This window comes from Trachypithecus francoisi, unplaced genomic scaffold, assembly GCF_009764315.1.
Source record: "Trachypithecus francoisi isolate TF-2019V2 unplaced genomic scaffold, Tfra_2.0 Lachesis_group11, whole genome shotgun sequence".
NCBI lineage: Eukaryota > Metazoa > Chordata > Mammalia > Primates > Cercopithecidae > Trachypithecus > Trachypithecus francoisi.
Genome location: NW_022681456.1, coordinates 82,971,649 through 83,100,117, shown reverse-complemented (window position 1 = coordinate 83,100,117; position 128,469 = coordinate 82,971,649). Strand labels below are relative to the sequence as shown.

Here is a 128,469-nt window from a genome sequence, read left to right as displayed (position 1 = left end):
AAATTTTTTTAGAGTCAGGGTCTCACTCGTCACCCAGGCCGGAGTGCAGTCATGCGATTATAGCTCACTGCAGCCTTGGACTCCCGAGTTCATGCAATCCTCTTAACCCAGCCACCCTAGTAGCTGGGACTGCAGGCCTGTGCCACCATGCTTGGCTAACTGGTTTACATTTATTATGCACGGCAGTGTTAGTGCCTGTCCTACAAGGCTTGCCAGGAATAAGAAATGAAGGCACTTTTTTTTTTTTTTTTTTTTTGAGATGTAGTTTCGCTCTGTTGCACAGTCTGGAGTGCACTGGCGTGGCATGATCTCTGCTCACTGCAACCTCTGCCTCCCAGGTTCAAGTGATTCTCATGCCTCAGTCTCCCAAATAGCTGGGATTACAGGTGCATGCCACCACACCTGGCTAATTTTTATATTTTTGGTAGAACCGGGGTTTCACCATGTTGGCCAGGCTAGTCTCAAACTCCTGACCTCAAGTGATCTGCCCGCCTCAGCCTCCCAAAGTGCTGGGATTACAGGCGTGAGCCACTGTGCCTGGGTCTAAGCCATATATCCTTATAATAGCTGTTCCCTCAGTTACACAATGACTAGATAAAGCTTTGAAAAAGTTGCTTCAACAAGGACGGGCACAGTGGCTCATATCTGTAATCCCAGCACTTTAGGAGGCCAAGGTGGGTGGATCACTTGAGGCCAGGAGTTCAAGACCAGCCTGGCCAACATGGTGAACCCCATATCTACTAAAAATACAAAACTCAGCCAGGCGTGGTGGCACGCACCTGTAATCCCAGCTGCTCGGGAGGCTGAGGCAGGAGAATCGCTGGAACCCAGGAGGTGGAGGTTGCAGCGAGCCAAGATCACACCACTGCACTCCAGCCTGCGTGACAGAGTGAGACTCTGTCTCAAAAAAAAAAAAAAACGGTTGCTTCCAAGAGTGACTGGATTCTTTCACAAAGCTTCACCTCCTTCTTTGGGCTGGGAAATAGGTTGTTTTGTTCTTCTGGTTACGTAAGAGCACAACACATAGTAGGTATTGAATAAAGGTACATAAACAACTGTAGTCAACCTAATTAACTGGGACTAGGGTAAGCTTGTCCAGCCTTTGGCTTGCAGACAACATGTGGCCCAGGACAGCTTTGAATGCGGCCCAACACAAATTTGTACACTTTCTTAAAACATTATGAGATTTTTGGGTGATTTTTTTGTTTTGTTTTTACCTCATCAACTATCATTAGTGTTAGTATATTTCATGTGTGGTCCAAGACAACTCTTCCAATGTGGCTTAGGGAAACCAAAAGATTGGACACCCCTGGACTAGGATGCCTAGCAGGAAGAGTTACTATCATTCTGTGAGCCTTCACATCACAGCTTACCCATCTCCAGTGTGGCACTTACGAAGTGCTGCTGTAATTTTCCTTTTAGCATCTGTCTTGCCCAAGGCACATTAAGATTCATTAGCTGGGCACAGTGGCTCACGCCTATAATCGCAGCACTTTGGGAGGCCGAGGCAGGCTAATCCCTTAGCCCAGGAGTTTCAGGCCAGCCTGAGCAACATGGCAACACCCCATCTCGACAAAAAATACAAAAATGAGCTGGGCACGGTAGTACGCACCTGTAATCCCAGCCACTCGGGAGGCTGAGGCAGAAGGATGGCCTGAGCTTCTGACAGCAAGGCTGCAATGAACCATGATCGTGTCACTGCATTCCAGCCTGGGTGACACAGAGTGAGACCCTGTCTCAAAAAAAAAAAAAAGAAAGAAAGAAATACAGCCTGGGGACAGTGGCTCACACGTGTAATCCCAAAAATGTGGAAGACCAAGGTGGGCGGATCACTTGAGGTCATGAGTTGAGGCCAGTCTGACCAACATGGTGAAACCCTGTCTCTACTAAAAATACAAAAATTAACTGGTACTGTGGTGGCACCTGTAGTCCCAGCTACTCGGGAGGCTGAGGCAGGAGAATCACTTGAACCTGGGAGGTGGAGGTTGCAGTGGGCAGAGATCATGTCTCTGCACTCCAGCCTGGGCAACAGAAAGAGACTCCCTCTCAAAAAAAAAAAAAAAAAAAAAAATTCATTAGCCATCATCCTTGGCTTTTCCCTTTTCCTCATCCCAACGTTATTATTTTTTAAAAAAACAGCCTTATTGAGGTATAGTTAGTTGACATAAAATAAACTGCTCATGTTTAAAATATACACCGGGCCAGCCGGGCGCAGTGGCTCACGCCAGTAATCCCAGCACTTTGGGAGGCTGAGGCGGGTGGACCACGAGGTCAGGAGATCGAGACCATCCTGACTAACATGGTGAAACCCCGTCTCTACTAAAAAATACAAAAAATTAGTCGGGCGTGGTGGCAGTCGCCTGTAGTCCCAGCTACTCAGGAGGCTGAGGCAGGCAGAAGAATCGCTTGAATCTGGGAGGCGGAGGTTGCAGTGAGCTGAGATTGCGCCACTGTACTTCAGCCTGGGCAACAAAGTGAGACTCTATCTAAGAAAAAAAAAAGGACCGGCCGGGCGCGGTGGCTCAAGCCTGTAATCCCAGCACTTTGGGAGGCCGAGACGGGCGGATCACGAGGTCAGAAGATCGAGACCATCCTGGCTAACACGGTGAAACCCCGTCTCTACTAAAAGTACAAAAAACTAGCCGGGCGAGCTGGCGGGCGCCTGTAGTCCCAGCTACTCCGGAGGCTGAGGCAGGAGAATGGCGTGAACTCGGGTGGCGGAGCTTGCAGTGAGCTGAGATCCAGCCACTGCACTCCAGCCCGGGCGACAGAGCGAGACTCCGTCTCAAAAAAAAAAAAAAAAAAAAAAAGAAAAAGAAAAAAAAAAGGTACACCCATGAAACCATCACCGCAATCAAGGCAATGAGTATATATTCATCAGTCCCAGAACTTTCCTATATTCCATTTGCAATCTCCCTCCTTCCCCTTCTGCTTCCCTTCACAGCAACCATTGATCTGCTTTTTATCATTATAGTTTGTATTCCTAGAATTTTATAAAAATGGAATCCAAGGGGCACAGTGGCACATGCCTGTAGTTCCAGCTACTTGAGAGGCTGAGGTGGGAGGATTGCTTCAGGTCAGTTCAAGGCTGCAATGAACTATGACCATGCCTATGCACTCCAGCCTGGGCAATACAGCAAGACCCTATATCTAAAAAACAAAAAAATTCTGTAGTATGTATTATTTTAAAACTCTGCTTCCTTTACTGAGCATGGATTATCTATGTTGTTTTGTGGATTCATACTTTATTCCCTTCTACTGTATGGCATTATATTTGTTTATCCATTTACCTGTTGGTAGAAATTTTCATTGCTTCTGATTTTTGGATATGACAAATAAAGCTGTTATAAATATCCATGTATAAGTCATTGTGTACCCACGTGCTTTCACTTCTCTTGGGTAAATACCTAGAAGTGGAATGGCTAGATCATATGGTATATAGATGTTTAACTTTTAAAGACCCTGCCAAACTGTTTTCCAAAGTGGTTGCACCATTTTATTCTTTCTTTTTTCATTATGACCAGTAGTTTGCCCTGACAAGAGGTTGCACCATTTAAAATTTTAACCAGGGCCGGGCACGGTGGCTCAAGACTGTAATCCCAGCACTTTGGGAGGCCGAGACGGGCGGATCACAAGGTCAGGAGATCGAGACCATCCTGGCTAACCCGGTGAAACCCTGTCTCTACTAAAAAAATACAAAAAACTAGCCGGGTGAGGTGGCGGGTGCCTATAGTCCCAGCTACTCGGGAGGCTGAGGCATGAGAATGGTGTGAACCCGAAAGGCGGAGCTTGCAGTCAGCTGAGATCCGGCCACTGCACTCCAGTTTGGGCGACAGAGTGAGACTCCGTCTCAAAAAAAAAGATTTTAACCAGAAGTGTGTGAGAATTCCAGTTCCTCCACTCCTCTCCAACACTTGATGTGGTCAGTCTTCTTTTATTTATTTTTATTTTTTTAAATTTAAACAGAGATGGGGTCTCACCATGTTGCCCAGGCTAGTCTTGAACTCTTGAGCTCAAGTGATCCTCCCAAAGTGCTGGGATTACAGGTATGAGCCACTGCACCCCGTCTAGTGTTAATATTAGCCATTGAACAGGGAAGCCAACATTGTTTTAATTTTTTGACTAGGTAAGCATTCACATGGTTCAATTTTTTTTTTTTCTGCTCTTGTCGTCCAGGCTATAGTGCAGTGGCTCGATCTCGGCTCATTGCAACCTCTGTCTTACAGGTTCAAACGATTCTCCTGACTTGGCCTCCCAAGTAGCTGGGATTACAGGCATGCGCCACTACACCTGGCTAATTTTTGTATTTTTAGTAGAGACGAGGTTTTGCCATTTTGGCTAGGTTGATCTCGAACTCCTGACCTCAGGTGATCCGCCTGCCTCGGTCTCCCAAAGTGCTGGAATTATACGCGTGAGCCACCGTGCCTGTCCTCAATTTTTTTTTTTGAGACTGGATCTTGCTGTCATCCAGGCGGGAGTACCATGGTGCCATTATCCTCACTGCAGCCTCGAACTCTTGGACTCAAGTGATCCTCCCACCTTAGCCTTCCAAGTAGTTGGAACTATAGGTACGTGACACCACGCCAGGTTAATTGATGTATTTTTGTGTGTGTGGAGATGGGGTGTCATTATGTTGTCCAGGCTGGTCTCGAACTCCTGGCCTCAAGTGATCCTCCTGCCTTGGCCTCCCAAAGTGCTGGGATTATAGGTTCAAATATTTTTAAACATCTAAAAAGTGCCGGGCGCGGTGGCTCAAGCCTGTAATCCCAGCACTTTGGGAGGCCGAGACGGGCGGATCACAAGGTCAGGAGATCGAGACCATGCTGGCTAATACGGTGAAACCCCGTCTCTACTAAAGAATACAAAAAACGGTCAGGCGCGGTGGCTCAAGCCTGTAATCCCAGCACTTTGGGAGGCCGAGACAGGCGGATCACGAGGTCAGGAGATCGAGACCATCCTGGCTAATACGGTGAAACCCTGTCTCTACTTAAAAATACAAAAAACTAGCCGGGCGACGAGGCGGGCGCCTGTAGTCCCAGCTACTCGGGAGGCTGAGGCAGGAGAATGGCGTAAACCCGGGAGGCGGAGCTTGCAGTGAGCTGAGATCCGGCCACTGCACTCCAGCCTGGGTGGCAGAGCAAGACTCCGTCTCAAAAAAAAAAAGAATACAAAAAACTAGCCGGGCGACGAGGCGGGCGCCTGTAGTCCCAGCTACTTGGGAGGCGGAGGCAGGAGAATGGCGTAAACCTGGGAGGCGGAGTTTGCAGTGAGCTGAGATCCGGCCACCACACTCCAGCCTAGGCGACAGAGCCAGACTCCGTCTCAAAAAAAAAATAAAAAATAAAAAACATCTAAAAAGTATATAGTAAAAAGTCACTTCCACCTTTGTTTCACATCTTCCACTCTCTCTCCCCTTTAACCACTTTTACAGGTATTTTGTATATCCTTCCAGAATTTCGTTACTCAAATTCTAATGAATATTCTTGGTTTTCCTACTCTTTGACATAAAAAGTATCACATTGGCCAGGTACAGTGGCTCACGCCTGTAATCCCAGCACTTTGGGAGGCCAAGGCGGGCAGATCTCTTGAGGCCAGGAGTTCGAGACCAGCCTGACCAACATGCAAAACCCCGACTGTACTGGAGATACAAAAATTAGCCAGGCATGGTGGTGCACACCTGTAATCCCAGCTACTTGGGAGGCTGAGGCACAAGAATCACTTGAACCTGGGAGGTGGAGGTTGCAGTGAGCCAAGATCACACCACTGCATTCCAGCCTGGGTGATAGAGTGTGACTTTGTCTCAAAGTAAAATAAAAAATAAAATAAAATAAATAAATAAAATAAAATGTATCATACTAAGTATATGGTTTTGAATCTTTCCCCTTTTTATTTAAAGAACACTTTGGAGTACTTTCTCATTCTCTGTTGCAGTCACATAGTATTTTATTGTATGGATGTATCAAGATTTACTTTGCCTGTTTCCTATTGATAGAAATATGGGTTATTTATAATCTTTTGCTGTTACAGAAAAGCTGCAATGAATAGCCTTATACATACGTTTCTCGTGAGTGCAAATATATCTGTAGAATCACTCCCATTAGTGGGAATGGTTTGTTTGCAAGTTTGATGGATATTGCCAAATTAACCTTATAGGATTTGTACAAATTTTCACCCCCATCACCAATAAATTAGAATGCCTGCTTATCCACAGCCCTCCAAATAGAGTAATGTTAGCAAATGTTTGGATTTTCGCCAATCTGATAATGATATCTGCAGGGTTTAATTTGCCTTCTGATTATGACCCAGGCTGAACATCATTTTATGTGTTAGGGAGTCATTTGTTTTTCCTTTTCTGTGAACTATCTGTAAATGTCATTTGCAATTTTTTTCTAATGGTTGATCATATTCTTACTGATGTCTAAGAGTTCTTTACATGCAGGAAGATTAGCCCTTTGTGATGTAAATTGCAAATACACTTTTCCAATTTGTCATTTGACTATATGGAGTTTTGACTTTGTAGAGTTTTTGTCCCTGACATTAGTCCTGGAACTAGTCCAGTTGTTTCTGCTTCCTGAATATTTCTGGAATCCCCCCATTTCTCTCTACTGTACTGCCTCTTCCCTAGGCCAGTCTGCCATCATCACCCCTAAATGACTAAATTTGATTCTAACTGGTATCTCAGACATACCTCCACTCTTGCCCCTTCTCTAACCTATTCTATATTCTTTAGCCATCAGAGGGATTTTTCCTTTTCTTTTTTTTTTTTTTTTGAGACAGTCTCGCTGTGCCCCCAGGCTGGAGTGCAGTGGCCGGATCTCAGCTCACTGCAAGCTCCGCCTCCCGGGTTCACGCCATTCTCCTGCCTCAGCCTCCCAAGTAGCTGGGACTACAGGCGCCTGCCACCTCGCCCAGCTAATTTTTTTGTATTTTTAGTAGAGACGGGGTTTCACCGTGTTAGCCAGGATGGTTTCGATCTCCTGACCTCGTGATTCACCCGTCTCGGCCTCCCAAAGTGCTGGGATTACAGGCTTGAGCCACAGCGCCCGGCCTTTCCTTTTCTTTTATTTTTTTGAGTAGCCTCTGTCACCGAGGCTGGAGAGTACAGTGGTGCGACCACGACTCACTGCAGCCTCGACCTCCCAGGCTCAAGCAGTCCTCCCATCTCAACCCCTTGAGTAGCTGGGATCACAGGTGCGTGCCTCTATGCCTGGATAACTTTTTAGAAATTACTTGCAGAGATGGGGTTTCACCACATTGCATAGGCTGGTCTTGAACTCTCGGGCTCAAGCAATCCTCCCGCCTTGGCCTCCCAAATTGTTGGGATTACAGGCATGAGCCACTGTGCCCAGCCCAGAAGCATTTTTCTAAAATAAAAACACAGCCAGGAGCACTCTAGGTAACAAAGTGAGACTCTGTCTCTACAAAAAAAATTAAAATTAGCCAGGGATGGTGGCAAGCACCGACTGTCTCAGCTACCCAGGAGACTGAGGTGAGAGGATGAACTGAGACCAGGAATTCAAGGTTGTAGCGAGCTGTGATTGCACCACTGCACTCCAGCTTGGGTGACAGCAAGACCCTCTCCCAATCAGTCAAACAAACAAACAAACACAAGATCATATCACTTTCCTGTTTAACATTCTTCAGTGACTAACTTGTGCCCTTAACACAGAATCCAGTATCTTCATGTGGGATCTCACATGGGCTCTAAGGCATCCCCACATGGTTGGGCTCACAGTTCTTCAGCGTCATCTGTTTTTTGTTGTTGTTGCTTTGTTTGTTTTGAGACTGAATCTCGCTCTGTCGCCCAGGTTGGAGTGCAATGGCGCGATCTTGGCTCACTGCAACCTCCACCTCCTGGGTTCATGCGATTCTCCTGCCTCAGCCTCCCAAGTAGCTGGGATTACAGGCACGCACCACCATGCCAGGCTGATTTTTGTGTTTTTAGTAGAGACAAGGTTTCACCATGTTGGCCAGGCTGGTCTCGAACTCCAGACCTCAGGTCATCTGCCCACTTTGGCCTCCCAAAGTGCTGGAATTACAGGCATTATTCACCATGCCCGGCTCTTCAGTGTCATCTCTTATCAGTCCCCTTACCAGTATGCTCTGGCTACACCAAACTGTTTCATGCCCTATCCCTCTATAAACCTTCTCACCTCTAGGCCTTTGCATAAGCAGTTCCCTCTTCCAGGAACCCTCTTCACTTGCTTAACTTGTTCTCACCCTTCAGATTTCATCTCAAACATCACTTGCATCAGGAAACCTTCCCTGACTATCAGAATAGAAGAGGTGCCTCACCTACGTGTTCTCCTAACACCCCATGTTGTCTTTATGTCAGCAGTAATCATTCTATGTTATGTGTTCACTTTTCTGTCTCTCCCATTAGGTAGACCATAAATTCCATAAGAGTAGGGACTGGCCGGGCGCGGTGGCTCAAGCCTGTAATCCCAGCACTTTGGGAGGCCGAGACGGGCGGATCACAAGGTCAGGAGATCGAGACCATCCTGGCTAACACGGTGAAACCCCGTCTCTACTAAAAATACAAAAAGTAGCCGGGCGAGGTGGCGGACGCCTGTAGTCCCAGCTACTCGGGGGGCTGAGGCAGGAGAATGGCGTGAACCCGGGAGGCAGAGCTTGCAGTGAGCTGAGATCCGGCCACTGCACTCCAGCCTGGGCGACAGAGCGAGACTCCGTCTCAAAAAAAAAAAAAAAAAAAAAAAAAAAAAAAAGTAGGGACTATGCCGGTCTCTTCATTATGATTTCTCTAGTGCCTGTCACAGGACCTGGCACATAATAGGTACTCAAAAAATATTTGTTAAATTAATGCAAGAAAGAATGTTTGATAAATGACCAGATAAACATCTTCATCTCATTGGGGAATCTACGAGAATGAAGAAAATGTCAAAGCTTGATCCCGTCCAAGAAAGTAGCTAGTTACTACTACTTTTTTTTGTAGAGACGAAGTCTCACTATGTTGCCTAGGCTGGTTCTGAACTCCCAGCTCAAGCGATCCTCCTGCCTAGGCCGCCCAAAGTGTTGGGATTACAGGTGTGAGCTGTTGCACCCAGCCACCATTTACTTCTTAATTCCACCTGCCACAGAAAGCATTAGCCTGCAACTCTTTTCGTTTTTGTTGGTAATTTCATTTGGCTCTACCCTGGTTTTCCCAATGCCCAGGTCCCTGTGACAAGCAAAACTACCCAACGACCCGCAAAGTAGGCTCTGACCAATCCGAGGGCAGCTTACATGAGCAGGAGGTAGGCCCAGGAGAGTTCCTGGGTCCTAAGAGTTAACGCTTTAATCATTGGACATTGGAGGTGGAACTATCACTTGAGGCCGGGATCTCAAGACCAGCGGGCCAACACAGCGAGACCCCATCTCTGTATTAAAAAATGAAGAGCCGGGCGCGGTGGCTCAAGCCTGTAATCCCAGCACTTTGGGAGGCCGAGACGGGCGGATCACGAGGTCAGGAGATCGAGACCATCCTGGCTAACACGGTGAAACCCCGTCTCTACTAAAAAAATACAAAAAACTAGCCGGGCGAGGTGGCGGGCGCCTGTAGTCCCAGCTACGCGGGAGGCTGAGGCGAGAGAATGGCGTAAACCGGGAGGCGGAGCTTGCAGTGAGCTGAGATCGGCCACTGCACTCCAGCCTGGGGCGACAGACCAAGACTCCGTCTCAAAAAAAAAAAAAAAAAAAAAAAAATGAAGAGCACGCGCCTGTAGTCCCAGCTACTCGGGAGGCTGAGGCAGGAGAATCGCTTGAACTCGGGAGGCGGAGGTTGCAGTGAACCGAGATCACACCACTGCACTCCTGCCTGGGCGACAGAGCGACACTCCATCTAAAATAAAATAAAATAAAATAAAAGAATAAAATATATGTATATATATATATTTTTTTAGAAAGAAAGAAAACCAGCCTGGCCAACATAGTGAAACCCCTACTAAAAATTAGCCGGGGAGGTGGCGTGCGCCTGTAGTCCCAGCTACTCAGGAAACTGAGGCAGGAGAATTGCTTGAACCCAGGAGGCGGAGGTTGTGGTGAGATCGCGCCGCTGCACCCTAGCCTGGGCAAGAGCGACACTCTGCCTCAAAAAAAAGAAAAGAAAAGAAAAGAAAAGAAAGACACTTAATCGCTGCCCTAAAGGATGCCATCTTTGCCCTTACGGGTAATTTAGAAAGCAAAGCCATACATAGAGAAAAATAGAAGTACCATACAGGTCACTGTAACTGGTGCTAAAAAAGGGCAGGGCCACAAGCACTCAATGGGGACTGCAGGTATGTCAGTTTCAGTGCCAGCTGTTGCGAACACGGATAACATAACCCCTTCCTGTACGTGAGAAAAAGAAACGAACACGAGAACATGCCGACAGCCTGTCCTGGAGCAGACAGGGCGGCGAAGATTCCGGTGCAGGTCTCATCCAGGAAAGGATACATGTGATCTGGAGTGGCAAAATAAATTTTAACGGAGCTGAAGCTTAAGTTGGGCTTGGTGGGGAGGGACGCATGATAAACTAAGGTGTGAGGAGCCGATTTCAGGCAGTGCCACAAATTTGCAGAAATATAAGCCCCTCGTGGAAGGTTGCCAAGGTGAGGTGACCTTGAGTGAATGCGTGTAGGCAGAGAAAGGTTCTGGGGAATGCTTGCATCGTTCTGCCGCCCAGCGTCCAACAGAGAAAAGATCCTGAAGCGAGACAATACCTGCGTTTGGTTTTTCTCCGGCTGAGGGACACCGGTAGGGGGTGGAGGACGGGAACGAGCAGGGGGTGGGGCCAAGGCGAGTGGGCGGGACCGCGCCGACCCTCCCGCGACCGACCGGAGGCCGGGCGCAGAGGCGGAGTTTCCGGCGGCAGTGCCACTCGGGCGTCGGGTGACGCTAGACGGACGGAACATCACGTGACACGGAAGTAGCTCCGAACAGGAAGAGGACGAAAAAAATAACCGTCCGCGACGCCCAGACGAACCGGACCCGCAGCCAGCATGAACAGCAAAGGCAAGGACCGAGGGTGGCAGAGGCCGTCGGGGGGAGTACTGCTGGCCCAGAGTGAGCGGGTCCGGAGCCCAGGGTCACCAAACGCCAGGTTTGGGGTGGGCTGCGTCGCCTTCCTTGGCCAGCTGCAGTCCACGGCGCTGCGCCTGACGCCTTCGTCATCCTCAAATTACGGCTGCTTGCTGCCTCCAGGCCCTTTCCTCCGTAAACTCTGTGGCGCAGTTTGGAGCTGCGGGCTCGGGTGGTGGGGGGGCTTGACATGATGGGCATCCGCAGGAGCAAATAGAGCGCTAGCGCAGGCATTCGCTTAGGCCAATGGAGAGCCGTCGGAGGCGGGGCGCCGCGCTCCGGAACCCCCGGCAGGGCCCGAACTTAACTAGTGAGTTGCTGGAGTAGGCGCGTGGGCCGGGGCCTGTGAGGTCTGTTTTCTCCTTCCCTTCGCACCCCCTCGCCCTTCGCTGGCGGTATCAGAACTTATCCCTTTCTCTGTGGTTGTACCAGTGTGTCTGTCAGAACGTGATTCCCATAACCCAGGAATAGGGTGAGGGGGGGAAAAAAGGAATAGAGAAAAAAAAAAGGCCGGGCGCAGTGGCTCACGCCTGTAATCCCAGCACTTTGGGAGGCCGAGGCGGGCGGATCACCTGAGGTCAGGAGTTCGAGACCAGCCTGGCCAACGTGGTGAAACCCCGACTCTATTAAAAATGCAAAAATTAGCTGGGCGTGGTGGCGGGCGCCTGTAATCTCAGCTACTCCGGAGGCTGAGGTAGGAGAATTGCTTGAACCCAGGAGACGGAGGTTGCAGTGAGCGGAGATAGCGCCACTGCAATCCAGCCTGGGTGACAGAGCGAAACTCCGTCTCAAAACAAAAACCCAAACATGATTCTCCGCTTTTCCAATGAGGACATTCCTCCTCAGCCCTCAGCCCTACACCCTTTTCCCGGTCTCACGGTTCACTTCCATCATTCACACCCTTTGTTTGGAAGTCGACCTTGAATAGTAATTCTGTAAGGAAAATCAGAACTGTTAGCCACGAAGTCTGGGCTGGTTGTAGACAGGCTGTGGAGACTACCTAAAGCAGAGGCACCCTTGATAAGCCAGAACAGCAGCAGGCCAGAACCCCAGACCTGTCCTGCATTCCAGAGGGAACTTGTGCCCAGCTAGACTTAACCCCTTACTCCTGTGTTAGTAGGAGCAGTGAGCAGTGCCTTTCCCGTCCTGTCAGAATCCAGCACCTTCCATTTTAAGGGTGCAAAGACAATGCATATTTTCTTAGTTCCAGGAATCAGGCCCTCTGAGGCAGACTATTTGCAAATCCCCTTCTGCTTGCTCCCACTAAGTTAGCTACCCGGTATGACCTGTCTCATTTTGGTAGCTCTGTGTAGTAGGCAACCAGCATTTTTTTCTTGTCTTTCAGGTCAATACCCAACACAGCCAACCTACCCTGTGCAGCCTCCTGGGAATCCAGTATACCCTCAGACCTTGCATCTTCCTCAGGCTCCACCCTATACTGATGCTCCACCTGCCTACTCAGAGGTGCTTCCAGTTTGCCAGACTTGAACTAGCTGAGAATACTCTTAGAGTGGTCCTTTAGTCCTTAGCTACGTCTGACTTCACACGTTTACTCTTCGCAAATGCTCACATGAATAATCTAAAACACTATATAATTTGGCAGTTTTTGTCGGAGTTGAAAGTACATTATTTGATGATTTTGTGTTATTTGGCACAGGCTGAGATGCAGAAGATGAATTTGCGTTCTGTGAGCTCAACATTAGCTATAGCAGGAAGTGATCCAGGAGAATATTGAAGGCCAGTGGAAAGGCAACTTGTATGATCTTACAAAAAGTATAACTTGCACAAGGAGAATTAAGAATTGGCTTATTAGAGAGATCTCAAATAGGAATGTAATCAAGTAACATTTTGCCTTCTCTTCTGCCTTTTCTAGCTCTATCGTCCGAGTTTTGTGCACCCAGGGGCTGCCACAGTCCCCACCATGTCAGCCGCATTTCCTGGAGCCTCTCTGTATCTTCCCATGGCCCAGTCTGTGGCTGTTGGGCCTTTAGGTTCCACAATCCCCATGGCTTATTATCCAGTCAGTCCTATCTATCCACCTGGCTCCACAGTGCTGGTGGAAGGAGGGTATGATGCAGGTGCCAGATTTGGAGCTGGGGCTACTGCTGGCAACATTCCTGTGAGTATGACCTCATCAGAAAGTGTTTGAGGGGGCAGAACTGTGGCAAGTGAAGAGCATCTCACTGGGGACTAAGTTACCTGATTCTTTTGTTTTCATGTCTGTCGAGTCCTGCTTGCTGCTTTTCCAGTTCATTTTGGTACACTGAACTGGTCTAGTAATGCTTCTTATTCATTCCATAAGCATTTACTCAATATTTGCCATCAGCATGGTGTTTTTACTAGGAACCCTGATGATTAAAAAAGTAGAATGTATAATCCTTAGTAAGCAGCTTTTAGATAGATATTAACAATGTTAGTTATCATTTTTTCCTACTTAATTCCCCAGTGCATGGGATGTAGAGCCCAAATGACTACTCCGTAACTACATGCTAGAGATGAGGCGAATATGTGTCATTAGTGAGCCTTCAGTTATCCAGTAGTTTCTTCAAAAACTATGTAAGGGCCGGGTGCGGTGGCTCACCTGAGGTCAGGAGTTCGAGACCAGGCTGGCCAACATGGTGAAACCCCGACTCTACTATAAATACAAAAATTAGCTGGGCATGGTGGCAGGTGCCTGTAATCCCAGCTACTTGGGAGGCTGAGGCAAGAGAATGGCTTGAACCCAGGAGGTGGAGGTTGCAGTGAGCTGAGATCACGCCACTGCACTCCAGCCTGGGTAACAGAGCCAGACTCTGTCTCAAAAAAAAAAAAAAAAAGCTGGGTGTGGTGGTGGGCGCCTGTAATCCCAGCTACTTGGGAGGCTAAGACAGGAGAATCACTTGAACCTGGGAGGCAGAGGTTGCAGTGAACCCAGATCCCACCATTGCACTCCAGCCTGGGCAACAAGAGCGAGACTCTGTCTCAAAAAATTAAAAAAAAAGCCGGGCGCGGTGGCTCAAGCCTGTAATCCCAGCACTTTGGGAGGCTGAGACGGCGGATCACGAGGTCAGGAGATCGAGACCATCCTGGCGAACACGGTGAAACCCGTCTCTACTAAAAAAAATACAAAAACTAGCCGGGCGAGGTGGCGGGCGCCTGTAGTCCCAGCTACTGGGAGGCTGAGGCAGGAATGGCGTAAACCCAGGAGGCGGAGCTGCAGCGAGCTGAGATCGGCACTGCACTCCAGCCTGGGCGACAGAGCAAGACTCTGTCTCAAAAAAAAAAAAAAAAAAAAAAAAAAAAATTAAAAACGAGGTAGGAGCATGTGGGATTCATCCATGGACTGGCACCCTGTCCCTGTTTTGGGAATGTGAATAGGGCAGTGGTTCCCTACCCTCCAAATGACTGTTGGTCTGGCCTGTTCATGTGCAGAAGCTAGCCATAGGCTTCCTCTCAGAGCTGGAACCCTTTGAATGAGTGGTAGGCTCCCTTTTCTCTTTGTATCTTTGGGTTCATGTGAAGTATAGACCTACTTTAGAACTCAAATTCACGGTGGAACTAGCTCCTTAAAATGCAGCTGGTTAGCACATTGCCTCATCCTAACAGGCCTCTGCTTCCCCTATGTCCCCTTCGCTTATATTAGCCACCCTGTGCCCATTCTATTATATCCTTTCCTTTCAGCCTCCGCCTCCTGGATGCCCTCCCAATGCTGCTCAGCTTGCAGTCATGCAGGGAGCCAACGTCCTCGTAACTCAGCGGAAGGGGAACTTCTTCATGGGTGGTTCAGATGGTGGCTACACCATCTGGTGAGGAACCAAGGCCACCTTTGTGCCGGGAAAGACATCACATACCTTCAGCACTTCTCACAATGTAACTGCTTTAGTCATATTAACCTGAAGTTGCAGTTTAGACACATGTTGTTGGGGTGTCTTTCTGGTGCCCAATCTTTCAGGCACTTTTCAAATTTAATAAGGAACCATGTAATGGTAGCAGTACCTCCCTAAAGCATTTTGAGGTAGGGGAGGTATCCATTCATAAAATGAATGTGGGTGAAGCCGCCCTAAGGATTTTCCTATAATTTCTCTGGAGTAATACTGTACCGTACTGGTCTTTGCTTTTAGTAATAAAACATCAAATTAGGTTTGGAGGGAACTTTGATCTTCCTAAGAATTAAAGTTGCCAAATTATTCTGATTGGTCTTGAATCTCCTTTAAGTCTTTGATTTATATTACTTGTTATAAATGGAACGCATTAGTTGTCTGCCTTTTCCTTTCCATCCCTTGCCCCACCCATCCCATCTCCAACCCTAGTCTTCCATTTCCTCCCGCCAGTCTCCATTGAATCAATGGTGCAGGACAGAAAGCCAGTCAGACTAATTTCCTTCTTTCCTCGCACTTCTCCCCACTCGTCATCTTTTAACTAGTGTTTCACAAGGATCCTCTGAAACCTCTCTGTGCCCCAAGCACAGATCCCATTACTTCTGCTTTCGTATCTCCTCAGGCAAAAGTGGAGGGTGCCTTATGGGCCCTTCTCATAGGCTGTCTCTGCATACACGAACCTAACCCAAATTTGCTTTGGTGCCAGAAAAACTGAGCTATGTTTGAACAAAGATACCGTGTAAAGTGTACTGTGAACAACAGTTGGTTTAAAATATGAGGGGCAAGGAGGAGGATGCATTTCAAAAGCTTGATTGATGTGTTAAGAGCCAAATTAAGAGGAGTTTTCATATCAAAAATTGGTTACCATTTTTTGTCAGAGTGTCTGATGCAGCCACTCATTCGGCTCCCCAGAATTCCTAGACTGGGTTAATAGGGTCCTATTGTGAATGTCTCACTACAAAATGACTTGAGTCCAGTGAAATCTTATTAGGGTTAAGAATATTTCAGGGATCCTTAATGTTTTGATTTTTGTTTTCTGAAATTGGATTTTATTTTATTTTATCTTATAATTTCAGTTCATCTAAATTGTGTGTTCTGTACATGTGATGTTTGACTGTACCATTGACTGTTATGGAAGTTCAGCGTTGTATGTCTCTCTCTACACTGTGGTGCACTTAACTTGTGGAATTTTTATACTAAAAATGTAGAATAAAGACTATTTTGAAGATTTGAATAAAGTGATGAAGTTGCATTACACCTCACTGCAAGGATTCTTTACTTAGCTTGTTTTTAGATTTCTTCTATATATATTTTATTTATATCCCATCTAGAATTCAGCTAGGGGCCGGGCGCGGTGGCTCAAGCCTGTAATCCCAGCACTTTGGGAGGCCGAGACGGGCGGATCACGAGGTCAGGAGATCGAGACCATCCTGGCTAATATGGTGAAACCCCGTCTCTACTAAAAATACAAAAAACTAGCCGGCGACGAGGCGGGCGCCTGTAGTCCCAGCTACTCGGGAGGCTGAGACAGGAGAATGGCGTGAACCCGGGAGGCGGAGCTTGCAGTGAGCTGAGAGCCGGCCACTGCACTCCAGCCTGGGCGGCAGAGCAAGACTCCGTCTCAAAAAAAAAAAAAAAAAAGAATTCAGCTAGGTGCTGCTGCTGCTCTGTTTCCTTTGATGACACTTTGAAATAAAGGCAGGAGTACAAGCCTAAGACTTGACCATTTTCATGAATTCCATTCCAGATGTTCAATCATCATTTTACTCCCTAACCTCTTCCAAATTTTGGAATTTAGGACCTAAACTTAGAAATGAGGAACTATTGGCCGGGCGCGGTGGCTCAAGCCTGTAATCCCAGCACTTTAGGAGGCTGAGGCGGGCGGATCACGAGGTCAGGAGATCGAGACCATCCTGGCTAACACGGTGAAACCCCGTCTCTACTAAAAATACAAAAAATTAGCCGGGTGTGGTGGTGGGCACCTGTAGTCCCAGCTACTCAGGAGGCTGAGGCAGGAGAATGGTGTGAACCCGGGAGGCGGAGCTTGTAGTGAGCCGAGATGGTGCCACTGCACTCCAGCCTGGGCGACAGAGTGAGAATCTGTCTCAAAAAAGAAAAAGAAATGAGGAACTATTGATTCTCCTAACTTGCTCTAAAGTTTGGCTTGAAGAAAAGGTTCTGGGGGCCTATCATGGGGAGGGGGGAGGGGGGAGGGATTGCATTGGGAGTTACACCTGATATAAATGATGAATTGATGGGTGCTGATGAGTTGATGGGTGCAGCACACCAACATGGCACAAGTATACATATGTAACAAACCTGCACGTTATGCACATGTACCCTAGAACTTAAAAGTATAATAAAAAAAAATTAAAAAAAAAAAAAAGGTGAATGGAGATTATCACGTATACACCAATATACAATCATTCTCATAAAAAAAAAAAAAAAAGAAAAGGTTCTGGTATGGCAATTTGTATATGTTGAGGATGACCTTCAGTTTCTCCAATGTTCTGTGTGGAGAAATACTGAAAACTCATAGAATCTAGGCTGTCAAGATAGATTCCTCAGCTTATTTATTTATTTAGTTATTTTTGAGACAGGGTCTCCCTCTGTCACCCAGGCTGGAGTGCAGTGGCACAATCTCGGCTCACTGCACCCTCTACCTCCCAGGTTCAAGTGATTCTCAGCCTCCTGAGTAGCTGGGATTACAGGCAACCTGCTACAACACCTGGTTCATTTCCGTATTTTTAGTAGTGACAGGGCGTCACTGCATTGGCCAGGCTGGTCTCAAACTCCTGACCTCAAGTGATCCGCCTGCCTCGGCCTCCCATAGTATTGGGATTATAGGCAATAAGCGACTGCACCCGGCCAGATTCCTCAGCTCTTAATCTTAACTTGGTTGGGTTCGCGCTTAGACAATGGAGGCAATACATTAAGACTTCAAAGGAGATCTAGCTTAATTCCAAAGTGAACAACAACTCTTGGCTTGATTCTGAGGATACACTGGGAAAGGCGGTAGGTTGATTTTTCCTGGTTCCTTCTGTATATACATAGAAGGGATTCTAGGAAATTCTGGCCCTTGCCAGGATGGAGGCTTGAACCAACTCATCTCCCAGGGTATGTTTCTTTATTTTATTTTATTTTTTTCCGAGACAGAGTCTCGTTCTGTCGCCCAGGCTGGAATGCAGTGGCGCAATCTTGGCTCACTGCAAGCTCCACCTCCCGGGTTCACGCCATTCTGCCTCAGCCTCCCGAGGAGCTGGGACTACAGGCGCCTGCCACCACGCTCGGCTAATTTTGTTTGTATTTTTAGTAGAGACAGGGCTTCACTGTGTTAGTCAGGATGATCTCGATCTCCTGACCTCGTGATCTGCCCGCCTTGGCCTCCCAAAGTGTTGGGATTACAGGCGTGAGCCACTGCACCCTGCCTTCCCAGGGTATGTTTCTTTTTTTTTTTTTTTTGAGACGGAGTCTGGCTCTGTCGCCCAGGCTGGAGTGCAGTGGCCGGATCTCAGCTCACTGCAATCTCCGCCTCCCAGGTTTACGCCATTCTCCTGCCTCAGCCTCCCGAGTAGCTGGGACTACAGGCGCCTGCCACCTCGCCCGGCTAGTTTTTTTTGTATTTTTTAGTAGAGACGGGGTTTCACTGTGTTAGCCAGGATGGTCTCGATCTCCTGACCTCGTGATCCGCCCGTCTCGGCCTCCCAAAGTGCTGGGATTACAGGCTTGAGCCACCGCGCCCGGCCTCCCAGGGTTATGTTTCTAATGACATTACTCTGGAACAAGCTTTCCTGCACCATCTTTGTCTCAAATCCCTGAGATAGTTCTGCAAACTTCTAGAACTTTCCTAAGGTTCTTATTGCTTGGGAGAGAACATATGCAAACGCATTAAATAGGGAAAAGAAAATGTCAAAAATGTTTCAGGAAAAATAAGTCAAAATGTAAAGGTAGGTAGTTCTTGCACATGAGAATCGGACTTCTGTAGCAATGAAAAATTTTAATTTGGATAAAAATCACGTAAGCATGAGGTTGTCGGGGAACATGGAAAGAAAGGGCTCAGATTAGGGGATGTAGCACGTTTATCAGGAGGTAAGATCTCCAGAGTCTCCTACCCCTCCTGGCCTGGCCTTTTACTGTGGTATCCAGCCTCTGGGAAGACCTTGTATGGACAGTATCTCCACTGGGGCTATCACTAGGTAACCAGGTAGGGGACAGAGTAGAGCAGCCAATGTCCCTAACGCTCTTTTCTCTCCCTTCAACCTGTGAAAAAAGATGACTGGGCACATACTCAGATGTCCCCTCATATAGCCCCATCTTTTTGACCAGTCACAAACACCAGCTCTAATAAGAGGGCCTGGTTAAAGATACCATAAACAACTTTCTCCATGTCCCTGGTCCCTGGAGTCAGTGATGTCGGCATTTGGGACTGCGACCTGGCTGGAGCTTGGATCTGCCCACATCAATCAATGCTTCTCCCTGGCTTCAGAGAAAACTTTTCCGTAATAAGCAGTCAATATGTTAGCGCTGGAGCCAGGAATAAGCTCCTTGGGACCCGGGAGTCATTAGATGAAATATTCCTCCTTCTCCCTGCCCTTGGCCAAGTCACTCTCCATCTGGACGATGGCACTGGGCTCGCCTTCTGTAGGTTCATAGGTGACGTAGCTGCCTTTGTTCTTGTACAGGTAAAAGAAGATCAAGATCATGACCGAGAGCAGGGTGAGGAAGACCACGGTGATAACAACTTGGAAAGGAGAGGGAAAATGTAGAGATGTTTCAGGATTGAGGATGTCTCAGTAATTCCTGGAGTCATCTGATTTAGTCACTGTTTTCATAAAGATCCTCTTGTTTTCGTTAACTAGTGTCCACTTCCATCCAAACCATGTTCCCCCACCAACCCCAATTTCCATGGCACATAATAGCTGGAGTCTGCTGGTGCTTAAGTTAAGCTAAGGACACATGCTTTTGATTTCTGACAAAACTGAACTCCCTCCCAAACCAGTTCCTGATTCTTATAGAAACGGGAAGGAGGGAACAGGAAATGGCTTATCCTAACAGGAAGTGGTTTCTCTGATCCTCCCCCTCTTCCTCACCCACTCAACCAACCACATATATCCTCGTCCCTACCCATGTACTCGAGTGTAACATCCGTATGCATATCTATTTGTGGCCACCTCCCAACCTGTCATTTACTGGTAGTGCCTCTGACAGAAGCCTCTGAGTCTTTTTTTTTTTTTTTTTTTTTTTGAGACGGAGTCTTGCTGTGTCGCCCAGGCTGGAGTGCAGTGGCCGGATCTCAGCTCACTGCAAACTCCGCCTCCCGGGTTCACGCCATTCTCCTGCCTCAGCCTCCGGAGTAGCTGGGACTACAGGCGCCCGCCACCTCGCCCGGCTAGTTTTTTCTATTTTTAGTAGAGACGGGGTTTCACAGTGTTAGCCAGGATGGTCTTGATCTCCTGACCTCGTGATCCGCCCGTCTCGGCCTCCCAAAGTGCTGGGATTACAGGCTTGAGCCACCGCGCCCGGCCGCCTCTGAGTCTTTTATAGCTCTGTGTGTGTGTGTAATATAGCTTGCATGCCAGAGTGAGCCCATTAATGGATTTGGTCAGGCTCTCTCTGGAGAGAGATGCCCTTGATCCAGAAGGTCCCTTGGAGTTGGCTCAGAGTCTGTTACCTGCAATAAGTGCTGTGCTGGCTCCATCTTCTGGGGACAGGGCCTCAGTGGGCCGTAAAATTGGGGTGGTCATCAGTTCTGGAAAATGTAGAAAAGTGGAAAAGGAAATGGGGTGAATTCTTTTGTTTGAAAGCATGTATTTGGCTTTCAGATTTCACCACCCCACCTTCTTTGCTATTCAAAAGTTTATCATTTAACTCTTGTAGTAAATCCAAATAGAAAATCCTGGAGAATAGAGAAGAAAATAAACCACCACCCAAAGACAACATGTTGATGGATTTCTCCCTGCATAATATAATGGTTAAGAGTAGGGCCTATAGAGCCTGACGGACTGGGTTTCAAATATGAACTCTGGCCGGGCGCAGTGGCTCACGCCTGTAATCCCAGCTCTCAGGGAGGCAGAGGCGGGAGGATAGCTTGAGCCCAGGAGTTCGAGACCTGCCTGGGTAATACAGCGAGACCCCGTTCTCCACACACACACAAAAAAAAGACAAAAAAAAAAATATGAACTCTGTCCTTTACTAGCTGTGTGACCTTGGGAAAAATTACCTAACCTGTACCTAACCTGCAAAATGGAGGTTAAGAGTACCTACTTTAAAAGGTTGTTGTGACATTTAATAAGTAACTCAGTAAGGATAAGCCATTATTAGGAATGCATATTTTTACACAAGTGAGATCAAATGAGATGTACATGCGCATATATTTACATTATATTATATAGCATGTGCATTTTCTTGCAGCATTCTTATAGACTCGCTGTAAACATTATTTTAACATAATGAAATAGTGCTCCTCTCCTATTAAAAACCCTTTTCTACACTTCCAGGATAGGCCCTGCAATTTGAAAGGTTCTGAAACAGGCCTCTCCTCTACCCTAAAATAGATCCTGCGCCCCCTCCTGCTACGGGTTTATTTATCCTTCATCGCATGAAAGTCCCACCCTAGGCCGGGCGCGGTGGCTCAAGCCTGTAATCCCAGCACTTTGGGAGGCCGAGGCGGGCGGATCACGAGGTCAGGAGATCGAGACCATCCTGGCTAACACTGTGAAACCCCGTCTCTACTAAAAAAGACAAAAAACTAGCCGGGCGAGGTGGCGGGCGCCTGTAGTCCCACCTACTCAGAGGCTGAGGCAGGAGAATGGCGGTAAACCCGGGAGGCGGAGTTTGCAGTGAGCTGAGATCCGGCCACTGCACTCCAGCCCGGGCGACAGAGCGAGACTCCGTCTCAAAAAAAAAAAAGAAAGTCCCACCCTAAAGTCATTACCCAGGGACAGAACATGACAAAATGAGTGGTCTCCAGAAGTCCCTTTTAAGTGTTTACAGAGGAAGTCAGGAAGCCCTTCTGTTCTTTCCTATTAGCATTTTAATGTAGAGGTTACTGCAGGATAGAGGTCTCCTGGGGAAAACCGGCTGGCTGACCCTGGCATCACCCACAGGAGGCACCCCGACCTGACTGGCATTCCACAAACAGCAACACTCACCCACTGCTTCCTCTTTGCTAGGCCCTGTGCTAGATGAAAGGTCGAGCAAAATGGACACAGGCCAGCTTCCCAGGGCTCACCCTCCACAGCTGGCACGGTGAGGAGCTGCCGTAAGTGCACTTAGGAAAGTGTGCGGCTAAGGGGCCTGATCTAGTCTTCCAGCCAGGAGTGACCTCCCAAGGGAGGAATATCTGAGCTGGGAGCTGAAGCAGGGGTAAGAGTTTACCGGGTAACAGGGATGGGGCACATTCCAGGCAGAGAAGAGCCTGGGTCAAAGCTCTGAGACTGGGGGACTCAAAGGCCAGCGTGGCTGGAGCGTGGTGTGAGCATGACTCCCATCCAGTGCCTGACACATGCAGGTTTCCATCCACAGCAAGTGAAATGAGGGCATCAGTGGTGGTCAGGTGGGCCTGTGCTAAGAGGGGCCAAGACTGTTGAGGGGTCTTTCCACGCAGGCCCAGGGAAGCCTGATGAACCATTCTGGTCCCGCAATACAGAAAGCAGAGGCAGGCTGTGCAGAGCACTTCCCCTCCCAAGGCCAGGCCAAACCTTTTTCCACTGGTCCCCTCTCTTTGTCTAGGAATGGTAGTACCCTCAACCACTCTGTGGCCTTGGGCAAATGGTTACTGTGGTGTTTTATATATATATATACACACACACACATATTCTAGGTCTTCATCCACAGTTCCTGGCTCCTAATTCCCACAGCCCGTTAGCCTTGTGTTATGATGTGGGTGTCAGAAAACGGAATCTCTCTGGCCTTTTCCTGCTCTTCCCTTCACCTGCCCCAAGGCAGGACTCTCATCTTCCCCTGCCTTTCTGATAGTGGGTCATAAGATCCTCATTCCAGAGGGAGAATTTGGGAAAGGAATGCTGACATCATGAAGCTTCCATTAAAAACCCAAGAGGACTGGCCTCAGAAAGCTTCCGCATAGCTAAACATGGCTGGGCATGGTGGCTCATGCCTATAATCCCAGCACTTTGGGAGGCCGGGGTGGCTGGATTTCCTGGGCCCAGGAATTTGAGACCAGCCTGGGAAACAGCAAAATCCCATCTCTACCAAAAATACCACACACAAAAAAAAATCAGCCAGGTGTGGTGGTGTGGTACTTGGGAGGCTGAGGAATGAGAATTGCTGGAGCCCAGGAGGTGGAGGTTGTAGTGAGCTGAGATCGTGCCACTGAACTCCAACCTGGGTGACAGAATGAGACACCATCTAAAAACAAAAACAAAAAAAACCCCAAAAAACAACTAGCTGAACATGCAGAGGTTCCCGGAGGGTGACACACCCAGGGAGGGCATGGAAGCTCCGCCCCTCCTCCCCGCACCTCACCCTACACATGTCCTCATTTATATCCTTTGCAATATCCTTTATAATAAACCAGTAAACATTGTTTTCCTGAGTTCTGTGAGCTACTCCAGCAAATTAATTGAACCCCAAAGCAGGGGTTGGCAGGGGTGGGAACTCCAACTTGAAGCTGGTTGGTCACAAGTTTTGGAGGCCTGGACTTGTGACTAGTGTCTGAAGGGAGGTGGAGCCTTGGGGACCCAGCCCTCGACCTGTGGTATCTGACACTGGCTCCAGGTAGATAATGTCGGAATTGATTAGAAGACACCCACTTGGTGTCTTTTTGAGACAGAGTCTCGCTCTGTCGCCCAGGCTGGAGTGCAGTGGTGCGATCCCAGCTCACTGCAAGCTCCGCCTCCTGGGTTCACACCACTCTCCTGCCTCAGCCTCTGGAGTAGCTGGGACTACAGGTGCCCACCACCTCGCCGGGCTAATTTTTTGTATTTTTAGTAGAGATGGGGTTTCACCATGTTAGCCAGGATGGTCTTGATCTCCTGATCTCATGATCCGCCCACCTCGGCCTCCCAAAGTGCTGGGACCACAGGCATGAGCCACTGCGCCTGGCCTGGGGTCACAGAAGTCTTCTGTGTTAACTGTTGTGTTGTGAGAGCTGAGGAAAAATGGTTTTAGAGTTTGTCTGGAACAGGTATACATTTTTTATTTCAGATGGAGTCTCGCTCCATTGCCCAGGCTGGAATGCAGTGGCATGATCTCGGCTCCTCCACCTCCTGGCTCAAGCGATTCTCCTGCCTCAGCCTCCTGAGAAGCTGGGATTACAGGTGTGTGTCACCATGCCCAGTGAATTTTTGTATTTTCAGTAGAGACAGGGTTTCACCATGTTGGCCAGGCTGGTCTTGAACTCCTGGCCTCAAGTGATCCACTTGACTCAGTCTCCCAAAGGCTGGGATTACAGGTGTGAGCCACTATGGCTGGCCTATACATTTGATTCATTCATCCATTCTCATCTGTTACCCATAGGAACTATATTAACCAACATTGTAGTTCTACTGTGAAGATTAAATGAGAGAACATGTAAGCATCATATAGTAGCTACTACTTAAATATTATTTAAGGTGACTTTGTTACTATGCTTAGTCATTAAAAGGGAAAGCTGGCCAGGCATCGTGACTCACGCCTGTAATCCCAGCACTTTGCGAGAACAAGGTGGGAGGACTGCTTGAGGCCAGGAGTTTGAGACCAGCCTGGGCAACACGGCAAGACTCTGTCTACAAAAAAAAAAATGTAAAAATTAGCCAGATGTGGTAGTATGTGCCTGTAGTCCCAGATACTCATGAGGCTGAAGTGGGAAGATTGCGTGAGCCCAATAATCTACAAAGCATTGAGTAGATTAATGTTAGCTAAGGCTGCAATGAGCCAGCACTGCATTACTGCATTGTTGGGCAACAGAGGAGTGAGACCCTGTCTCAAAAATAAATAAATAAATAAATAAATAAATAAATAAATAAAAGGGAAAGTTGCTCTGGGTTTGAATCCTGCCTAAGCATATTACTAGGTGACCTGGAGGAAGTTCCTAAACCTCTTTGAACCTGTTCCTTTTTTTTTTTTTTCTTTTTGAGACGGAGTCTTGCTCTGTCGCCCAGGCTGGAGTGCAGTGGCACCATCTCGGCTCACTGCAAGCTCCGCCTCCCAGGTTCATGCCATTCTCCTGCCTCAGCCTCCCGAGTAGCTGGGACTACAGGCACCCGCCACCACATCTGGCTAATTTTTTGTATTTTTAGTAGAGACAGGGTTTCACCATGTTAGCCAGGATGGTCTCGATCTCCTGACCTCATGATCCACCTGCCTGGGCCTCCCAAAGTGCTGGGATTACAGGTGTGAGCCACACGCCTGGCCTTTTTTTTCTTTCATTTTTTTTTTGTAGAGACAAGGATCTCACTATGTTGTCCAGGCTGGAGTGCAACGGCTCAATCTTGACTCACCGCAGCCTTGACTTCCTGACCTCAAGCAATCTTCCTGCTTTGGCCTCCCAAAATGCTGGGATTACAAGCATGCACCACCATGCCTGGCGGTACCTCAGTTTCTTGATTTGTGAAATGGGAGTGTGGTGTACAGCTTCTGAGATGGCTCACAATGATTTCTGCCTCCTGGTATTGACATCCTTGAGCATGCCTCTCCTCTGGTATATGGGTTGAACCTGGTGACTTGCTTTTAACAGACTATGGCAAAAATGATGGTATGTAACTTCTGAGATTAGGTTATACAACACTGTGACTCCCATCAAAGGGAAGCTCTGAAGTTTATCTACCTGGTCATGACTTCACACCTTTCATCATGCACTTTCCTCCCCAAATCTCCCAGGGCTGCAATCCATCTTCCTACCATGGATCTAGAGTTCTACACAGTTGTTCCTAGCTTTGCTTTCTTTAAACATTTGAGAATTTAGGATGTACAAAGCATTGAGTAGATTAATGTATGTCAGAAGCTTGAAGATGAGTAATTTCTGTTCAATCACCAACAATAACTTACTTTGTACATTAGGCTGAGTGTGGTGGCTCACACCTGTAATCCCAATACTTTGGGAGGTGGAGGCAGGAGAATTGCTTGGGTCCAGGAATTTGAGACTAATCTGGACAATATAGTGAGACGCCATCTCTATTTATTTTTTTTAAGTAATATATGGAGGAGGCCAGGTGCACTGGCTCACGTCTATAATCCCAGCACCTTGGGAGGCCAAGGCAGGTGGATCGCTTGAGCCCAGGAGTTGGAGACCAGCCTGGGCAACATAGCCAGACTCCCATCTCTACAAAAAAAAAAAAAAGTTAGCCAGACATGGTGGCACACACCTGTAGTCCCAGCTACTCGGAAAACTGAGGTGAGAGGATCACTGGAGCCCAGGAGGTCCAGGTTGCAGTGAGGTGTGATTGTGCCACTGTACTCTGGGTGACAGAGTGAGACCCTGTCTCAGGGAAAAAAAAAAAAAAAAAAAAAAAAGGATAACGGTGGGAGGAAACCAGATGATCACAATTAAATACAGACAGTTGTGCTACAGAGTGCTTCTTTAACATGAACTGGCTGACTGGTGATAGGTAACTTAGGGAATGATGTCAGTGTAATGCAGAAGTCATGCTAATTTATATGCAACTTCTTTATTTTTAGTTTATTTTCAGTTATTTATTCTTTTTTTTTTTTTTTTTTTTTGAGATGGAGTCTCGCTCTGCAGCCCAGGCTGGAGTGCAGCGGCGCGATCTCGGCTCACTGCAAGCTCCACCTCCCGGGTTCACGCCATTCTCCTGCCTCAGCCTCACGAGTAGCTGGGACTACAGGCGCCCGCCACCACACCCGGCTAATTTTTTTGTATTTTTAGTAGAGACGGGGTTTCACTGTGTTAACCAGGATGGTCTCGATCTCCTGACCTCGTGATCGGCCTGCCTCGGCCTCCCAAAGCGCTGGGATTACAGGCGTGAGCCACCGCGCCCGGCCTCAGTTATTTATTCTTTAATTTTTAAAAAACTGAGCAGCCCCTAGAACCAAAAGAGGTTCAGAGGACTCCCCCTCCTCTTTATACCTTTAATGTTTAACATGATCAAAAGCAAGCTTTCTCACAACTAGAGAATATTTTAGTCAAACAGGAAGACCCTAAGAAAAAAATTCTACAGAATGCCTTGCTGGGATGCAGCTATTAGTCGGTTTCCACTTATATGAAGCCATCGGGTGAAGCAGAAAGTACAGATGAAGAAAGGTGCAAAGAAATGTACCTCAATATTTAAACAATGGCAAGAAGGCAGACTCTACATCAGATTTTTTTTTTTTTTTTTTTAGACGGAGTCTCGCTCTGTCACCCAGGCTGGAGTGCAGTGGCCAGATCTCAGCTCACTGCAAGCTCCGCCTCCCGGGTTCACGCCATTCTCCTGCCTCAGCCTCCCAAGTAGCTGGGACTACAGGCGCCCGCCTCGTCGCCCGGCTAGTTTTTTGTATTCTTTAGTAGAGACGGGGTTTCACCGTATTAGCCAGGATGGTCTCGATCTCCTGACCTTGTGATCCACCCGTCTCGGCCTCCCAAAGTGCTGGGATTACAAGCTTGAGCCACCGAGCCCGGCCTTTTTTTTTTTTTTTTTGAGACAGAGCCTCGCTCTGTCACCCAGGCTGGAGTGCAGTGGCACAATCTTGACTCACTGCAACCTCTGTCTCCCAGGTTCTAGCGATTCTCCTGCCTCAGCCTCCCGAGCAGCTGGGATTATAGGAGGATGCCACCACGCCCGGCTAATTTTTTATATTTTTTTAGTAGAAACAGGGTTTTACCATATTAGCCAGGATGGTCTCGATCTCCTGACCTCGTGATCTGCCCACCTCGGCCTCCCAAAGTGCTGGGATTACAGACGTGAGCCACCGTGCCCAGCCTATTATTATTATTTTTGAGACCAAGTCTCACTGTGTCGCCCAGGCTGGAGTGCAATGGCTTTATCTCGGCTCACTGCAACCTCCACCTCCTGGGTTCAAGCAATTCTCCTGTCTCAGCCTCCCAAGTAGCTGGGATTACAGGCATGTGCCACCATGCCTGGCTAATTTTTGTATTTTTTTCATAGAGACAGTTTTGCCATGTTGGCTAGGCTGGTCTCAGACTCCTGACCTCAGGTGATCCGCCTTCCTCAGCCTCCCAATGTGCTGGGATTACAGGTGTGAGCCACTGCACCCTGTGAAGGACAATTTAAAAAGCATTATATCTGGAACAAGAACAAAGAAAAAGCTAGGCTTGTTTGGGCCTGAGGGGTCAGGTTGGAGGTAACAGAGAAAGCAGAATTCCCTCAGGCCTTTTCACCTCTGTCTCCTATCAAAGACAATCATTTTTTTGTACTAAGGAGCAGTGGAGCCTTTGGGGACGTGGGGAAAGTGAGCTCAACAGAAACAAAGAAACTCAGCAAGCACCAGACTAATCTAAAAGGACCAGATATGACAGCCAAGGGCACTGCAAGAACTTGTAAATGGGATTTCTGTTAGTGACACAGGAGCTTCTGAGAAAGAGAGAGGGATTGGGAACCTGAAGGGGCCATGGAAGGAAGGTGGATTCCGCAAAGAAATGGTGAGCTTGATGTGATTCCCCAGCAGAGCTCTAGAACACATTATTACGGCCTGTTTGGAGGGCTTTGAACTTGAAACAGCAAGCACTGGAAGTCAGAATGGGACTACTGAGAGCAAGCTGGGTCAGACAAGCTACACAGCCTTCTTAGACTGAGATTCTAGGTTCTTAGACAAGGAAATTAAACAGTTCAAAAAGAATTTACTGAGTGTGTACTCTATGCCAGGCTCTGGGCTTCTATCAGTGAACAACACAGGCAAAAACTCTTATCTTTAGAGTTCCTGCCAAGAGTAAACAGAATTACCCAGCAATCTCATTGCTGGGATGCTGGGTACGATCCCGCAATCCCACTTCCAGGTACATACCCAAAAGAAATGAATGGACTTCAACTGATACTTGTATATCATGTTCACAGGAGCATTATGCAATACCTAAATAAAAAGTAAAATGGACCAGGCGTGGTGGCTCACGCCTGTAATCCCAGCACTTTGGGAGGCCGAGGCAGGCGGATCACGAGGTCAGGAGATTGAGACCATCCTGGCTAACACGGTGAAACTCCGTCTCTACTAAAAAAAAAAAAAAAAAATTAGCTGGGCATGGTGGTGGGCGCCTGTGGTCCCAGCTACTCGGGAGGTTGAGGCAGGAGAACGGCGTGAACCCGGGAGGCGGAGCTTGCAGTGAGCCGAGATTGTGCCACTGCACTCCAGCCTGGGCGACAGAGCAAGACTCCATCTCAAGAAAAAAAAAAAAAAAGGTGAAACAAACAACCCAAATGTCCATCAATAGATAAATGGATAAACAAAATGTGGCATAAACATATCCTTAAAGAGGAAGGAAATTCTGTAAAAAAAAAAAAAGGAAGGAATTCAGACATATACTACAACATGAATGAACCTTGAGGACATGACACTAAGTGAAATAAGCCAGGCACAAAAGGACAAACATTCCAGTCTGGCCAACATGGCAAAACCCTGTCTCTACTAAAAATACAAAAATTAGCCGGACGTGGTGGCAGGTGCCTGTAATCCCAGCTACTCGGGAGGCTGAGGCAGGAAAATCACTTGAACCCAGGAGGTGGAGGTTACAGTGAGCCAAGATCGTGCCACTGCACTCTAGCCCAGACAACAGAGCGAGACTCTGTCTCCAGAAAAAAAAAAAAAAAAAAAGGACATTGTATGATTCCATTTATATGAGGTGATTACAGTAATCCAATTCATAGAGACAGAAAGTACTACAGGAGATTGTAGGGGGCTAGAGAAGGGGAAAATGGAGAGTTAATGTTTAATGGGTATAGAGTTTTAGTTTGGGAGGATGAAAAAGTTCTGGAGATGCGTGGTGGTGTTGGTGAAGGTATAATAACATGAATGTACTTAATACTGCTGGACTGTATACTTGAAAATGGTTAAAATGGTCAATTTTATGTTATGTATAATTTTACCACAATAAAAAAACCCTCTCTTTATACAATTTACATTTTTAGAGGGGGAAGACAGACAATAAATAAAAGAAGGCTGGGCGCGGTGGCTCACGCCTGTAATCCCAGCACTTTAGGAGGCAGAGGCAGGCGGATCATGAGGTCAGGAGTTGGAGACCAGCCTGACCAAAAAGGCGAAACCCTGTCTCTACTAAAAATACAAAAATTAGCTGGGCGTGGTGGCGTGCACCTGTAGTCACAGCTACTCAGGAGGCTGAGGCAGGAGAATCACTTGAACCCAGGAGGCAGAGGCTGCAGTGAGCTGAGATTGCGCCACTGCACTCCAGCCTGGGTGACAGAGAGAGACTTCATCTCAAAAAAAAAGTAAAAACAAATAAATAAATAAGTAAAAGGTATGCTATATTAGATGTGAATTAGCACTATGTAGAAAAATAAGCAGAAAAGGGGATGGAAAGCTGGGATGTGGAGTTGTGGTTTTAGAGAAGGCTGTCAGGGGAAGCTTTACTGATGAGGTGACTTGAGTGAATGAAGACCTAAAGAAGGTGAGGGAGGCAGCCATGCAAAATGCTGACTGAAGAACATTCCAGGCAGAGGGGACAGCAAGTTCACGGGAAGGCTGTCCACAGCACTGAAAAACACCCCGGGGCCAGGCATGCTTGGCCTGTTAAATGCACAGCATGGAGGCCCCTGAGTGGCAGCAAGGGGGAGAGGAGAAGCAGAGAAAGTCAAGGAGGCCTATACAACACAGGCCTTGTAGGCCAAGGTACAGGCTTTTTCAGTGAGTGAGGTAGGAAGCTTTTACAGGTTTTTGGGCAGAGACTGATCAGATTTTTATTTTATTATTTATTCACTTAATTATTTTTGAGACAGGGCCTCAGTCTGTCCTCCAGGCTGGAGTGCAGTGGTATGATCATGACTCACTGCAGCCTCGACCTTCTGGGTTCAAGTGATCCTCCTGCCTCAACCTCTAGAGTAGCTGGGACTACAAGCATGCACCACCACGCCTGGCTAATTCTGTATTTTTAGTAAAAATGGGGCTTCACCACGTTGGCCAGGCTGGTCTTAAACTCCTGACCTCAAGTGATCTGCCCACCTCAGCCTCCCAAAGTGCGGGGATTACAAGTGTGAGCTACCGCTCCCAGTCCCTTTTTCTAATTTCCATGACAGCATTAATTGCTTTTGCAGCAGCTCTGAGAAAGTGGTGGGATTCTGAATATAATCTGAAACAAAGACTGACAGGATTGGATGTGGGGTAGAGTCAAAGATGAAGGCATGGAGTTATAGGAGAGGGGGAAGCCTGTGGGAAGAACAAATTTGGAAGAAACATGATTGCTTACTAGATATCAAAGTTCAGATGTCAAGACTAGAATTTGGAGGCGGAGTGCGGTGGCTCACGCCTGTAATCTTAGCCCTTTGGAGGCTGAGGACAGAGGACCACTTGACCTCAGGAGTTCAAGAGCAGCCTGGGCAACATAGTGAGACCTCATCTCTAAAAAACAAAAACAAATAACCCCACCCCAAAAAAATATATATATAATACAGATATATATATGGTACTGGAGGTTGAAAAGTCATTAGATATTTAGGACCACAGACTGGGTGAGATCACCCAGGAGTAAGCGCAGATAAAGAGAACCCAAGACTGAGCCCAAGGAGACTGGGGAGTAGCAGCCAAACAGCTTTTGCCATGCAGAGATCATAAATGACCTTTACAAGAGAAGTTTTGGTGAAGTGCTGGATACAAACCCGTAATTTAGGGTGGGTTCAAGGAAGAAATGGAAGGAGAGGAACTGGAGGCAGAGTATAAATAAATGCTTACACAAAATTTCTCTGTAAAGGTGAGCAGAGAAATGAGGCTGTGACTGGAGGGGAAAGGGAGTTCAAATTTGTTTGTTTTTCTGATAGGAGAAATGCCAGCATGTTTGCATACAGATAAGAATGACTCAGATGAGAGGGACAACTGATGATGTACAAGAGTCCTTGAAGAGACGAGATCTAGAGCACAGAGGGGCTGGCTGCAGACAGCAGCAGAGACAGTGCCATTGGAAGGAGGAAAAGCAGAGTAGATGGGCACAAATGCAGGCGGCAGGTTGATGGTGGGGGTGGGAGCCTTTGGCAGTTCTCTTCTGAGAACTTTAATTTGCTCAAGAAAATAGGATCTTAACTGGGCCCAGTGGCTTGTTCCTATAATCCCAGTACTTTGAGAGGCCAAGGTGGAAGAACTGTTTGGGACCAGGAGTTCAAGACCAGCCTGGGCAACTCTTAAAATTTTTTTTTTTTGTTTTCTTTGAGACGGAGTCTCGCTCTGTCACCCAGGCTGGAGTGCAGTGGCGCAATCTTGATCTCGGCTCACTGCAAGCTCTGCTTTCTGGGTTCACGCCATTCTCCTGCCTCCGCCTCCCGAGTAGCTGAGACTACAGGTGCCTGCCACCATGCCCGGCTAATTTTTTGTATTTTTTAGTAGAGATGGGGTTTCACTGTGTTAGCCAGGATGGTGTCAATCTCCTAACCTTGTGATCCACCGGCCTTGGCCTCCCAAAGCGCTGGCATTACAGGCGTGAGCCACCGCGCCTGGCCTCTAAAGTTAAAATAAATTTTTTTTTGTTTGAGACAGAGTCTTTGCTCTGTCAGCCAGGCTAGAGTGCAGTGGTGCCATCTTGGGACACTGTAACCTCCCCCTCCCAGGTTATAATCATTCTCTGCCCTTGGCCTCCCAGGTAGCTGGGATTACAGGTGCCCACCACCACACCTGGTTAATTTTTGCGTTTTTAGTAGAGATGGGGTTTCACCATGTTGGCCAGGCTGGTCTTGAACTCCTGACCTCAGGTGATCTGCCCGTCTTGGCCTCCCAAGGTGCTGGAATTACAGGTGTGAGCCACTGTGCCCAGCCTACCCATTCTAAAATAAGATCTTAACTGGGCCCAGTGGTTTGTACCTATAATCCCAGCACTTTGGGAGGCCAATGTGGGAGAATCGCTTGAGGTCAGGAGTTTAAGATCAGGCTGAGAGCAACATAGAGAGACCTCCATCTCTACAAAAAAATAAAAATAAAAATAAAGCAATAGCCAGGTATGGTGGCACATGCCTGTAGGTCCAGCAGTTTGGGAGGTTGAGGTGGGTGGATGTCTTGAGCCCAGGAGTTTGAGGCTGCAGTGAGCTATGATTGTGCCATAGCACTCTAGCCGAGGTGACAGACCCTGTCTCTCAAAAAATAAATAAACTAATAATTACAAAATAGGATGTAAGATAATCAGTTGAGAGTGAGGATGGGAGGGGCTTAAGGAGAACTGAAGGTGCTGCAAGAGTAGATAGCATCAGAAAACATCATAACATTATTGATAGGCCAAGCACAGTGGTTCATGCCTGTAATCCCAGCATTTTGGGAGGCTGAGGGCAGGTGGATCACCTGAGGTGTTGGAGGCTGGGAGTTTGAGACCAGCCTGGTTAACATTGTGAAACCCCGTCCCTACTAAAAATGTAAAAATTAGCTGGGCATGGTGGTGGGCACCTGTAATTCCAGTTACTCAGGAGGCTGAGGCAGGAGAATAGCTTGAATCCGAGAGGCACAGGTTGCAGTGATCCTAGATCACGCCATTGCACTCCAGCCTGGGCAACAAGAGTGAGACTCCAACTCAAAAAAAAAAAAAAAAAGGCCAGGCGTGGTGGCTCACGCCTGTAATCTCAGCACTTTGGGACGCCAAGGTGGGCGGATCACAAAATCAGGAGATCGAGACCATCCTGGCTAACATGGTGAAACCCCGTCTACTAAAAATACAAAAAATTAGCCGGGCGTGGTGGCGAGTGCCTGTAGTCCCAGCTACTCGGGAGGCTGAGGCAGGAGAATGGCGTGAACCCGAGAGGCGGAGCTTGCAGTGAGCCGAGATCGCACCACTGCACTCCTGCCTGGGTAACAGAGCAAGACTCCGTCTCAAAAAAAAAAAAAAAAAAAAAAAGATTATAATATCTTTGTGGACAAGGTAGAGAAATACAGACTGGCTATAAGGCCTAAGTGAGGCAGTAATGGATTGTTAAGGGATGAAGTGATGCCAGTCTAGACACAGACTCTTTCACTGGGGTTTAACCTTAGTCTTTTTGAATTGATATTGTTACGTCAAACTATGCGAGGGCCAAAATAAGGCCTTTATGTAATTCAAAATAAAAAATATTAAATAATAAAACTAGTATAACAAAGTCCAAGGCTGGGTGCAGTGGCTCATGCCTATAATCCCAACAATTTGGGAGGTTAAGGCAGGAGGACTGCTTGAGCCCAGGAGTTGAAAACCAGCGTAGGCAACATGGGGAGACCCTGTCTCTACCAAAAAAAAAAAAAACAAAAAAAATAGCTGATACTTGAACCCTGAGGAGGATTCAAGAGTCTGAGTCTGAGAAGCTGAGGCTGCGGCGAGCCATGTTTGCACCACTGCATGCCAGCCTGGCTGACAGAGTGAGACCCTGTCTCAAAAAATATATATTGAACTTCAAATTCTTTGCAAGATTTTTTTTTTTTTTTGGTCTTATGCTTTATTGGTGCCTTCTACACAGGCTGAGCTGAATGCCCTTTGGGTAAATGCAGATCCTGCAGACCCAGGGAAGATTCAACAATTTAAAAATTTTCTGCACAGATGGAGTCTTACTGTGTTGCCCAGGCTGGTTTTGAACTCCTGGGCTCAAGCGATCCTCCTGCCTCAACAATACAAAGTGCTGGGATTACAGATGTGAACCACTGCGCCCAGCCCTGAGAAATTTGTTAAAGGCTTCAAAGCTGAGGGGCAACTAGTAAACTGATAAACACAGACACATTTCAAATGTCTAAAGAAACACACCAAATTGAACAAGATGAGAATTTAACACATTCCTTGCTCTTAGGTTCAAGAAGCCAACTACTCACAAAGAATGGGGAAGCTACGGCTTAGCAGCATCACATATAAAGTACTTACAGGGGGTCCCTAAAAAACCACTAACAATGGAAGGATATACTCCAAAACAGCAGCAGGAGTTACAGGCAGGTTGTGGAATTCTCAATGATTTTGATTTTCTTCTTTTTTTCTTTTTTTTTTTTTGAGACGGAGTCTCGCTCTGTCGCCCAGGCTGGAGTGCTGTGGCCGGATCTCAGCTCACTGCAAGCTCCGCCTCCCGGGTTCACGCCATTCTCCTGCCTCAGCCTCCCGAGTAGCTGGGACTACAGGCGCCCGCCACCTCGCCCGGCTAATTTTTTATATTTTTTAGTAGAGACGGGGTTTCACCGTGTTAGCCAGGATGGGCTCGATCTCCTGACCTCGTGATCCGCCCGTCTCGGCCTCCCAAAGTGCTGGGATTACAGGCTTGAGCCACCGCGCCCGGCCTTTCTTCTTTTTTTCTTAGAGACAGGGTCTTGTTCTGTCACCCAGGCTGGAATGCAGTGATATAATCATAGATGACTATAACCTTGAACTCCTGGGCTGAGGCAATCCTCCCACCTCATCCTCCTGAGTAGCTGGGACTATAGTTGTGTGCCACCATGCCTGGCTAATTTTTAAAGTTTTTAGTAGAGAGGGAGTCTTGCTATGTTGCCCAGGCTGGTCTTGAACTCCTGGCCTTAAGGGATCCTGCCACCTTGGCTTCCCAAAATGCTTGGATTACAGGTGTGTGCCTGAATTTTGTTTTGTTTTATGTGCTTTCCTTTATATTCCAAATTTCTCACAATGATAAATAATTACTTTTATAATCATAAAAAATTTAAAATTACTGTTATTTTAGGCACCAGTAATATAAATATGGTCTAAAAATGGAGGCGACAGTACTGCTCTACTTCGTACCACTTCTAGACTGCTGAGTTCATCTGGGTGTCATGATTTCTTTTCTTTTTTTTTTTGGAGACAGGATCTCTGCTCACTGCAGATCTTGGCTCGCTGCAACCTCTGCCTCCTGGGTTCAAACGATTCTCCTGCCTCAACCTCCCTAAGTAGCTGGGAGTTACAGGCGTGCACCACCATGCCCGGCTAATTTTTTTTTTTTTTTTGAGATGGAGTCTCGTTCTCTGGCCCAGGCTAACATGCAATGGTGCGATCTTGGCTCACTGCAACCTCTGCCTCCCGTGTTCAAGTGATTCTCCAGCCTCAGCCACCCAAGTAGCTGGGATTACAGGCGCATGCCACTATACCCAGCTAATTTTTGTATTTTTAGTAGAGACGGGGTTTCACTATGTTGGTCAGGCTGTTCTCGAACTCCTAACCTCGTAATACACCTGCCTTGGCCTCCCAAAGTGCTAGAATTACAGGTGTGAGCCACCGCGCCCGGTCTTGTTTTTTTTCTTTTTTTTTTTGAGACAGAGTCTCACTCTGTCACCCAGGCTGCAGTGCAGTGGCTCGATCTCGGCTCCCTGCAACCTCTGCCTCCCAGGTTCAAGTGATTCCGAGTAGCTGGAATTACAGGCACCCACCACTATGCCCAGCTAATTTTTTGTATTTTTAGTAAAGACAGGGTTTTACCATGTTGGCCAGGCTGGTCTCGAACTCCTGACCTGGTGATTTGCCCACCTCGGCCTCCCAAAGTGCTGGGATTACAGGCATGAGCCACCGTGCCCAGCCTGGGTGTCACAGTTTTTTTTTTTTTTTTTTTTTTTGAGACGGAGTCTGGCTCTGTCGCCCAGGCTGGAGTGCAGTGGCCGGATCTCAGCTCACTGCAAGCTCCGCCTCCCAGGTTTAGGCCATTCTCCTGCCTCCGCCTCCCAAGTAGCTGGGACTACAGGCGCCCGCCTCGTCGCCCGGCTAGTTTTTTTTTGTATTCTTTAGTAGAGACGGGGTTTCACCGTATTAGCCAGGGTGGTCTCGATCTCCTGACCTTGTGATCCGCCCGTCTCGGCCTCCCAAAGTGCTAGGATTACAGGCTTGAGCCACCGCGCCCGGCCTGGGTGTCACAGTTTTGAGGTGAGCAGGCAAACCATGTCAGATAAGGAAAGCTTGCAAGAGAAAGCCCAGAGAAAAAAGGGAGCCTAGAACTTAAATTCTGTCTTCTACTATGCCAAGGCATGACCTGTACAAGAGAACTAACAGCGGAAACTCAAAAAGACAGATGTCTCCCCAACAGAAGAAAGAGCAAAACTGGACAAAAGCAAGGCAGCATCTTGGAGACAGAATTCTAGTACAGAATGGCTAGTTGAACTAGCTGAGCATCAGAACCCCTCTCAGCCTTAGTTTTTGAATTTTTATAAATGGAAAGTGTTCTATTAGAATTCTCATTGAAACCAAATTTTAAAATAAAAAATCCAGACATACTTAGAATGGCTATCTGGAGAGGAATGATGAAATAAATTATAGGCCATCCATTGTAGAAACAGTTGCTAAAAAGAATATGAGATGTACAGTATTACTGGGAGAGGATAAACGGTTAGATGAAAAAAGCAAATTGCCAGGTGGTATGTCTAGTAGGAATGCATCTTTGTTTAAAAAAAAAAAAAAGTAAATTGGCAGGGTGCAGTGGCTCACACCCATAATCCCAGCACTTTGGGAGGCTGAGGTGGGAGGATTGCTTGAGACCAGGAATTTGAGTCCAGCCTGGGCAACATAGCAAGACTCCTGTCTCTGTATATTTTTTTAAGTAACTTTTAAAAATCCTATAAATATGCATATATATGTTTGTACATAGAAAAGGTCTAGAAAGCTATTCTCTGAGGGGCATGTATTACCTTTTAAGCAAAATAACATGCTTGGCAAGGTGGTTCACACCTATAATCCCAGCAATTTGGGAGGCTGAGCCCAGAGGATCGCTTGAGTCCAGGAGTTCAAGACCAGCCTGGGCAACATGTCAAAACCCTGTCTCTACAAAAATACAAAAATTAATTGGGCATGGTGGCACGCTACCTGTGGTTCCAGCTACTTGGGAGGCTGAGGTGGGAGGATCACCTGAGTCTGGGAAAGTCGAGGCTGCAGTGAGCTATGATTGAGCCACCGCTCTACAGTCTGAGTGAAATTGAGGCCCTGTCTCAAAAAAAAGAAAAAAAGAACAAACAACAACAAAATAAACTAAGTTCAGGAAAGCTGGCATAAAAGGAGGAAATGGCTTGTAGCTTTTCCTCCATTCTCTCCTGTTTCTACCCCATTTCTTTCCCATTTCTTTGTCCAAACAAAGAAATAATTATTAAATAGCACTACAGTCTTTCCAAACCTTCCCTGCTCAGGTTTGGAAAGACTGTAGCATCATTTTTCTTGTAAGTGGAATGTCAGGACAAAGGACCATAAGATTGAAGGCCCCACCCAAATCCTAACCAATAGCAAAGGACCTTCAAGATCTATTCTGTTTACCCACTCTTTTTTTTTTTGTTAACCCAGATACTGGCTGGCTTTCTTGTGGCCCTTGTTCCCAGGCTGAGCTAAATCTCTTATCACTGAGACATCAGATATTTTGCCACCTGAGTCTGCCAGCCTACTTATTTGCTCTAGACCTGTCCAACAAAAGGTGGCTCCCCCAGTTCTTTCCATGGGAAACCACCCTGGAACTTGGCCCCCTTTCTTCTGCCTTCTCTTTCATGTGCACCAGCAAGTTGGGTGGAGTGAGACCTTGGGAGCAGTCCATCATGACAGAAAGAACACAGGCTTTGCAGTAAATCAGACTTGGCATAAAATCCTGCCTCTGCCATTACTAGCTGCATGACCTTGGGAAATTTTTTTAATCTTTGAAAATTTCACAGTGGCTCATGCCTGTAATCCCAGCACTTTGGGAGGTCGGGGTGAGTGGATCACTTGAGATCAGGAGTTCGAGACCAGTCTGGCCAACATGGTGAAACCCCATCTCTACAAAAATTTAAAAAATTAGCTGGGCATAGTGGTGGGTGCCTATAGTTCCAGGTACTCCGGAGGCTAAGGCAGGAAAATCGCTTGAACCTGGGAGGCGGAGGTTGCAGTGAGCCAAGATTGCACCACTGCCCTCCAGCCTGGGCGACAAGAGCGAAACTCCATCTCGAAAAAAAAAAAGGAAAAGAAAACTCCTTAACTTCCCTGAACTTCAGTTTCTCCTTCTGTAAAATGAGAATAAAACCTGTTTCACAGGGTTGTGGTGAGGAATAAGTGCAATGAAAAATGCTGCTTTGGGAGGCTGAGATGGGAGGATCACTTGAGGCCAGGAGTTTGAGACCAGCCTGGGCAATATAGCAAGACCTTATCGCTACAAAAAAATTTTTTTAAATAAAATAAAATAAAGAAAAATGCTGGCTGGGTGCGGTGGCTCATGCCTGTAATCCCAGCAGTTTGGGAGGTCAAGGGGGGCGGATCACGAGGTCAGGAGATGGAGACCATGGTGAAACCCTGTCTCTACTAAAAATACAAAAAATTAGCCAGGCGCAGTGGCGGGCACCTGTAGTCCCAGCTACTCCGGAGGCTGAGGCTGGAGAATTGCCTAAACCCGGGAGGTGGAGTTTGCAGTGAGCCGAGATCGTGCCACTGCACTCCAGCCTGGGCAACAGAGTGAGACTCCGTCTAAAAAAAGAGAAAAGAAAAATGCTAAGTGTCTAACACAGGGTGAGGACAACCTAGGCAGTAGCTGGTACAATTCTTTGGTGGCAAGAGATAAGCTTTACCTGGCAGGGTGGGCAAATCCCACAAGGCACAGTTCCACCGCCTTAACTTCCAATAGGGCTGACTTATGCACTAGGCACAACAGGCACAGTGCCCTGGGCCCACAGTGCTTCTAAAGGCCCATGAAAATGTTTTAAATGATATTCATTTCTTTTATAATCAGAAGGAAAAGAACCAAAATTTTAGGTCAAAGAAATATTAAGGTTGTTATGTGAATTACTAATTATAAATATTAATTATTATATTATCATATTCTTCCTTACACTGATAGTTGTAAAATATGATTTTTAATATTTTTTAAGTGAAGGAGGAGCCCACAAAGACAAAAGTGCCCAGGGCCCGGGAAAGTCATAATGTGGCCCTTACTTTCAAGGCTCCTGAAGGACATCTCCTCTAGGAAGTCTTTATAGACTTTATTGCTAGGCGTGATGGTGCATGCCTGCAGTCCCAGCTGCTCAGGAGTCTGAGGTGGGAGGATCCCTCAAGCCCAGATGTTTGAGTCTGCAGTGAGCTAGGATTGTGCCACTGTACTCCAGCCTGGGCAACAGAGTAAGATCCCATCTCTTAAAAAAAAAAAAAAAAAGAGAGAGGCCAGGCGCGATGGCTCACACCTGTAATTCCAGCACTTTGGGAGGCTGAGGCAGGTGGATTGCCTGAGCTCAGGAGTTCGAGACCCACCTGGGCAACATGGTGAAACTCCATCTCTACTAAACTACAAAAAATTAGCCGAGTATGGCGGCGTGCGCCTGTAATCCCAGTTACTCAGGAGGGAGGCTGAGGCAGGAGAATTGCTTGAATCTAGGAGGCAGAGGTTGCAGTGAGCCGAGATTGCACCACTGCACTCCAGCCTGGGTGACAGAGCAAGACTCGGTCTCGGAAAAAAAGAGAGACAGAGAAAGAGAGAGAGAGAGGGCTGACTCAATAATCAATTTAAAAAAAATTTTAAAAGGATATAAATATACAGCTGAACAATAACAAAACAGCTCAACTAAAAAATGGGACAAGACTTGAATAGACATTTCTCCAAAGATGTACAAATGGTCAATAAGTACATGAAAAGATGCTCCACATCACTATCACTAGGGAAATGCAAATCAAAACCACAGTGAGATACCACCTCACACACATTATGATGACTACTATTAAACAGAAAGTAACAAGTGTTGGCAAGGTTGCAGAGAAACTGAAACCTTTATGCACTGCTGGTAGGAATATAAAATGGTGCAGCCACTGTGCAAAGCTGTATGGTGGATCCTCAAAAAAATTAAACACAGAATTACAACGATATAGCAATTCCACTTCTGAGTATACATCCCAAACAACTGAAAGCAGGGTCTCAAGAAGATATTTGCACACCCATGTTTATAGCAGCATCAGTCACAATAGCCAAAAGGTGGAAGCAACCCAACTGTCCATCATAGATGAAGGGAGAAACAAAATGTAATATACACATACAACGATATCACTCAGCCTTGAAAAGGTAGGAAATTGGGACATGCTACAGTATGGATGAACCTTGAGAATATTATGCTAAGTGAAGTTAGCCAGATGCAAAAGGACTATTGTATGATTCTACCTACATGAAGTACCTAGAGCAGCCAAATTCATATAGACAGAAAATAGAACAGTGTCTGCCAGGGGAATGGGGAATCAGTGTTTAATGGATGTCAAGTTTCAGTTTGGGAAGGCAAAGTTCTGGAGATGGATGGTGGTGAGGAACACGAATTACTTAATACAGTAGTCTCCCCAGGGCTGGGCGCTCGCCTGGAATCCCAGCACTTTGGGAGGCCAAGGCAGGTGGATCACGAGGTCAGGAGAGCGAGACCATCCTGGATAACACGGTGAAACCCGTCTCTATTAAAAATACAAAAAATTAGCCAGATGTGGTGGCGGGTATCTGTAGTCCCAGCTACTCGGGAGGCTGAGGCAGGAGAATGGTGTGAACCCGGGAGGCAGATTGCAGTGAGCTGAGATAGTGCCACTGCACTCCAGCCTGGGCAACAGAGCAAGACTCTGTCTCAAAAAAAAAAAAAAATACAGTAGTCCCCCCTTATCTGTGGTTTTGCTTTCCCAGGTTTCAGTTACCTGCGGTCAACTGCAGTGCAAAAACATTAAATAGAAATTTAATAGAAAAAGAAAATTCCAGAAAGGAACAATTCATACATTTTAAATTATGTGCCGTTCTGAGTAGTGTGATGAAATCTCACACCCTGCTCCATCCTGCCTGGAAAGTGAATCATCCTTTTGTATCCATGCTATAAATGCTTAGTAGTTGGCTGTCACAGTATCACCACACTTGTGTTCAAGTAACCCTTATTTTACATGATAATGGCCCCAAAGCACAAGAATAGTGATGCAATTTGGACAAGCCAACAAGAAGTGCTTCCTTTAAGTGAAAAGGTGAAAGTTCTTGACTTAATAAAGAACAAAAAAAAGAATTGCATACTGAAGTTTCTAAGATCTATAGTAAATAAGGTATTTTAAGCGAGAGAGACCACTTTCACATAACTCTTATTATGGTATATTGTTATAGTTGTTCTATTTTATTATTGTTAATCTCTTACTGTGCCTAATTTATAAGTTAAGCTTTATCCTAAGTACGTATGTACAGGAAAAAACATAGTACAGATGGGGTTCAGTACTATCTGAGATTTCAGGCATCCGCTGGGGCTTTTGGAATAAATCCCCTGTGGATAAGCGGGGACTACTCTACCACTGAACTGCCTGTGAAAAAGTGGCTAAAACGGTAATACCCGTACTATGTTTATTTTACCGTAAGTTTTAAAAAGAAGAAAAAATGGCCAGGTACAGTGGCTCATGCCTGTAATCCCAGCACTTTGGGAGGCTGAGGCAGGCAGATCACTTGAGGCCAGGAGTTCAAGACCAGCCTGGCCAACATGGTGAAACCCCATCTCTACTACAAGTACACAAATTAGCTGGGTGTGGTAACGCATGCCTGTAATCCCAGCTACTAGGGAGACTAAGGCAGGATAATTGCTTGAAACCAGGGTCGGAGGTTGCAGTGAGCTGAGATCAAGCCACTGCACTCTAGCCTGGGCGACACAGCGAGACTTGGTCTCAACAACAACAATAATAATAATAAATAATAAAATTTAGGCCGGGCGCGGTGGCTCAAGCCTGTAATCCCAGCACTTTGGGAGGCCGAGGCGGGCGGATCACGAGGTCAGGAGATCGAGACCATCCTGGCTAACATGGTGAAACCCCGTCTCTATTAAAAAATACAAAAAACTAGCCGGGCGAGGTGGCGGGCGCCTGTAGTCCCAGCTACTCGGGAGGCTGAGGCAGGAGAATGGCGTAAACCCGGGAGGCGGAGCTTGCAGTGAGCTGAGATCCGGCCACTGGACTCCAGCCTGGGCGACAGAGCCAGACTCCGTCTCAAAAAAATAAAATAAAATAAAATAAAATAAAATTAAAAAAAATGTAAACAGTTCCCCTTTGCTGAGGTTCTAATCCCTCAGCTAGCTACCAAGGTATCGCCTTTTCTCCCTTGTGGGTAGGCTTATTCTGGAGGTCCTTTGCCCACCCGCTTCCTGAACATCCTCCAGGGTAAATTGTTTCTGTAGCTTCACACATGGTATGAGGTATTCTACCTTTATCTAGAGCAGATACACATAGAAAAGGTATTCCACCCTTCTCTAAGATACCTGCTGTGCCCCTTTGCCAGTACGAACCTTGTCCATCTTTCTTTTTTTTTTGAGACGGAGTCTCGCTCTGTTGCCCAGGCTGGAGTGCAGTGGCTGGATCTCAGCTCACTGCAAGCTCCACCTCCCGGGTTCACGCCATTCTCCTGCCTCAGCCTCCTGAGTAGCTGGGACTACAGGCGCCCGCCACCTCGCCCGGCTAGTTTTTTGTATATTTTAGTAGAGATGGGGTTTCACCATGTTAGCCAGGATGGTCTCGATCTCCTGACCTCGTGATCCGCCCGTCTCGGCCTCCCAAAGTGCTGGGATTACAGGCTTGAGCCACCGCGCCCGGCCACCTTGTCCATCTTTCAAGGGCAAGACTCAGATCCCTTCCTCGCCTACTCATGAAGCCTTTGCTGACCCATTTCTCCCCACTACTCCGTACCCCCCGAAGTCTTTTTTTTTTTTAAGACAGGGACTTGCTCTGTCACCCAGGCCAGAGTGCAGTGGCATGATCTCGGCTCATTGCAGCCTCCATCTCCTGGGCTCAAGGGATCCTCCCACCTTAGCCTTCAGAGTAGCTGGAACCACAGGTGTGTACCACCATGCCCGGCTTTTTAAAAAATTTTTTTGTAGGGACGGGGTTTCACCATATTGCCCAGGCTGATCTCGAACTCCTGAGCTCAAACAATCTGCCTGCCTTGACGTCCCAAAGTGCTAGAATTACAGGCATGAGCCTCCACACCCGGCCATTTCTCTCTTTTATCTCTTCTCACCAGAAAACTAAAAGTCTGAACTGTGTGCATTAGCAGTCACAGACGACACTGTCTTAGATTTCCACTGGTGTTGTCACTCACCTATTTCTACACAGTAAAAGCAGGGAATGTCTGTCTTAATGACAAATGTGACTGTGTATAGGAAGACAAAGGTGTATAGACCAACCATTGTTCCTCTCTCTCCCTAACTAGCACATGCTGAGAATAGTCAATAAATAACTAATAGTTTGGCCGGCCCAGCCTGATGATGAACTAAAAGGTGGGCATCCATTCTCAGAGTGCTGAGCAGTAGAGACCGGCCTCCACACACCTTCAGGGAACAATGGGGTTTTGATGCTGGGTCTGTATCATCAGAGGAATGGAATTAGAAAGCCAGCAGAATCCCTTTCAAGGGATTAGTACTAATAACCAACGTGACTGAGTGCTTACGAGATACTACACACTCTTCTAGGTGTTTTATATGGGCTGCCTCATTTAATTTTCATAAATCATAAGATAGGTACTATTTTCCCTATTTTGTGAATGATGAACCTGGAGCTTAGAGGTTAGAAATACTATCTTTAGCAGGTTTTTAAAAAACGATTTCCCTGTTATCTTTGAAAATTCCTTTTCCACATTTAACTATAAGGCTTTCTGCTACATTCTTTGCCATAGCTATAAATTATTAGAGGGATGAATGTAAAGCCCCTCCTTTAGGCTTATAAAATAATCAGTCTTCCTTCCTTCCTTTCCTTTCCTCTCTCCTCCTTCCCTCCCTCCCTCCCTATTTTTTGAGACGGGTCTCACTCTGTTGCCCAGGCTGGAGTGCAATGGCACGATCTCAGCTCACCTGCGTCTCCCGGGTTCAAGTGATTCCCACGCCTCAGCCTCCTGAGTAGCTGGGATTACAGGTGTGAAACCATCTCTCTACTAAAAATAAAAAACTAGCCTGGCTAATTTCTTTGTATTTTTAGTAGAGATGGGGTTTCACCATCTGTCAGGCTGGTCTCAAACTCCTGACCTCAGGTGATCCGCCCACCTCGGCCTCCCAAAGTGCTGGGATTACAGACATGAGCCACCACACCTGGCCTCTTTCTTTCTTTTGAATTAGAGATGGGGGTCTCACTATGTTGCCCAGGCAGGTCTCAAACACCTGGCCTCAAGAGATCCTCTTGCCTCAGTCTCCCAAAGTCCTGGGATTACTGACATAAAATCATTGGATAAACCGAGGTTACACAGCTTTAAGTGGTAGTGAAGTCACCATGTCCATGTGACTTCAGATTAAAACAGTACTAAGGGGCACACTCTAGAGTTTCTGCTTCCTCCCAGGCCTTTCCCCTGTGAGACAGGCAGAGAGCGCGGGAGTCTTCCCACCAGGGCTGAGGCTTCCAGGACTGGTCTGGGGAAGGGGATGTTGAACAATTCTTTCTCACTGGGATTAGGAAAGGCCTTCGCCTACCTCTCGGAGAAGGAGTGGTCAGGAGGCTGGTCATTGTCACTAGTGGTTGAGGTCCTTGGAGAAGAGGCAGATCTGTAGGAAAAGGGGCAAAGACAGGAATGCAGCGGGTGGGCCCCTGGAGCTTCGAGTCCTGGAAGTCCCAGGAACGCCTCTGGTGCCAGGTTTTCCCAAGTCCCTTCCCCTTTTCCTCTTGCCCACTTCTGGTTTCCCTAAGTATCTTCTCAGGCTCCAAGTACCAAGGGCTCTCCACAGGAGCAGGTCTGAGGCCACGTGCACTTTACCGGGGTGTTACCTTCACACCCTCTCTCCCGATCCTTTCAATGGGCCACCAAATTTACCTAGGAGATCTCTCAAGGCCTAAGAAAGTCAGGCAAAGGTTCGCAAATCAGCAGCGGACCCAGTTTCGCCAAAGCGCGGTAACAGGTACCCTAGGGTTCCACAGCTCGGAGTTCTGGTGACGCTATCCACCAGGTGTCAGGAGAGGGCCGGGAAGGTCAGGACCCGCGCCTAGGCTCCGGAGCGGAGTGGGCGCAGCGCGGCAGCCGGGCCGGGACCGGAGGCGAGGGCCGTGGGCCGCCTTCTGGCCCGCCTCGGACGCAGGGACGCCGGGCTGGCCGCCCCCTCCGGGCCTGCCTTCGCCATCCAGGGCGCGGTCCGCGCACAGCCTGCCGAGCCTCACTTGGCTCCTGCCCGCGCCTCGCGTCCCGGAGACCCTCGACGCCCCGGCGAACGCGGGGTGGACGCGGCGGGCTGGGTTGGTCCTCGCCCCGCGGTCCCGCCCCCGTCCCCGCCCGGAGCCCCCCGCGTTACCAGCACCCGGCGGAGCGCGCTGCGCTGGGAGCGGCCGGTGCGCCGGAGAGCGTCGTTCCCAGCCGCCGCGACTCTCGGTCCCAGCGGGGCGCTGAGCTTCGGCCGCTCCGGGTTTCGGTTCCTGCCGCGGCCGAGGTGGCTGAGGCGAGTGTGGGCGACCTGGCTTTCCGGCGCCCCCGCCCTCCCCTCGTGCTCACCTTTCCAGTCCGACGGGCTGCCGGGGGAGGGCCGGCGCCGCTCCGCGCGTCCTTTTGAACTCAATGGGGGCGGGCACCGCGGAGTCGCGGAGGCCGGCAGAGGCCGAACGAGGACCCCGAGAGGAGGAAGCCGCGGGCGGCGCGCGGGGTTGGCGCAGAGGCCGGAGTGGGTGGGGGGCAGGCCGACGGGGTGGGACAGGAAAAGCGGAGAGAAACCGCCCTCTGCAGGTCCCCTCGGCTCCCCCGGGAGGAAAGGCAGCCTGCCCTTCTCCGATTGTCACTTTACTCTCCATCCGGAGCCGCTTCCTCTCTCGCCCCGAGGCTCGGGGTGGCGGGGGACCAGATTGGAGCCGCGGGCTAACTGGGATTAGTCCCATTTCCCTGGGCTTGACGTTCTCTGAATTTTTAGCCAACGTGGAAAGTTACATTTATTTGCATTTGTTTATCACTTGCTCACATAGGTCTGTGTCCCGAAGCTTGGCAGATGAGCGAACTTAGCCAGCACACCCCCGGCCCTGAAGCGGGAAGGTGAAGCGGGGAGAGCAACGAGCCTCCCCACCCCGCCCGCCCCCGGGTCTTGCCAGCTGGACGTTCTTGTGGGGCAGCATTGAGCAGCGGTTAGGAGTGTCGTGGACTTTGGATTCAAACAGCCCCAGCTCCTCTGCTTGCTAGCTGGGTGACTTTGGGCAAATTAACATCTTGAAAATCTGTTTCCTCATTCTTAAAATGCGGGGCTGAAAGTGATCATGCTTGTAAAGTCATCTCATATCCATGGTTCTAGAGCATGGTGAGCACCTCAAGTTGAATAATCAGTGCCATGCTTTAGTTACCTCTTGACTCACTTGTTTGTGGCAGGAAATGTTCCCAAACTAATCAGAAGAATTCAGTGACTAAGAGGATGTAATAGTATATAACACAGGCACTGGAATCTGCTCTGCTGTGTGATCTTGGACAAGTTGCTTCTGTTTCATTTATCTGGGGCAATACCTGTCTGGTAGAGTGACTGTCGGGACGAAATAAGTTAGTCAATATGTACTGTAAGGCATTAGAACCTTGCCTGGCACATAGTTAGTGCTCAGTAAACGCTAGCTCTTGTTATCTTGGCTTCCTGTTTAGGATTGGAACCTTGTGATTATTCTTTCCCTCCCAGTGACAGACTTCTGTGCTTACTTCGCACTTCTGTGCTTTCTGTAGGTTTGTGAACCAGTATTTACACAGAAATACTTTCTATAGAAAGACAGGCATCATCAGATTGTGCATGTTAATCCGGGGAACAGACTGAAAGAGAAGGTCTCAGAGGAGAGAGGCATAAAGGGAGAAAACAAAACAAAGCCATAAGCAAAGCAAGAGTAGTAGTTGCTTTTATTCCTAAAGTGTTTGTTATAAAAGAAACCAGAGGGCAGGGCAGTGTGGCTCACGCCTGTAATCCCACCACTTTGGGAGGCCGAGGCTGGTGAATCACTTGAGGTCAGTAGTTTGAGACCAGCCTGGCCAACAAGGTGAAACCCTGTCTGCACTAAAAATACAAAATCTGCTGGGTGTGGTGGTGTACGCCTGTAATCCCAGCTACTCCAGAGGCTGAGGCAGGAGAATCGCTTGATCCTGGGAGGCAGAGGTTGCAGTAAGCCGAGATTACACCATTGCATTCCAGCCTGGGCAACAACAGCATAACTCTGTCTCAAAAAAAAAAAATAAATAAAAAACAATAAAAAAGTGATGAAATTCATTTTATGTAAATATATTGAGAAATACATGTAAATATATGCATGGGAAAATGCCAATCCAACCAAGAAAGGCAAAGAAAGTGACATGCCAGCTATGCATAAGTAACTTAATAAAAGAAAGGTGAGCCTGGCTTGTCCTCAGACAAGAGAATATCCAAGAGAAAAGGAAATTAAAATCCTAGAGGGCTAAATCCAAAAGAGGATAATTGCTGGCATTTACATACTTTAGCTGACCACCTTGATCATGAATTCCAGAAGTTGATACCGTTCTTGTACCTGGGTCTGTCTCTTTCACATTTTCTATTATGTGTTGAAGATTGTTTAGAACTACAGATTCGGCCGAGCGTGGTGGCTCACACTTGTAATCCCAGCACTTTGGGAGGCCAAGACGGGTGGATCACGAGGTCAGGAGTTTGAGACCAGCCTGGCCAACATGGTGAAATCCTCTCTCTACTAAAAATATAAAAATACAAAAATTAGCTGGACGTGGTGGCAGGCACCTGGAATCCCAGCTACTCAGGAGGCTGAGACAGGAGAATCGCTTGAACCCGGGAGACGGAGGTTGCGGTGAGCCGAGATTGTGCCACTGCACTCCAGCCTGGGCGACAGAGCTAAACTCTGTCTCAAAAAAAAAAAAAAAAACAGACTCAGAGGCTGTCTGGCTCAACTGACTGACTCTACTGATTTGCTATCACTTCAACAATTTCAACAGTTGTTAGTAATGTTCTCTCAGTAAGCATCTTTTATTTTTCTCTTTAAAATGTAACTGGCGGGGCGCAGTTGCTCACGTCTGTAATCTCAGCACTTTGGGAAGCCAAGGCAGGCGGATCACCTGAGGTCAGGAGTTTGAGATCAGCCTGGCCAACATGGTGAAATCCCGTCTCTACTAAAAATATAAAAATTAGCCGAGTGTGATGACGGGTGCCTGTAATCCCAGCTACTTGGGAGTCTGAGGCAGGAGAATCCCTTGAACCCAGGAGGCGGAGGTTGCAGGGAGCCAAGATCACACCAACCCACTCCAGCCTCGGCAACAGAGTGAGACTCTGACTCAAAAAAAAAAAAAGTAACCTTACACCTATAATCCCAGCACTTTGGGAGGCCAATGTGGGCAGATCACTTGAGCCTAGGAGTTTGAGACCAGCCTGGGCAACATGTTGAAACCCTGTCTCTACAAAATACAAAAAAGTTAGGAGTTGTGGCATGCGCCTGCGGTCCCAGCTAGTTGGGAGGCTGAGGTGAGAGGATTGCCTGAGCCCGGGGGATAAAGGCTGCACTCCAGCCTGGGAGATACAGCAAGACCTTTCCCCCCAACCAAAAAAAAGTAACCTTAGGGAGGGAGGTGGGGATGATTAATGGGTACAAAAAAAAAAATAGAAAGAATGAATAAGACCTTAAGACCTACTATTTGGTAGCACAACAGGGTGACTATAAATAATAACTTAATTGTACATTTAAAAATAACTAAAATAGTATAATTGGATTGTTTTTAACACAAATGCTTAAGGGGATGTATACTGCATTCTCCATGATATGATTTTATTATGCATTTGCATGCTTGTATCAAAACATATCATGAGGCCGGGCGGGGTGGCTCACACCTGTAATCCCAGCACTTTGGGAGGCTGAGGTGGGTGGATCACAAGGTCAGGAGATCAAGACCATCCTGGCTAACACGGTGAAACCCCGTCTCTACTAAAAATACAAAAAATTAGCTGGGCGTAGTGGCGGGTGCCTGTAATCCCAGCTACTTGGCAGACTGAGGCAGGAGAATGGCGTGAACCCGGGAGGCGGAGCTTGTAGTGAGCCGAGATCGCACCATGGCACTCCAGTCTGGGTGACAGAGCAAGACACCGTCTCAAAAAAAAAAAAAATTTCATGTACCCCATAAATATATATACATCCTATGAACCCCCACAAATTAAACATTAAAAAAATAAAAATAAGCCAGGCGCAGTGGCTCATGCCTGTAATCCCAGAACTGTGGGAGGCCGAGGTGGGCGGATCACAAGGTCAAGAGATCAAGACCATCCTGGCCAACATGGTGAAACCCCGTCTCTAATAAAAATACAAAAATTAGTTGGGCGTGGTGGCACATGCCTGTAATCCCAGCTACTCAGGAGGCTGAGGCAGGAGAATCCCTTGAACCTGGGAGGCGGAGGTTTCAGTGAGCAGAGATCACACTGCTACACTCTAGCCTGGCAACAGAGTGAGACTCCGTCTCAAAATAAATAAATAATAATAATAAATAAAATGTAACCTTAGAAGGTTTGCTGATACTTGTTTTTTTTAAATTTTTATTTTTTACTTTATTATTATTTTTTTTGAGACAGAGTCTTGTTCTATCAGCCAGGCTGGAGTGCAATGGCATGATCTCAGCTCACTGCAACCTCCACCTCCTGGGTTCAAGCAATACTTCTGCCTCAGCCTCCCAAGCAGCTGAGATTACAGGCATCTGCCCTCGGGCCCAGATAACTTTTTGTATTTTTAGTAGAGACAGAGTTTCGCAATGTTGGCCAGACTGATCTCGAACTCCTGACCTCAGGCGATCCACCCACCTCGGCCTCCCAAAGCGCTCGGATTACAGGTATGAGCCAGCACGCCTGGATTGATACATGATTTTTTTTTTTAATGTAGTCATATACCTCATTTTATTTTTTGAGATGGAGTCTCACTCTGTCGTCCAGGTTGGAGTGCAGTGTCTCCATCTCAGCTCACTGCAACCTCTGCCTCCTGGGTTTAAGTGATTCTCATGCCTTAGCCTCTGAAGTAGCTGGGATTACAGGCGCGCACCACCATGCCTGGCTAACTTTTGTATTTTTAGTAGACAGGGTTTCACCATGTTGGCCAGGCTGGTCTCAAACTCCTGACCTCGAGTGATCCACCCATCTCAGCCTCCTAAAGTGCTGGGATAACAGGTGTAAGCTACTGCTCCTGGCCAACATACCTCATTTTAAAAGTGTAGTCATACAGAAAAATAGGATCCAATATGCACATGCTCAGCCCCCAGTTTGGTGTAAAATAAAGTAAGCAGTATGCGTATTATGCTCTCTGGTGCGTGCTGTTTATCTGGATATGTCATGTCTCGAGTTCTCTGCATGTCTTACCTAGTCTGTCAGTATGTCCTTCAAACTGCTGGAGGGCAGTGACTGGAGAATGCTCTTGCAATTAATTCTATGTAGAGAGGCATACAGATAGACGATGAATGAAGCCTCATGGTGGTAAACTACCAGTGTTCTCCAAGGATTAAATGCTAAACCTCAGAAACTGTAGCAGCTGTCCTTTTGTCAACAGACCTCGAGGGGCCTCAGGGGACGGGACAGGAGACGTTCATCTCCACCCAGTTTTATTGGCCTTCAGCCCCACCTTGTGCTGCTGCCAGGATGGCAGTCTTTCCCCTGACGTTAGCCATTTTGTCAGGGTAAACAAGCTGTTTCAAATGGCGCCATCCACCCTCGGTAAGCATACGGGCCCTTTCCCCTGCCTCCTTGGAGCCCTCAGTAGGGTTATATGCAAAGCAAGTGCCAACCTCACAATTTAGTAAAATTTTCCACTTCAGGTGTGCCTCTATTGCAGCAGTTGCTGCTTGTCTGCCCCACCAGACTGTAAGTCCCTAGAAGTCTCTGGCGCATGCCAAAGAGGATCAGTCTCCTGAGGAGAGGAGGGAAAGCCCTGGAGAGAAAAGGGTTGAGGGCCTTGTGCAGCTAGGAGCCTCTGTTCCCAGCATTTCCCCGTATCACTCGTAGCAGTGATTCTGAATGCCAAGGGGGTGGAATATCTTTATTTTATTTTATCTTATTTATTTATTTAATCTTTTGAGATGGAGTCTTGCTTGGTCACCAGGCTGGAGTACAGTGGCACAATCTCGGCTCACTGCAACCTCCGCCTCCTGGGTTCAAATGATTCTCCTGCCTCAGCCTCCTGAGTAGCTGCGACTACAGGCACCCGCCACCACACCTGGCTAATTTTTTGTATTCTTAGTAGAAGTGGGGTTTTACTATGTTGGCCAGGCTGGTCTTGAACTCCTGACTTTGTGATCTGCCTGCCTCGGCCTCCCAAAGTGCTGGGATTACAGGCGTGAGCCACTGTGCCCAGCCAGATGATGCTTTTTAAAGAGTAACATCAGCCTGGCTATCATGGCAAAACCCCACCTCTACAAAAAACACAAAAATTAGCCGGGCATGGTGGCACGTATGTGTAGTCCCAGCTACTCAGGAGGCTAAGGTGGGAGAATCACTTGAGCCCAGGCAGCGGAGGTTGCAGTGAGCCTGAGATGGTACCACTGCACTCCAGCCTGGGCAAGAGTGAGCCCTCATCTAAAAAAAAAAAGAAGAAGAAAGAAAAAGGAGTAACAGGATTAGATTTTAGAAAAAATGACTCCCAAGTATAAACATGTATTTCCAGCTCCTTAATGAACATATCTACTGGAACATCTTGCAAGGACTACACATTCCTTGCATCCAGTGCTTGTAGGGGTCACCTAGGGTTTGTTTTATAGCTTAATCAAGGCATAATTGATGCACAGTAAATTGCACATAAAATATACAATTTGATAAGCTTTGATACATGTGTATACCCCTAAAACTATCACCATAATTAAAATTAAGAACATTTCTGGCTGGACGCAATGGCTCACGCTTGTAATCCTAGCACTTTGGGAGGCTGAGGAAGGCGGATCACCTGAGGTCAGGAATTCGAGACCAGTCTGCCCAACATGGAGAAACTCCATCTCTACTAAAAATACAAAATCAGCCGGGCATGATAGTACATGCCTGTAATCCCAGCTACTCGGGAGGCTGAAGCAGAATTGCTTGAACCCAGGAGCACAGATCGTGCCATTGCACTCCAGCCTGGGCAACAAGAGTGAAACTCCGTCTCAAGGAAAAAAAAAAAGAACATTTCTTCATCCCTCAGTTTCCTCATGGACCTTTAAATTCACCCTCCTTGGCCGGGTGCGGTGGCTCAAGCCTGTAATCCCAGCACTTTGGGAGGCCGAAACGGGCGGATCACGAGGTCAGGAGATCGAGACCATCCTGGCTAACACGGTGAAACCCCGTCTCTACTAAAAATACAAAAAACTAGCCGGGCGAGGTGGCGGCGCCTGTAGTCCCAGCTACTCGGGAGGCTGAGGCAGGAGAATGGCGTGAACCCGGGAGGCGGAGCTTGCAGTGAGCTGAGATCTGGCCACTGCACTCCAGCCTGGGTGACAGAGCGAGACTCCGTCTCAAAAAAAAAAAAAAAAAAAAAAAATTCACCCTCCTCGACTAGGCGCGGTGGCTCACACCTGTAATCCCAGCACCTGGGGAGGCCAAGGTGGGCAGATCACTTGAGGTCAGGAGTTCATGATCAGCCTGGCCAACATGGTGAAACCCCATCCCTACTAAAAATACAAAAATTAGCCAGGTGTGGTGGCGTGCGCCTATAATCCCAGCTACTAGGGAGGCTGAGGCAGGAGAATTGCTTGAACCTGGGAGGCGGAGGTTGCAGTGAGCCAAGATAGCACCACTGCACTCCAGCCTGGGCAACAGAGTGAGACTCTGTCTCAAAAAAAAAAAAATTCATCCTCCTTACCATGCTCCCCTCCTATCACTGGTCTTCTTCCCGTCACAGGCACTAACATGTCTGGTAATAGTGCCAGTCACAGTTCGCCATTTCCCTGGCCATAGGATGGACACATCATGCAAATTGGGCCAGTTGAGTTTTCTCTAAGGAATGTAGATCTGGAGAAAACACAGTGGCAGAAGGTGGCAGCTGCTGGAGGGGCTGTCCACATATTCCTGCTGCAGACATCTGGGAGCTGGCTCTTGTCCTTCTTGCAGCCTGGTTCTTCTTTTGGCTCTGTGAGCTGTCTAATATCAACACATCCTTTTTTCTTTTTCTTTTTTCTTTTTTGAGACAGGGTCTCACTCTGTTGCTCAGGCTAGAGTGCAGTGGCACAATCTCAGCTCACTGCAACCTCTGGCTCCCACATTCAAGCAATTCTCAGTGCCTCAGCCTCCAGATTAGCTGTGACTACAGGCTCGCAACACCATGCCCAGCTAATTTTTGTTATTTTTTGGTAGAGACAGAGTTTCATCGTGTTGCTTAGGCTGGTGTCAAACTCCCGGGCTTTGCCATGAGATCAGAAGCGATCTGCCCATCTCAGTCTCCCAAAGTGCTGGGATTACAGGCATGAGCCACCGTTCCCAGCCCCAACATATTCATTTTTTTTCAGTCTCGCTCTGTTGCCCAGGCTGGACTGCAGTGGTGCAACCATGGCTCACTGCAACCTCTGCCTTCCAGGCTCAAGCGATCCTCCCATCTCAGCCTCCCAAGTAGCTGGGACCACAGGTACATGCCACCAGGCGTGGCTAATTTTTTGTAGAGATGGGGGTCTCACTATGTTACCCAGGCTGGACTTGAACTCCTGAACTCAAGCAATCCTCCGGCCTCTGCTTCCCAAAGTGTGGGATTACAGGTGTGAACCACCACGCTCAGCCCCAATATATCCTTTATTACTTAATTTTGTCAGTTTGTTGCTTGCAACCAGAGAACCCATATAAATGTACTTCTTTCTGTGGTCACTGTTAGAGGGAAAGACACCACCAAGTTCTAGTCTCTCAAGCCTAACTTAGAAAAATTCCTGGCCAGGTGTGATGGCTCACACCTGTAATCCTAGCACTTTGGGAGGCCATGGCGGGTGGATCACCTGAGGTCAGGAGTTCGAGACCAGCCTGGTCAACATGGTGAAACCCTGTCTCTACTAAAAATACAAACAGTTACCCGGGCGTGGTGGTGGGCACCTGTAATCCCAGCTACTTGGACGCTTGGGCAGGGAATCACTTGAACCAGGGAGGCAGAGGTGGCAGTGAGCCGAGACTGCGCCATTGTACTCCAGCCTGGGCAACAAAGTGAGACGCCATCTCAAACAAAACAAAACGAAACAAAACAAAAACACCTCTGTTTTCATCATGTGTCCCCTTCTGGCCCATCACTAAATCTTGCCCATTCTGCTCCCTGCTCAATAGTCTATCTCATTAAAGATCTTATTTTTACCCCCCTCATCATTATTTCCCTCATTCCTAGTACTAGTATTCGGTGCTTGGTAGACAGTTGATGCTCAGTAAATGCTTGCAGAATGACTGAACGAATGGTGATATCATCACTCTAAAAACAAGAGCAAGGATGGAAGGGTTTTGGCATTTATCAAGGTGGCAGGTCTTCAGAGCTATTTTGAAAATGTTTTCACAAATATTTTCATATAAAGTAATGATAGGACTTGAATCCAAGACTTCCTTTTTTAATTTTTTTTTTTTTTTTGAGACAGTGTCTTGCTTTGTCACCCAGGCTGCACAATCTTGGCTCACTGCAACCCCTGCCTCCTGGGTTCAAGCAATACTCCTGCCTCAGCTTCCCGAGTAGCTGGGACTACAGGTGCGTGCCACCACGCCCAGCTTTGTATTTTTAGCAGAGACGGGGATTCACCATGTTGGCCAGGTTGGTCTTGAACTCCTGACCTCGTGATCCACTTGCCTCAGCCTCCCAAAGTAGCTGGGATTATAGGCGTGAGCCACCGTGCCCAGCCTTTTTTTTTTTTTTAAGACAGGGTCTCCCTCTGTCACTCAGGTTGGCATGCAGTTGTGTGATTGTTGCTCCTTGCATACTCAACCTCCCAGGCTGGAGTGACCCTCCCTCCTCAGCCTAAGTGGCTGGGAGTATAGGTGTGCTCTACCGTGCCTGGCCTAGTTTATAAATTTTTTGTAGAGATGGGAGTCTATGCTGCCCAGGCTGGTGTCAAACTCCTGGGCTCAAGTTATCCTCCCGCCTCAGCCTCCCAAAGTGCTGGGATTAAAGGTGTGAGCCACCATACCCAGCCCTTTAAAATTTTTTTTTAAAATAAGAGATGGAGGTCTTACCATCTTGCCAAGGTTAGTCTCCAACTCCTGGGCTCAAGCAGTCTTCCCCCATTGGCCTCCCAAAGGAATCCAGGACTTCTGACTCCAAATTTCATGCCATTTCCAGGATATATTTTTTTTTTTTTTTTTTGAGACAGAGTTTCGTTCTTGTTGCCCAGGCTGGAATGCAATGGCATGATCTTGGCTCACTGCAACCTCCGCCTCCTGGGTTCAAATGATTCTCCCGCCTCAGCCTTCCAAGTTGCTGTGATTACAGGCATGCACCACCACACCCAGCTAATTTTGTATTTTTTAGTAGAGACGGGGTTTCTCCATGTTGGTCAGGCTGGTCTGGACTCCCGACCTCAGGGGATCCACCCGCCTCAACCTCCCAAAGTGCTGGGATTACAGGCATGAGCCACCACCACACCCAGTGGATATGATTGTTATTATTATACTTTGTATCCTTTCAGTTTCATATCTTCCTCTCTTGTGCTCAGACCCTTACTCATATCAAGTACTAAATTGTAAACACTAGATCTAGCTCTAAAATGTTATTACCCCTTTCCAAGTGTATCTGCTTATCAACCAAAGTGGAAAGTACATGCTGGATTAAGGAGAAGAGACTGTGGCCCTTGGTATCATAAAAGAATTACAGTCAGGAGTTAGGGTGAGCTGGGGGTCAGGGATGTGACTAAAGCTTTCTGAACGTGGGGCAGAATCAACAACCGTACCTAAGTGGAAAACGGTGTGCTGGGCTGGAACAATGCCCTGTGTCAAATAAACAATCCACAGATAGTCAGAATCAGACTTTATTTAACAATCCGAAAATGTGTTCTTCTGGCTTTAAGTCTTGCAAAATGGGTCATAAGTCAAAGACAGATTTGTTCACTATCCTCTGAGAATGTGTGGTTATGTCTCTGTGTAGACAAGTGTCTGTGTCTATAGATACTTTTGGTTTTTATAGTGATTAAAGCTCCACTTTAGTTAATGTATAAAGTCTTATTCTAATAATGCTAAAACCAGAATTAAATATTTCCTGAATCTAATGTTCTCTTCTCCCCAGCCTGCCTCCCTCCATCCCTCCCACAAGGCTGCTCCTCCACCTTGATTAATGCCAGGTCTTTAGACAGCACCAGCATTCCCACTGAGAACCCAGGAATAGATGCTGGCTCTTATATCCCTCTGACCTATACCCTGTGGTTGAAGAGCTTCTCTGGGGAGGTGTGGGGCAGGGGGAGTCTTGGCAGTTTCTCTTTAGAGTTGTGGATTTTCACTTGTAGACACCTGGAAAGTAAACATGATTGTGTTAGGTGTTGACCTGCCTTCCCACCAACCACTTATGGAGGGGTTAAACTCAATCTGCTTCTACTGAATTATACTTCATGTAATGCCACTGGCCTCTCTTGAGGGAGGCAATGTGAAACTGGTTGTTGGGATTATTGCAAGGACTTGTTGCAGATATTTTTCATTACATCATTCACAATCTCTTTAAGATGTTTCACAGGAGAATTTCCTTTTTTTTTCTTTTCGAGACATAGTCTTGCTCCCAGGCTGGAGTGTAGTGGCACAATCACAGCTAACTGTATGTAGCCTTGAACTCCAGGGCTCAAGTGATCTCACCTCAGCCTCTGAGTAGCTAGGACTACAGGCGCACACAACCATGCCTGGCTAATTTATTTAAAAAAATTTTGGGCCGGGCACGGTGGCTCACACCTGTAATCTCAGCACTTTGGGAGGCCGAGGTGGGTGGTTCACGAGGTCAGGAGATCGAGAGCATCCTGGCTAACATGGTGAAACCCTATCTCTACTAAAAATACAAAAAATTAGCTGGGCGTGGTGGCGTGCGCCTGTAGTACCAGCTACTCGGGAGGCTGAGGCAGGAGAATGGCGTGAACCCGGGAGGCGGAGCTTGCAGTGAACCGAGATCACACGACTGCACTCCAGCCTGGGCAACAGAGCGAGACTCTATCCCCCCAAAAATAAATAAATAAATAAATAAATAAATAAATAAATAATTTTTGTTGTCTAGAATGGTCTTGAACTCCTGGGCTCAAGTGATCCTCCCACTTCAGCCTCCCAAAGTGTTGGGATTACAGGTGTGAGCCACAGCACCCAGCCTCTTTTTCATCTTAGTAGGAGTTGTTGTTCTTTTAAGGAATGAGCATCATGAATTGGGTTAACTGATCAGGTTTTTCTCTTCTTGGATTTTAGAAAGTCTGGAACTAATTTCATGGTCAACCTTAGTAAGCTTATTTTATAGAATGCATTTTTTATACTTGCCTAATTCATGGCTCCATTTTATATCACTATCCTGTCTCATATAATTCTGAGTTTTTCTGCTATATGTTGTGTATATGTGTGTATGTTAATATAATAAACATATATATATGCAGTTCACGTGCCACATAATGACGTTTTGATCAACAATGGACTCTATATACAAAGGTGGTCCCATAACATTATAATGGAGCTGAAAAATTTCTATTGCCTAGTGACGTGGCTGCTATTGCTAACACTGTAGCCTTCATAACATCACAGCACAACACATTACTCACATATTTGTGATGATGCTGGTATAAACAAACTTACAGTGCTGCCAGCTGTAAAAAGTACAGCACATGCAGTTATGTACAGTACATAATACTTGATAACAATAAACAACTATATTACTTTATTTTTTATTTTTATTTTTTGAGATGGAGTCTTGCTCTGTCACCCAGGCTGGAGTGCAGTGGGTGTGGTCTCGGCTCACTGAAAGCTCCACCTACCGGGTTCACACATTCTCCTGCCTCAGCCTCCGAGTAGCTGGGACTACAGGTGCCCACCACCACGCCTGGCTAATTTTTTGTATTTTTAGTAGAGAAGGGGTTTCGCCGTGTTAGCCAGGATGGTCTCAATCTCCTGACCTCGTGATCCACCCGTCTCGGCCTCCCAAAGTGCTGGGATTACAGGCGTGAGCCACCGTGTCCAGTCACTTGATGTATTTAATATACTATGCTTTTAAAAATAATTTTCTATATATTATTTTTGAAACAGAGTCTCACTCCATCACCCAGGCTGGAGTGCAGTGGCACAATTCTGGCTCACTGCAGGCTCCATGTCCTGGGTTCAAGTGATTCTCATGTTCTCATGCCACAGCCATCCAAGTAGCTGGGATTACGGGTGTATGCCACCATGCCCGGCTAATTTTTGTATTTTTAGTAGAGATGGAGTTTCACCATGTTGGCCAGGCTGGTCTTGAACTCCTGGCCTCGAGTGATCTGCCTGCGTCAGCCTCCCAAAGTGCTGGGATTACTGGCATGAACCACCACGCCAGGCCTACAATACTTTTTATTATTATTTTAGTGTGTATTCCTACTTATTAAAAAAAAAGTTCTGCTTATTGGCCAGGTGTGGTGACTCACGCCTGTAATCCCAGCATCCCAGCACTTTGGGCAGCTGAGGCGGAAGGATCACGAGGTCAGGTGATCGAGACCAGTCTGACCAACACGGTGAAACCCCGTCTCTACTAAAAATACAAAAATTAGCCAGGTGTGGTGGCGCCACCGGCTGTAATCCCAGCTACTCAGGAGGCTGAGGTAGGAGAACGGCTTGAACCCAGGAGGCAGAGGTTGCAGTGAGCTGAGATTGTGCCACTGTACACTGTACTCCAGCCTGGGCGACAGAGAGAGACTCCGTCTCAAAAAAAAAAAAAAAATCAGTTCTGCTTATTAAAAAAAAACATTAACTGTAAAACAGCCTCAAGTAGATCCTTCAGGAGGAGGCGTTGTTATTACAGGAGATGACAGGTCCATTTGTGGTAGTGCCCCGAAGGCCTTCTAGTGGGACAAGATGTAAAGGTAGAAGACAGTGATATGGGTGATCCTAACCCTAGGCCAATGTGTATGTTTGTGTGTTTTTATTTATTTGTTTATAGATGGTGTCTAGCTATGTTGCCCAGGTTGTATTTGAACTCGTGGGCTCAAGTGATCCTCCTGCCTCAGCCTCCTGCATAGCTGGAACTACTATAGGCACATGCCACCACACCCACCTCTGTGTCTTAGTTTTTAACAAAAAAGTTTTAAAAAGAAACAGAAAAAATATGAAAAAAAAGCTTATAGAATAAGGACATAAAGAACATTTTTTTTTTTTGAGACAGAGTCTCGCTCTGTCGCCCAGGCTGGAGTGCAGTGGCCGGATCTCAGCTCACTGCAAGCTTCGCCTCCCGGGTTTACGCCACTCTCCTGCCTCAGCCTCCCGAGTAGCTGGGACTACAGGCGCCTGCCAACTCGCCCGGCTAGTTTTTTTGTATTTTTTAGTAGAGATGGGGTTTCACTGTGTTAGCCAGGATGGTCTCGATCTCCTAACCTTGTGATCTGCCCATCTCGGCCTCCCAAAGTGCTGGGATTACAGGCTTGAGCCACGCGCCCGGCCATAAAGAAAATAATTTTTGGCCAGGTGTGGTGGCTCACGCCTGTAACCCCAGCACTTTGGGAGGCCAAGGCGGGTGGATCACCTGAGGTTGGGAGTTCAAGACCAGCCTGACCAACATAGAGAAACCCCGCCTCTACTAAAAATACAAAATTAGCTGGGTGTGGTGGCGCATGCCTGTAATCCCAGCTACTCAGGAGGCTGAGACAGGAGAATCGTTTGAACCTGGGAGGCCAAGGTTGTGGTGAGCTGAGATCATGCCATTGCACTCTAACCTGGGCAACTAGAGTGAAACTCCATCTCAAAAAAAAAGAAAAATATTTTTAATTGTGTAGCTTAAGTGTACAGTGTTTATAGTCTAAGTAGTGTACAGTAATGTCCCAGGCCTTCACATTCACTCACCACTCACTGACTCACCCAGAGCAGCTTCCACTCCTGCAAGCTTCACTCATAATAGTGTCCTATACAAGTGTATCACTTCTGGCCGGGCGCGGTGGCTCAAGCCTGTAATCCCAGCACTTTGGGAGGCCGAGATGGGCGGATCACGAGGTCAGGAGATCGAGACCATCCTGGCTAACACGGTGAAACCCCGTCTCTACTAAAAATACAAAAACCAGCCGGGCGAGGTGGTGGGCGCCTATAGTCCCAGCTACTCAGGAGGCTGAGGCAGGAGAATGGCGTAAACCCGGGAGGCGGAGCTTGCAGTGAGCTGAGATCTGGCCACTGCACTACAGTCCGGGCGACAGAGCAAGACTCCGCCTCAAAAAACAAAAAAACAAAAAAACAAGTGTATCACTTCTTACCTTTATAGGTATTTTTACTCTACTTTTCTATGTTTAGATACACAAATATTAACCACTGTGTCACAACTGCCTACAGAATTCAGTAAAGTAACATGCTGTATAGGTTTGCAGCCCAGAAGCAATAGGCTCTACCATACAGCCACACATAATGACAAAATCGCTGAATAATGCATTTCTCAGGGCATATCCCTGTTGTTGAGCAATACATTACTGTATAATATGACCTTTTTGTATTTTTTAAAAATATCTTAACCTCTTTAACTCCTTTTTGAAATAACTTGAGATTTAATTAAATAAATACCTAGAAGATAGGGCCAGTTTAAGGTCAAGTATAGGGAAACGGGCACAGAGACACCATGAAGTCCAAGTTCATTCTTGTTTCTTCTGGTTCCCACCTGCTTGATTGCCCTAAGGGTATGGTTCCCTGCTGGATTCCCCTTGTAGCCTGTAGTGAAGATTCCAGCCTGTTCCCAAACCCCTGTCAACCTAATGCCCAATCTATTCTCTGTATATCTGGTCTTACCTCTTCTTGAGGTTCAGGTGCTGTGAGGTTGTTGTTTTCTGGTACCGCGGAGACTTGAAGCTGGTCTTGGCCCTACAAAGAGAGAGTACTGTCAGTAAGAGGTGGCTCAACCTTTCCAGCCTCTCAGCGTAGAAGTGTCTTCTGTGCCTTATACTTTACAAGGGTCTCAGTATTTGTACTATTACAAAGGGCAAAATACAATGTTGTTTCACCAGAGCCTGAAGGCATCGGGAAAGGCTTTCATCCATCCTCTTTTACAGATGAAGAAACAAGAAACTAAGATTCAAAGGGTAAAAAGACTTGCTGGGACAGGAAACCAGGTCTTTGGATTCCAGTGCTGTTTCCACGATCAAACACCACGTAATCTGTGTGACATGGTGTGGATGTGTATCTACAAGGGAGTGCGAGGTCTTAAAATTACTACCTGCCATTTTTAGATGAACCCTCTTCAAGAACATATTGCAACTCTCACACTTAAGTGATCCTAATCCATGACATGCAGTTAGGAGAAGCAAGTGGTAAAATGATTTCTTTGGGAAAAATTTTAGGTTCTGAGATGGGAACCTAAGGTGTAGGAAGCCCGGTCTAGGCCATGTGCAGGGGTGCTGTAGTCCTAGCTCCTCGAGAGGCTGAGGCAGGAGGATCACTTTGGGCCAGGAGTATCAAGGTTGCAGTGCACTATGATTGCACCTGTGAATATCAACAGCACTCCAGCCTGGGCAACATAGTGAGATCATCTCTAAAAATATAAATTTAAAAAAAAGAAAGAAAGCCCTGACTAGAAACTGCTATGTTAGGGGAAGATCCTGTGGGGTTTAAAACAAGTTTTTTTTTTTTTTTTGAGACGGAGTCTCGCTCTGCCGCCCAGGCTGGAGTGCAGTGGCCGGATCTCAGCTCACTGCAAGCTCCGCCTCCGGGTTTACGCCATTCTCCTGCCTCAGCCTCCCAAGTAGCTGGGACTACAGGCACCCGCCACCTCGCCCGGCTAGTTTTTTGTATTTTTTAGTAGAGACGGGGTTTCACCGTATTAACCAGGATGGTCTCAATCTCCTGACCTCGTGATCCGCCCGTCTCGGCCTCCCAAAGTGCTGGGATTACAGGCTTGAGCCACCGCGCCCGGCCTTAAAACAAGTTTTTAAAAGAAAGAAAGCCCTGACTAGAAACTGCTATGCTAGGGGAAGATCCTGTGAGGTTTAAAACAAGTTTTTAAAAAATGAAATTTAATTTACAAACTATAAAATCCATATTTTAAAAACAGAACCAATTTCTTTTTAATTTTTTTTTCTTTTCTTTTTTTTTTTTTTGAGAAGGAGTTTGGCTCTGTCACCTAGGCTGGAGTGCAATGATATGATATCAGTTCACTGCAACCTCTGCCTCCCAGGTTCAAGTGATTCTCCTGCCTCAGTCTCCCAAGTAGCTGAGATTACAGGCTCCCACCACCATGCCTGACTTTTAGTAGAGATGAGGTTTCACTCTGTTGGCCAGGCTGGTCTCAACCTCCCGAACTCAAGTGATCCACCCCCTCAGCCTCCCAAAGTGTTGGGATTACGGGCGTGAGCCATGGCGCCTGGCCAACAGAACCAATTTCTAGCAGTGTGATAGTCACTTGAAATTCCATGATTTCTCCTTGAAGGACATTTTCTTTCTTCTGACTCCCTCCTCCCTTTTCAGGTCATGAATTAGCTCAAAGGTGATGTTATATCACCTCCCAGAAAGTTATCAAAACGTTCCATCTCTCTGAGATGATTCAAATGGTAAGCAAGAACAGATTTTTTCCCAGTAATTTTTTTTTCAAAAATGGCTGTTTTTTCCCAGTTATATTTATATTTACCCATTTTTACATGTGACATGTCCATAATTCTGCCTGAGAGAAAATGTGATTTATAATGCATCTGCAAGGGAAGTGAGCATACATAGGCTTCAGAGGATTGATAACACGAATAGGCTAGGATCTAAGATGCTCTAGTTGCTTAATTCTATAGCAAAAATATTTCTCCTTAGCTGATGAACAAAGCAATCCCACCAGAGAACTGGAAATATTATAAACCTCAGATATAAGGAGAAAGACATAGGGGAAAGGAGAGTGTATCCTGTACCTCTTTTTCAGGGATGACAGTGTTACTAGCCTGTTTGTTAAAATGGTCAGAAAGAGTCTTGGCTCCTATAAACCCTTCCCTTTAAAAAGATTACTCAAAGAATGCAAGCTTATTTTGTCATTCCCCAGAGGCAAACAAAAGGTCACTCTATTACTGTCTCCATCTAAAATCATATAATACATTATAAAACCAAACTGAAATCAATTCAACCACTGAGTTGCTCTTTTCAGTGCAGAAAAATGAGAAGTGGCTGTACTTACCTACTCAAAACCCTGCATTTATCTTGCGCTTATTTACTATCCACATGTCCTGCCTATCTCTCTCCATCGGCACAGTTGCCTCAGACTAAAACCCAACCAAGGAAAAGTTATTTTTATTATTAATTTAAAAAATCTTTTTTTGAAATGGGATCTCACTCTGTTGCCCAGGCTGTAGTGCAGTGGCGTGATCACGGCTCACTGTACCCTTGACCTCTCTGGGCTCAGGTGATCCCACCTCAGCTTCCCAAGTAGCTGAGGCCATAGGCATGTGACACTATGCCTGGCTAATTTTTGTATTTTTTGTAGAGATGGGTTTTTCCTATGTTGCCCAGGCTGATCTTAAACTCCTGGGGTCAAGTGATCCACCTGCCTCAGCCCCCCACAAAGTGCTAGGATTACAGCCACTTTGGGAGGTTGAGGCACTGCACCCAGATCTTTTTATTAAAATTTTTTTAAAGAGATGAGATCTCACTGTGTTGCCGAAGCTGGAGTGCAGTGGCTATTCACAGGTGTGATCATAGCATACTACAGTGTTGAACACCTGGGCTCAAGTGATCCTCCCGCCTCAGCCTTCTGAGTAGCTGGGATTACAGGTTTGCACTACTGAGCCTGACTTAAGGAAAAGTTTTTTTTTTTTTTTTTTTTTTTTTTTTTTGAGACGGAGTCTCGCTCTGCCGCCTAGGCTGGAGAGCATTGGCACGATCTCGGCACACTGCAAGCTCCACCTCCCAGGTTCACGCCATTCTCCTGCCTCAGCCTCCCGAGTAGCTGGGACTACAGGCGCCTGCCACTACGCCCGGCTAATTTTTTTGTATTTTTAGTAGAGACGGGGTTTCACTGTGTTAGCCAGGATGGTCTCAATCTCCTGACCTCGTGATCCGCCCGCCTCGGCCTCCCAAAGTGCTGGGATTACAGGCGTGAGCCACCGCGCCCGGCTGGAAAAGTTTTTTTTTTTTGAGACAGTTTGCTCTTGTTGCCCAGGCTGGAGTCCAATGGCGAGATCTCGGTTCACTGCAACCTCTGTCTCCCGGGTTCAAGCAATTCTCTTGCCTCAGCCTTCTCAGCTGGGATTTCAGGCGCATGTCACCATGCACGGCTAATTTTTGTATTTTTAGCAGAGACGGGGTTTCACCACATTGACCAGACTGGTCTCGAACTCTTGAACTCCTGACCTCAGCTGATCCACCCACCTTGGCCTCCCAAAGTGCTGAGATTACAGGCGTGAGCCACTGCGCCCGGCCTAGGAAAAATTTTATGTCTTGCTCTGTTAGGGCCCTCAGTGCTTCATGTGAATCAGGACTGAGGGCCTCTGAAAGATATACTTCTGGAAAAAGAAAAATAAATTTTAATATGTAAAAACAATAGGGCATAATCATGTAGATGACTTAGGCTTTTAGTACCTCTGAGGAGTTATCAGCTGAGATAAGCTTATCATCCTCTTCCTTGTCTTCCATCTTCTTTGCCTCTCCAGGCTCTGAAGCAATCTGTGAATCAAAGTGAACAGTGGAGGAGAGAGTCCCACACCTTCCCATCCTGGGGGCCATCCCTGTGCCCCTGGTCCATATTAGCTCCTCTCAGATAGCAGGAGGCTCCTGAGGTAGCCTCGATCAGACACAGGCAGTAGTAGGGTGGGATGACCTGATGAGTGCCAGATATCTCACACACTTCTCCCAGATACACACACGGCTCCTTCTGCATTGCTCACGTCACCGCTGACTGCTCTATAAACTTGCAACTCAGCTCCCACTCCCTGTGCCCTTCCCTACTTAATTTTTCTTTGTATCACTTATCATTACTAGATTGTAATTTTGTTTATTCTTTTTTTTTTTTTTTTTTTGAGACGGAGTCTCGCTCTGTTGCCCAGGCTGGAGTGCAGTGGCCGGATCTCAGCTCACTGCAAGCTCCGCCTCCCGGGTTCACGCCATTCTCCTGCCTCAGCCTCCCGAGTAGCTGGGACTACAGGCGCCCGCCACCTCGCCTGGCTAGTTTTTTTGTATATTTTAGTAGAGACGGGGTTTCACCATGATAGCCAGGATGGTCTCGATCTCCTGACCTCGTGATCCGCCCGTCTCGGCCTCCCAAAGTGCTGGATTACAGGCTTGAGCCACCGCGCCCGGCTTTTTTTTTTTTTTGAGATGGAGTCTCGCTCCGTCACCGAGGCTGGAGTGCAGTGGCGCGACCTCCGCCCACTGCAAGCTCCGCCTCCTGGGTTCACGCCATTCTCCTTCCTCAGCCTCCCGAGTAGCTGGGATTACAGGCACATGCCACAATGCCGAGCTAATTTTTTGTATTTTTAGTAGAGACGGGGTTTCACCATGTTGGCCAGGATCTCCTGACCTCATGATCCGCCCACCTCAGCCTCCCAAAGTGCTGGGATTACAGGCGTGAGCCACTGCGCCCGGCCCTTAGCTCTTTTTTTTTTTTTTTTTTTGAGACGGAGTCTCGCTCTGTCGCCCAGGCTGGAGTGCAGTGGCCGGATCTCAGCTCACTGCAAGCTCTGCCTCCCGGGTTCACGCTATTCTCCTGCCTCAGCCTCCGAGTAGCTGGGACTACAGGCGCCCACCACCTCGCCCGGCTAGTTTTTTGTATTTTTAGTAGAGACGAGGTTTCACCGTGTTAGCCAGGATGGTCTCGATCTCCTGACCTCGTGATCCGCCCGTCTCGGCCTCCCAAAGTGCTGGGATTACAGGCTTGAGCCCCGCGCCCGGCCGGCCCTTAGCTCTTAACATCAAGGAAAGAGAACTAATTCTTTTTTTTTTTTTTTTTTTTTTTTTTTTTTTTTTTTTTGAGGCGGAGTCTCACTCTGTCGCCCGGACTGGAGTGCAGTGGCCGGATCTCAGCTCACTGCAAGCTCCGCCTCCTGGGTTTACGCCATTCTTCTGCCTCAGCCTCCCTAGTAGCTGGGACTACAGGCGCCCGCCACCTCGCCCGGCTAGTTTTTGTATTTTTAGTAGAGACGGGGTTTCACCGTGTTAGCCAGGATGGTCTCAATCTCCTGACCTCATGATCCGCCCGTCTCGGCCTCCCAAAGTGCTGGAATTACAGGCTTGAGCCACCGCGCCCGGCCGAGAACTAATTCTTAAGGCGGCCCATCCCACTTTTTTTTGGTCAGCCCCTTGTGTCTCCTTTGCCCTTCCACAATATTTTTTTTCCACCCCATTTTAAAAATTGAGCTAATTGTTGAAAGTTCCTCTTGTATTGATCCAAAATGTATCTTAAAAAAAGTCTTTATACATAGTTTATGCCTCTGCCCTCTGTAGTGTCACAGAACAAGTCAAATCTCTTTATGATAGCCTTTCCATATAATGTGACTAGAATATGACTTGAGGCCCAGCACGGTGGCTCACACCTGTAAGCCCAGCACTTTGGGAGGCAGAGACGGAAGGATCCTGGAGCCTAGGAGTTTGAAACCAGCCTGGGCAACAAGGCGAAACCCCATCTCTACCAAAAATACAAAAATGAGGCAGGCGTGGTATGCGCCTGTAGTACCAGCTACTTGGGAGGCTAAGGAGGGAAGATCACTGGGCCCCAGAGAGGTCAAGGCTGCAGTGAGTCGTGATCATGCCACTGCACTCCAGCCTGGGTGACAGAATGAGACCCTGCCTCAAAAGAAAGAAAAAAAAAGGTATGACTTGATTTACAGATCCTTCACAGAACTATTTGCTCTTCAATGGGTTGGCATCTCTCAATTTTTTTTTCTTTTTTTTTTTTTTCTTTTTTTTTTTTTTGAGACGGAGTCTCGCTCTGCCGCCCAGGCTGGAGTGCAGTGGCCGGATCTCAGCTCACTGCAAGCTCTGCCTCCCGGGTTCACGCCATTCTCCTGCCTCAGCCTCCCGAGTAGCTGGGACTACAGGCGCCCGCCACGTCGCCCGCTAGTTTTTGTATTTTTAGTAGAGACGGGGTTTCACCATGTTAGCCAGGATGGTCTCGATCTCCTGACCTCGTGATCCGCCCGTCTCGGCCTCCCAAAGTGCTGGGATTACAGGCTTGAGCCACCGCGCCCGGCCAATTTTTTTTTCAAAAGCCTTAAAAATTTTTTTGAGAAAGGGTCTCACTCTGGTGCTCAAGCTGGAGTGTAGTGCTCACTGCAGCCTCAACTTCATAAGCTCAAGCAATTCTCCTGCCTCAGCCTCCCAAGTAGGGAGCAGCCTTTTTAAAAGACTGTCTTTTTTGCTTTACTTCCCTCTGTGAGTTCCTGCTTCTAGGTCTTCTCATCAGAGAAGACACACGCTGGAAATTTGCTGCCATTTTTTTCAGGGTCTATTTACCATAGTCACAGGTATAATGAAATGAAGTGAGACCCACCCTCCTGCCCCCACTAAAGAAGGTAAAGCTCAGGATTCCAACTACTAGTTCTTCTTTGATTTAAATTTATTATTATTTTTTATTTTTTTAATTTTGTGTTAATTTTTTTTTTAACTTTTTCTTTTTCTTTTCTTTTCTTTGAGACACAGTCTTACTCTGTTGCCCAGGCTGTAATGCAGTGACGTAACCTCGGCTTACTGCAACCTCTGCCTCCTGGGTTCAAGTGATTCTAGTGTTCTTGTGCCTCAGGTCTTCCAAGTAGCTGAGACTACAGACGCCACCATGCCTGGCTAAGTTTTGTATTTTTAATGGAGACAGGGTTTCACCATGTTGGCCAGGTTGGTCTTGAACTCCTGGCCTCACGTGATCTGCCTGCCTCGGCCTCCCAAAGTGCTGGAATTACAGGTGTGAGCCACGACACCTGGCTTCAACTACAGGTTCTTTATACTAGGAACTCCCAGAACTTGGAGGAAAAGAAAGAAATTAGTAAGAATCTGCTCATTAATACTACTAGAGATAAGCACCTTATAGAAGTCAATTACCGGCTGGGTGCGGTGGCTCACGCCTATAATCCCAGCACTTTGGGAGGCCGACGCGAGTAGATCACGAGGTCAGGAGTTCGGGACCAGCCTGACCAACATGGAGAAACCAGCCTGGCGTGGTGGCTCACGCCTGTAATCCCAGCACTTTGGGAGGATGAGGAGGGTGGATCACGAGGTCAGGAGATCGAGACCATCCTGACTAACATGGTGAAACCCCATCTCTACTAAAAATACAAAAAATTAGCCAGGTGTGGTGGCGGGTGCCTGTAGTCCCAGCTACTTGGGAGGCTGAGGCAGGAGAATGGCGTGAACCTGGGAGGCAGAGCTTGCAGTGAGCAGAGATGGTGCCACTGCACTCCAGCCTGGGCAACAGAGTGAGACTCTGTCTCAAAAAACAAAACAAAACAAAACAAAAAAACAAAAAAAAAAAAAAAAAAACGTGGAGAAACCCCGTCACTACTAAAAATACAAAAATTAGCCGGGTGTGGTGGTGTGTGCCTGTAATCCCAGCTACTCTGGAGGCTGAGGCAGGAGAATCGCTTGAACCCAGGAGGCAGAGGTTGCAATGAGCCAAGATTGCGTCACTGCACTCCAGCCTGGGTGACACAGAGAGACTCCATCTCAAAAAAAAAGCCAATTACCCTAAAAGTAGATTACTAAATTGCTATGAAGACATGAAACAATCCCCAGAATCCAAAAAGGTGTCCAAGAGTATTCTGACTATAGTAAAGATACCTACATGGAGGTTATAAAAGAATATAAAGACACTACCAGAGCCGGGTGCAGTGGCTCACATCTGTAATCTCAGTACTTTGGCAGGCCAAGACAGGAGGATCACTTGAGACCAGTAATTCCAGATCAGCCTGGGCAACATAAGGAGACCCTATCTCTACTGGGGGAGGATCACTTGAGCTTGAGAGGTTGAGGCTGCAATGAGCTGTGATTGCACCCCTACACTCCAGCCTGGGTGCCAGAGTGAGACCCTAACTTAAATAAATAAATTAATTTAATTAAATTAAATACCCAACCAGAACTACTCTTACCTGAGATGTCATTAAGGTGGGGGAAGTACAAAGTTCTTCAGGGTTCTGATTGTGGATGTTTTCATTTTCTTTGGCCTCAGGAGTTCTCACTGGCTTCTCTGGTGTTTCTGGATTAGGAGAGACCTCTAGGGAGGTCCTAGGACTTGGAGTCCCAGTCCCCAAGGAGGCCCTAGGGCTGGTGGGTGAACCCCCTCCAGAGGCTGGAGGGCTGGAGGGTATGTTCCCTGAGGAGGGCCTGGGGCTTGCAGTGGCTCTAGGTGGAGGAGGCCTACTAGGGGGTGCTGAGGTCCTCTGGAGAGAGGCTCTCTTCTTTGGTTGTTCGGATCCTTCACTTGCGGTGCGGGTTCGGAGGACTACTTCTGCGGCAGATGATGAAGGCTGCCCTGAAGGGCTCAGGGCTCCGCCAGGTGATGGAGCTGGGGAGCTGGGGAGAACTTCCTCCTGGGACTTGACACTCTCAATGGTAAGAGAGGGCTGGGCCTGGGCGGGGCCATTGCAGGCTGGTAGAGGCTCTTCTTCCTCAGAGGAGCTTGCTTCAGATCCTTCCTTCTCTATTTCCTCATCTTCTAAGAGCTCCTTGATCTCAGAATTGTCGTCCCCCTGGGCTGCATCAGGTGCCAGATCTTCAGTTGCTGAGACAGATTCACTCTCACTCTTCAAGGAAAGTGTAGAGGGACTAGTAGGTGAGGAAAGAGGACTGGAGACCATAGTTGTTTGAACTGGGGGAGAAATGACTAAAGAGCGCCTGCTGCTGATAAAAAAGGAAGATGTTCAGATTCAGAAAGGCTAAAAACCAGAAGCAACGTAAATATGCAAAAATAAATTATGATGCATATAATAAACAGAATAAAGCAATTTAAAATGTTAGAAAGTTTGCATAATTTACAATAACACTTACAGAGTGAAGTGAAAAAAGGCCAAAATTTGATCTATATCATGAACTCAATTATGTAAAAATATGTACAGAGAAAGAGACTGGAAAGAAACACTGCAAAATGTTAGCAAATATTTTCTCTGGGGCAAAGATTAATGGGTGATATACAGTTGAACTACACAGATTTCATATTTGTGAATTACCTACTTATTTATTTGGAACCCCTAAATCAATACTTGTGGCCTTTTCCCAGTCACTATTGGACATGCACAAGTAGTGAAGAATGAGTTGCCTGGCACACACTTTCCAGATGAAGTCTAACAAGACAACCATCTACCTTCTTGCTTCCATTCTCAAACTGTAAACAAGTGTCCTTTCCACCATGTTTTCCTAACTTTGTGCTTTTTGTTGGTGATTTTGCTATTTAAAATGGCCCCCAAGCTGTAGTGCTAAGTTCAAAAAGACTGTGATGTGCCTTCCAGAGAAAATACATGTATTAGATAAGCTTCATTCAGGCATAAGTTACAATACTGCTGGGTGTGAGTTCAATATTAATAAATTAATAATATAGATTAAATAAGGTGTCTTTAAACAGAAACTCACATAAAACAAGGTTATATGTTGGGTGGTTGATGAAAATTTTGTGATCAGGGGCTCACAGAAACCTGTGGTTTGATGTTCAGTGAGTGTGGCAACTTTATAGAACAAAACTACCATGAACAAGAATCAACTATAACATTTATCAAGTACCTACTATGTGCTGGATGCCATGCTTATCCTTGAGCATCCAGGATTAGAATCTAGAATATATCAGCAAACAAAAACTTATATAGATCAATTTTTTTATAAAAGGTCAACAACCCAATTTAAAAATGGGAAAACAATATATAGGAAAGTCACAGAACAGGAATGTTAAATGGCCAATAACATGAAAAGATACTCAAGGTAATTAGCAATTATGAAGCTATGACTTAAAACTGTAAAAAAAATTCCGTTTCATACCCATGAGCTTGTAAGAATGAAGTCTGACAATTTCACATGTAGTAAGAATGTGGACTCATGAGGGCTCTTACTCACTGCTAATGGGTAGTAAACTGGAATCATCACCTTGCAGAGCAATATGGCAATATCTCATAAGGGTCGAGAAGCCCCATGACAGATCTTATGACTCAATAATCCTGCTCCAAGTATAGACCCTAAAGAAACTCTTGATAATATTCACAGGGACAAATGTAAAGCTTGTTCATCACAACATAATTTATAATAGCAAAAACCTAGAAGGAATTCAAATGCCCCAAACTAGCAGGAGGATAAATAAATCATGAACTAGGCATACAATAACAACTATAGAAAGGAAACAGCAGAGTTACTATAGCAACATACAGTAATAACGAAAAATCTTACATACTAAGAGAACAAAAGAAGTTGCAGAACAATACATACAGTATAAGTCCATTTATATAAAGTTTAAAAACATGCAAAACAGCCAGGCATGGTGGCTCATGCCTGTAATCCCAGCACTCTGGGAGGCCAAGGTGGGCAGATCACGAGGTCAGAAGTTCAAGACCAGCCTGGCCAACATAGTGAAACCCTGTCTCTACTAAAAATACAAAAATTAGCTGGATATGGTGGCGTGCGCCTGTAATCCTAGCTACTTGGAGGCTGAGGCAGGAGAATCTCTTGAACCCGGGAGGCGGAGGTTGCAGTGAGCCAAGATCGTGCCATTGCATTACAGCCTGGGCAAGACCCTGTCTCAAAAACAAAAAAACAAACAAAAAACACACAAAAAATGCAAAACAATATTTTATGTATGCATGTATGTGTGAAACAATACAATGTGTGCATGCTACATTTAGTATTACATTTAGTATTTCCATGCGTGTTATGTGTGAAACATACATGCACACGTAAAATAAAACAACACACATGGAAATGATAAATACTAAATGTAACATAGTGGTTACCTTTAGTGGTGTCAGAAAGAAAAAGTGAGTGGGGAAGGAACAGCTATATTTACAACATATTTACATGACTATTTGTTATATTATTCTTTATACATTTAGTTATGTCTGAAATATTTAATTTTTATTAATTGTTTTAGAGACAGGGTCTTGCTCTGTCCCCCAGGCTGCAGTGCAGTGGCATGATCACAGCTCACTGCACCCTCAAACTCCTGCGCTCAAGTGATCCTCCTGCTTCAGCCTCCTGAGTAGCTAGGAGTACAGGTACGCACCACTGTGCCTGGCTAATCTTTATTTTCTTTTAATCTTTTTTTTGTAGAGATGAGATTTCACTATGCTGCCCAGACTGGTCTCAAACTCCTGGTCTCCAGTGATTCTCCTGCCTCAGCCTCCCAAAATACTGGGATTATAGGCATGAGCTACCATGTCTGGCCCTGAAATAATTTAGTAAAAAACAAAATAAATTATATAGGCGCATAGTATAAACAACAAACATCATCATACACATGCACATAGGGACAGGTCAGGATTCTGGACTGGAGATGAAGATTTTGAATACGTTCACACATGGGACAAACGAAGCAAAAGAGTCTTGGACGGTGCTCACCTTGACAGTCCCTTCACCACAAAGACTTTATTGGAATGTTGCTTCTCCAGTTTGCTCATCACCTCGTAGAGATTGTGGTTCAGCTAGAGCCAGTAAGAAAGTAGGGGATGCTAGCCAACTGGGAACCCGAGAGCGGCATATCCTTTCTCCCCTCCCCTTCAGACAGCTTCCCAAAATAAAACCTCCCCCTTTCAACTCTGATCTGAATTCCTCTTCATCTGTCTAGCATTAGAGTCCAGGGTCCTGTCCCACCACCCCCTCCTTCCTTGTCTCTCTGTGTTCTAAGTTCTGCCTCTTCCATCGGACTGGCAGCTGTCTCAAGGCAGGGTCCATAACTGATGTCTGATTTGAGGTTCCAGCTTCTCACAGGTGATCCAGGGAATGAAAACTCATTTTTAGGCTGGGCGCGGTGGCTCAAGCCTGTAATCCCAGCACTTTGGGAGGCCGAGGCGGGCGGATCACGAGGTCAGGAGATCGAGACCATCCTGGCTAACACAGTGAAACCCTGTCTCTACTAAAAATACAAAACAATTAGCCGGGCGTAGTGGTGGGCACCTGTAGTCCCAGCTACTTGGGAAACAGAGGCAGGAGAATGGCGTGAACCCGGGAAGTGGAGCCTGCAGTGAACTGAGATTGCGCCACTGCACTCCAGCCTGGGCACCAGAGCAAGACTCCGTCTCAAAAAAAAAAAAAAAACAAACCTCATTTTTAATATTAACTAGGCAAATCACACGTTAGCCAAATAAGCTACGGAGAGTGGTATGTGTAGCTGTGTCTGAATATAACTAATGTTGTAGTAGCAAAGATCCTGGAATCCCAGGACTAGAAAAGACTTCATAAATTATGTTATATGGCTGCCTGTCACTGAGAGGATTAGTCTTATTTGAGACTAACCACCTGAGAAACTGACTTGTCCTTAAACACTACACTCTCCAGTCCCCAGCAACAATAGATAGAGATTTCACAATGGGGTTCCCCATTTTAATTGTTCCTTCCATAGGCTTAACCTCCTTTATTCATGCTAAAGCTCAAATTTGGATGCACTTACTCAGTTGTTAAGGGAGATGAAGAGGGCCCTCTGATGTGTTTTAATACAGTTAAATATACAATGAAGTGCTCTTATTTCATCATGAGATAGAAGTCAAAATCTGTGGTGCCAATATGCATATTTAAAGAAATTATGTAAGTCAAAGCTACCTTCATATTTACTAAAAAACACACCCACAAGCCTCAATTGGCCAGACGCTTCTCACCTTGCTCATTTCCCTGTAGAAGACATCCCTCAAGTTGGAAATGTTTTGGAAGATGGTCACATAGCAGCCAATACGACTATTAGGAAGCAAAATAACAAACACACGGGTAAGGCATGGGAAAGGAGTTCTTTGTTTGAAATACAAGGTATGACCTTAAGCCAAAACCAGCCACCAAGGCTCCTAAAAGAAAGCATCCCACTGGGCATGGTGGCTCACGCCTGTAATCCCAGCACTTTGGGTGGCCGAGGCAGGTGTATCACAAAGTCAGGAGATCGAGACCATCCTGGCTAACATGGTAAAACCCCACCTCTACTAAAAATACAAAAAAAAAAAAAAAATTAGCCAGGTGTGGTGGCACATGCCTGTAGTCCCAGCTACTTGGGAGGCTAAGGCAGGAGAATCACTTGAACCTGGGAGGCAGAGGTTGCAGTGAGCCGAGATCACGCCACTGCACTCCAGCCTGGGCAATAGAGTGAGACCCCATTTTAAAAAAGCCATCCCACATCCCACACTCAGGATGTTCTGGGATCTGGATTCATCAGAGCTAGGCCAGGAACACACCTGATTCTTAGGAGCAGGAAGGCCAGGGGAGACAGTATCAGTTCAGGTTGACACCAAAGTTTAACAGTTTCATGGAGTTATCTGATTTGGGCTCTTGAAGAGCTGAGCAGACATGAAAGGGGTTTGAATAATTTTTTTTTTTTTTTTTTTTTTTTTTTTTGAGGCGGAGTCTCGCTCTGTCGCCCGGACTGGAGTGCAGTGGCCAGATCTCAGCTCACTGCAAGCTCCGCCTCCTGGGTTTCCGCCATTCTCCTGCCTCAGCCTCCCAAGTAGCTGGGACTACAGGCGCCCGCCACCTCGCCCGGCTAGTTTTTGTATTTTTAGTAGAGACGGGGTTTCACCGTATTAGCCAGGATGGTCTCGATCTCCTGACCTCGTGATCCGCCCGTCTCGGCCTCCCAAAGTGCTGGGATTACAGGCTTGAGCCACCGCGCCCGGCCCTTGAATAATTTTTTAAAGGGCTATATAAATATAAGGCCACCTAATTATAATTATTACAGTAAGTAATTATTCTTTCCCATTATGCAATACAGGACAACTTCTACGCCTGTATGTACATTAATGGAATTCTCCTGTAAGTGAATCAAGGAAGTGTACTTTTAAAGAAACCATATTAAATTTCATTTCTAGGCCAGGCACCGTGGCTCATGCCTGTAATCTCAGCACTCTGGGAGGCTGAGGCAGGTGGATCACTTGAGGTCAGGAGTTTGAGACCAGCCTGTCCAACAGGGTGAAACCTGTCAAAAAATACAAAAATGGCCAGGCACGGTGGCTCACACCTGTAATCCCAGCACTTTGGGAGGCCGAGGTGGGCGGATCACAAGGTCAGGAGATTGAGACCATCCTGGCCAACATGGTGAAACCCCATCTCTACTAAAATACAAAAAATCAGCTGGAGTTGGTGGCACGCGCCTGTAGTCCCAGGTACTCGGGAGGCTGAGGCAGGAGAATTGCTTGAACCTGGGAGGTGGAGGTTGCAGTGAGCCGAGATTGTGCCACTGCACTCCAGCCTGGCAACAGAGTGAGACTCTGTCTCAAAATAAAACAAACAAACACAAAAATTAGTCAGGTGTGGTGGCACGTGCCTGTAGTCCCAGCTACTCAGGAAGCTGAGGTGGGAGAATTGCTTGAACCCGGGAGGCATAGGTTACAGTGAGCCATACTCCAGCCTGGGTGACAGAGTCAGACCCTGTCTCAAAATAAATAAATAAAATAAAATAAAAAATAAAATTTCAATTTTATTTTAATTAGGAGTCACATAATGTTTTAGAATACATGTATTCATTACAAAGGCTCCATCCTATGTACACCAATAAGTGACAATATAAAATATTCTGACCACAGTTCTATCTATTATGCCTATCTTGTACAATAAAAAGAAAAAAGGATACAAATGGAGTTTCTGCTCAGATTTCTCTTTAAATGTGGAAAATTTGGCCGGGCATGGTGGCTCATGCCTGTAATCCGAGAACTTTGGGAAGCCAAGGCAGGGGGATCACTTGAAGTCAGGAGTTCGAGACCAGCCTGGGCAACATGGTGAAACCCCATCTCTACTAAAAATACAAAAAAAAAAAAAAAAAATTCAGCCAGGCATGTTGGCACAAGCCTGTAATCCCAGGTACTTGTGTGGCTGAGGCACAAAAATCACTTGAATTAGGGAGGTGGAGGTTGCACTGAGCTGAGATTGAGTGTTACTGTACTGCAGCCTGTGTGACAGAGTGAGACCCTGTCTCAAAAAAAGGGGGGCAGTGTGGGAATTTAAATCTAAAACACTTTTATCTACCTACTCTCAAGGCACACAAGGTGCCTTTGCTTCACACAAGCAATTTCAGTCATTACCTATTATAAAGAATTTCAGTCATTACCTATTATAAAGAATAGGCAGCTCCTCTAGTAGTTCTTGGTTCAGATCTTCAAACACAGTCTGGGCTTTGTTGAACTCTTCCTCTGCCTAGGTGGTAAAAGAGACAAGACAATCTCCCTCAATTCTGAATCCAGTACTACAACATGCCCCCTTCATTCTCTGCATTTTTTAGGCACTAGGCTTACTAGGAGCCATCCCTCTTCTTCCCCTGAGCATGCCCTCCCTAGGCTCAAGACTCTGACTATCCTTACAGCATCAGTGTCAGAAGAAACAGATTTCCTTCAGGACACTGGATGCTGAATTTATAATTTCCTATATCCACATTGGCCCAGCCACCTGCCACCACCATGGGGAGAAGGAGAACAGGAAGAATTTACCAGTTTTTGTTGTTGTTTTTGCTTTACCTTGGCAGTCTTGGCCTCATCTTTCTTCTTGGCATTCTGCACTGCCTCCAGGTGATGTCGGGTACTGTCATAGTCCACGAGTTTCCGACCCCGCTTGGCAATTCTCTCCTGACCCAGGGTAATGAGAAAGGGTGTGGATACTCACTTTTTAGTGGCCAGGATGTAGGTAACAGAATACCAAACAGAGAGCAAGATTCTTGGATCCTATTATCAAATTTCACTTTCGCTGTTTTTTGTTTTTGTTTTTTTTGAGACAGGGTCTTGCTCTGTTGTCCAGGCTGGAGTGCAGTGGTGCGATCTCAGCTCACTGCAACCTCTGCCTCCCAGATTCAAGCAACTTTTGTGCTCTGGCCTCCCAAGTAGCTGGAATTATAGGCATGTGCACCAAGCCCGGCTAATTTTTGTATTTTTAGTAGAGATGGGGTTTCGCCATGTTGGCCAGGCTGATCTCGAACTCCTGGGCTCATGTGATATGCCCACCTCGGCCTCTCAAGGTGCTGGGATTACAGGTATGAGCCACTGCACCCGGCCCCAATTTCACTTTCTAATAGGGTTTTGTGCCCATGGGGTCTCCCTCAGTATCTGGGAAGAATGGGGGATTCTCAGAGGGAGATAGAGTCCTACAGAGCATGTGGAAATCTGTATTAATTATATATAGTATATATATAAAAGAAAATACATATATATATTTCCACCTCCACCTCCCCCTGTATTAAATTTTAATATTTCCTATGAACCCATTATAAACTGCTTCAGTCTCCAGGAGAAATGGCCTGGAGAATCACATGAAAGTGAAAGTCTGGATTTTTCGGAATTAGTCCCAAATCTGCCATTCATTAGCCTGTGGCCAGTGGCAAGGCACATCTCTTTTGGAGCCTCAGTAGCCCCATCTTCCCTTATACAACTGCTATTTGAAAGACAGAATGCTGAATACAAAGTGCTCTGAAAGCTCTAAAACACAATAAAAGCTATAAATTACTCTGACCACTGAGAGAAAGTCTACTCAGCCTTATCCAAACTATAAATTATACCATTGAGAAGCAGACTATGTCATTGAACCGTTTTGTTCTCTCAGTCACAGAATTTGAAAAGATCTTAGCAATTATCTGGTCCAACTCCCATACAATACATGAGGCTTCTCTATAACATCCAAGATAAGGAGTAGTTTGACTGCTGTTTGCACAAAGAACAGACAACTCACTATCTTTGAATCTATTTCATTTCATTTTTGGAAAGATTTAACTATTAGGAACTTAAGTCAGACTCCCTCTAACTTCTTCCTCTGAATCAGCACAGTGCCTCACAGAGTAGGTGTTTAACAAATACTAGAGCTGGGTGCAGTGGCTCACGCCTATAATCCCAGCACTTTGGGGGGCCGAGGTGGGCGGATCACCTGATGTCAGGAGTTTGAGACCAGCCTGGCCAACACAGAGAAACCCTGTCTCTACTAAAAATACAAAAACTAGCTGGGCATGGTGACGCATGCCTGTAATCCCAGCTACTTGGGACGCTGAGGCTGGAGACTCGCTAGAACCCAGGAGGGTGGAGGATGCAGTGAGCCAAGACCGGGCCATTGCACTCCACCCTGGGCAACAGAGCAAGACTCCATCTCAGAAAAAAAAAAAAAAAAAAAAAAAAACCTAGCTGAATGAATAGATGAATTCTAATTCTGCTTTCTGGAACAGTTTAGAATAGGTGGAATTCCTCTTTTACCTAACAGATTTTCAAGTATTTGAAGATAACTATTTGATTGCCCCATGTTTCTTCTTCTATACAATAAACATCTTTAGTGCCCTCAGCTGTTTCTCACAGCTAAAGGGGATGCCTCTAACTTGGATCTAATTTGAAATCAGCCCAAATATAGCTCACTGAAGTCTAAGTTTATTTTATTTATTTACTTATTTTGAGACACCAGCCTCTGTCACCCAGGCTGGAGCGCAGTGGCATGATCTCGGCTCACTGCAACCTCTCCCTCTCTGGCTCGAGTGATCCTTCACCTCAGTCTCCTAGGGTGGCTGGGACTACAGACGCACACCACCACACTGACAAATTTTTTTTGTATGTTTTTGTAGAGATGGGGTTTTGCCATGTTGCCCAGGCTGGTCCTGAACTCCTGGGCTCAAGTGATTCTCCTATCTCAGCCTCCCAAAGTACTGGGACTACAGGTGTGAGCCACTGTACCCAGCCTTGAAATCTAAGTTTAAACATAAACTTCACACTACTTCTGACCTTATATCCTAACCTCTTGTCTAACCCTCAACCTTAATCTTTCTCCTAACTTACCCAAACTTCATTCTTAATTGAGCTCTAATTCTACTTATAATGCTTAACCCAATATGTTCTCTAACCAGGATGGATCATCCACAAGCCAACCATGATTCTGTGCATTGAGTACCTTAATTTCGCTGAACTGGGCAACGTAGTTTTCCATGGTCCTCACAGCCTGGTCAGCCAGTTTCTCCTCGTAGTCTTCCCAAAGGAGATCATTATTCTGTGGGATAGAGGCAGAGGCTGGTGAAGGCTCCACTCCCAACAACAACTGCCTACCAGGGAAATACCCAAATTCTCCCTGCAAAAACCTTCTTTTTTGTAGCACTGTATTTAGAATACCACGTTGGATTCCGGGGAATAGTCAGAGGAAGAAAAGAAACAGCCCCTACCCCAAGGAACTGCTCTATGGGAGTCTGAGCATACCTTCAGAGATTACGAACAGGGCACAAGGTTAAAGCCTTGGACTCCAGAGCTTATATGGGAAAGTTTAAGAGTGTATAACTGCATGAACTTTGTTTTAAAAAACAACCCATCTTTAGGAGGTAAAACTTCCCATAATGTTTTAAAGAGGGGAAGAGAGTCAAAATTAGAGGAATCCACAGATTAGGGAAAACTTGTTTTTACCTTAACAGTTGTAGCTTCTTCCTACCACCCAGTGACTGAGGCTATACAAATGCACAGTGTGAACTGGCTCCTTTGTTTTCCTATTTTCTTGGATAGAGAAGCTAAGCTGAGGTTGAGATGCAAACAGGAATAAGTGCCAACAAGTTGTAAAACCCAAGCCACTCTTACCCCTACGATGGTCTTCAGCTCCTCATGACCGTCCCACTCGCTGTTGTAGATCTCCTGCAGGGTTTCTGACACTCTTTTTGAACTTTCATGCATCACTGAAAGGAGAGAATTCAGTCCCACCATCACGTTTCCCCAACAGTATTTGGTGTAATCACATGGGTGACAAATCAGTGGTTCCAATTCAGAAGGACAAACTCAGAAGGTTTAGGTTATGTAAGCGAGGAAAGCTGGATGGGGCTGAAAGGAAAAGTCACTCTTCCTCAGCCCACAAAGTTCCAGGAGTCAAGAGTAGACAAATGATAAAATGACAAAAACCTGGGGGTATAGCTGTTGTTTTCCACCCACCCCCAAACCTCTTAGTAGCTGTATAAATGCCCTCTGGATTCTCCCGTGCTGCAATGCCCACCTTTGACTGCACTAAGGAAGTTCTTCAGGTCCTTGTACAGCTTGTAGCCTTCTGCCTGAAAGAGAAAAGTACATTTGGTTACTAAAGAGATTCATATTTCAAAAGATGCTCCAGAGGTCAAAGTCGAAAAGTAGGTTAAAAGCAGAAATCACACCTGAAATTTCTTCAAATATTCACAATTGTTATAAGTTAGCCTTTACTTTCTTTACCAACATGTTGTAGGTGGTCTCCTTTGTGTTAGTTTTTAAGATAGGGGCTTGCTAAAGCCCCCATTACACTGGCGTCTTCCTTCCAGTGAACAAGAGCCTATACCCAAGTTCCTCTGTTGAAATGTAAGTGTTCTCCATGTGACACTATGCGATTCTCTGGCTTGCACCCTTCTCTCTGGGTAAAGTGCTACCTTTTCTGCAGATACCAGGCCTTCTTCTTTCTCTGAACCCCCACACAGACATTCCTCTCCCCCCCAATATCCTTCTCTGCCTTGCCTCACTTTACCCTTCCCTTCCATCAGTCACCTGCTTTATGCTACTCCAAGTAGCCTCATCATTGCTTCTCCTCTTCCACCCCGAATGTCTTCATCTATAGCTCTATCTATCCCTGCTTCCATCTTTGCTCCTGTGTCTGAAATCTCATTTTTTAGCCTAGGAATCCCAAGTTCAGACAACGGCTCCTCCTGCCTCTAAAAAAGGAAAAGAAGGTATCTTTTAGACTTGGAAGTTTAAATCTCAATCTGATAGATGAACTGCTTTTGTTACTACTCTGACAAATGTTCATTTAGCCTCTGCTTCTCAAATACTTCCAGGAACTGGAAACTAACATCTTGCCTGAGACAGTATCACTTGATTTTAAACGAGTTCTGTTAAAACTTTTTCTGGCTGGGAGTAGTAGTTCACCCTTATAATCCCAGCACTTTGGGAGGCCAAGGCTGGTGGATTACTTGAGGTCAGGAGTTCGAGACCAACCTGGTCAAAATGGTGAACCCCTGTCTTTAGTAAAAATACAAAATATTAGCCGGGCGTGATGGCGCACACCTGTAGTCCCAGCTACACAGGAGGCTGAGGTAGGAGGATCGCTTGAACCTGGGAGGCGAAGATTGCAGTGAGCTGAGATTGGATCGTGTCACTGTACTCCAGCTTGGGTGACAGAGCAAGACTCCGTCTCAAAACAAACAAACCAACTTTTTCCTATGAGTCTTGGGTTGGCCTTCTGTACCCATAGAGTAGATCTAATTTCTCTTCCACACATGCTTGAAGACAACTTGCATGTGCCCTTGACCAAGTCTTTCTCATAGGTTTCCTCAGTTGTTCCTTATGGTGTTTAGACCCTCTTCCCATTTTGGTCTCCTTCCTATGTGTAAACTCATTTTGAAGAGTTGGTTGGGAATTTAAGGCCAGACATGTGACATTCTGGAACCTGACTTCAGGACTGTGGACTGTAGGGATGGACTGAGAGGTACAGCCCACTTTAAGGGTACTCTACGGAGCCAGCCTACAAATCAGAGCAGACCAGTTCAGGGGATGTTGTACTTGAAAGCCAAGTTGCATTATTCAGTACACCATAAAATTCTTGTGAATTTGTTTATTTGTTATTTGCTGTATTCATTACTTGAGAGGCTATTGATGATACCAAAAGTATAAAAAATTATGGGGCCGGGCACAGTGGCTCACGCCTGTAATCCCAGCACTTTGGGAGGCCAAGGCAGGTGGATCACCTGAGGTCAGGAGTTTGAGATCAGCCTGACCAACATGGTGAAACCCCATCTCTACTAAATACAAAAAATTAGCAGGGTGTGGTGGCAGGCACCTGTAATCCCAGCTGCTTGGCAGGTTTAGGCAGGAGAATCTCTTGAACCCGGGAGGCGGAGGTGGCAGTGAGCCAAGATTGTGCCATTGCCCTCCACTCTGGGCAACAAGAACAAAACTCCATCTCAAAAAAAATAAAAATAAAAAATTATGGGAGAGGCCAGGCGTGGTGGCTCACACTTGTAATCCCAGCACTTTGGGATGCCAAGGCAGGCGGATCACAAGGTCAGGAGTTCAAGACCAGCCTGACCAACATGGTGAAACCCTGTTCTACTAAAAATACAAAAATTAGCCAGGCATGGTGGCATGCACCTGTAATCCCAGCTACTCAGGAGGCTGAGGCAGGGGAATCACTTGAACCCAGGAGGCAGAGGTTGCAGTGAGCCGAGATTACACCACTGCACTCCAGCCTGGGCAACAGAGCAAGACTCCACCTCAAAAAAAAAAATTATGAGAAAAAAAATGAAAATTCAGAAAATACACTGCACTCCAGCCTTGATGACAGAGTGAGACTCCGTCTCAAAAAAAAAAAAAAATTAAGACTTAAATTCTTTCTTGAAGGATAAAAAAGGACTCAATTTTTTACTTCACCATGAAAATTTTATTTCAAAAATAAATATAATAAAGTAATAAAAACCAGCAAATTACCTTGCACAGGCCAGGCGCTGTGGCTCACACCTATAATCCTACCACTTTGGGAGGCCGGGGCGGGTGGATCACCTGAGGTTAGGAGTTCGAGACCAGCCTGGCCAACATGGTGAAACCCTGTCTATACTAAAAAATACAAAAATTATCTGGATATAGTAGCATACGCCTGTAATCCCAGCTACTTGGGAGGCTGAGGCAGGAGAATTGCTTGAACCTGGGGGCACAGAGGTTACAGCGAGCTGGGATTACACCACTGCACTCCAGCCTGGACAATAAGAGCAAAACCCGTCTCAAAAAAAAAAAAATTACCTTGCACAATTTCTACAAATAAAATTCCTAATTTTTTCCCATTAGTTATCATATGACCTGAAAAATCAGATCAGTAATCAAGGTTACCATGCATAAATGTACAGTGTTCAAAACTAGGGGATACTCTATCACAGCCCAGAAAATGAATGCCTTCTGCTTTCCACTGCAGCTCACAAAAGCCCAGTTCCATTTCTGTGTTTTAGGATCAAGCCTTTTAGTTACAAAGTTCTCCTTTATGCTCTTGCTCTTTCTTTTGAGAAGATGAAGTATGAGTGTGACAGTGTGTGTGTGTGCGTGTGTGTGTGTGTGGTAGTGGTGTGCAGTGGGGGAGGAGGGAGAAGACAGGTCAGCAATAGGTATCATTTTCTTTCTCTGACCTACCTGTCCTTGCCTGGAATATCTCCAGGCTGAATAATCCCAACATCTTTCTCCTTTCCTGACAGACGTGACTCTCATAGTCTTGGGTTCTCGCTTGTCTGGGAGTCAAGAAACTTGGCTCTACCACCAACTAGCAAGTTACTCCACTTCTCTGCCTTCCATTTCTTCAACTATAAATGCAGGGTAAGGCCAGTTCTAGCTCTAAATCTTATGATTTTATCACTTCTGCTCTCTGAATCCTTGCCAAATTCTTGGCATTGCCATAAAGAGTCTGAGTCAGTCCTTCCCACCCATTATACAAACAGGCCCAACCCTCAGTTAATGAACCACTCACACCAGAAGCTTGTCCTGAGCAGTAAGGTGGACAGAGCTAGGTCTTAAGAGACTGGGGTACTGAGGATGGAGAAGGTTCTTGTCCTGGGGTTCCCTACTTTCTGGAGAAAAACGGACTCAGACACTCAGCAAAACAAGTGTAAACAGCATGCCCAAGTGTTGAAGTGATCAAGTATTGAAAGTGCTTGGTTTAATGTAGATCCAGGAGGGAAAGATGAAGCTAGATTATTAGATTTGATTTTAAAGGTAGAGAATTGGAAACAGCTGTCACTACCAGAAATAACAGGTTAAAGTGTTGCTTGAGGAAAATAATCCTTCCTATGTAATACACTCTGAAGAGAAGGAAAAGGCGGAAGCAAGTAGAGCCTCACATAAAAATTACCTATAGAAGAAATGTGATCAGAGCTGGGTGCAGTGGCACACACCTGTAATCCCAGCACTTTGGGAGGCTGAGGCGGGTGGATCACTTGAGGTCAGGAGTTCGAGACCAGCCTGGCCAATATGGTGAAACCCCATCTCTACTAAAAATACAAAAATTAGCCAGGCATGGTGGCGCACACCTGTAATCCCAGCTACTCAGGAAGCTGAGGCAGGACAATCGCTTGAACCCGGGAGGCAGGGGTTGCAGTGAGCTGAGATCATGCCACTGCACTCCAGCCTGGGCGACAGAGCAAGATTCCATCTCAAAAACAAAACAAACAAACAAAAACAAAACAAAAAAGAAATGTGATCAGGAATGTGGGCAAGTGGCAAGACTTTGAAATTAGGCTAGGAAGTTTGGTATTGATAGGCTAAGCTATTAATAAAAAGTTTACCTGCAAAGGGCACATGACCAACCGGTTCAACTTCTGGAACACTCCACTCACACCTGTAATCCCAGCACTCAAGGAGTCAGAGGCAGGAGGATTGCTTGAGCCTAGGAGTTTGAAACCAGCCTGGGCAACATAGTGAGACCTCGTCTTCACAAAAAGAAAAAAAAAATCCTTGACCTTGTCCTTTTTCCTCCTGTGTGTCTTTGCCACCCCGCGTCCTCAGGTCAGACATGACTGTATTGTCACTGTCTTCCTCCTTAAACTAAGAGCCTTGAGGGCAGGCAGGCTGTCTCATTCATGTTGAAGTCCCAACACCAAACACAGTTCCTGGTACTCAGCAGGTGCTCATAAAATGTTGTTAAATGAATTTACCAAAAGAGAATTCTTTTTTTTTTTTTTTTTTTTTTGAGGCGGAGTCTCGCTCTGTCGCCCAGGCTGGAGTGCAGTGGCCGGATCTCAGCTCACTGCAAGCTCCGCCTCCCGGTTCACGCCATTCTCCTGCCTCAGGCTCCGGAGTAGCTGGGACTACAGGCGCCCGCCACCTCGCCCGGCTAGTTTTTTGTATTTTTTTTTTTTTTCTTTTTTTATTTTTTTCTTTTTTTTTTTTTTTGAGACGGAGTCTCGCTCTGTTGCCCGGGCTGGAGTGCAGTGGCCGGATCTCAGCTCACTGCAAGCTCCGCTCCCGGGTTCACGCCATTCTCCTGCCTCAGCCTCCCGAGTAGCTGGGACTACAGGCGCCCGCCACCTCGCCCGGCTAGTTTTTTGTATTTTTTTAGTAGAGACGGGGTTTCACAGTGTTAGCCAGGATGGTCTCGATCTCCTGACCTCGTGATCCGCCCGTCTCGGCCTCCCAAAGTGCTGGGATTACAGGCTTGAGCCACCGCGCCCGGCCACTTTTTATTTTTTTCTGAGACGGAGTCTCGCTCTGTCGCCCAGGCTGGAGTGCAGTGGCCGGATCTCAGCTCACTGCAAGCTCTGCCTCCCGGTTTTACGCCATTCTCCTGCCTCAGCCTCCCGAGTAGCTGGGACTACAGGCGCCCGCCACCTCGCCCGGCTAGTTTTTTGTATTTTTTTAGTAGAGACGGGGTTTCACCATGTTAGCCAGGATGGTCTCGATCTCCTGACCTCGTGATCCGCCCGTCTCGGCCTCCCAAAGTGCTGGATTACAGGCTTGAGCCACCGCGCCCGGCCGTTTTTTGTATTTTTAGTAGAGACGGGGTTTCACACGTGTTCGCCAGGATGGTCTCGATCTCCTGACCTCGTGATCCGCCCGTCTCGGCCTCCCAAAGTGCTGGGATTACAGGCTTGAGCCACCGCGCCCGGCCCAAAAAGAGAATTTCTTTTTTTTTTTTTTTTTTTTTGAGACGGAGTCTAGCAGACTCTGTCACCCAGGCTGGAGTGCAGTGGCGCGATCTCGGCTCACTGCAAGCTCCGCCTCCTGGGTTTACGCCATTCTCCTGCCTCAGCCTCCCGAGTAGCTGGGACTACAGGCGCCCGCCACCTCACCCGGCTAGTTTTTTGTATTTTTTAGTAGAGACGGGGTTTCACCGTGTAGACCAGGATGGTCTCGATCTCCTGACCTCGTGATCCACCCGTCTCGGCCTCCCAAAGTGCTGGGATTACAGGCTTGAGCCACCGCGCCCGGCCAAAAGAGAATTTCAAAAGCATATTCAATCAGCACTTATTATAGGTGTATCATTCTCTCAATCAAGAAGTTTTTCCTTATTTACTTTTTTTTTTTTTTTTTTTTTCTGAGACGGAGTCTCGCTCTGTCGCCCAGGCTGGAGTGCAGTGGCCGGATCTCAGCTCACTGCAAGCTCTGCCTCCCGGGTTCACGCCATTCTCCTGCCTCAGCCCCCCGAGTAGCTGGGACTACAGGCGTCCGCCACCTCGCCCGGCTACTTTTTGTATTTTTAGTAGAGACGGGGTTTCACCATGTTAGCCAGGATGGTCTCGATCTCCTGACCTCGTGATCCGCCCGTCTCAGCCTCCCAAAGTGCTGGGATTACAGGCTTGAACCATCGCGCCCGGCCTTATTTACTTTTTTTATAGAGACAAGGTCTCACTATGTTGCCAAGGCTGGTCTTGAACCCCTAGCCCTTCCACCTCAGCCTCCCAAAATGTTGGAATGACAGGCATGAGCCACTGCACCCAGCTAGAAGCTTTTCCTTATTCCCAACCTAACTCCATTTCATTTCTTAAACATATTTTCCCCCTTAAGTGATGTTTAAATGGTGGGCTTCCATAGGGAATTCTGAGGGGATTGTCCCATCGGATCTTGTTCTTCCTGATGGTCCTGCTTCATCTCTTACCTTTTCTACCTACACATCTGCTCTTCGAGAGAGGACAGAAGGACAGAATGGACCAAGAATCAGAAACCTTCCACAATGGGTGTCAACTTAGTGATTTTTCTTCTATTTATCCTGGAGTTGGAAATAGAACAGTAAGAAGAGTTGAGAAGAAGCCCAGGGAGGCCTCCTAGTGAGGCATAGTGAAAAAAGCTGAGTTTACGTCTAAATCCTAGCCCTGCAACTTATATGCTGTTACTTTACTATTAACATCACAAAAAAAGGAGACAGATTTTATGTGCCTCCTGATGGAAGAATACAATAACACCTATTAAGTATTCTTGCCATCAAAACAAAAACCTGAATCTCATCAAGCCTCTAAGTCTATAAGCCATTTATAAAAAATATAGAAGACATAGGAACATATTAGCCAGTATCATGGGAATTCAATCAGCAAAATACAGACTGTAGGAAACTGTAGGACAAACAACCTAGTATCATTAACAAATAAGCTACAAGAAGGGAGGGATTAGCATATAGATTAAGAGATACAACCTTAAATCTAAGAAACTTAAAACATGTCAATGAGTTGCTGATTTAAACAAACCATAACAAAGTGAGACAGGGTCTCACTTTGTCACCCAGGCTGGAGTGCAGTGGTGCAAACAAAGCTCACTGTAGCCTCGACCTCTGAGACTCAGGCAATCCTCTTGCCTCAGCCTCCCAAGTAGCTGAGAATACAGGAGCATACCACCATGCCCGGGTGATTTTTGTATTTTTGTATTTTTTGTAGAGATGGGGTTTTGTCATGTTGTCTAGGCTGGTCACAAACTTCTGAGCTCAGCACTTTGGCCTCCCAAAGTGCTGGGATTATAGGTGTGAGCCACCATGTTCAGCCTATTATTAATTTTTAAATTCATTTCTTTCTTTTTTCTTGATGTGGGAGCTGCTTTTTTTTTTTTTTTTTGAGACAGGGTCTTGCTCTATTGCTTAGGCTGGAGTGCAGTAGCACAATCACAGCTCACTGCTAAGTAGCTGGGACCACAGACCTGCACCACCATGCCCAGCTAATTTTTCTTATTTTTTGCAGAGTGAAGGTCTCCTGTGTTGCCGGGTTTGTCTCAAAATCCTAGTCTCAGCAATCCTCCCACCTCGGCCACCCACTGGGAGGTGTGAGCCACTGTACCCAACCCCCAACCATGTACTCTCTGATTTGCTGTAATGAATACATATTTTATTTATACTTACTTGTTCATTCATTTTTGAGACCAGGTCTTGCTCTGCTGCCTAGGCTGGCATGCAGTGGTATGATCACAGCTCAATGCAGCCTGGAATTCCTGGGGTCAAGTGATCCTCCTACCTCAGCCTCCCAGGTAGCTAGGACTACAAGCATGTGCTACCATACCTGGCTAAGTTTTCTATTTTTTTGTAGAGACAGGATCTCACTATGTTGTCCAGGCTGGTCTTAAATTCCCAGGCTCAATTGATTCTCCTGCTTTGGCCTCCCAAAGTGCTGGTATTACAGGCATGAGCCACCATGCCCAGCCAAGTAAAGGTTGTATGGAAAAATATTTTGAGGTGTGATAATGGTATTGTGGTTACATTTTAAAAGAGTTGATAATGAATTTTTTTTTTTTCCTTTTGAGATAGAGTATCACTCTGTTACCCAGGCTGGAGTGCAGTGGTGCTATCTCAGCTCACTGCAACTTCTACCTCTCAGGTTCAAGCGATTCTGCTTCAGCCTCCCAAGTAGCTGGATTACAGGCATGTGCCACCACGCCCAGCTAATTTTTGTAGTTTTAGTAGAGATGGGGTTTTGTCATGTTGTCTAGGCTGTCACAAACTTCTGAGCTCAGCACTTTGGCCTCCCAAAGTGCTGGGATTATAGGTGTGAGCCACCATGTTCAGCCTATTATTAATTTTTAAATTCATTTCTTTCTTTTTTCTTGATGTGGGAGCTGCTTTTTTTTTTTTTTTTTGAGACAGGGTCTTGCTCTATTGCTTAGGCTGGAGTGCAGTAGCACAATCACAGCTCACTGCTAAGTAGCTGGGACCACAGACCTGCACCACCATGCCCAGCTAATTTTTCTTATTTTTTGCAGAGTGAAGGTCTCCTGTGTTGCCAGGTTTGGCTCAAAATCCTAGTCTCAGCAATCCTCCCACCTCGGCCTCCCACTGGGAGGTGTGAGCCACTGTACCCAACCCCCAACCATGTACTCTCTGATTTGCTGTAATGAATACATATTTTATTTATACTTACTTGTTCATTCATTTTTGAGACCAGGTCTTGCTCTGCTGCCTAGGCTGGCATGCAGTGGTATGATCACAGCTCAATGCAGCCTGGAATTCCTGGGGTCAAGCTACCTCAGCCTCCCAGGTAGCTAGGACTACAAGCATGTGCTACCATACCTGGCTAAGTTTTCTATTTTTTTGTAGAGACAGGATCTCACTATGTTGTCCAGGCTGGTCTTAAATTCCCAGGCTCAATTGATTCTCCTGCTTTGGCCTCCCAAAGTGCTGGTATTACAGGCATGAGCCACCATGCCCAGCCAAGTAAAGGTTGTATGGAAAAATATTTTGAGGTGTGATAATGGTATTGTGGTTACATTTTAAAAGAGTTGATAATGAATTTTTTTTTTTCCTTTTGAGATAGAGTATCACTCTGTTACCCAGGCTGGAGTGCAGTGGTGCTATCTCAGCTCACTGCAACTTCTACCTCCCAGGTTCAAGCGATTCTGCTTCAGCCTCCCAAGTAGCTGGGATTACAGGCATGTGCCACCACGCCCAGCTAATTTTTGTAGTTTTAGTAGAGATGGGGTTTTACCATGTTGGCCAGGCTGGTCTCGAACTCCTGACCTCAGGCGATCTGCACGCCTTGGCCTCCCAATGTGCTGGGATTACAGGCGTGAACCACTGTGCCCAGCCTCATAATGAAATTTTTATAGATGTGTAAATGTTGTTGGAATCAAAATGGAGTCATTAGTGTTAAAAAAAAAAAAAAAAGTCTGATAATACAGCCAGGGGAGGCTATGAAGACAGTGTTCTCATCCTTATATGCCTAGTAAGAATTATCACAAAAGACCCTATAAAAACCACAACCTTGCACAAAGGCCATCACAACCTTATACAAAAAATATTTCCGCAAGGACTTCTGCTTGGTAACTGCATGTTCAACCTTAGACTGGTGTCACCCTTATTATTGATCTTTGTAGCCAACGATAATTATTTTCAAACAATCATGTAATCCTTCTCATTTTTTCCTTTGAAAACATTTGTCTTCCTTTACCTCCCTGAATACCGCATAGTTTACTATGGTACACATATTCCCACAGACAGCCTCCCTCTTTTCGTTACTTAGGTTGACGAATGAAATGATATACCTGGAACTTGTTTCATAATAATCAAGGATAGGAGAACGTGAGTAGGGACACAGTGAAACATGATTGCCCATGAGTGGATAAATTATGGAAGCTGAGTGATGAGTACATGTGAATTCATTATACAAGTTTATCTGCCTTTGCACATATTTGAAATATTCCATTAAAAAAAAGTTTATCAGATCTAAGATAGTAAACCAACAACAACAAGTTTAAAAGCAAGATTCCCAGGCCCTACTCCCAGAGAACTTGCATTTAAAAATATTTCCCAATGATTCTGATATACACTCAGCTACCGAATTAGATGATAGCTAATAACCCATTAATATAATTTAAAAATTATTTTCTACATAATTCAACTAACTTGATACTTATATAGTAAAGAATTTGTGGGCCAGGTGCAGTGGCTCATGCCTGTAATCCCAGCACTTTGGGAGGCCTAGGTGGGTGGATCATGAGGTCAGGAGTTCGAGACCAGCCTGACCAACATGCTAAAACCCCGTCTCTACTAAAAATACAAAAATTAGCCAGGCGTGGTGGCGCGCACCTGCAATCCCAGCTACTCAGGAGGCTGAGGCAGGAGAATTGCTTGAACCCGGGAGGCAGAGGTTGCAGTGAGCCGAGATCGCACCATTGCACTCCAGCCTGGGCAACAGAGCAAGACTCCATCTCAAAAAAAATAAATAAATAAAATAAAATAAATAAATAACATTTCTCTGTTCCCCAAAATGACAGTCAGCAGCAAGAAAAAAGATAAATTCCTTTATTTTTAACTCTACTTTTTCTTTTTTTTGAGATGGAGTTTTACTCTTGTCACCCAGGCTGGAGTGCAATGACAAGATCTCTGTTCACTGCAACCTCTGCCTCCCGGGTTCAAGTGATTCTCCTGCCTCAGCCTGCCGAGTAGCTGGGATTACAGGTGCACACCACCATGCCCAGCTAATTTTTTGTATTTTTAGTAGAGGCAGGGTTTCACCATGTTGGCCAGGCTAGTCTCAAACTCCTGACCTCCGGTGATCCACCCACCTCGCCCTCCCAAAGTGTTGGGATTATAGGGGTGAGCCACTGTGCCCGGCCGGTAAATTTCTTTAGTTCACCGAGGAAGGATAAGCAGCAGATCACCCTGTAGCCCTTAACCCTAGGGGGAGGGTGGCTTGGTGGGGATGTCTGCCAGTTTGTAGAACTTATTGTTCTTCTGCCACTCAGCCCTCTCCTTTCTTCTTCCAAGCTTCCCTCCCCTGCCCTCCAGATTACCTGTTGTTGGTAGAAGTTGTTAGCGCTTTGTTCAAATCGTTCATCTTTGGTTTCTACAGCTTTCCCCAGTTTCTGCAGCACCTAGGGATATAAGTCAGACAGGCCCTTAAGGTTATGGTCAAGTCTCTCTTACCTGTTGGCCTCATATGACCCTGGCTTCAGTCAAGAATCTGCAACCGGCCGGGCGCGGTGGCTCAAGCCTGTAATCCAGCACTTTGGGAGGCCAAGACGGGCGGATCACTAGGTCAGGAGATCGAGACCATCCTGGCTAACACGGTGAAACCCCGTCTCTACTAAAAATACAAAAACTAGCTGGGCGAGGTGGCGGGCGCCTGTAGTCCCAGCTACTCGGGAGGCTGAGGCAGGAGAATGGCGTAAACCCGGGAGGCGGAGCTTGCAGTGAGCTGAGATCTGGCCACTGCACTCCAGTCCGGGCGACAGAGCGAGACTCCGCCTCAAAAAAAAAAAAAAAAAAAAAAGAATCTGCACCCTCTGCCTCCCAGGTTCAAGCAATTCTCCTGCTTCAGCCTCCCGAGTAGCTGGGATTACAGGTGTGTACCACCACGCCCAGCTAATTTTTGAATTTTTAGTAGAGACGGGGTTTCACCATGTTGGCCAGGCTGGTCTCCAACTCCTGACCACAAATGATCCACCCGCCTTGGCCTCCCAAAGTGCTGGGATTACAGGTGTGAGCCATCACGCCTGGCCTTGAAGGGCTATACTCTTACTGGACCAACAGAATTAGGAATGTAACAAACTGCTGAAAAAACAATCCTGTTTTGTTGTTCTTTTCAAATTAGGGGTAGCTCTAGGGGGTACATAGTAGTAAGCTAGAGGATATATATTAATATAAAGCTCAGAAAAAATAAGGTATATCCGGCCAGGTGTAGTGGCTCACGCCTGTAATCCCAGCACTTTGGGAGGCCAAGGCAGGTGGATCATCTTAAGTCGGGAATTGGAGGCCAGCCTGACTAACATGGATAAACCCTGTCTCTACTAAAAATACAAAATTAGCTGGGCATGGTGGTGCATGCCTGTAATCCCAGCTACTTGGGAGGCTGAGGCAGGAGAATCGCTTGAACCTGTGAGGTGGAGGTTGCAGTGAGGCAAGATCGTGCCATTGTACTCCAGCCTGGACAACAAGAGCGAAACTCTGTCTCAAAAAAAAAAAAAAAAGAAGAAAGAAAGAAAGAAGGTATATCTTTCTGAATATCACTGTTATTATTTTTTTTTCTTTTTTTTTTTTTTTGAGGCGGAGTCTCGCTCTGTCGCCCAGACTGGAGTGCAGTGGCCGGATCTCAGCTCACTGCAAGCTCCCCCTCCCGGGTTTACGCCATTCTCCTGCCTCAGCCTCCCGAGTAGCTGGGACTACAGGCGCCCGCCACCTCGCCCGGCTAGTTTTTGTATTTTTAGTAGAGACGGGGTTTCACCGTGTTAGCCAGGATGGTCTCGATCTCCTGACCTAGTGATCCGCCCGTCTCGGCCTCCCAAAGTGCTGGGATTACAGGCTTGAGCCACCGCGCCCGGCTTATTATTATTATTTTATTTGAGACAGGGTCTTGCTCTGTTGCCCTGGCTGTAGTACAGCAGTGCAATCACAACTTACTACACCCTCAACCTCTCTGGGCTCAAGCAATCCTCCCACCCTGGCCTCCCCAGTAGCTGGGACCACATGTTCATACCACCACACCTCGCTAATTTTTAAAATTTTTCTGTAGAGACAGGGTCTCACTATGTTGCTCAGGCTGGCTGAACTCCTAGGCTTAAGTGATCCTGCTGCCTCAGCCTCCCAGTGTGCTGCAATTATAGGCATGAGCCACCAGGCTGGCTGGCATTGTTATTAATATTTAAAGTGGGTTTTTGAGAAGGAAGGAGAGCATTATATTAAAACAAGTATTGATGAGAAAAATATAAAATGTGCATGGCTTTTAAGTAAAATGTTAGCTTTGAAGACATTTTTTACTTGAGAGACTGTTTTCAACTATAGCCATAGGTTCCTCTAGATAGATGAGGTTAGAGAGGTTAGGCAGGGACATTTCTCTCATGGGGGCTTTTGTGGAAAACTTTGAGAAGCCCCAATATAATGCATTTGAAACTCAGCTACACCTGAATGCTGTCCATGTATATCGCCTCGCAACTAGAAAACCTGAGAGCCAAACCATCATACTGATGTCAGTGCGAATGCAAAAGACATGTGGATGAATAAGACCCAGTCTCTGTTCTAATAGGACACTCACTTATAAACAGGCAGTTACATGTAGTAAGAAAGCCCTGACTCTTCTGCCTATAACCCCCATCTTGGAAGGAGATACCATCATCCTGCCAAGCCCAAGTTAGAATCTCAAGAGTTGCCTTCAACTACTTTTTCATCCTTTTCATTGAATCCCTCGCCATGTCCATCTCTAGAAACCATCCTATTCCCCTGGTCTCACTGCCACAGCCTTAGTCTAGGCCCTCACCGTTTATTACCTGGCCTGCTGCAATAGGTCTACCATGTTGCCACTCCTTAAAATCTTCTAATGGTTCCCCATTCATCTGTTCAACAAATTTTTATTAAATGCCCAATATGGGCTGGGCACGGTGGCTCACGTGCCCAGCCTTGGGAGGCTGAGGCAGGCGGATCACTTGAGGTCAGGAGTTTGAGACGAATCTGACTAACAGCATAAAACCTTGTCTCTACTAAAAATGCAAAACAAACAAACAAAAATTAGCCGGGAGTGGTGGCAGACACATGCAATTCCAGCTACTCGGGAGGCTGGGGCAGGAGAATCACTTGAGCCTAGGAGGCGGAGGTTGCAGTGAGCCAAGATTGTGCCCCTGCACTCCAGCCTGGGTGACAGAGGGAAACTGTCTCAAAAAAAAAAAAAAAAAAAAAGTCCAATATGTATCTTGAAGTAATAGTTCAAATTCTAGCATGCATGCAGGTCCCAAGGATCGGACCCTGCATTAAGTCTCACCTCTCACACTCTTCCTTTCTGCAGGTCTCCTTCCCTAACACTTTTTTAGTTTCCTGAATAACCCATACTGTTGCTTGTCACAGATGCTGGTCCCTCTTTCTAGAATGCCTTTCCCCACCTTGTCTGCCATGCAAGTATCTTACAAAACCCAGTTCGTACTCCGTATCTTTTGTGATACTTAACCACATCCACTTCATCCCATTGATCGATTATTCACTCCCTCTCAATTACTTGCAACTTCTGTATCTTGTATACAGTTCAATTATTGTTTTATTACTATTATTTTTTGAGACAGAGTTTCACTCTTGTTGCCCAGGCTGGAGTACAATGGCGTGATCTTGGCTCACCACAACCTCCGCCTCCTAGCTTCAAACAATTCTTCTGCCTTAGCCTCCCGAGTAGCTGGGATTACAGGCACGCACCACCACGCCTGGCTAATTTTGTATTTTTAGTACAGATAGGGTTTCTCCATGTTGGTTAGGCTGGTCTCAAACTCCCAACCTCAGGTGATCTGCCCTCCTCGGCCTCCCAAAGTGCTGGTATCACAGGTGTGAGCCACCCTGCCCAGCCTGTTTTATTATTTCTATTTGTTTATTCTCCTAAACTATAGGCTCCTTAAGGTTTAGGTACTTGCTTTGCTCATTTAGATTTCTCAGTATCCAGGAACCAGATATGTGACAATTGTAACAGGAAGGAGAGTAAGACTGATATAGCATGGGATGAATGAGTGGAGCCTTGGAGTAGGATTTTGCTAGATTGAAATAGAGTATAGGGGCTGGGCGCAGCTGCTCACGCCTGTAATTCCAATACTTTGGGAGGCCAAGGCGGGTGGATCACCTGAGGTCAGGAGTTTGAGACCAGCCTGACCAACATGGTGAAACCCTATCTCTACTAAATACAAAAAAGATTAGCTGGGCGTGGTGGTGCATGCCTGCAATCCCAGCTACTTGGGAGGCTGAAGGCAGGAGAATTGGTTAAACCTGGGAAGCAGAGGTTGCAGTGAGCCAAGATTGCGCCATTGCACTCCAGCCTGGGCAACAGAGTGAAACTCTGTCTCAAAAATAAAATGAAACAAAATAAAATAAAAAGAAATAGAGTATAAAGGGTGGGAGTAGAAAGAGGATTCCAGTTAGAGACAACAGCATCAGCAAAATCACAGGAGTACACAGCTTCACGAGCTGGTTCAGCATGGCTGTTACAGGGAGTGGTGGGGAATGAAGCTAGAAAGGGAGACAGGAGTTTCATTATGAAGGGCTTTGAATGTCATGGAAGACTGCCCAGATCTGGGGAGTGTGGCAGGTTCTGTGGAGAGACTCTGATTCATATCTCCATTCTTTTTTTTGAGACAAGTCTTGCTCTGTCGCCCAGCCTGGAGTGCAGTGATGCCATCTCAGCTCACTGCAACCTCTGCCTCACCGGTTCAAGTGATTCTCTTGCCTCAGCCTCCCAAGTAGCTGGGATTACAGGCACCCACCACCACATCTGGCGAATTTTTGTATTTTTAGTAGAGACGGGGTTTCGCCATGTTGGCCAGGCTGGTCTTGAATTCCTGACCTCAGGTGATCTGCCCATCTCAGCCTCCCAAAGTGCTGGAATTACAGGCGTGAGCCATCGTCGCCCGCCAGTATCTCCATTCTTAATCTAGGGGGTGTGTCTCATTCCTGGAGCTCTTGCTGTAGTGGATAAGATCAAGCACACTGGAGTTAGACAGATATGGGCTCCTATCTTGGCCTTTCTACTTACTGACTGTAAGTCTTCAGGTAAGTCATTAAACCTTTTGAGCCTCAGTTTACAGAACTCCCTTCTCCTATTAGATAATATTTATCTCCTGGAGTTGTCAGGAAGATTAAATATTTTGCATGTAAATTGCCTTCTCAGAGCTGCCCTACAAAGAGCACTCAAGAGGTACTCACTGTCATTCTGTTTAGTTTTGCTCCCTTGCCTGTAAATGCTTGTATTTTTGGTTTGGCCATATCTGTGTCTGTCTCTAACTGTACCTCACTTGCCACCCAGCCCTGGATGTGCAGAGTCTGCCATCCTCCCTGGCTCCACCCTTCCCCGCTAACAAAACACTGTCCTCTACCAGAAAGTTGCAAAACCACCTTGTTTAGTGGTAAGTGCAGCTCTTAACTTCCTTTCTGCTACCCCTCCCTTCCTTTGCCCCTAATTTAGTTCTTCTTAGGTAGAGAGGATAGAAAAAACAGAAAAGAGAAAACTCAGTCTAGAGTCAATGTAGGAGATGACTGGGGCAGACCAATCTCCCCAGTCCCCAAAAGGCTCAAGGCCAAAAGACTTGGAGGGTGTGGGGTCAGGGGTGGAGGGTACTGAGAGAAACTTCCTCACCTTCCAACTCTGAAAGTGAAAAGGTGTTACCACCCTGAAACATACCCCAGTGCTCTGGGGCCAAAGTAATTTGTTGTACATGTACATAAGGTACATGTTAGGGCACTTATACTATGTCATGGGTGTTCTTCCCAACAAAAGACCTTGAGGGAACAGGGTGTACAGATGCTAAACAGATGTTTGTTGAGACAATGAATAAATTCTACTTTTGGATCACTTCCTAATGAAAACCCATATAATGCTAATCCCTAAAATCCTGCTTTGAGAATTCTGTCCCAATTCACCTGGCCTGGCAGCTAAATTAGAATATAGATATTTAAGGAGAAAGAGCAAGAGCAAGGCAAGAAAGTAAATGTGGCAAAATGTTAACACTTGGTGAATCTGCATGAAAAATATTCCAATGTTCACTGATTATTTATAACTTTTCTGTAGATCAGGGTTGGGGTGGAAATAGAGCTTTAAAAAAATTACTACATATATCTTTGGTGGCTATAGTTCCTTACCATTGCCTCTCCCATAATCATTTATTATATTTTAGTTAATTCCCTTGATTGGGGTAATTTGCATAGGGCCTGGATATTTGATATTATAAAATTTTGCTAATATTTTCTCTTAGGTGCAGTAAATTTTTGTGGTTATGTAGGAAATTTTCTTTCTCTTTTTTTCTTTCTTTCTTTTCTCTCTCTCTCTTTCTTTCTTTCGAGACAGAGTCTAGCTCTATCACCCAGGCTGGAGTGCAGTGGCACAATCTCAGCTTACTACAACCTTCACCTCCCAGGTTCAAGCGATTCTCCTGCCTCAGCCTCCAAGCAGCCAGGACCATAGGCACGCGCCACCACACTCAGCTAATTTTTGTATTTTTTGGTAGAGATGGGATTTTGTCACATTGGCCAAGCTGGTCTCGAACTCCTGGCCTCAGGTGATCTACCCACCTCGGCCTCACAAAAGTGCTGGGATTACAGGCATGAGCCATGACGCCTGGTCAGAAATCTTTATTTTTAGGATATATGATAAAGTAAGCTTTCCTTAAAAGGTCCTAATATACTATTTCCAGGCTTTTCTCTGACCACTCCCTGTGTTTCAGCTGAGCTGTATTTCTCACTCCAGGGTCCATGCCTTGCTTATGCTGGCATTTCTCAGCTAGAATACTCTCTGACCACTTGTCTGAAAAACTACTAATCGTCCATAATTCCTATTTCAAATTCAGCCTCCACTATAAAAGCTCTCGATTCTCCCCAATCCTTTTGTCCTCTGAATTCCCATAGACCTGCATCTCTCAGGTCAGTTATTTTATTATTATTATTATTATTATTATTATTATTTATCTTTTTAACTAGATTGTAAGCTTTTGGCAAAGCAAGAGTGTCTCTTACCCCTAAATTCCCTGCTGGGTCCAGCCCAGTACCCTGAACAAAGGAGTTTTTCTGTAAATATTTGTTGAATTTAACCCTTTGGGACTTAAGCTGAGTAGATGTCAACAGAAGAGAAGAGCAACAAAGGAGAGGTAAACAACGCCCCTTCTCAGGGGGATCTGAGAGGTTTGCCATAGAGAAATCACAAACAGATGGTGAAAGCAGTACTGTAGTTGGAAACGAGAAGATGTATCATACTAAAAACACACACACACACACACAATAAAGTCAGCTTAAATTCAGTCTCATGTTGCGTTTGGGCAGGAAATCGAAAACAGACCAAGAATGTTTCATCCCTATTGTGTTTAATGGTCACCAGACCTCCACTCCCAGCTTTTCAGAGGATGCCTGAACAAAAAGTTTCTCTACTCCTGAGCTCTGCTCCTCAGAGAGGATCAGGAAGTGGGGGAGGCACAGATGTGAGAGTGGCTTATCAGGAACGTTGTAAAGCAGCAGCCTCAGTGAGGTTAGGATTCAGAGGCAGGACACCTGGGTTTCAGTAATATTTCTGCTACCTACCAATCTCTTTTGAGCCTTGTTTCCTTATTTCTAAAACAGAGATGTTAGTAACCTGCTTTTAAAGGGTTGAATAGATGAAGGGAGATGACATCGGTAGAATGTTGGCTCTGTAAAGGGAGAGATAATCACTTTCTTTCTTTTCTTTTTTTTTTTTTTTTTTTGAGACAGTTTCACTCTTGTTGCCCAAGCTGGAGTGCAATGGCGCGATCTCAGCTCACCGCAACCTCTGCCTCCTGGGTTCAAGTGATTCTCCTGTCTCAGCCTCCTGAGTAGCTGGGATTACAGATATGCACCACCACGCCTGGCTAATTTTATATTTTTAAGACAGACGGAGTTTCTCCATGTTGGTCAGGCTGGTCTCGAACTCCCGACCTCAGGAGATCCACCCGCCTGGGCCTCCCAAAGTGCTGGGATTACAGGTGTGAACCACTGCACCCCGCCAATAATCACTTTCTTATATCCCTGTTTCTGGTCCATAATAGGCGCTTGATATTTGACACATATTGCTAGGTGACACATTAGCTATTACTTATTACTCAGAAGATTACATCCAACTGCTTGCAGAAAAAGCAATAAGTGTTGAAAGGAATCCTTTCATTTTAGTGCAAATTTCTCCCTCTTTATCTTGCTCTCAATAACTTCCCAAGACTCAAGGACTGGCCTCAGGCTGACTGAGCTGAGCTCCCTTCTGGCATTCCAGGCCATTCCCACCTTATCCAAGTTCAACCTCTGCCTACCCTTGTGTCTGGTCTAGATTCAGAATATCTTGTTTTCTGCATCAACTGGGAATTCCCCATGGCAGATATGAGTTTGCTCCTCTTTCTCTACTTGCTCAGGGTTCAGGCCAGAAGAACCTGAGAGGCTGGTTCTCTCTTTGGGAAGTATTTGACTCTGAGTCAAATGTGACTCCTTTTCAATTTAGTGTTCTTACCATATTGAGTTTCATCAAGAGCATCCACCCTCTCATTTTACAGGTGCAAGATCTGAAGCCCAGAGCAGGACACTATTTAGCCAAGGTTTGGAGTCTATGCTTACAAAGGAGTGAAGGCCCAAAGCAAGGTCATAGTGTTGACAAGAGGCCAGATGAAGACAGAAGATGCAAGAGTGAAATACAATCAATTGTATGTCTTTTATTTTTATTCATTTATTTTTATTTTTTGAGACAGAGTCTCCCTCTGCTTGAGTGTGGTGGTGTCATCACTGCTGACTGCAGTCTTGATCTCCTAGGCTCAAGCAGTCCTCCCACCTTGGCCTCCCAAAGTGCTGGAATTACAGGAGTGAGTCACTGTGCCTGGCTGGTATGTCTTTTTAAAATTACTGTTATTCATGAGTGTTTTGTCTTTTAGGGCTTTTGTTTTGTTTTTCTTTCAACCACAGTGTGGCCTTCACTACCTCCAGTACCTCCTGCTCGCTCACACTGTTTCTAGCTAGACCTTCCCATAGCCCGTGCTCTCAGGTCTACCAAATTTGTAAGCCTTCAGAGAGGCTGAAACTAGGATCAAGGTGAAGTTAGGGTAAGTGAAGTAACAAAGTCTGGCAACACAAACTCTTTCCCTTTTCTTCCTCTCTTTCACATGACCTCAAATGATAGAAAAAAAACCTCCCTTCCATTGTGGTCTCTTAAAGTCAGGAGCTGCATCTATATTCCATCAGTTTTCTGCTGATAAATCAACTCTGGAGAGCTGGTTGCCTTTAAGCCTTCCCAGGGCTCAAACCAGTGCTCCACCTTTAGAAGATAATAGGGATATTTCAGTTGTTAAGCAGAGCTGTTCATCCAAATGCTTCTAAGTCCATCAGCTCTTAGAAAACCAAAACTTCTCCGTTGTAGAAGGTGGGTAGGCTTAATAAAGAGAGAGAGAAAAAAAGGCAAACCGAAACTCTATCTCAGGTCCTTCTTGTCTCTCTTCCCCCGCTCTTTCTTCTGGCTGACATGTCTTCCCAAACCGCCTTGTCTACTAGAGGGTTGGTAGGTGGAGAGCAGAGGTTCAGGTTAGAAGCAAAGAAAATATTCTGGACAGGTAGAAACAAAAATGACATCAAAATGTGTAGAGAATGTCCCCATGATCTAGATTGCCAAGCAAGTAATAGATGGGCTATCTAAATGCCCGTTCTGGGGCAGGGCTACCTGGCACTAACCAAGGACACACTCTGAACACAGATGTGGTTCATCACCCTGGGAGGTGTACTCCCCAACGCCAAAGGAAGGGTACAAGAAGCAGATTTGGGCTTCTGCTTACATCAGCCGAAACACCACCCAGAGGCCAGGCAGGGAGAGGTAGGGGGAGAACTATGCAAGATTATTCCAGCCTTCGGTGGGGGGTGCACGCTGGCATCCCGCTGCATGGCTGTCTTTGGGGAAATTGCCCTCTGAGGAAAATTACCCTTCAATTTCATCATCTGTCAAATACCAATTTTGGATTGCTAGCACAAAACTTGATACAAAGGTGGCCACCGCCGTCACTTCCTTTCTTTCACCTTTTCTGGGTCAGCCTGAGGGTTGTCGAAGGTTCTGCCAGAGACTGTTGTCTCCCCAGCTTCCCTCATCCTTGCCCAAGATCAGGTGGCGGTCTCCGACCTCTCTCCCATCTGCCAGTTTTCATGGAAGCCCACTCCTCGCTCCCGTTTCCCTGGGAGAGCGGGAGACCCTTCTCGTCAGCCCAGGCCCTTCGGGGCCCCTGAGCGCCCTGCCCACCCCTCCTGCCCGCCTGGGCTCGGCCTCGGCTCCTGTGGGCCAGATAGACGGCGAGGCCCGGCCACCTACCTTCTCCTGGGCCCTGCTGAACTTCTTCTGCACCTGCTTGGCGAAGAGGCCGGCCGCGCCGCCCGCCCTGCCCTCTGCCATCGTGCCGGCTCCCCGGGGGCCGCCGCCCTGGCCCAGCGCCCTGTGGTTTTCTGAGGCCCCCAAGGAGGAAGTGCGGGCTCCCGGCATGCCTCGCATCCGGCCCTGAGCCACTTCAGGCCGCCCCTGGCCAGCCCTGAGGCCCGCCCCGCGGCCCACCACGGTCAGCCGGAGTGGGCCGGCTCGGAGGGGCAGGGGCGGGGGCGGGGCCTGCCCTCAGGCAGCACTCGCTCGAAACCAGCTTCCGAGCTCCAGCCCCTGCCAAAAGCCTCGGCCTCACTGAACCAGATCCTCAGCGGTGGGCCCAGGCTCATTCGCTCTGGAAAGCCAGTTCCCATCACGCTGAGCACTGGAAAGTAACTGCAACCGCAGGGTAGAAAATGGTGTGGGTTCCACTCAGCGAGAGGACCTACCCTATCGAAAACACGTTTAGGTTCTGTGCGTATGTATGCGAGGCCGCCATGTAAAGTGCGTTTATTGTTCCAGGTGGCGGTGTAGGCGCTAAGCCTGGAACTGGTAGGGATAGAGTGCAGAAAGCGGGCAGGACACCCGATCCTGCCTTGAAAGAAACAGGCCGGACGGACGCAGTGGTTCACTCATGTAATCCCAGCACTTTGGGAGGCCGAGGCGGGTGGATCGCCTGAGGTCAGGAGACCAGCCTGACCAATACGGTGAAACCCTGTCTCTACGAAAAATACAAAAATTAACTGGGCGTGGTGGCGCACGCCTGTAGTCCCAGCTACTCCAGAGGCTGATACAGGAGAATTGTTTGAACCCGGGAGGCAGAGGTTGCAGTGAGCCGAAATCGCGGCACTGCACTCCAGCCTGGGCGACCGAGCGACACTCCGTGTGATAAAAAAAAGAAAAAAAAAAAAAAAAGAAAGGGAGGACCAACAAAGCTGGAGATAGAAACAGGGTAGGGGGCTAGTTCTTAGGCAAGGGAATGATCGCATTGAAAAAAGGCTGAGGAGGATAGTATGGACGCCCGTGCCGGGGATGAAGAGCAAGTTTTTCTAGTTGGAGTACAGTGTACTAGATGGATGCAGAATGTGAGAATGTGAACACGGACAGATTGTGCAAATTGGGGTGGGGCTGTTGAGATGACAACTATTGTTTCTCTAGGGAGAAGTTCTCCAAAAAAATTCCTCCCTGACCTGTTTGAGGGGATAGCTGGAGATTAGGACACTAGGCGTGGAGGAACCACATACTCAGATTTTACAGTGCAGGTAAAATTTCCTCAAGGAAGGGAAGAAGGTCAAAATAACACTTCCTAAAGAGTGGAGGGGGAAGCTGGGGGCCTGACACAAAATTAGAGGCCCTTGTATGCTATTGTGTTCCTCTTCTTTCTCCAAAACAGTCATTACTGCATTCAAGATCAACTGTGTAGCAGGCATTGCTGGGTGTTCTGAAACCAAGGATGAATAAAATGCAATCCCTGATCTTAAGATGCTTAATAAAGTCTGGCCAGGCACCATGTCTCACACCTGTAATCCCAACACTTTAGGAGGCCAGGGCAGGCAGATTGCTTGAGTCCAGGAGTTTGAAACTAGCCTGGGCAACACAGCAAGACCTTGTCTCTGCTAAAAATACAAAAATTAATTGGGCATGGTGGCACACACCTGTATTCCCAGCTATCAGGGAGGCCGAGGTGGTAGGATCACCCGAACCAAGGGAGGTAGAGACTGCAGTGAACCCTGATGGTGCTGCTGCAGTGAGCCCTGATGGTGCCACAAATAAATATTAACAAATACAAATAAGTATATAAATAAAGATGCTTAAAGTCTGGAGGTGGAGATAGGTAGGTAATCAGGTGATTATAATGTAATGTGCTTAATTCATTTGTAGAGATGGATACAAAATTTTCTGGCAATAGGTGATTAGGGTTTGTTTGTTTGTTTGGAGACAGGGTCTTGCTTTGTTGCCCAGGCTGGAGTGCAGCAGTGCCATCAGGGCTCACTGCAGCCTCTACCTCCCAGGCCCAAGTGATCCTCTCACCTCAGCCTTCAGAGTAGCTGGGACTAAGGTGCATGCATGCCACCACTCCTGGCTACCCAGGCTGATCTGGAACTCTTGAGCTCAAGCAATCCACCTGCCTCAGCCTCCCAAAGTGCTGGGATTACAGGTATGAACCACCGTGCCCTGCCAGGCGATTAGGGTTTATTCTGGATGTTAGCTTTGGTGATGCCCTGGAAGAGGCAGGGTGACGAAAATGGAAAGTCTTGATGTTGGATTGGGAGAAGTGGGGAGAAGCATGGAGAATAGCAGTACTGCGGGACACTGAGGGTAGATGGCAATGCTAACAGGTGTGTCACTGGCAGAAGGAGGCCAATACCTGTGTACCTGCCAGGACTACATGGCATCCTCAGCAATGCACCCCGGCCACTGTCTCCTAAGAAATTCTGTTTAGTGCCAATATCTTGCAAACTGAAATTGATGGTCTCCAAATTATATAGTGTTAGAGAAGAAACAACCTTTAGAAGTTAATTAGATAGGGAAATTGAGTCACAGAAAGGGCTGATGACTTGCCCACAGTCACCCAGCTCCTCAGTGGTGGAACTGTGATGGCAACAGACTCAGCCTCTTATAGCACACGGAGTATTCTAGAGGCCTCTGCTGAGCCTGCCAATTCCAGGGTCTGCCTCAGCCAGTTTCTCCTGTAATGTTTAATATCCTAGTCCTTTTTGTCTGGTCTTCAGTGATTGACATGAAAAACTGCTTCTCATCCTTTTTAGCCTTCCCCTTTCAGTTCCCCCTTTGCTTTCTCATAGGCCACTCTAACAGACTGAGCCCTGGCCCTGCAGGATACAGCAGAATGATCAGTTTCCCAGTTCTCTGTGGTTTATAGAACCCTGGATCCGGTTGCCTATTTTAGTCCCAGCCTTGAAGTGCTGATTCACACTTAGCTTGAGGCCCTATGTTGTTGTCTCTTCCTTTCTGTTCTGCCTCTTCCCCTCAACCCTTTCCTTTCTTTGTTTAGTATTTTCTCTTCTGTCCTTTTTTCTATTCTTAGCTCTCCAGTGTCCTTTTTTTTTTTGAGACAGAATCTCACTCTGTTGCCCAGGCTGGAATGCAGTGGCGCAATCTTGGCTCACTGTAGCCTCCACCTCCCAGGCCCAAGCGATTTTCTCCAGTCTCCTTTCTAATTTGTCACTTTCATAGTCTGCTGGTATCTGCCCTGCCTCCTAATCTTACACTTCTATCTCTGGTGTATCCTAGTAGTTGCCATCACCCAGAAACTTGGAGTGGGCACTCGTTTTAGGCACTAAAGGGGAAAACAAAAGAAGGATGAACCCACGGTCTACCTAGGAAAGTTAGGGCACATTCAGTCACTCAGGAACTTTTTTTATTTGTTTGTTTTGAGACAGAGTCTTGCTTTGTTGCCCAGGCTAGAGTGCAGTGGCACGATCTCGGCTCACTGCAACCTCCGCCTCCTGGATTCAAGTTTTCCTGCCTCAGCCTCTTTTTTTTTTTTTTTTTTGAGACGGAGTCTGGCTGTGTCGCCCAGGCTGGAGTGTAGTGGCGCGATCTCGGCTCACTGCCAGCTTCGCCTCCTGGGTTCATGCCATTCTCCCGCCTCAGCCTCCGAGTAGCTGGGACTACAGGTGCCCGCCACCACGCCTGGCTAATTTTTTGTATTTTTAGTAGAGACGGGGTTTCACCATGTTAGCCAAGATGGTCTCGATCTCCTGACCTTGTGATCCGCCCGCCTCGGCCTCCCAAAGTGCTGGGATTACAGGCTTGAGCCACCGCGCCCGGCAACCTCAGCCTTTTGAGTAGCTGGGATTACAGGTGCCTGCCACTATGCCCAGCTAATTTTTGTATTTTTAGTAGAGACGGGGGATTCACCATCTTGGCCAGGGTGGTCTCGAACTCCTGACCTCGTGATCCACCCACCTCGGCCTCCCAAAGCGCTGAGATTACAGGCGTGAGCCACCGCAACCAGCCTACTCGGGAACTTTTTTTTTTTTGAGATGGTCTTTCGCTCTTGTTGCCCAGACTGGAGTGCAATGGTGCAATCTTGGCTCACTGCAACCTCCACCTCCCGGGTTCAAGCGATTCTCCTGCCTCAGCCTCCTGAGTAGCTGGAATTATAGGTGCCCACCACCACACCCAGCTAAGTTTTGTATTTTTTTTAGTAGAGACGGGGTTTCCCTATGTTGGCCAGGCTGGTCACGAACTCCTGACCTTGGTGATCCACCCACCTCAGCCTCCCAAAGTGCTGGGATTACAGGCGTGAGCCACCGCATCCGGCCCACTTGGGAACTTTTTAAAGCACTCTGTGCCTTCGAATATAGTAAATATCCACAGGAATAGGGCAGATGGACAGATTAGTGGACAGGTAGATCCTAAAGTAACCCAAAATGTATAACATAAAACTACTCCCACTGGGTTTGTGTTGTGGACTGATAGAGGTAGCAGCAAAGGGAAGACCCTGCCCACAGATGTGGTGAAATCCAACTTGGATCCTATAACTGCATTTCTTCTAAATCAGTGGTCCCCAACTTTTTTGGCACCAGGGACCAGTTTCATGGAAGACAATGGTTTCCACGAACCAGGGTGGGGGATGGTTTCGAGATGATTCAAGGGCATTGTATTTATTGTGTACATTGTAATATATAGTGAACTAATTTACAACTCACTATAATGTAGAATCAGTGGGAGCCCTGAGCTTGTTTTCCTGCAGCTAGACGGTCCTGTCTGGAGGTGATGGGAGACAGTGACTGATGATCAGGCATAGGGACCCCTGCTCTGGAGGGCTTAATTACAAATAGACACAGTATGATAATGTATATCCAGTTTTATTTGCTTTTCTATCAATGGCTCAATAGTCTTTTAGAATGTTTTTTACTTGATGATCGCAAGTCCTGTTGCAGATCTAAGAACCATTTTGGGAAGGTCATTGGACTCAGGAAAATGTTCAGTTGGAGGCAATGGTCTGAAGGAAAGACAGTTATGTCCACAGTCAGTAACTCCTGCCTACCTCCTTTCTTATTTCCTCAGGGCTCCAAGTTAAGTATGGTTTTGTACTGGGTTTATGGGAAGTTGACAGGGTGTGGAGGACAGGGCGGCAGGAAGTCAGCCTCAACTGTGATAGGACAGCTCAGTGTTATAAGTACATACCCAGAACACAGTGGCAAAGACAGACCTTAAAATGGCCGTGAGCCAAGATTAATACACAAGGCTCCAGAATGTGTTTGAAGGGTGGAGGGCACAGTGAAATGTGTTGTGTGGCCTTTCTACCAGGTCAGTGTAGGCAGAGCCTCACCTAACTCTCAAGCATTATTTAAGGTGGTAAAACCTTTCAAAAATTAGAGTAGGCTTGGCACTGTGGCTCATGCCTGTAATCCCAGCACTTTGGGTGGCAGGTGGATCACCTGAGGTCAGGAGTTCAAGACCAGCCTGACCTACATGGTGAAACCCGATCTCTACTAAAAATACAAAAAAAATTTAGCCGGGTGTGGTGGTACATGCCTATAATCCCAACTACTTTGGGAGGCTGAGGCAGGAGAATCACTTGAACCCAGGAGGCAGAGGCTGCAGTGAGCCAAGATCAAGCCACTGCACTCCAGCCTGGGTGACAGACTGAGACTCCGTCTCAAAAAAAAAGTTAGAGCAAATTATCCTAATGTCCTTAGAAAGACCTTGTGGGAGAGGAAGTCGGTGCCTCCTTCCCTTGCCTAGGAGTACGCAGGCCTTTCAGAACCTGTTTTTCCCTGGGCTTCAACTTAGGAAGGCACTGATATGTGCCTGGTTCAGATTTGGTGTTGCCACTGTCTTACCCTAAGCAATAAATAATACAGTGAAGTCTGCTCTGTGCGTATGTGGAGGGGAGGGAATTCAGGATGGCAGCATTATTGAGGGAAAGTATGCTATGGAAGGAAGAGAAGGGAGTAAACACATGAATGTAGTAAGGAAGATGACGGCTTGCCCAGTCCATCCAACTTTTGTTCCCCAACCCAGCCAGTGTGTGGGTGTCCAGGTGACCCCATTTCAACCCATCATTTGAGAGGACTCACTTTATTTATCCAGGAAATGTAAGCAGAGACCCGGGTGAAGACTGTAGGCTTCTTGGAAACATTACAACCCTGACTGGACACAAAGCTGGTCACTCCGTGGACAGAATACTTGCCATTCACCAAGCAATGGAGGGGACCCCCAGAATCACCCTGCAGGGAGGAGAAACAGAGTCCTGACACTCCAGATCTTTGGGCTTTTGCTTGCACTCCCCCCGCCTCGTGTCTCTGGTTATGAAATTCTGTACAGTTTTAAAGCTCCAGGCCGGGCGCGGTGGCTCACGCCTGTAATCCTAGCACTTTGGGAGGCCGAGACGGGCGGATCACGAGGTCAGGAGATCCGAGACCATCCTGGCTAACACGGTGAAACCCCGTCTCTACTAAAAATACAAAAAAAAAAAAAAAAAAAAAAAATTAGCCGGGCAAGGTGGCGGGCGCCTGTAGTCCCAGCCACTCGGGAGGCTGAGGCAGGAGAATGGCGTGAACCCGGGAGGCGGAGCTTGCAGTGAGCTGAGACCCGGCCACTGCACTCCATCCTGGGAGACAGAGCGAGACTCCGACTCAAAAAAAAAAAAAAAAAAGAAGCTCCAATGCAAATCTCCACTTCCTTCATGTCCCCACAATCAAAATGAATCTCTTCTTCCTTTGTAAACAACCACAATACTTCTTCTCTTTTGCTGCACTTCTTTCATGTTCTGCCTTGTATTTTGGTTTCATAATTTGTTTCTGCCTCCCACACATGTCTATGAGCTTCCTGAGACAAAAACTCTTACCAAGATCTTTCCTCTCCACAATGCTAGCGTAGAACTTTAAACATCTAAAGTTCAATTGCTTTTATTGGCTTAAATTGAACTTGAGGGCCGGGCGCGGTGGCTCAAGCCTGTAATCCCAGCACTTTGGGAGGCCGAGACGGGCGGATCACGAGGTCAGGAGATCGAGACCATCCTGGCGAACACTGTGAAACCCCGTCTCTACTAAAAATACAAAAAACTAGCCGGCGAGGTGGCGGGCGTCTGTAGTCCCAGCTACTCGGGAGGCTGAGGCAGGAGAATGGCGTGAACCCGGGAGGCGGAGCTTGCAGTGAGCTGAGATCCGGCCACTGCACTCCAGCCCCGGCGACAGAGCAAGACTCCGTCTCAAAAAAAAAAAAAAAAAAAAAAAAAAAAAAAAAAAAAAAATTGAACTTGAGGTGGCAAAAATAGGGCATTCTAATAATTTCTTTATCCCCAGCATTTACACCAATGGGTATAATTAGATCAAGTATTTAGACTTGGTAGTCAACACATGCTAAACTAAACTGGAATGAAGAGGAAAGTGATGTATTGGGTTACGTGCTCAATTGGGAACCTGGGTTTATGGAATATGATCTTGCCTCCCTTCTTACTCAGCTTCCAGAATGCCAGGTCCATAATGCCACACATAAAACGGGAAGATACTTCTCTGGAAAAACTGAACAGCCTGCCGGGCGCGGTGGTTCACGCCTGTAATCCCAGCACTTTGGGAGGCTGAGGCAGGTGGATCATAAGGTCAGGAGATTAAGACCATCCTGAATAACACGGTGAAATCCTGTCTCTACTAAAAATAAAAAATAAAAAAAATTAGCCGGGCGTGGTGGCGGGCGCCTGTAGTCCCAGCTACTCAGGAGCCTGAGACAGAAGAATGGCATGAACCTGGGAGGCGGAGCTTGTAGTGAGCCGAGATTGTGCCACTGCACTCTAGGCTGGGCGACAGAGTGAGACTCTTGTCTCAAAAAACAAAACAAAACAAAACAAAACAAAACTGAACAGCCCAAGAGGAAAGACTTGAAGATACTGACATTGGAGGTCCTCCACTAAAGTGGCCTAGCCAGATCATCTGACAGAGAATCCACTATTGATGAACCCCATCTAAGGCTCAGAGCTACCAATCAGCCCACTCATTCTGGATAAAAATACCACCCCCACTCTGAAAGAAGCAGATGGTTAAGGATCACTGAACATCTAAAGAATGCCTCTAATATAAAAATAAAGATTGAAACAAAGAAACAAGGAGCTAAATAAAAAATGAAGACAACCAAGACTATGTAGGGAGAAGAAAACAAGCAATAAAACCATGACTAATAGGCCAGGCACGGTGGCTCACACCTGTAATCCCAGCACTTTGGGAGGCTGAGGCAGGCAGATCACCTGAGGTCAGGAGTTCAAGACTAGCCTGGCCAACATAGTGAAACCCCATCTCTACTAAAAATACAAAAATTGGCCAGGCCTGGTGGCACATGCCTGTAATCCCAGCTACTCAGGAGGCTGAGGCAGGAGAATCGCTTGAACCCAGGAGCTGGAGATTGCAATGAGCTGAGATTGTATCACTGCACTCTAGCCTGGGCGACAGAGCAAGACTCCATCTCAAACAAAACAAAACAAAACAAAAAACACGACTAATATGCATCCATGATACAAGAATGGCATACTACTAAACAGAACATTCAGACAGCAAAAAGAGCCTTTGGAAATTATAAATTTGATAGATTTAGAAATGATAGACTAGAAGAGTTGGAATATAAGGTAGAATAAACAAGATATAGAGAAAATAAGAGGACCAGCTTAGGAGGTAAACATGTGAATAACAGAAATTCTAGAAAGAGAAAAGAAAATAGAGTGGGAGGAAATCAACAAATAAACAACATTTTCTGGATCAAAGGTCTGGAGTTTCCAGGAAAACCCACCCATTAAGTGTCCCTCACAATGAATGCAAATAGATCCACATAGACCACTAGGTCAAGAGAAGATGATACAGGTCACTTAACAAATTAGTGGAGAGTGTGTGGGGTTGAATTAATGAAAAATTGACTATATTAAGCAAATAAAAAAGATAATTATTAACAGGGAAAATTGAAAAGTTGTGCAGTGAGGGCTGACCATGGTGGTTTAGGACTGTAATCCCAGCACTTTGGGAGACTGAGGCAGGAGCACTGCTTAAGCTAAAGCCAGGAGTTTGAGACAAGCCTGGGCTACAAAGCGAGACCCCCATCTCTATGAAAAAATTTTTTAAAATCAGCTGAGTGTGGTGGCATGTGCCTGTCTTCCTGGCTACTCAGGAGACTGAGGTGGGAGGATTTCTTGAGCCCAGAAATTCAAGGCTGCAGTGAGCTGTGATTGTCTACTACTACACTCCAGCCTGGGTGACAGAGTAAGATCCTGTCTCAAAAAAAAAAAAAAAAAGTTATGCAGCAAATGAAAAGTAAACCTAGAATATATTACATGATTTTGTTGTAAATAGTATTTTGTATAATCATAGTAAATACCGAATGTTGATCTAACCAAAATATTTTGAGAGGTTGAGGTGGTGATCAGAAAATGTCATGCTTGGAGGGCAGGTATATGTATATAAAAAATGAAGAGAATCACATCTGCCATAATGTCTGAACTGAAAAATAGCAGTGTAAGTATGTAATTTTAAAGATATGGCCGGGCGCGGTGGCTCAAGCCTGTAATCCTAGCACTTTGGGAGGGCGAGACTGGCGGATCACGAGGTCAGGAGATCGAGACCATCCTGGCTAACACGGTGAAACCCCGTCTCTACTAAAAAATACAAAAAACTAGCCGGGCGAGGTGGCGGGCGCCTGTAGTCCCAGCTACTCGGGAGGCTGAGGCAGGAGAATGGCGTGAACCCGGGAGGTGGAGCTTGCAGTGTGCCGAGATCGCGCCACTGCACTCCAGCCTGGGCGACACAGCGAGACTCCGTCTCAAAAAAAAAAAAAAAAAAAAAAAAAAAAAAGATATAGATGTAGACACCAAAAGAATCAGCTGAAGAGTTGAAAGTGGCCTCCCGTGGGGTGGGAGAACTAGAGTAGCTATTCTTTTCCATTATTGAGCTCCATAATCTTATTTGCCAACTTAAGCTACAATAAAAAGTAAAACTTGGGGCCAGGTGTGGTGGCTTACACCTGTAATCCCAGCACTTTGGGAGGCCGAGGTGGGCAGATCACGTGAGGCCAGGAGTTTGAGACCAGCCTGGCCAACATAACGAAACCCCGACTCTACTAAAAATACAAAAAGAATTAGCCAGGTATGGTGGCACATGCCTATCATCCCAGCTACTGAGGAGGCTGAGGCACAAGAACCCAGGAGGAGGAGGTTGCAGTGAGCTGAGATTACCCCACTGTACTCCAGCCTGGGCGACAGAACAAGACTCTGTCTCAAAAACAAACAAAAGTAAAACTTAAAAAAAAAAAACTAGGGAAAGAGACCAAAATTTCAAATCGGGATAATTCTGTGTGTGTGTTTGTTTTGTTTTGAGACGGGAGTCTCCCTCTGTCACCCAGGCTGGAGTGCAGTAGTGCCATTTCGGCTCACTGCAACCACCACCTCCCGGGTTCAAGTGATTCTCCTGCCTCACCCTCCAGAGTAGCTGGGACTACCGACATGCGGCCCCATGCCCCGTTAAATTTTTTTTTTTTTTTTTTGAGACGGAGTTTCGCTCTTGTTGCCCAGGCTGGAGTGTAATGGCACAATCTCAGCTCACTGCAACCTCCACCTCCCAGGTTCAAGCAATTCTCCTGCCTCAGCCTCCCAAGTAGCTGGGATTACAGGCATAAGCCACCACACCCGGCTAATTTTGTATTTTCAGTAGAGACGGGGTTTCCCCATGTTAATCAGACTGGTCTCAAACTCCTGACCTCAGGTGATCCACCCCCTGTGGCCTCCTAAAGTGCTGGGATTACAGACATGAGCCACTGAGCCGACTTTTTTTTTTTTTTTTTTTAAAGACAGAGCCTCTGCCCAGGCTGGAGAGCAGTGGTATGATCATAGCTCACCGCAGTCTCAATCTCAGCTCAAGCAATCCTCCCACTTCAGTATCCCAAGTAGCTGGGACCACAGTGTACGCCACCTTGCCTGGCTAATTTTTTTTTTTTTTTTTTTTTTGAGGAGGAGTCTCGCTCTGTCGCCCGGACTGGAGTGCAGTGGCCGGATCTCAGCTCACTGCAAGCTCTGCCTCCTGGGTTTTACGCCATTCTCCTGCCTCAGCCTCCCTAGTAGCTGGGACTACAGGCGCCTGCCACCTCGCCCAACTAGTTTTTGTATTTTTAGTAGAGACGGGGTTTCACCGTGTTAGCCAGGATGGTCTCGATCTCCTGACCTCGTGATCCGCCCGTCTCGGCCTCCCAAAGTGCTGGGATTACAGGCTTGAGCCACCGCGCCCGGCCAACCTGGCTAATTTTTTAATTTTTTGCAGAGACAGGGTCTCCCTATGTTGCTGAGGCTAATCTCTAACTACTGAGTTTAAGTGATCCTCCCACCTCAGCCTCCCAAAGTGCTGGGATTATAGGCATGAGCCACCATGTCCAGCCAGGGGTAATTATTTTAAAGTGGAGCTACCTGTACTCCACCCTAACTGCTATTTAGGAAAGGATATTTTCTTTAGATTATTGTACTCAAAACAAAACAGTCTCTTCCACCTAAATTCTATTAGGGATTCGAGAGTATTTCGGGGGCTAGAGGAATGATAGATAAATGAATTGTATATAATACTATTGTCTTGTACTAATTGACCTGAAAAGAGACCGAGCCTCTGGAGAGCTGGAGGGTGGGGCTGAGGATTTTAGAGCAGAAGGAATAGTTGGAAGAGAACTCAGTAGGGATGGGCTGATTGAAATGGGAGATTCTAGATGGCCGGGCGCGGTGGCTCAAGCCTGTAATCCCAGCACTTTGGGAGGCCGAGACGGGCGGATCACGAGGTCAGGAGATCGAGACCATCCTGGCTAATACGGTGAAACCCCGTCTCTACTAAAAAATACAAAAAACTAGCCGGGCGCGTTGGCGGGCGCCTGTAGTCCCAGCTACTTGGGAGGCTGAGGCAGGAGAATGGCGGGAACCCGGGAGGCGGAGCTTGCAGTGAGCTGAGATCCAGCCACTGCACTCCAGCCTGGGCGACAGAGCGAGACTCCGTCTCAAAAAAAAAAAAAAAAAAAAAAAAAGAAATGGGAGATTCTAAGTGAATCCAGTCTGAGGAGAAGGGTTGGAGACCCAGAACTCTGAAAGCCCAGAAGACATAGTATTTGAGAAACTCCAGTGGGGAGGGACCTGGGGACACAATTGCCTCTGAGAATTGTCAATTTGGAGTGGCAGCCAGAAGAAAAATACTCGTTTTTTAGAGCTCAGGGCTTATGGGAGAGCACAGCCATGTGTATTCACTCAGAAAGGTTAAACCTTAGGAAGTTATAGGTGAAGCTGGCTGATGAGGGCCTAGAAGAGGTTGCATTATGCATTAGTCTCTCTATTTTCCCCCTTATTTCTAGGTAGAGTCCCTGGGATACAGAACTTTTAAATGTTAATACCAGGAAAGTCTAGGGCAAACTAGGATGAATTGGCTAGTTTATTTCCATGGTTCTTTGCACTCATACACCCAAAAAACTTTTTAATCCTTTTTTTTTTTTTTTTTTTTGAGACGGAGTCTTGCTTTGTCGCCCAGGTTGGAGTGCAGTGGCACGATCTCGGATCACTGCAAGCTCCGCCTCCCGGGTTCACACCATTCTCCTTCCTCAGCCTCCCTAGTAGCTGGGACTACAGGTGCCCGCCACCACGCCTGGCTACTTTTTTGTATTTTTAGTAGAGACAGGGTTTTACCATGTTAGCCAGGATGGTCTCGATCTCCCGACCTTGTGATCTGCCCACCTTGGCCTCCCAAAGCACTGGGATTACAGGCATCAGCCACGGCGCCTGGCCTAACCCTTTCATTTTATAGTTTCAGCCAGCCTGCCAGCCTCCTGCCAGCTTCTCTTTCTCCTCCATCTAGTTTGGACCTTGCAGTTGATCTGTAATCCTGTCCTTTTACCCCAATCATACCGGAAATTGTCTTTGAGTAAAACAGAGTGAATCATATACCCATGTGGTCATAGTCTGGTCTCCGAACAACCAATCAGCAACATCTTGGAAGACAATCCTCCCATTCACATTAACTATTCCAGACCCATACAACCCTGTCCCCTTCATTTTCAGCAGTCAAATTGACTTCTCCTAGTTCATGAGTAACTACAAGCAATAATGTAGAACACCTGCCAATGTTCGGCTACCTTTTCTGCAAAAATCCTGCAAACTTTTCCATGTCTGTGTGCACATCTGGTATCCCTCTTCCTGTTCAGAGCCAGCTCCATCTGTGCTCTTAGTTCCATATCTTTCTTCTCCTGTGGGATCTTGTGCCATCCATTATTATTATTACCTCTCTCTGACTACAGGATTCTTTCCTTTCTGCCTATGTATACACTCAGTTTTCTTTTCTCTTTTCTTTTTTGAGACGGAGTCTCACTCTGTCGCCCAGGCTGGAGTGCAGTGGTGCGATCTCGGCTCACTGCAAGCTCTGCCTCCTAGGTTCAAGCAATTCTCCTGCCTCAGCCTCCTGAGTAGCTGGGATTACAGGCACGTGCCACCATGCCTGGCTAATTTTTTGTATTTTTAGTAGAGACAGGGTTTCACCATGCTGGCCAGGCTGGTCTCGAACTCCTGACCTCGTGATCCGCCTGCCACGGCCTCCCAAAGCACTGGGATTACAGGTGTGAGCCACTGCGCCTGGCCAATTTTTTTCTCTTAGAAGATCCATTCCCTCCTTGACTTGCTGTCCTTAAAGCTACCAGACATTTTTGTTCTTCGTTTTTTTTGTCCTCTTTTGAGACAGGGTCTCACTCTGTTCCCAGGCTGGAGTGCAGTGGTGCGATCATAGCTCACTGCAGCCTCGAACTCCTCGGCTCAAGTGATCTTTCCACCTCAGCCTTCCAAGTAGCTGGGGCTACAGGTGCACTCCACCACATCCAGCTAATTTTTTTTTTTTGAGACAGAGTCTTGCTCTGTTGCCCAGGCTGGAGTGCAGTGGCACAATCTCTGCTCACTGCAAGCTCCACCTCCAGGGTTCATGACATTCTCCTGCCTCAGCCTCCCCAGCAGCTGGGACTACAGGCGTCTGCCACCACGCCCGGCTAATTTTTTGTATTTTCAGTAGAGACGGGGTTTCACCGTGTTAGCCAGGATGGTCTCGATCTCCTGACTTCATGATCCGCCCATCTCAGCCTCTCAAAGTGCTGGGATTACAGGCATGAGCCACTGCACCTCGCCTAATTTTTAAAATTTTGTAGAGATGAAGTCTCCCTATGTTTCCCAGGGTGGTCTCTAACTCCTGGGCTCAAGTGATCCTCCTACCTCAATCTGCCAAAATCTTGGGATTATAGGCATGAGCCACTACACCCGGCCAGTTATATTTCTTATTGCCTCTTTATTCCTTACCCTTCAGACAAGCTTCTGCCCTCACCACTCCACTGAAGCTGCTCTTGCCAAGGTTACAATTGCCAGAGTGGCCACTTTCAGCTCTTATCTACTGTGGCTTCTGGGTGAATTGTATATTATGTGATATCTGTAAGTACTTCCTGAGATTTCATAATACCCTTATTACCAGATTTTTATCTTACATCTACTTCTCCTTTCTTAGATTCTAGTGGTTTCTTTGTCCTCCACCTATCCCTGAAACACTCAAGTATTTATGTTCTGACAGTTCTTTCCCAACCCACTGCTCTTTTCTCATTCAACAGTTTTTCCCTGGGATGGGATCTGATTTGTTCTCAGTGGGTATCTTTAGCCCAGCTCTTCCCCGAGGCCCCACTCTTTCTATCTAATTTCTTGGCCAGGCGTGGTGGCTCATGCCTGTAATCCCAGCACTTTGGGAGGCTGAGGTCAGGAGTTCAAGACTTAGCCTGGCCAACATGGGGAAATCCCATCTCTGCTAAAAATACAAAAATTAGCCAGGCATGGTGGCACATGTCTGTAATCCCAGCTACTCAGGAGACTGAGGTAGTAGACTCACTTGAGCCCATGAGACAGAGGTGGCAATAGCTGAGATAGCGCTACTGCACTCCAGCCTGAGGATGAGAGAGGGAGACTCAAACACAAACAAACAAAAGACAACAAATTTCTTACCAGTTGCTATACCTGAATCTCAGGTATAGATCTCAGACAAAGCTTGTCCGGAACCAGACTCATCATCTTCTCTCTCAAACTCTGTAAATCTTGTCTCAGGGCAACAATGCCCTCCCCCAAATCACTTAAAACAGATGCTTGACTGTTGTTCGAGATCCTACTCCTTCCCTCCTCCGGTTCCTGTCACCACTGCCTTAATTCAGGCCCTCAAACTTCTTGCCTAGATCATTGCAATAGCCCTCTAGGCAATCTCCCTGCCTTTTGTGCCTTCTTCAAAAACATGCCTAAAGAACACTTCTAAAAGGTGAATCTGGTTGTACTAGTCCCCTGTTCAGAAGTCTTCGATGGCTTCCCAATGCCCAAGAGATAAGATTCATGTCCCCAAGCCTGGCATTTGAAGCCCTGAGTTGTACGGCTCTTGCTTGCCTCTCTAGTCTTGCCTCTTGACATTTCCTAGTATGGTGGTAGCTTCTATTCTAGCCCAGGGGTTGGCAAACCTCTTCTGTTAAGGGCCAAATAGTACATATTTCAGGCTTTGCAGGCCATACAGTCTTGGTTGCAACTACTTTGTGTTGTAGTACAAAAGCAGCCATAGGCTGGACATAGTGCCTCATGCCTATACTCCCCGTACTCTAGGAGGCCAAGGCAGGAGGATTGCTTGAGGCCAGGAGTTCAAGACCAGCCTGAGCATCATAGTGAGACCTTGTCACTACCAAAAACAAAACAAAATTAGCTGGGTGTGATGGCATGTGCATGTGATCCTAGCTGCTTGGGAGGCTGAGGTGGGAGGATCATTTGAGCCCAGGAAGTTGAGGCTGCAGTGAGCCAAGATGGCACCACTGCACTCCAGCCTGAGTGATGGAGCAAGACCTTGTCTCTTCAAAAAAAAAAAGCAGCCATAAACAGTTTGTAAATGAGCAACTGTGACTGTGTTCCAATGAAATGTTATTTATGGGCACTGAAATTTTATATATTTTTCATGTGTCATGACATATTATTATTCTGATTTTTTTTTCCTTACCATTAATAAATGTAATAATCCCAGCCTGGGCAACATGGTGAAACCCTGTCTCTACAAAAAACACAAAAAATTAGCTGGGTGTGGTGGTGTGTGCCTGTAGTCCCAGCTACTAGGGAGGCTGAGGTGGGAAAACCACTTGAGCCCAGGAGGCAGAGGTTGCAGTGAACCATGATGGTACAACTGCACACCAGCCTGGGCAACACAGTGAGACCCTGTCTCAAAACAAACAAACAAACAAACAAAATATATATATATATATACACAGAGAGAGAGAGAGAGAGAGAGAGAGCGCCAGGTGCGGTAGCTCATGCCTGTAATCCCAGCACTTTGGGAGGCAGAGGCAAGTGGATCACGAGGTCAGGAGTCCGAGACCAGCCAGTTCGAGACCAGCCTGGCCAACATGGTGAAATCCTGTCTCTACTAAAAATACAAAAATTAACCGGGCGCGGTGGCTCAAGCCTGTAATCCCAGCACTTTGGAAGGCCAAGACGGGCGGATCACGAGGTCAGGAGATCGAGACCATCCTGGCTAACACGGTGAAACCCCATCTCTACTAAAAACTACAAAAAAAAAACTAGCCGGGTGAGGTGGCGGCGCCTGTAGTCCCAGCTACCCAGGAGGCTGAGGCAGGAGAATGGCGTGAACCCGCGAGGCGGAGCTTGCAGTGACCTGCGATCCGGCCACAGCACTCCAGCCTGGGTGACAGAGCGAGACTCCGTCTCAAAAAAAAAAAAAAAAAATTAGCTGGACGTGGTGGTGCGTGCCTGTAATCCCAGCTACTCAGGAGGCTGAGGCAGGAGAATTGCTTGAACCCGGGAGGCAGAAGTTTCAGTGAGCTGAGATTGCGCCACTGTACTCCAGCCTGGGTGACAGAGTGAGACTCCATCTCAGGAAAAAAAAAATACATACACACACACACACACACACACACATATATATAAATAGAAATGTAATAACCGTTCTAAGCTCATGGGTCATACAAAGCAAGCAGTGAACTAGATTTGGCTTGTGGACCTCCAGCCTCTGCTCTACTGTAGCCTTAGGGAATGCCCCATAATTCTGTATGTACTCTAGGTTGTTTCTTGGCCCCCTGCCTTTATTCATGCTGTTCCCTCCCTCTGAATGTCTTTTCTCCTTTTTGCCTGGCCTATTCCTGTTTACCCCTCAGGACCCGCTACAGATTCTACTTTCTTGGGGAAGGCAGGTCTTTTCTAGCCCCAGTAGGTAGAGGTAAGTACCTACCCTTGGGCTTCCGTATCATCCATGCACATCCTGATTATTAACACTTAACCACATTGTGTTACAATGTTTTATTGTATGTCTGTGCCTCTAGTTCCTTTACTTGACACTGTTTGATCCATCTTTGTATCCTCAGCAGTTAGCACAATGCCTGGCATATAATAGATACGTAATGAACAGTTGTTAAACTGCATTAAGAAATCTAGGGTGGGGCATGGTGGCTCATGCCTGTATTCCTAGCACTTTGGGAGGCCGAGGTGGGAGGATCACTTGAGCCCTGGAGTCTGAGACCAGCCTGGGCCACAAAGCAAGACCCCATCTCTATCTTAAAATAATAATAATAATAATAATAAAACTTAAAAAGAGAAATCTGTAAGATGGTTTATGGCTGATTGATCTTGTCAAAATAGAGGAAGGTTATATTTGTTATATATAAGCTATTATAAAATTATTTTGTGCACTTTCCCCTATCAAACTCACCTGTACATACCACCAGAAATATCACTGGGGTAAAGGGACGGTGGTGGAGGAACTGCAAGAGAAGTCGGACTGATGGGTGAGGGGAGGCAGGGTACTGCTTATACACCATCACGACCACCTCTCCAGGCTCAGTCCATTGCTTCCTTAAAAAATCTAGGTAACGGCCGGGCGCGGTGGCTCAAGCCTGTAATCCCAGCACTTTGGGAGGCCGAGATGGGCGGATCACGAGGTCAGGAGATCGAGACCATCCTGGCTAACACGGTGAAACCCCGTCTCTACTAAAAAAATACAAAAAATTAGCCGGGCGAGATGGCGGGCGCCTGTAGTCCCAGCTACTCGGGAGGCTGAGGCGAGAGAATGGCGTAAACCCGGGAGGCGGAGCTTGCAGTGAGCTGAGATCTGGCCACTGCACTCCAGCCTGGGCGACAGAGCGAGACTCCGTCTCAACAACAAAAAAAAAAAAAAAAAAAAAAATCTAGGTAACAAATTCAGCTGGGCATGGTGGCTCACACCTGTAATCCCAGCACTTTGGGAGGCCAAGGCGGGCGGATCACTTGAGTCGGGAGTTCGAGATCAGCCTAACCAACATGGAGAAACCCTGTCTCTACTGAACATACAAAAAATTAGCTGGGTGTGGTGGCGCATGCCTGTAATCCCAGCTACTTGGGAGGCTGAGGCAGGAGAATTGCTTGAACCCGGGAGGCGGAGGTTGCTGTGAGCCGAGATCGTCCCATTGCACTCTAGCCTGGGCAACAAGAGTGAAACTCCATCTCAAAAAAAAAAAAAAAAATCTGGGTAACAAATTCTAAGAACACACACATATACCAACAACAACATAAAAATGTTGGGCCACGTACAAACTTTGAAGTGAGGGCATTGAGCGAGATCAATTTTAAGGTTCCTTTCAACTTTGAGTTTCTGTGTGTATAGAGTTACCAGCACAGAATCATTCTCACTTAGACGCCAGAGTAGAAAATTGAGTCTGTGTAGGACTAAGAGTAAGTGTGGAATATGGAGGTGAGGAAGAGGGGTGGAGGGATAGGCAGAGAGTGGTGGGACCTGGGGTGGGACTTCTGACACCCCCTGCAAGTGTTCACCTGGCATCCGGAGTGAACTCCATCTCCACCAGCACACACCATGGTGTTCTTCACAGTGGAGCCCCAGTAGGAGGAGCTGGAGCAGATGGCGTAGTCCACAGAGGGCAGGTAAGCCTGCTGCAGGGTCTGGGCCAGCTGCCCATTGGCTGAACAGGACACATAGCATTGGCGGTCAGCTCCAAATGTTGTCCAGTGGAAAAACCTTCCACCCTTGCCACACCTTCCCAAACTCGCGTGAAAGCTGAACTCAGGGCAAACTCCTTCTGTCTGCCTGTTGCATGTGGTGGATCCTTCTGTCTTCTCTCTTTATATGGCTGCACAGGACCCTTCCCTCAGGGAGGCAGCCTTGCTTACTGTACCTAGGCTCCAAGTCACCAACCCTACTCCTGCTTCTTTCCACTCGTGGATAACTTAGTTGCACTATGGAATGGCCTTATTTGTGGATGATTTATCTGTCTGTTCCGTTTCCTCCTGCAAGCTCCATGGAGCAGAACTGGGATTGTGCATGCTTGTTTCCATTTCTTTTTTGAGATGGAGTTTCACTCTTGTTGCCCAGGCTGGTGTGCAATGGAGCAATCTCGGCTCACACAACCTCTGCCTCCTAAATTCAGGTAATTCTCCTGCCTCAGCCTGCCGAGTAGCTGGGATTACAGGCATGCACCACCATGCCTGGCTAATTGTGAATTTTTAGTAGAGTTGGGGTTTCTCCATGTTGGTCAGGCTTAAGTGATCCTCCTTCCTCAGCCTCCTGAGTACCTGGGACTACAGACTCATGCCACCACGCTCAGCTAAGGATCCTTAATTTCTTTGGACCTTGGTTTCCTCATGTATAAAATGAAGGGCTGGCTGGGTGCAGTGGCACATGCCTGTAATCCCAGCACTTTGGGAGGCTGAGGTGGGAGGATTTCTTAAGCTCAGGAGTTTGAGGCCAGCCTAGGCAATATAGTGAGATCCCATCTCTACAAGAAAATTTAAAAATTAGCTGAGTGTGGTGGTACATGCCTATAGTCCCAGCTACTCAGGAGGCTGAGGTGGGAGAATCACTTGAGCCTAGGAAGTAGAGGTTGCAGCCTGGGTGACAGAGTGAAACCCTGTCTCTAAGTAAATAAATAAATTTTTAAAATGAGGGGCTGGTAACAAAAAAAATTATCTGTGGTAAAGTCTTTTTTTTGTTCTAAGAGTCCATGAATCTGTCAAGTATTTCACAGCCCATTCTTAGCTTGATATAATGCATCAGTTACTGTATCTATGGTTCCTTTAGCTCCTGGTCTCTGGCCATAAGCACCTAGGACCACAGAAAAAGGTGCCTTAGAAGCTCAGCTATGTAATCAAGATCCCCGTGGTGGATTGTGCCAATGTAGGCAACTTACTCTTGGTCCTGCCCCAGCCTGTGATGTAGCAGGGACTGTCGTTAGCCAGGATGGCTCCCTCCTGGGGCAGAACACCCAGCTGGACATTGCTATTGAGGGTAACGCTCTGGGCCAGGCGCAGCAGGGCGATGTCATAGCTGCAGGAGAAAAGGAGACTGCTCACTCATGGGATCAGCTCTTCCCTGAGGTCAGCATATATACTAGCCCTCTTAAAGCATTTGTATCCCTGTGCAATTGGAAAGTGACGGTTTTGAAGAAGGACGGGGCTCACTTGCTAAGCCTCAAACTAGAGCAATTACAATTGAACAGGTAAACATTCTATGTTTAACAGCAGCATCTGCTGGTGGGACATTGGTATTGCACTCTAGCTCTGACCTTTGCAACGCAGGGAAGTTGGGAATGGGGGAATCTAAAGGAGCAGAGTGGCGTGATCTTGGTGGCAGAGTTCTCAAACAAGAAAAATGTAAAAGGCTGAGTGGCTCTACAAGCTCAGCAGAATATCCCAATTCCTTGAACCCATCCCCACCTCCACATGCTATAGAATTGACCAACATTTTAATGATTTATTTTCCAGAAGTTTACAACTCAACTTGAAATTTTCCCGTGTAAGATTCACTTTAGGAAATTTACTTATGCTGATGGAGTCTATTCTTTTTTTTTTTTTTTTGAGACAGAGTCTCACTCTGTCGCCCAGGCTGGAGTGCAGTGGCCAGATCTCGGCTCACTGCAAGCTCCACCTCCCGGGTTTTTGCCATTCTCCTGCCTCAGCCTCCCAGAGTAGCTGGGACTACAGGCGCCCGCCACCTCGCCCGGCTAGTTTTTTTGTATTTTTTTTTTAGTAGAGACGGGGTTTCACCGTGTTAGCCAGGATGGTCTCGATCTCCTGACCTCGTGATCCGCCCATCTTGGCCTCCCAAAGTGCTGGGATTACAGGCTTGAGCCACCGCGCCCGGCTGGAGTCTATTCTATAATGTGAATAATAAATAATGATAAAACCCCTCATAGAAACAGAACATTAAAATCCAATCCTAAAGGTCTTCAAAGATTCTCAAGCCCTCCAGAACCTCAATTCTCTTATGAGACAGAGTCTCACTCTGTCATCCAGGCTGGAGTACAGTGGCGTGATCTCAGCTCACTGCAACCTCCGCCTCCTGGGTTCAGGCGATTCTTGTGTAATCAAGTGATTACAGGCGGTGCCACCACGCCTGGCTAATTTTTTTTTTTTTTCATATTTTTAGGAGAGACAGGGTTTCACTATGTTGTCAGGCTGGTCTCGAACTCCTGACCTCAGGTGATCTGCCTGCCTTGGCCTCCCAAAGTGTTGGGATTATAGGCATGAGCCACTGTGCCTGGCCCAGAACCTAAATTCTCAAAGTTCTCCTGGATGAATGAGCCAGCTCATTGCTCCCTCTAGGACATGGTGCCCTCTCTCAGGCTCAGCTGGGCTCCTTAACTAAAGGCCAGGCCAGGAGTCATTGTCCAGGCTTCCGGCCATGCAGTCCCTCTAGCTCTCTGAAAGAACAGGTGAAGGCAGCCAGTTGTTGGCTAGTCAGGCCTCACCACCCAGCCCAGGGCCAGCTTGGACTTGCTCCTACCCAGCAGCCACGTTATTGCTGTTCCAGGATGGATGCACCACGATCTTCTGTACACTCACGTACTGCTCGGTGCCATCGTTCTGGCTCAGGTTATGGTCTCCAGCCACCACGCGGAAAGTCATCGGGCTGGCGTGAGAGAAGGAAGCCTTGAGTCATCCAGGGAACTCAAACCTTCTCTTTCTCCCACTTAGAGAAAAGTTGGAAAACCATCCTTTTATTATTATTATTATTATTAAAGAAAATTTCTTTCTTTTTTTTTTTTTTTTTAAGAGATGGGGTTTTGCTGTGTTGCCCAGGCTGGCTTCAAACTCCCAGGCTCAAGTGATCCTCCCACCGCAGCTTCCCTAGTAGCTGGGACTACAGGTGTGAGCCACTGTGCCCAGGTTTTGTTTCTTATTTTAGGACAGGAACCCATCTTACCTGGTCCAGGTAGAGGAGGGATATAAGACTCTCCAAAATGAGAACGTAACAAGCTCTTTCATTCTCTAATTGACTAACTTGTGGAAGTGAAAAAAACTACCATCACTTTCATTTTCTCAGTTTAACATCATAGGCTGAATATCTTGTAACCCGGGAGAGGTGTAGTGCGCATAAATGAAATAATGGCTCTCAGCCACCAATATTTTGAAGGAAGCATAGACTTCTAGGCTAGTCATTTTTAAAGTGTGGTTCCTGGGCCAGTAGCATGAACATCACCTGGAAACTTGTTAGAAATGCAAATTCTCAGGCCTCACCCTGACCTACCAAATCGGAAACTCTGCTGGGTGGGGCCCAGCAATGTGTGCCTTCCAGGTGATTCTGACACATGCTGAAGTATGAAAATCATTGCCCAAGACAAATAGGAAAAAATAGTCACCGGTCAGATGTTGACTAAGCACTTACATATTTACTCAATCCTCACAACATTTCTACAGAGTAAATGTTCTTAGCCCATTTTAGAGATAGGAGATTGGGGGCATAGTTGCCCAAGGCTATATAGCTAGAATTTGGTGGAGCAAGATTTGAATTTGAGCTTCCCTGGCTCCAAAATTTGTAGTTTCACCATACTACCTCCCTGCAGGCCCTGAACAGGAAAGGGGCCACTGCCTAGTCCCTGAAGTGCTGTCCAGAGAGGGCAAAGTTATGTTATCCTTCAGAAGGGTCAGCCCCTTCCCCTTCCAGGGGCCCAGGAAAGCTCGTCTTTGTTTTTCTTACGAATCCACGCAGTGAGCAGCTGTCATCACCCAGTTCTGTCTGATGAGGGTCCCTCCGCAGGTGTGATACCAGGAACCTCCAGATAGGTACTGGAGGGAAATCTAGATGGGGAGGAAAAAAAGAAGGGATAGGTTGGTGTTTCTCAAAAGGTTTTGCCCCAGGTCGGACGCAGTGGCTTATGCCAGTAATCCCAGCACTTTGGAAAGCTGTGGCGGGGGGATCAGTTGAGCTTAGGAGCTGGAGACCAGCCTGGGCAACATAGTGAGATCTCACTTCTACATCAAAAATAATTAAATATAAAAGACTTTGCCTCAAACTACATGTCACCTCCTTAAAGTCCTGCTGTCCTTCAAAACATTCTTTTTCTGGGCTAGGGATGGCAAATAGGTTTCATCTGACCTGCCAATTACTACTAATTGGTTGGTAGTGGCCACCTGGAGTGTGGCATTGATAAGGGGTGTGTAGATGCTTCTGGGGTCAGCAGGAAGGGATGCTCCATCGTTTGGTGATGTTTGCTGTGTACATGAATGAGGTGTAAAGGCACACAGTGTATTTGGCATTATCTCTCTAGGTTGTTGCAATGGACCTAGAACCCATTGCAACTCCTTTTTTGGAACTCCTTCTACCTCTGTTCTCCCTCAAAGAGGAACTATAGGCTGGGCACCATGGCTTACGCCTGTAATCTCAGCACTTTGGGAGGCCAAAGTGGGTGGATCACAAGGACAGGAGATCGAGGCCATCCTGGCCAACATGGTGAAACCCCATCTGTACTAAAAATGCAAAAGTTCCTCAGGCATGGTGGCACGCGCCTGTAGTCCCAGCTACTCGGGAGGCTGAGGCAGGAGAATCGCTTGAACCCAGGAGGTGGAGGTTGCAGTGAGCCAATATCGCGCCACTGTACTCCAGCCTGGTGACAGAGCGAGACCCTATCTGCCCCCCTGCTCCCCCGACCAAAAAAAAAAAAAAAAGAGGAACTATAGCCAAAGATTTGCTCCATCACCTAAGCCCCACAGGCTTAGGTCTTCAGAGCTCTACCTTCAGTGTTTTCAAGACATCTCCTGAATCCCCACTTCAGGGAATACTTAGAAATACCAATGGGAGGCCAGGCGCGGTGGCTCACGCCTGTAATCCTAGCACTTTGGGCGGATCACGTGAGGTCAGGAGTTGGAGACCAGCTGGCCAACATGGTGAAACCCCGTCTCTACTAAAAATACAAAAATTAGCTGGGCATGGTGACAGGCACCTGTAATCCCAGCCACTCAGGAGGCTGATGCAGGAGAATCGCTTGAACCCAGGAGGCAGAGGTTGCAGTGAACTGAGATCATGCCATTGCACTCTAGCCTGGGCAATGAGAGCGAAACTCCATTTCAAAGAAAAACAAAAGAAAGAAATACCAATGGGATGTTCATTTTTATCAGTTCATGTCTCTTCCTCTAGCACCTCATATTATGTAATAGCTCTACTCCTGAAAACTGGGGCTCAGACTTTTATAAGCTAAAACTCTGGTTGCAGTGATATCCTCTCAAAGTGTGGATCTTCGCCACTTAATTTGCCAGGTTTACATGTTTAGATCGCTTAAATCAGGGCCCAGCTGCCCTGTTAGGAAAGTGGAAACTCTAAATAGCCAACTAAGTCGCATGCTGTGTGTGTGTGTGTGCACACGTGCAAGCATTGTGACACACACAGTGTGGCAATGTGGAGTGGTGTGCATGTGAGTTTCAAGGTATGTGGAGTCCAAGGTGTGTGTCTGGCACCCAGTCTTTCTTGCGTGGCACAAGTGCTGTCGCTGGGAATACAAATGTATCTTGTGTTTGGGTGTGTGCCTTGAAGAGGGAGTGTGGTTGGTGTATAAATCCCCTCCTCCAAGCCCTTTTGCATTTAGAAAGCCACCTAAGCCTGATCCCATTCATATTTAAAATCTAGAACCTAGACAGTTGGAGAGCTGCTTGTTGATAGGGACATGCACAAACACACACGATACCTTTTGTCATGCACTGCGCTCTTATTTGGGTGGAAGTGTGGGGATGGGAAGGAACACCCACCTGAGAGGGCCATGAATTCCTCCCAGCCTCAGTCCCTCCCACTACGCGGGCGCTGGTTTCCGGAAAGTCCTGGGTGCTGTGTCCTTTGTGGGGCGGAAGAAAAGTGAGTGATGACTAAGCGTGAGGTCAGCCAGGGGTAGGGGTGGGGGGTGGCGGTTGTGTTTCGAGGAATGTTAGCCTTGTCTGCAAATTCACAGCTCCTCTCTAATGAATGAGGGGCCCAGCTGTGAGTTCTCTGAGCCCCTTTTGAAAGCAGGGGTGCCTGGGTGCCTTCTGTTTCCCCCAGGTGTTCCCAGAACTCTGGCATGCTATGAAGGACCTCTCTCAAACCACCAGACTAGGCCCCAGAGGCTCCTTGTGGTCTCCTCCTTGCTCAAGATCACCCTTTGGCCTGAAGAGACCCCCCCATTCTTTGACCCCCCGCCCCAGCTCCCTAATGCTTTGGCAGGATTCTCCAGGGTGCAGGGCCTGCAGTGTACACCCCAGCCAGGCACCTGCTGAGGAAGTCCTCCTGTCAATGGGGGTGGTGGGGAAGCCCAGGGACCCACCCCACTACCAGAAGGGGCTTCTCTCTGCTTTGTGGCCCAGGGACCTGCCACCCAGAGGGGCCTGAATAGCCAGTGGCCCTGACCTTTTCTATCTTGGCTTCCAGGAGAGTAAAGGACGCTCTGCAGGCAGAACGTCCCACCTGCCCTGGGACAGGGTGCTGGCCTGGGCTTAGGGAAGTTTTGCTGACCCTCCTGCCCAAGTCCCCCTCCCTGTAGACCTCAGGCCACATGACCCACTTACCATAAAGGACCAGGGTTGCGAACACCAGGAAGCGCAGCATGTTGCCGATGGACTAGACCACTGCCCTCTTGCTTGGACCAAGCCCTCTTTATGCTCCTCTTAGCAGCAGCTTTGCTGACCGTCTTCTTGCCAACTGGCAGGGCTGAGGGTGCAAGGCAGGGAAAATCACAGGTGACATGGAAATACAAATAAAAGTATTTCTTTTCAAGTAAACTAATGTATCTGTTATTCAAAGACAGAACAAGGCCAGAGCTGAATTAATCATCTGCTTTTAATTGAAAAGCAGCCAACAAACTCTTTTTCAGAAATAAGATGGAGAACCAGGGCTGGTTTTTCCCTAAGGGAGCACCCCTCATCATCCATCACTCCCTCATTGTCCTCAGTGGCACCGTAATTGCAGAGACTTGCCCCGTGCACTAGCAGCTGGAGGCCAGGTGGATAGTGGAGGAGGGGGCAGTGGTTAGCAAGGGCAAGGAAGACACAGCAACTCTCTCTGCCCAAAGAGGGAGATGGCACATGCCCCCAGGATACAGGTATAGGTGTAAATGCAGACA

General features: G+C 46.9%; 4 protein-coding genes across 9 annotated transcripts; 1 reads left to right on the top strand and 3 right to left on the bottom strand.

Annotated features, from left to right (window-relative positions):
* Positions 1-10,375: 10,375 nt before the first annotated feature.
* On the top strand, positions 10,376-16,174 carry DAZAP2 (DAZ associated protein 2). 2 transcript variants are annotated; one of them, XM_033222041.1, is made up of 4 exons: positions 10,376-10,989; positions 12,401-12,519; positions 12,929-13,097; positions 14,716-16,174. In XM_033222041.1, the coding sequence occupies exons 1-4, from the start codon at positions 10,977-10,979 to the stop codon at positions 15,036-15,038; spliced, it is 624 nt and encodes a 207-aa protein (XP_033077932.1). In that variant the 5' UTR covers positions 10,376-10,976; the 3' UTR covers positions 15,039-16,174. The 2 variants fall into 2 exon arrangements, with proteins under 2 accessions (XP_033077932.1, XP_033077931.1); XM_033222040.1 differs by having other exon boundaries at positions 12,929-13,174.
* A 2,715-nt stretch (positions 16,175-18,889) lies between these two features.
* SMAGP (small cell adhesion glycoprotein) lies at positions 18,890-53,635 on the bottom strand. Its single transcript, XM_033223485.1, has 5 exons — positions 53,587-53,635; positions 46,295-46,516; positions 45,288-45,359; positions 20,584-20,661; positions 18,890-19,653 (listed from the first exon to the last, which is right to left on the bottom strand). Exons 1-5 carry the CDS (start codon positions 53,633-53,635, stop codon positions 19,475-19,477), a joined length of 600 nt encoding a protein of 199 aa, XP_033079376.1. The 3' UTR covers positions 18,890-19,474.
* A 3,050-nt stretch (positions 53,636-56,685) lies between these two features.
* BIN2 (bridging integrator 2) lies at positions 56,686-102,289 on the bottom strand. 5 transcript variants are annotated; one of them, XM_033222039.1, is made up of 13 exons: positions 102,061-102,283; positions 92,069-92,149; positions 80,868-80,922; positions 80,294-80,556; positions 79,794-79,889; positions 77,399-77,506; positions 76,996-77,081; positions 74,570-74,645; positions 73,317-73,399; positions 69,875-70,625; positions 65,385-65,468; positions 61,629-61,700; positions 56,686-57,176 (listed from the first exon to the last, which is right to left on the bottom strand). In XM_033222039.1, exons 5-13 carry the CDS (start codon positions 79,827-79,829, stop codon positions 57,147-57,149), a joined length of 1,326 nt encoding a protein of 441 aa, XP_033077930.1. In that variant the 5' UTR covers positions 79,830-79,889; positions 80,294-80,556; positions 80,868-80,922; positions 92,069-92,149; positions 102,061-102,283; the 3' UTR covers positions 56,686-57,146. The 5 variants fall into 5 exon arrangements, 4 of the variants coding, with proteins under 4 accessions (XP_033077930.1, XP_033077927.1, XP_033077928.1 ...); XM_033222036.1 differs by having other exon boundaries at positions 80,462-80,556; positions 102,061-102,282; XM_033222037.1 differs by having other exon boundaries at positions 69,875-70,622; positions 80,462-80,556; positions 102,061-102,280.
* A 4,697-nt stretch (positions 102,290-106,986) lies between these two features.
* CELA1 (chymotrypsin like elastase 1) lies at positions 106,987-128,050 on the bottom strand. Its single transcript, XM_033222035.1, has 8 exons — positions 127,916-128,050; positions 127,127-127,209; positions 125,085-125,185; positions 123,891-124,016; positions 122,296-122,432; positions 120,926-121,071; positions 108,156-108,305; positions 106,987-107,074 (listed from the first exon to the last, which is right to left on the bottom strand). The coding sequence occupies exons 1-8, from the start codon at positions 127,953-127,955 to the stop codon at positions 107,057-107,059; spliced, it is 801 nt and encodes a 266-aa protein (XP_033077926.1). The 5' UTR covers positions 127,956-128,050; the 3' UTR covers positions 106,987-107,056.
* Between the last annotated feature and the right edge of the window lie 419 nt (positions 128,051-128,469).

Coding starts and splice junctions, on each gene's coding strand:
- DAZAP2 (XM_033222041.1), top strand. Junction 12,520..12,928: donor CTCCACCTGCCTACTCAGAG/GTGCTTCCAGTT, acceptor TGCCTTTTCTAG/CTCTATCGTCCGAGTTTTGT. Junction 13,098..14,715: donor CAGTCCTATCTATCCACCTG/GCTCCACAGTGC, acceptor CTTTCCTTTCAG/CCTCCGCCTCCTGGATGCCC.
- SMAGP (XM_033223485.1), bottom strand. CDS start 53,635: ATGTTAGTGCCTGTGACGGGAAGAAGACCAGTGATAGGAGGGGAGCAT. Junction 45,360..46,294: donor CAGCCCGTCGGACTGGAAAG/GTGAGCACGAGG, acceptor CTTTTCCTACAG/ATCTGCCTCTTCTCCAAGGA. Junction 19,654..20,583: donor CAGCACAGCACTTATTGCAG/GTAACAGACTCT, acceptor CTCCTTTCCAAG/TTGTTATCACCGTGGTCTTC.
- BIN2 (XM_033222036.1), bottom strand. CDS start 102,237: ATGCGAGGCATGCCGGGAGCCCGCACTTCCTCCTTGGGGGCCTCAGAA. Junction 92,150..102,060: donor TCAGCAGGGCCCAGGAGAAG/GTAGGTGGCCGG, acceptor TTATATCCCTAG/GTGCTGCAGAAACTGGGGAA. Junction 65,469..69,874: donor CCACCTTAATGACATCTCAG/GTAAGAGTAGTT, acceptor TTTGATTCACAG/ATTGCTTCAGAGCCTGGAGA.
- CELA1 (XM_033222035.1), bottom strand. CDS start 127,955: ATGCTGCGCTTCCTGGTGTTCGCAACCCTGGTCCTTTATG. Junction 127,210..127,915: donor CGCAACCCTGGTCCTTTATG/GTAAGTGGGTCA, acceptor CGCCCCACAAAG/GACACAGCACCCAGGACTTT. Junction 121,072..122,295: donor AGGCTGGGGCAGGACCAAGA/GTAAGTTGCCTA, acceptor TGTCCTGTTCAG/CCAATGGGCAGCTGGCCCAG.